This window comes from Scardinius erythrophthalmus (assembly GCF_964197995.2).
Source record: "Scardinius erythrophthalmus genome assembly, chromosome: 21".
Lineage (NCBI taxonomy): Eukaryota > Metazoa > Chordata > Actinopteri > Cypriniformes > Leuciscidae > Scardinius > Scardinius erythrophthalmus.
The window spans coordinates 31,883,104-32,027,282 of record NC_138241.1 but is presented as its reverse complement, the minus strand read 5'-3'; the positions used below and the strand labels follow the sequence as shown (position 1 = coordinate 32,027,282).

Sequence of the window (144,179 nt, the reverse complement as noted above, 5' to 3'; positions counted from 1 at the left end):
GAGCAGCATTTCTCACTAAACCTGTCAATTGAAAATTACAAAATTTTGGAGCCTATCTTTAGGATCATTGCGATCATATTGATTTCAATATATGAAAATTAAGAATATTTGCATCCCAATTCTCATTATAGTAACGCAATGCAAAATATTTTTTTTTATTATTTGCAAAATATTTTTTTTATTAATGTAATGTTGGAATAATAATAATTGTGAAGTATGTTCACATCATGGTATTATATGTTGTACTACATTTATGTTGCTTTAAATTTCAATAAAAATCAGTGTATTACAATAATGAGAATCAATGATGACAAAAAAAGAAAGAAAACTGACACAAAACAGTAATGAAGTATTAGAGGAAGGGTGCTTAATAGTCATTAAAAATATGTCACAATGCCCCAAAAAAAACAAAAAAAAAACTAATGCTCCTCAAAACAGGCTACATTTTCTATATATCTCATATTTCCTTTCATTTTGGGTTGAAATGTGACGTTTAGTGAAATTCATCCATATAATGTACATGGCATATACTTAACTGCCTACAGCACAGAATACTCGCTCTGATTTAGCATTACTTTAAGAGGCGATAAACACTAGGGCCATATCATATCTTTACCACTGTATGAATCAATCCAACATCCTGCAGTATAAACGCAGACCAGGACACAAAGAGGATGTGATTTGTGGTTTGGTAAAGCTGCAGTAAGGAATTAATAATGAACAAATAGACAGGAGAAGATGAAAAACAACAGGAGGGACTCATTAAAGAGGGAACAATCACTGCTATTAGAATCATTACAATCAGCAAGCGCATGTAATACATGATAAACAACTTTTATCAGCAACTTTACCGCAGAGATAATGCTTGTTAGTTAAAAAGACAGGTGTTGGACTTCACATCCAGGAGATAATGAAACAACAGGGCTCATTATTTCAAGTTAAAAACTATTGTAAAAATATACTTTATTATTATTATAATAAATAACTTCGCTCTGGATATTTAAGTATCCACCTGTTAGACAAATCTCATTTATATGAAAACTCTGTTAGCACTATTACAGTATATTAAGGCTGAATTATGTCTTATTAAAATACTTTATAATCTTCTTAATATGCAGAGACAACATTTTAAATACAATTTGTGTCTCCAAAAATTGAAGACAAAGTTTTGGAGACACTAGTGGAACAGAAATCCAATTTTTGTTGTATAAACTGTATGTAACAAAGTCCACTGAAGGCAAGTTAAAATTGAGAACCCAGGTGCAGTTTATTGATGTGATACCAGACTGGGACTGGGACTGGGACTGGGACTGGGACTAAAGTGCAGGTTACATTGGCAAACCTAGACAAGAAAACAAAGAAACATAAGGGCTATTTATACACAAGGACTAATCACATAACAAGGAACACCTGGAAGCAATCAAACAATGACCCAATGAGGAAACAGAGCAGAGTATCACATGACAAGACAAACCAATGAGAACATAACTGGGGCACGTTCAAGTTCAAAACGGTGCGCAATGTTTTGCTACGGTTTCCGGGTTGAACGTCATGTTTCCTGGAAACGGCGTGCACCGGTGTGCAACGGGATTTGAGATACGTTTTCTCTTGTTTGGTGGGTGTGTCAGAACTGCAGTCCAATCAGCAGCAACATGTATATAAAGCACCTAGTATTAAAGTGAACTCGCACAATGGGTTCAAGGAAAGTAATTTACAAATGTGTTTTCGATGCAGCTCGGTATACGCAACAACTGAGGATATTAGAAGACATGTTTGTCGTAAATTTTATTGTAAAAATATAGGATATCAACATAATGATGTAGTTTTTTATATTTTTAGCGTCATTGCAAGTGTATGACATTTGGTAGAAATAAACAATGGTAATTAAGTGCTTTTCCTAAAAATGAGAAAGAAAATACAGGGTATTAAAACAGTATGAACTACAAATAAAATCAGTATGTGAGACTAAATAGATGTGTTTTAGTCTGAATTAGGTAAGATGTGTGCTTCCATTTCAGTTTCAGCAATCCCTTCACTCGATTGGGATGTTCTCTTTTGTTCTGGGCGGCAAGTGCAGTAACTGTAACATCGGGCATATTTTGTAGTATTAAACACATATTTATACCGACTTCATCAGGCTCCGAAAATTCTTCACAAAGAACACAAAGAATGGCCTTCTCAGCTGCCATAGTTGCAACTCTTGCGTCATCAGAACAGTGTGTTCAACACATCACAGTTTATGTTTAAAAAACGTTGAGCAACGTTTTGTCGGGGCTGAACGCAGCCCTGAAGAAACACATGACCAAACCAACCAATCAGAACAAGACACATAAACACGGGAAGCAGAAGACGATAGGCTTGTTCGACTTGAATCGGTGCTGCAAAGGCCGATCGGTTTAAGGCATCAAAGTACCGCGAGTGCGATTCAAAAGCATTCGAGCCGTCTGCTCTCTAATCGCTCTCGCGGTACTTTAATGTCATTCACTGATCGGTCTGTGCAGCGACGGTTCATGTCGAACAAGCCTATTATCACATGAGGGCAAGAAAGTCACATGACAAGAAACCAGGAATAAAATTTCTAAATAAAAGACAGTCTAGTCCAGTAGGTGGCAGTAAGTTGGTTTTCCAACCGCCATTACTACAAAAAGAAGAAGACGAAGAACAGACAAACCAAACCAAAAACAGACATGACACTGTATTGGTGTACTTCTGTAAAATACTACTTTCAAAGAACTAAAAATAAATATGTTAGGGGAGATAGAGACAGTAAAAGAAAGAGGAAGGCCCAACTCTGACAGAATTTGAGAAAAGTGACAGGGGTCTTAACAGCATAACACCTGAACTCAGTGGCAAGCATCACCTGGTGACACAATCACATAGTCCCATCCCACACACAGAAAAGTTTACAAAAGTAATTCTGCAGATTGTCTAACCTGATACTTTTCAATTCCAGCAGGCTTATTGAACAACCAAAACAAATGGAGTCACACCACACCTTGTAAATCCAACCACTCGACTGAATCTCAAGCCATGCATTTATCTCCAGCATTGTGCTCTTCTGCTAAACCAGTATGAGAGTCCCTGCGAAAATAAACCTCAATAAAGCAATTTGGACTCTGTTTGTGCTTCTCAAATAGAAAAGAAACATGGGATCTGTGTGTGATGTATATGTTTCTAATACAAATCATGGCTGTCAAGCGCCATAAAGAGCAAAAACACCATGAAAGGACCATAAATGTTGTCTATACGACTTTTGCATATAATATTGCAAGCCTTATGAAGTTATATGATAGCTTTGCGTGGGGTACACAATGAAATTGAACCATAAACATAAATAATCTTCCCTTTCATTTCATTTCATATTAATATTGTAAACTTGAGCACTGAAATTGTGACAGGTTTTAATGTCACACAATGTTGCCGTTCAAACGTAGAATGAGATTTGAAAGATGGTGGATTTTAATATGACTGAAGAAAAGGATTTACAGTGAATAACAGCTTAAATTTGTGTTTATCTGACAAAGGTCTAGCATGACTTCAGAAAAAAAGAGGTCATATGTAATTTTATGCTTATTTTATATTGTCTTTTGATCCACTTTGTGGCCGCTATGACTTGTATGTTTGAAAAAAAAAAAATGAGGGTGACATAATATTGGCAGAAATTTCATAATTTGGGTGAGCTATTCTAGCTGATCCGCGAAAGTGTTTTATCGTTGTCTTTGAAAGCCTGTATCTGACCTTGAACACTATCAAAGCTTTGCAGTTCTCTATATCAGCCCTTCATCTCTTGATTGAGTGATGTCCCCAGCTACAGAGCGAGAAGATGGAGGAAAAAGACCTTAGAGAAAGAAAAGCCTTTGATTTAGGAAATACCCCATCAGCTGGCGAAGTCATGGCTGACCGTACATTTAATGGTACAGTTTTCCACTGATTTAAGATCAAACTTTTATCACAGCAGGCTGATGTGAACCACTGAAACACAAATCAAAAGGCCTTGTAGGAGATAAATAAGGTTGGGTGAGCATCCTGTGATCTTACTGGTGTTTATGTGATTGGTGAACCACATGCCAATGTGATGCAATTAAGTTCCTTTCACAGCAATTCCCTAATCCTCCTCTAGCTCCAAATTATTTTTCAGTGTTAGAAACCTCTGGTGTTTTAATAACTGGCACATTTAATACTGCTATTATTTGTAATAAAGAACTTGTCACTGGATTCTTTCCAAATGTTTGAGGTTTCTGCTATGTATGTTTTTAAAGAATTTTGGCAAATGGTTACAAGTAAAGTGTTGATGCTCATTAGTTCATTAAGTCGATTGCTGGATTAACATGTCCATATGCTCAATTAATATGAATTAGTGGCGAAGATTTTCAGTGATTCTTTCTGCAATTCACATAGTTACGCCATTTGGTGGTGACAAGTATTTTCATTCGAAATCAGACAAATGTAATGGCAATATTTTTTCCAAAAAATTGCTCAATACGAATTTCGTGTTTAGAGAAAATTCTGTCGATACTGTGTATCAGAGAGTAATGGACCACTTACTCTTAACATTCATTTCTAAATAATGATTCCTTGTTGGGGTGGGTAATTTTATTTCACGATAATATGAAATTTCATAAAACTCATCACCAAATTCAATATCACAAAAAAACAAATACTAGTTTAAGTAAACAGTCAGTGATATAATAGGAACAAAGAAATTAATTACAAGCAATAAAACAAAAAAAACTACAATAGAACAAAGACGCAAATTAAATAGACCTACCTGAAAGACTTCAAGCACTAGATAGGCCTATAAATAGAATACAACATAAATTGCATAAAGCAATCAAATATACAAAAAACACTGCATAATCTTCACTGTGTAAATTAGGTATACATTTAACATTACAAAAGCGATTCAGTAAAGAGTAACGAGATTGTTTGATTAACATTTGATTAACAACGGCTACTGTCACTTTAAGACCGAATGCACTCATCTAATATACTGATACGCATGCGCTTTCTTTCTCAACTGTTAAAGTTCACTTACACATCAACGACTGTGTTTACGAGGGTACTCACAAGGATGGGCATTTTGACCGCTCAACGTCATATGAGTGTAACCGCGATGGAGACGATAGTCCAAATCTCTACCGGTTGACAAATTTCTACATGTTAATCTATCGCCCAGGCGCCCACGCTTAGTTCATTGCATCTCATCTTTATCTTGTTTCTACTATTACCAAAATCAAGAAATTCTCATGTGACTGAGTGGGCGGGCCTTTCACCCTGAAAATGGCTGCTTGTAAACACACTGCCTAATTAAGTCTTCATGGGTCCTACTTTATTGCACAGATTGAATACTGGTTGTGGTAATTACAACTAGACTCCCATTATGAATGTGTTTCATGCCTTAATTTAATTACATTTATTAATCAGTGCTAGAGTGCAAAAGTGCTGGAGAGAGGAAGAAGAAAAAAATACAGTGAGGATGAGAATATGAGTTGATGGGGGTGTTTATTTGTTCTAGCTTAGGTAGAGAGATATTGCATTGTGCTTTGCTGCCCATAATTGGATCTGATAATGATAAATTATGGAACATTTCCAGGAGATAAAACATCGCCCAGGCGCTTATTTGAAGCTGGGGCAATATACATCAAAATGAGAGGTGTGGAACAGCCACCCCCCTCATTGAGCAGAGGTGGGGGCCTTGGTGGCCTTTCACCATCAATATCATTTATTTCTCCCAAGTAGAGAAGGAATTATGTCTATAAACAATACAGCAGTCGCTGCACAAAGCCAGATTAGGGATGAAAAGTGGTCTGGCTATGTTTAAAGTAATAAAGGGGAAGGGTTTTTAGTGGGTAGATCGAGTACACTGTCAGCCCCCCAAAATAGTTTTCAGACTCTTAAGTCACATTTAAAAATGTACAAATGTCATTTCATGAGAAAATATGCAATGGCATATATTTGAAAGAATCAGCACTATCACACCTTTTTATCAGTCATGGAAAAAATAATGCTCAGAAAACAAGATGGCATTTCAAACAAGAAATGTAACTTGCTCATTGCATAAACACGACTCTGCTTCTAGGTGGACTGTTGTAATGGAAAGCAGAATTGTGACACTAGGTGCGATTTTTAAAGGTAGGGTAGGCAATTTTGGAGAGGCTAGCAATAGCAAGCTAGCTTTGATAACATAAGATCGTCTACAAAGTCAAAGTCTGCACAGCGTCACGAGACAAGAGAAAATTACATCATGTCTCAAAGCACATTATACGGAGTCCCTAAGGGGACATGATGGTGGAAAAAAAATATGAGATGGGAGGAGGAAAAATAATAAGTCAATGCTTTTGCGTTTTCCTGAGAAACCTTTGCCTTTCCTCACAAAAACTTTAGCGTTCCCTCACAAAACTTTTGTGTTCTTTGTGAGTGAATGCAAAGTTTCTCGGGGATCGCAAAACATTTGCAAGAGAACGCAAAAGCATTGCCAAATCATTTTTCCTCTCATCTCATATTTTTTTCTTCACCATGTCCCTTTAGGGGCTCCGTAACATTACAATAATAATGAACAACTTGAGCTCTTACTTGTACCAGATGACTGCTGCAGATTTATTTTGCCATTGATAGTGATGAACACATAAATCTGAGTCTGAGGATGTGAACAGCTCCGGGCAGAACGTCACGGCTTGCTATCCCGTAATTGCGGTTACGGCATGGCGTGAAGCAGAATAAGCGTGAAGGTATGGAAATATATGTTGACAGGCATAGGACAGCGTATAATTGCATTCAGGCCGAATGCAATGATTGGACGAGCATTGTTGGGTCCTGAGACTTCCACAGAAGATATATGTACATGTTTTAACATTTAGACCACTTCTATCATTGATTGCTATCATGACTTGAAAAAAGAGTTTCAACCAGTATAACAAAAAGTGTTTACTGAAAAAATGGCCCACCAGTTCAAGTGTGTTTTTGTGTGTGTTTGTTTAACTCCTTGCCCTGCTGTTTAACTTTAAGTTGATGAAAGTACAGGCCATTTCCACAGCAGTGCCAAGGTTATGAGAGATCACAGTGTGGATTTAAACAAGTGCTATAAAACATGAGTGTTTTCTAATAAGATCCCTTGAGGAACAAACAGCCATAGAGAGAGGTAGAATACAGGCCAGAGAGAGAGAATTAGAAGCTGATGAGAAGTAGAAGAAAGAAAAAGAAGAAGGTGGATGAACTTCTGCAAAAGAAAGATTTGCTTTTGTCATGAAGAAAAAAAAAGTTAATCTGGTCAATGAAATATAAAGATGTCTGAGATTATGAAAAAGATCAACATTTTTATAGGTTTAGTTTAAAATCCACAAAAAATAAAATTTGTATTCATGTTGGTTTCATCTTTTAAAAAATTTTCAACAAAAGATTGATTTACTATTATTTTTAAAAAGGTTTTCAAATGCCTCTTTAAATTATAAATCAATATATATATATATATATATATATATATATATATATATATAGAGAGAGAGAGAGAGAGAGAGAGAGAGAGAGAGAGAGAGAGAGAGAGAGAGAGAGAGAGAGAGAGAGAGAGAGAGAGAGAGAGGCAACACACTACCCTCTGTGAAGAATCAGGTACAGTGAAGATATCCATTTATTGATATTTAAAAGTAACTGTATGTTAAAAATGCATATTTTATAAATCTATGATTATACAAGCCATATTTGTGATTTCATATGAGGCTTGCCTTGTTATAATCCTGAAGAGGGCAGCAGAGATGCACACTGCTGGATTTCATGGAACTTGACTCTCCTCTACTGTTCTTTTGAAAAACAATTTTCCATTACAGCTGGATTTTATTTTTTTTTACCTTAACATAAAAATGTAATTTAAATTTGATCTAAAGATAATCTACAGGTCCGTGCATGAATGTGTTTGATGAATACAGTGCAGCCAATCAAATGAATCTTCTTATTACAGTGCACAGAGATGCAGATGTTTTTATTTCTTAATATTTCTCATAAACAAGAAACAACAGTGCCCTTCAGAAACATTTGATTTTGAAGTTTAAGTTGTTTCCTTATGATTATGATTTTATATGCTATATTATTGGCTATGTTCGCAAACTAGCTCACTGAATGCTGCACAGTATACAAGCATTCTGCAATAACTCAAACAGTATGTCACATGACCTCATAAAGTTGCATTGCAGTTGAACCAGTTATCAGTTAAATAAATATGCTATTTATATATATAAAAAAAATCTATCTGAAATTCTTGCAGTCTGATAAGTCAAATAGGGAATGGCAGTAATCTTTCATTACACTGGAAATGGAAGGTCAAATTGAGTGCATTGCATTGTGGGATACAGTATTCCACTGCTTTGTTGTATACTACATACTGTTGTATGCTTATTGTTTAAATACTTGTTATATTTAATGTATTATATGATATTTGTGCCAAGATAAGCATAAAAATCTCACAAACCCAAACTTTTGAGAAAATTTCACATTTAAATATGGAAACAAACAATGTGTTTCTGCAAAACAGATGGTCAGAAATGCTGACCGTTTCATTTGCAATGAAACTAAATTCAATAAAATTCTTTCTTAAATAGAAAATGATGAAAACGATGCAAACGATGGTGTGTGTTTGTACAATCAGCATAATAATTCAACTTTCAATTTCAATTTAACTTTTCAATTAAATTATTATGCTGATTGTACAAACACACACACACACACACACACACACACACACACACACACCTTTAATTAAAAAGAATGCAGAGTTTTGGCCCCACAGTTTGTGAGTTTTGCTCATCAAGTCTCCTGTAAATAATAACATGCTATTATACACCCCCAGCATCATATCCGTATAGAAACCTGCTGACAACTGCCTCATAAGCAGCTATTTACTGCTGTTTTCATGTGGACAAACTCAATAAGATCACATGTGAGGGACGTAGAATGTGATTAACATCCATTAACAGCTCAAAATAGCATCAACACAAACCTCAAACATTAGCCTTGGTGTGCTGCACCTGGCAATATCCAACAACAACAAAAAAGAGAGATTGGTTTAGTTTAGTTCAGTTTGAAAAACTGCAAATGAATAGAAATTAATTTACAATGTGGAAAATTAGTTTAGACCATGAGTGATGATTATAAAAAGGTTGATAGGCCATGTCCCAAATATTCCACTGCATGTCTGTCCACAAGACCACATGGTGTTCCATTTTATTATTTTATGACAACCAAATTAATAAAAAATTTAGCAAATCCTCTTTCACATACATCTGTGTTAGAAGAGCTCTAATCGTGTAATGGCTTGATAATGCTTTGCTTACTCATTGTTTGGTTTCTCATGGCAGATTAAAGGTGTGGTATAATGGCCTTTTCACAAGATGTAAAACAAGTCTTTGATGTCCCCAGAGTGTGTATGTGAAGTTTTGGCTCAAAATACCCCACAGATATTTTATATAGCATGTTAAAATTGTCTTTTTTTTTTTAGGGTGAGCAAAAACGTTTTGTGTCTGTTCCTTTAAATGCAAATGAGCTGCTGCTCGTGGCACAGGGGGCGGAGCTTCAACAGCTTGCACTCACACAGACATGCACTGAAAATTTTGAAAACTTTTAGCCTTTTATGTTCAAACCGGAGTCAGACAATGATGGAGAGACTCAAGAAGAAGTGACAACATGTAGAAGCAACAGGACATTTCTGAATGGTTAGTTGATGAATTTATATAGCTTGTGTTTAGTTATCTTCTAGTCATTGATTAGCATATTCTGTCTTGATAATCTATAAATCGTGTTCCAGGGGCGGGTTTATGTACATTTTAGGGTTGGTGATGTCACTAACCCGGGAGGAATGTTGTGTAGTCTCTACCAGCCGTTTGTTGTAGTCCTTAAAAATGATTTCTTTAAAAGCAAATATCTCCCTTTGCTTTGAACTTTGAGCATTGTAACTTTGCAGATGTTGTTTATGCTCAAACAGCAACATTACACATTAACTAAAGTTAAAAAAAGTGATATAATCCATCACCCCTGTGTATTCTGTGTATTGTGTTCAGCTGTGTACTGAACACAAGAGGGCAGCAGCTCATCATCAGAACAAAGATCATGGCTGTACAGAAATGGATACTAGCTTACTGCATGCTAACACCCTTTTTGAATAGTGTGTGAAGCAGAATGCATTTTGCAACAGTACAAATGTTTCAGCATGAATGACAATTCAGTGACTGGTGTCCAGTATATCTTGGAAGGTTATTTATTTGCATTTTTAATCCATTTTGTCCAAAATGGTTTCTGCTCAAATGAGTAAAGAAAGGAGTTACGAAAATTATTGAGATGATCTCTTTTAAGCCCTGTGAGGAGGAATGAAACCTGCAACCTGTCAGTAAAAAGGAAGATTCTGCATCAGAATTAAAGGGATGGTTCACCCAAAAATGAGAATTGTCATTAATTATTCACTCTCATGTCGTTCCAAACCCGTAAGGACTTTCGTTCATCTTTGGAACACAAATGAAGATGTTTTTGATGAAATCTGAGAAATTTCTGTCCCTCCATTGACAGCTACGCAACTACCACTTTGATGCTTCAAAAAGTTCATAAAGAGATCGATCCATATGAATCGAGAGTTTTTTTGAAGAGACTCAATCGCTTTATATGATCAACAGATTTAATTTAGACTTTTATTCACATTTAAACACTGATCAGCGAACATAAACAAAAGCTCAACCAAAAAGGCCTTATGTGCGAGAACAAATCTCATTGATTCTTGCTGAAGCTCAAACGTGCTGTGTAACACGAGAATGAACCTCATTGGTTCTCACACGTCAAGAAAGCTCTCAGAATTCACCAAAAAGATCTTAATTTGTGTTCTGAAGATGAATGAAAGTCATATGGTTTTGGAACGACATGAGGGCGAGTAATTAATCACAGAATTTTTATTTTTGGGTTAACTATCCCTTTAAGTAAAAAAGGTCAAAATTTGAAATGTGTTTGTGTTCTGGAAAGTAAATTAGCACAGACATGAATTAGTCAGTTGTGGACTGAAGATGTTTATTTGGTGTACATTGAAAATCGAAAATTAGCAAACGAAACCTGATGTCCTAGAACAAAGTTTAAAATGAGTCCAGGCAATCTGGCTGATCTAATTTCAGTTTTCTAAAAAAAAGAGAAATCTTGCTCTGCAGACGCAAACACGTTACAACAAATGAAGACCTCAAACATCATTCTGTAGTGTAGGAAAAACAATTCCAAAAAGTGTTTCAAATATGTTAAGAAAGAAAAAAAAGACACTACATATTGTAAATACTCGGGCAGTAAAAAGTAGATACACAGCATTTTGTGTTAAAATAAGAATATCTGACAAAATATATTTTGTTTACAAAACTTTGATACGCGAGACTACACTTAAAGCATCTGTTAAATGGTGCGTTTATATATTATCATACATGTCCATATTGCACGAGAATCGTCGGAAAACTTGGTCCTCCCCTTGGCACAGACGGAGAAGTTGTAAGTAAATCTGGTCTGTCTCAACGGAGTAGAAGTAAAATATTGAATAGAAATCATACAAGCATCTTAGAGTACATGTAAAAATGAATGACATATAGTACTTGGTTTTGATCTCCCTTTCTCTCTCTCTCTCTCTCTCTTTCCTTGTTTTTATTCCGTCCAACCCTCTCCGTGCTGTTTCCTTTGTCATTTTATTGGTCCTTTGACTCATACAACAGTTTGGCAGCCTAGACAAGCAGGGAACAGCAAACATAATATTACTATAATATAGAGGAGTCCTGAAGTTCAGAAACTCCCTTCAGAAAACACAGTATCTTTTTAGTAACGACTATGGCTGGGTGAAATTGTGGTGCTTAGCTGTAGGACTGGCAGTCCTGCTATGATGACATTATTATTAGTTAAAATATATTATTAAAACATTTTAAAACAAACAGATTTTGTTCCCACTCAAATATAATATATTTTAGGCTTGCTTTACAGAGTACTTAATGATTTTGCTAGCAATATAAAATTAAACAAAATTGTGATTAATAATTTCAAAAGCGCCTCTCATTTAGTCTTCAGTTAAAAAAATTATTAGTAGGTAAGTTTGATTCACTTTCTCATATCAGTTTAAACGGTCCATTTCAAATAATTGATTAAAAACTATTTCCATCATAAACTGTTTTAAGGAAAAAATGAATGTGAAAAAAATGAGAATGGGAAAAAATATAAGTGTGTGTATGTATATATATATATATATATATATATATATATATATATATATATATATATATATATATATATATATATATATATATATATATGCATATATTTATTTTTATATATATTATAAATACACACATATTTATACATATAATGTACCCATGCCACCCATTTCAGAACAAATAAAAAAAATATACCCTAAAATAACCCTAAAATTAAAGAATTAATAAAACATTATAATATAACAAATATAAATGTAAAAAAAAGATATATATAAATTAATAAATATACTTTTTTTTTTTTTTTTTTTTTTTTTACAATGTATGCTTGAACTCACACCTACTTTGTGCATGGCTACAAGCCAGGCAGATGCAACGCGCTTGTCATCAGCAGTGTCCATGTAGAGATCCTGAAGGTTCTGAGATCCTGGTGGCTTGTACTGAAGCACCATGCCATTGGCACGGAGGGAACCCCCTAAAACAGGTCAAAGGTCAGTGGTGGTATTCAACAATTCTTTGTCAAGGCATCTTTCAGAGTTTGCCATGACAAATGTTCCTTATGTAGTTAATCGTTGTAATTTGTACATGCACAAATTAGATGTGTGACTCGCATAATACGACAGCAAAATGGTGCTGAAGTCTGAGGGTCTATCACAGTGTCACAATAAACATGCACATGCAGCCTTTCATGAGACTGCCTTGCTTTGACATCGAGGTCACAGGAAATGAGTGCATGCAAGGTTACTTTATCATATGACGGTAACAACAAGGAAAACAAACTAAATGGCACACATTTTAGACAAGGAAAAATAAAATAGACAGCAAGGAGAGATAGAGGGACGCTGACCTTCAGATATTTGATTGTCCAGCAAGCTCATGTACGAGCATATATCTTTCTCTTAATGCAGAGAACAAGGAAATTAAAGAAAAGAAGAGAATGTTAAAAGGAAAGAAATATAAACCAACAGAAAAAGATTTAGGTCTGCATCACACTGCAATTAGATGCACATAAATTGGCCCCAACAAGTATTTGGACATGCAAGTCATGCTTTAAATGTCTATATTTTAACGGCCCTATTTTAACGATCTAAGCGCATGGTCTAAAGCGCCCGGCGCAAGTGCATTCAGGGTGTGTCCGAATCCACTTTTGCTAGTTTAATGATGGGATAAATGGTTGGCGCACCAGGCTCATGGTCTAGAAGGGTTGTCCCTATTCTCATAATGAGTAATGGGTGTGTTTTGGACTTAACGTGCAATAAACCAATCAGAGTCTCATCTCCCATTCCCTTTAAAGGCCAGTTGCGCTCGCGCCATGGTGGTTTCGCTATTTACATTGCGGAATTTGCAAGCAGAAAGACGTAACGCGACGTAACACCAGAGAAGAAACGGATTTGATCGTGCACAAGGTTAAAGCGCGCAAGCAGAACATCTATGGGACAAGCCGGATTCAACCATATATTAATGTACACAATATTAATCTTTTACATTGTAATCCTTTTATTTTTAATATTTGGCATGTTTGTGTGCTGCTGCACTTCCCTGTGCGTGTAATAAGCAGTGTACATGCGTTGTGGGCCCGCCTATAGGTGCACATTACTAACGCGCTCTTTAAATAACAAAATAAATACACGCCAGGTTTCAGTTGGTCAATGGCGCAGTCTATTTCAGTTGCCTCAAAATAGCAACGCAACAACAATGCGCCAGAACACACCTTGTTTTCAGACGAGCAGCCCATGGGCACACAAATGCATTTGCTATTTAAACAACGTGGCGCAGGACGTGAAAATGATAACTGCGTCAGGCTGAAACTAGCAAAAAACACTTACATCGCGCCTGGTTGTATGATAGGGCCCCATATGTTTTTGCATTGTTCATAAAATATCAAAACAAGTGTCATTTATGTTTAAACCTACAGTGTACCAACTTTATACATCAATTAAAAATCACCTTTGGAACCAGTGCAGCCAATACAGTGAAGCCAATGATGGCAAAAAAGAATGTCTCGGAAATGTGAAGTTAGTCAAAAGAAAAGCTTGAGCAGAAAAGGTTTGATACTTTATAACTAATGCAATGACATTTTTAAGTGTGATTTAAGTGTCCAAAAACTACTTGGGGCAACTGTATAGTGTGTATATGTCCGTTGTATAGAGTTCATTTCACTCAGTACTACAGTGCAATGTTAATAGCCATCAGCATTCAGGTAAAGCAGAAATCAATCCAGCATTCATGTAGTCATGTGACTATTTGAAGCTTCCTGTGTCATAATATGTGAAGCTTTCAAAGAAATCTCTGTATATCCCATTATCAGATAAGGCCATGCTTCCCGTCTGTATGACGTGATAGAATAAATCTCAGCTCATAATCATATCCCTTTATATACATGCAAGAGAATGCTTTGTTAAAAACAAAGAGGTTTTAGCATCCTCAAATGCTGTCCTCAACACTAGCAAATGTGCTCTTCTTTATAGTCATTACATTTACCTATAGTGTCAAATGAATGGTCTCAAAAATCAATAATTGTTTATATATAACAATAATGGTCTGACAGGTTTCTCCTCAAAGCCTCACCTCCCGGAGTCGAGCCCTCAGTCAACACCTGCATACTGGAAATGCGAGACAGTTCCACCTCAAAATGACTGTCACCGTCTAGGAAGAGATATCTAAAAGAGCAATAAAAGATAGACTTTAAAGGGATAGTTCACCCAAAAATGAAAATTCTGTCATCACCCTCAAGTTGTTACAAACCTGTATACATTTCTTTGTTCTGCTGAATACAAAGGAAGATATTTGGAAGAATGTTTGTAACCAAGCAATTCTCACCCCCCATTGACTACCATAGTATGAAAAAAAAATGCTACATCACATCTAAAGAAGTCAATTTTGTGGGCGCCTACAAGCATACCTGTGATTATTGGACAAGCGGCAGACCATGGTCTCTGATTTCTCTGAGGAACCCACTTTGACCCCGAAAGTTCCTCCTACAATACAGGAAAAAGGCTGTAAGGCTGTCAGTGTAAATACTTATTGGTGTATTTGACAACATTTTCCACATAAATAAAAATCTCAGTGTTTACAGTACCAAAATTCCAAGTAGCCATTTTCTTTAGTCACACTGCAACAATAAACATCTTCAAACATCAGTGTTTTCAGATTCAAAACAGACTGTTAGACTTATGAGACATTATGAGACAGCTCTAAAGTCAATTACATCCAGATGAAAAATCATTCTGGTAAGCAGATTTGATGCTCAAGAAACATTTCTTATTATTATCAGTGTTGAAAACAGTTGTGCTGCTTAATATTTTTGTGCTGAATAAAAGTATTTATTCCTTAAAAAAGAAAGTTCTTACTGACCCCAAACTTTTGAACGAGTGCTATTAAGGAAACATTTTAGGAATGCACCGATATTACATTTCTGGCTGATACTGATAAGCGGATTATTTTCAGGGTGAATAAATCAATTGTTTTACATGCTTCAAGTGAACCTGTGTATACAATATTATAATATACAGTAGGAAACTGCATTATCATTTTGAGATGCACTAAAGATTCCACTTCGTCAAGTCACCTTTAGATAGATAGATAGACAGACAGACAGACAGACAGACAGACAGACAGACAGACAGACAGACAGACAGACAGACAGACAGACAGACAGACAGACAGACAGACAGACAGACAGACAGACAGACAGACAGACAGATAGACAGATAGATAGATAGATAGATAGATCTGTGTGTTTTAGATGAAAGCAAAGGGGATTCAAATATTAAAATAGGCCAAATGAGCATGCAAAATCCCATATTCAATAGAGGCTCGGCCCATATATAATTGATATACAGTACTGCATCCCTAGGTATGATCACAGAACTGTGTAAATTCCTGATTCCATCAGAACAGTATTTGCCAAACACACACTCATGCAAACACAGAGTAGCTAAATGATATTTCCAGCAGCAGTGAAGTTCAGTCTCAGGTAAAGGATAACTCATTAAGTCAGTGTACACTGAAGTAAGTGTACAGGAGTTGTGTAACATAGATACGCTCTCCATGGCCTATAATAGCAACATCATAAACTTTATGAACAGTGAGTCTATGAATGCAAAAGCGGGAATAATCGTGTCAGTGGTCTAAAGCTAAAAGCATTTAAGTGCATGTTTGTTCAACCCACCGGCAGTGAGCACTTTAAGCTGTTTGTCGTAAAACTCCACCTCTTTCTGTGAAATGAGGCTGCACTCCGCACACTGCCTCACCGGATCCACAAAACACATCCTGGGCAGAGACACTTTCTGACTGCAGCATTTATCGCAGAAACACCGACCGCAGCGCCGGCAGTGATGCTGACATACAAAGAGGAAACACTTATTGCTTCAAATCCAATGCAATTACATCAAACACACAATAGCAACAAAATAGTAAAGCAAATATATACACGCAATATATTATATATATCAATATCATTGTTAAATGTCAAATGAACACATATACACTGTAATTCAAAAGTAATGTTTAAAAGAAGTTTCTTATGCTCACCAAGGAGATATATATATATATATATATATATATATATATATATATATATATATATATATGTATATATATATATATAGTGAAATATTATGACCAGTTTTTATGAATTTAAATATCTGTTTTCTATTATAAAATATAATTTATTTCTGTGATGTCAAAGCTACATTTTTAGGATCATTACTCCAGTCTCCAGTGTCACATGATTCTTCAGAAATCATTCTAATATGATTATCAATGTTCTAATATGATTATCAAATTATAATCAATGTTTTTTTCAGGATTCTTTGATGAATAGAAAGTAAAAAATCTGAAATAGAAAGCTTTTATAACATTATGCACTACTGTTCAAGTGTTAAATAATCCTGAAAAACAATACACAACTGTTTTCAACACTGATAATCATAATAAATGTTTCTTGAGCAGCAAATCCGCATATTAGAATGATTTGTAAAGGATCATGTGACAATGAAGACTGGAGTAATGATGCTGACAATTCAGCTGTGCATCACAGGAATAAATTAAATTTTTTAAATATATCCAAATAGAAAACAGTGATATTAAATTGAAATAATATTAAAAAAAATATTACTGTTTTTTAATATTTTTAATCAAATAAATGCAGCCTTGGTGATCATAAGAGACCCGATTATTCAATAAAAATAACTACTGACAAAAAAAAAAAAAAAAAAAATTTAAACGGCAGTGTACATGCACACAAGCTAAGGTAAGTGTTATGACCAAAATCATTTATGAGTAATTTTATATCATGGTAACAGTATATTACAATATAGTTATTCGTTTTAATTTCAGGGGAAGGAGTTTTGTAAAAATACAGCAGCCGCACACTCAAACACTGTGCAAAATCAATTTATTAGCAAGCTTTCGGTCTTGCGACCTTCTTCGGGCTAAGGGGAAGGAGTTTTACAACATAATGGATGTGAACTAAAAGATATTTAAAAAAAAACATTGTTTTTAATTTACAAAAAAAGTGTTCTGTTAGGGCTTAATATTCTATACCATTACATAACCACAAAGACAGAGATATAAACACACTAAAAGAACAGTCAGTAACAGGAAAGCAAAAAAAGAGAAAAATGGAAAAAGGAAGGGAAACTTGCAATGACATCCTATTGGAGTGGGGGTTCAATCTTCAGATGGCTGGCAGGAGCCGCCACTGGCATGTCACGTGACCGTCAGTGGCAGACTGGCAGCTGCCAGTCTGATTCTGGTATATCACGTGACCTGCCAGTGGTTGGCTATTGTCTGGCAGTCTGCCTTTTGCAAGTTTCAGAAAACATTGATTTTTGCCAGTTTATCTGTTTTGTATGTTCCTCCCTCTCTAGCTCGTGTATTATGCATCTGTTGATATGATTATGTTCTTTTGCATGATTGGCATTTTAGAGAATTCAGACTGGTTGCTTACTGACGCTCAGTCCAGTCAGCTGAACTGCGTGTATAACGCGTTGTCTGAAACTCTCGCTGTAAGGTAATGCATTGTTTTATTTTTATGAATGGAATCTCATTCATCTATTATTTAGTATTAGTAATGTTTTAGAGAATTTTATCCCAATTAAACCAGTTAAAATGGACGTGATCAGACTGGTTGCTTACTGACGCTTTACCGGATGCTCAATCCAGTCAGCCGCGGCTGAACTGCGTGTATAACGCGTTGTCTGACACTCTCGCTGTAAGGAAATACATTGTTTTCTTTTTATGAATGGAATCTCGTGCATCTATAATTTAGTATTAGTGATGTTTTAGAACATTTTATACCAATTAAACCAGTTAAAATGGACGTGATCAGACTGGTTGCTTACCGACGCTTTACCGGATGCTCAATCCAGTCAGCCGCGGCTGAACTGCGTGTATAACGCGTTGTCTGACACTCTCGCTGTAAGGAAATACATTGTTTTATTTTTATGAATGGAATCTCGTGCATCTATAATTTAGTATTAGTGATGTTTTAGAACATTTTATCCCAATTAAACCAGTTAAAATGGACGTGATCAGACTGGTTGCTTACTGACGCTTTACCGGATGCTCAATCCAGTCAGCCGCGGCTGAACTGCGTGTATAACGCGTTGTCTGACACTCTCGCTGTAAGGAAATACATTGTTTTCTTTTTATGAATGGAATCTCGTGCATCTATAATTTAGTATTAGTGATGTTTTAGAACATTTTATACCAATTAAACCAGTTAAAATGGACGTGATCAGACTGGTTGCTTACCGACGCTTTACCGGATGCTCAATCCAGTCAGCCGCGGCTGAACTGCGTGTATAACGCGTTGTCTGACACTCTCGCTGTAAGGAAATACATTGTTTTATTTTTATGAATGGAATCTCGTGCATCTATAATTTAGTATTAGTGATGTTTTAGAACATTTTATCCCAATTAAACCAGTTAAAATGGACGTGATCAGACTGGTTGCTTACTGACGCTTTACCGGATGCTCAATCCAGTCAGCCGCGGCTGAACTGCGTGTATAACGCGTTGTCTGACACTCTCGCTGTAAGGAAATACATTGTTTTCTTTTTATGGTCACGTGAAATGCCAGAATCAGACTGGCAGACGCCAACCAGCCACTGACAGGTCACGTGAAATGCTCGAATCAGACTGGCAGACGCCAACCAGCCACTGACAGGTCACGTAAAATGCCAGAATCAGACTGGCAGACGCCAACTAGCCACTGACAGGTCACGTGAAATGCCAGATTCAGACTGGCAGACGCCATCCAGCCACTGACAGGTCACGTGAAAATCCAGAATCAGACTGGCAGACGCCAACCAGCCACTGACAGGTCACGTGAAATGCCAGAATCAGACTGGCAGACGCCAACCAGCCACTGACAGGTCACGTGAAATGCCAGAATCAGACTGGCAGACGCCAACCAGCCACTGACAGGTCACGTGAAAATCCAGAATCAGACTGGCAGACGCCAACCAGCCACTGACAGGTCACGTGAAATGCCAGAATCAGACTGGCAGACGCCAACCAGCCACTGACAGGTCATGTGAAATGCCAGAATCAGACTGGCAGACGCCAACCAGCCACTGACAGGTCACGTGAAATTCCAGAATCAGACTGGCAGACGCCAACCAGCCACTGACAGGTCACGTGAAATGCCAGAATCAGACTGTATGTCAACCAGCCACTGACAGGTCACGTGAAATTCCAGAATCAGACTGGCAGATGCCAACCAGCCACTGACAGGTCACGTGAAATGCCAGAATCAGACTGGCAGATGCCAACCAGCCACTGACAGGTCACGTGAAATGCCAGAATCAGACTGGCAGACGCCAACCAGCCACTGACAGGTCACGTGAAATGCCAGAATCAGACTGGCAGACGCCAACCAGCCACTGACAGGTCACGTGAAATGCCAGAATCAGACTGGCAAACGCCAACCAGCCACTGACAGGTCACGTGAAATGCCAGAATCAGACTGGCAGACGCCAACCAGCCACTGACAGGTCACGTGAAATGCCAGAATCAGACTGTATGCCAACCAGCCAGTGACAGGTCACGTGAAAATCCAGAATCAGACTGGCAGACGCCAACCAGCCACTGACAGGTCACGTGAAATGCCAGAATCAGACTGGCAGACGCCAACCAGCCACTGACAGGTCACGTGAAAATCCAGAATCAGACTGGCAGACGCCAACCAGCCACTGACAGGTCACGTGAAATGCCAGAATCAGACTGGCAGACGCCAACCAGCCACTGACAGGTCACGTGAAATTCCAGAATCAGACTGGCAGACGCCAACCAGCCACTGACAGGTCACGTGAAATGCCAGAATCAGACTGGCAAACGCCAACCAGCCACTGACAGGTCACGTGAAATGCCAGAATCAGACTGTATGCCAACCAGCCACTGACAGGTCACGTGAAATGCCAGTGGCGGCTCCTGCCGGCACTGACAGGTCACATGACATGCCAGTGGCGGCTCCTGCCAGCCAGCTGAAGATTGAACCCCTACTGTCCTATTGCAAAACTAAACACAAAGACACTTAGGAACAATCAAACTGAAAAGAAGACACTCATAAAGGGTATCTCTATAAGCAACAATACAGCAACTTCCATTGTCCTGCATGTGCGAACATTCATAACTCTCTCCGAAATTACAGTCAACATGCTTACCTTCCTGGTGATGAAGTCAAACTTAGTGTCACACTGCATACATCTGGGGCACTAAGAGAGGACACAAATGAAACATGAATTTTAAAGACTCTTTATTAAAACACAAATATAGTGAAGAGCAGGCACCTGTATAACTCTATCTGCTGCAAGAGTCGATGGCATTTCATTAGGAAAGTGTGTCAGAACACCCTAGAGACTTTAGCTGAATTTAGTTATCATATCTGTGCGTAGCAGCAATACAATCAAGGCCAAAACCTTTAAGGCAAAATTTATGGTAATGTTATCTGACAGTGGCCACAGTAAACCAGAAACAGCCTGTTTGAGTCAAATAAAACAGTTCAGGTCTGACCACAGTTTCATGTCTAAGCACTAAAAGGTTAGTTCACCCAAAAATGAAAAATTCTGTCTTTAATCACTCGCCCTCATTTCGCTCCAAACCCGTAAGACTTTCATTCATCTTTGGAACACATATAAATATCTTTTTGATGAAAACTGAGAGATTTCTGTCCCTCCGTTGACAGCTACGCAACTACTACTTTGACACTTCAAAAAGTTCATAAAGAGATTGTAAATCTAATCCATATGAATGGAGCAGTTTAGTCCAAATTTTCTGAAGAGACTCAATCGTTTTATGTGATGAACAGATTGAAATTAGGCTTTTATTCACATTTTCAACATTGATTAGTGAACATAAACAGAAGCTCAACCGAACATGCTTGACGCGCGAGAACAAACCTCATTGGTTCTTGCTGAAGCTCAAACGTGAAGCATAACACAAGAATAAACCTCATTGGTTCTCGCCTATTTTTTACAGTCTATGGTTCTTGCACGCCAAGTGATCATGCTTGAGCTTACCACAACTGATGTGTGAGTTAATGAATGTTTATATGTGAATAAAAGCCTAAATTGAGTCTGTTAATCATATAAAGCGATCGTGTCTCTTCCGAAAATTTTGACAAAACCACTCAATTCATATGGATTAGTTTTATGATCTCTTTATGAACTTTTTGAAGCATCTAAGTGGTAGTTGAAAGTCTTATAGGGACATGAGGGTGAGTAATTAATGGTTGAACTATCCCTTTAATATGTAATCTTACCAACAAAGCCCTAAATATCATGAGCTCAGCTGTATAATTTATTAACGTTTACATAATAAAGTACAGTTTCGATAATATCTACTCCTCCCAAAAATAAATCCTTTTAACTAAACTATTAGTTCAAAGTATTGTAAAACATTCATGTTAACGGGTTAAATATGCAGGGAATTTCTTGGACAGTTGTTTCTTCCTTTAAAATTCATGCGAGAATAACACGGAATGTGTCGTACAGATATAAGATTATGCAGTTGTTTCTGCATGCCTCAGCATAATATAATGAATGGGCGTGGCTAATCATTTGACAGTCTCTTGCGTTTACGCCATACTGAATCATTGAAGAAAGTTTGTTTCATAGCACATGCCCCAAAAATCCATCAATAACACATATGAAGAGTTGTTGTTGTCCAGTGTTTTTGTCCACAGTCGTGGATGTTTGCTCGCATACACACTCTAAAGCACAGAGATGCATTGATGTCCATGCATCTGAGATAATATCTGTTCAAATGATCCAAGACTAGCCATCTTTTTTCTTTGTAACACCATCTGGGGAACTTGCAAACTATTTCCTACTGGCTCTTGTTGCCTTGAGTAAACAACGCCCAAAGACAGAGACAGACCAGCATTGACCAACCACCACAGCATCAGCAACATCTTCATCTGTGATCAAGATTCATTACCTCTTTATCCGGAACCCACTGCGGCTCATCCAGGGAAAACGGACTGTTGAAAGCGCCGTTTTCCGGTACCATACGGAGTCCGCTCGGGCTCCGGACAAGCTTTTTGCCGTCAGGCACCGCGGACATATTTGTGTTTATGAGTGCGCAGCTGCTGCTCTGAGAAGAACAGCACAGACATCAGCTCAACACTCACACACAGGCACACCTTCAGCATAAGAGTCCTTCCTTTCACCATTTATATATATATATATATATATATATATATATATATATATATATATATATATATATATATATATATATATATATATATATATATATATATATGTATTATATGTTTAATATATATATTATTGTTATTATTATTAATATTGTTATTACAACAAATATTATTCATTACACACAACCTTAAATGTTAACATTTACCCAAATCCTCACAGTGTATTGTGAAGTATTTGGGCACCTAGGGCACCATTAAAATGCATGAATTCCAAAGTTTTCCTGCCAATTGCAAATTAAGCAATTACAAATGTTTTATTTTAAACGAGCCTTTAAAATTATTATTATTTTGTTATATATATAATAATCTCGTTATCTTTGATTTACAGATTTTAAAATAAAAGTCCTTTGGATTTTATTATTATTATTACAAATGTCAGTCATTACACTACCATAAATCTTAACATTTTCCCAAATACTCACAGTGTATTGTATTGTCTAACCATGGATTTACAAAAAAGAAAAAAGAAAAAAAAGTATTTGGGCACTTAGGGCAATTAAAATGCATGCATTCCAACGTATTCCTGACAATTGCAAAACTAAAATAAACCAATACTGCATACTAATGTTTTGTTTAAGCGAGCCTTTCAAAAAATAAATAAATAAATAAATAAATATATATATATATATATATATATATATATATATATATATATATATATATATATATATATATATATATATATATATATATATATATATGGAATATATATATTATAATCTCGTTTAAGATTTACAGAAATTACAAACGTATGAGTCCTTGGTTTTACAATAAGAGTCCTTTTGATTTTATGTTATCCTCTTGATTATTATTATTATTATTAATAATAATATTAATATTATTATTATTATAACAACAAAATACACAGTTCTGAAATGTATGTGATATTTTCAGAGAACTGTGCAATGCCTCGATCTGCTTATATAGGTCCTGTCAGTTTTTTATTTACAATTTAATTTGTTTCAGCTTTTTTGAAAGGTCGTGCATAAATCACCATACAAAAAACAATGTCAGTACAACATTTAATTGAATATCGGCTGATCATTTTTCTTTTTTTCTTTCAGTATTTCAGTCTTGCCGGCGTCTGATGTGTGTTAGCAGAAGAAAGTGACCAGTGATCTCAGAATCTGTGTTCAGTTTCTTCTAGCGCAATGAAAGTGCCACCGTGGCCTTAAAAAGACAACTCTACATTATTCTCTCACTGTAGCTGTGCTTGATTTTCTTCACCTACGTTACAGTGTGTGTTGACATGTAAACACACACTATCGCGTTATCGGTATATATGTAGTCCAGTGTGTTTTAGTGTAAGTGTTCAATCTGGATCACCGCAGAAGGAGTAGCAAAGGAGGGAAGAGAGAGGAGATCTCCAGAAAACTCCTCCTGTCCAAAAACAACATGTTCTCCAAATTTACCTCCATCCTGCAGCACGCCGTCGAGGCGGTGAGAGCTTTTTAAACTATCTGACCACATTTAAATGACTGCTTGACTAGGGAAATTAGAAATGGGAAAGTGAGAGTCGGTCTGTGTTGATGTGCTGGAAGGCCTGCTAGCTAACAGCTAACAGCTTATGTAGTAAATAACACAAGACAGACAAAACCTCTGAAACGGGGTTAACAATCTCCCCATGCGTGTTTAAGGGTGTGAATCCGCTCGATTGTGGTTTATTGCGTTTTTATTATTGGTCTGGACATTATAAGCCTTTGTTTGCTGAGTATTTTAGCAGCTGTGCTAAATCTTGCGCAATTCGTGGATTGTTCGGTTAAAGGTCTTCATGTACGCGAGCCTCTCGGGATTGTAATCAATGTAAAGTAACATTTATCACATTTTAGGAGCGATACTGCCTGTTTAATGTTAAGTGTAACGTTACATTAGCTGAATCCGTGATAGCCAGTTAGCATGCTAGCGGCTCATTTGCAGGATGTAAACAAGACGGCTGTTACTAGGACACGCGTACAAATCCAAACTAATGTACGATTTTCGTAACATTTTTACATGGTAGTATCTAAATGCATGTGTGTGTATAATAAAATAATATTAAGACAATCGTACATTAGTTTTGATTCGTACTCGTGTCATAGTGACAGCCGTTTTGTTTACAGCCATATAACCTGCATGCACTCAATTGTATTAATGTTCATAAAAAGCATTTAAACACCTAATTCACATTCACAATTGTTTTTTTTTATGTCATTCAATACATTAATATTAAATTAAAATAATGACAAAATGTCAGTTGACTTAGCAAATAAATTGCCTTATTTTATTAAAGTAGGATAGCACAAACCCTCTTTACATGCAATATTTTTCACACAAAAGTTTTGAACAATAGATATATAATCACGATTCCTGTTGGTCAATATTGAAATCTTGATTATTTAACACAATTTCTGGTGGGCAATATGATCAAAGTCTCATTGCAGTGAAATGTCACAATTATCGATACTTCAGCAATAATGAATACTAGGTTATCTAATGTAAGAAAAAGGTCCTCAAAATAATTACACAAGACAAGTAAACAGTCAGGAAAATAATGCAAGAACAAGTGTTTAACAGTGTTTTAAGTTTTTCAGGAAGGTATACTAATGGTGATATTCAGATAAGGAATAGCTTACAACTAAAAAAACTAATAATCAAATGTAAAATAACACTGCATAGTCTTATTGTACAATGTACACATTAAATATAGATTAATCCTATTAAGGCTACTTAAGTTATTCAGTCAAGACCAGTGAGTGATTTTCCTTTGCCATTTGTTGTCTGACTATCATTAATTGATTTGATTTATTGGTTTATTTAAAAGGGGACAGTGCAATTTCATAAAACACATGAACAAACATGGTTAAAAAAGCCAGAATTAGCCAAAAGGCTATTTTTCATCTGTAGTCAACAGGTTTATTAGGCTGCTGTCACTTTAAGAGCTAAAGCACATATCCATTATACAGTTACACATGCGTTTTCTTTCTTTGATTGCAGAGGACAGTTGATTTTTGTTTTTAAGTGTCCAATTACTTTTGGATTGTAATGGCGTAATGTGTTACATACATGCATTATGTTGCTGTAAAGTGCATAATCATATAGTAGGCAGCACTAAGCATTTCATTTTTATAATAGTTTGTTCTATTTTTCAGCTTGCACCATCACTGCCATTACAAGAGGACTTTGTCTATCATTGGAAGGCTATCACACATTATTACATAGAAACCTCAGGTAAGAGATCACCTGCAGTGATAGTCAATCTCGCTTGTTGTGCTTTATTACCAAAGAACCATGCGTCATCTTCTGTTCATGTTTTTGTAGATGACAAAGCCCCAGTGACAGACACCAACATTCCCTCCCATCTGGAGCAGATGCTGGATATTCTGACCCAGGAGGAGAGGGAGAGAGAGTCAGGAGAGACGGGACCCTGTATGGAGTATCTTCTCCACCACAAGATCCTGGAGACGCTCTACACCCTAGGCAAAGCGGATGTCAGTGTTTTAGTTACAAGTAGTGCTTTTCACTGGTTTCTGTCAATTGCATAATCAAAGTTTTAAAGTATGACTTGTAAATTTTAGGAATGTTATTTGAATGTTTTTATGTTTAGAATAAGGCTCTGTTTCAAAACTTTCTTAGGCAGCATCTTAACTCAAATTAAATCTCAGTGACATATTTTTAATGCTCACACAGTTTGTTTCAGGAGAGTTTTCTATTAGCATAATTATGCCTAACTTTTAGAACTTCCTATGTGCTTATAATGCCTAAAACTGCTGCCTATACAGCCAGTGCACTAGATTTGGGAAGAAAGCTAAGAGTAAAAATGATTTGTGGCCAGTAGAGACCTGCTCATTTACTGTGAGTCATGTTTAGTAAGAGCGACTGTATATATAATGATTAATGTTTTGACACGCACTACCTTTCAAGTTTGGGTTGATTCACTTTTTTTTCTTTTGAAAGAAAGAAAGACATTATTACTTGTATTCAACAAGGATGCATTAAATTATTCAAAAGTGACAGTAAAGACATTTATTGTTTAAAAAGATTAATATTTCCAATGTAATGTTAATTATTAAGCAGCGCAACGGTTTTCAACATTGATAATAAGAAATGTTTCTTGAGCAGCAAATCATCATATATGAATGATTTCTGAAGGATCATGTGACACTGAAGACTGGAGTGATGATGCTGAAAATTCAGCTTTGCATCACAGTAATAAATGACAGGAATAAAACATTCAATTTTATTTAAATAGTATTACTATTTCACAATTGTACTTTTTTTTTTTTGACCAAATACATGCAGTCTTAATGAGCGTAAGAAACTTCCTTCAAACATTAAAAAAGACCCCAAACTTTTGAATGGTAGTGTAAGTTAAACGATTATTATTCTAATACCTGTGATTCTTTGATCTTAATAAATGTACCTGTAAATTCTATCTGTCTTTTTTCGTCCTGTGTGTTCTTCCCTAGTGCCCTCCTGGAATGAAACAGCAGGTTTTGAGTTTCTACACCAAACTGTTGGGTCGAATTCGGCAACCACTCCTGCCTCACATCAACGTGCACAGACCTGTACAGGTGATAAGAATTACTGTCTTCACACTTTAAACAGAGAAAAATCCTTTCAGTCTTTAACCGACCATCCATGATGTATACTCAGAAACTTGTCCGCCTTTGCGGGGAGGTTCTAGCTGCTCCTACAGAGAACGAAGAGATCCAGTTTCTGTGTACCGTCTGTGCCAAACTTAAGCAGGACCCATACCTCGTCAACTTCTTCTTGGAAGTGAGTGTTGGGGGATGTGTGTAGTAGTTTGACTTTTCAAGATGGGCTCTGTCTGTGTTGGAAGCATATATTAAGACATGCTTCTGACACGCGTGGCTATATCTAACATTTCTCCATGTGTTTCTGCAGAATAAAAATAAAAAGTTGGATGCTGCTAAAGGTGGTGGAGCTGATTTGGTGAAAGATCCGTCTTCTCCAGATACAGGACAGAATCAAAACCAAAATCCCAGTCTGGTCACATCCGCACAGGAAGGTGCAGCAAGTCAAGCCACAAGCCCAGGGGAAGCAAGTCCGTCCTCAGTCCACACTACACTGCCAAACAATGACAACTACAACCTAGTCAGCTCCCTGCTTAACCTCACTAAGAGTCCAGTAAGTGCGTCTCTCTGTCTCTAAACGCGCCATCCTGATGAATTTGATTGTTTGTGTGTTAACTGATCTTTTCTCTTTCTCAGGATGGGCGTATTGTGGTGAAGGCATGTGAAGGTCTCATGCTGATAGTCAGTTTGCCTGAGCCAGCTGCAGCCAAATGCCTCACAGAGAACACTGAGCTCAGTCAACTCCTCACGGACCGGCTGGCGCAGTTCTACCGGGCCCTTCCCCAGTCCATGGACCCTCTAGATATTGAAACTGTGGAGTCCGTAAACTGGGGGTACATGACTATCTAATCCAGTACCAATATTATATTGCTAACACTTGCAAAATGAATACCAAAATGAATGGAATTTTTTACATTTATAAATATTGTTGTTGTCAGGAAGAAACCTCATATCTCCATATTTAATTTTGAAAAAAAATTTTTTTTATAAATCATTACTATTGGTCACCCTTTATGTCCATCTGTGGGTTTTGCAAATATTTAACCAATGAAAATAATGAAAAAGAGCTTGGGATTAAACCTCAAACTGTCAGTCAAACCTCGTAAATTCCACCCGCCTCTATCATGAATTAAGTGCCACAACCAGTTTGAACAGTCTCAGCTTTTTTGCAATGCAAGGGTAAATAAAGACAGCATTTTCTTTACCCTAGAAACACTATATATATATATATATATATATATATATATATATATATATATATATATATATATATATATATATATATATATATATATATATATATATATATATAAACTTTATATTCTGTAAGTTGAATGCAATGCACTTACTACCTCAGATGACTACCTCAGACCATGACTTGCCGTTCTAATGATGAACAAAACGCGTATGTCCGACATTCGCTGGTCATAAACCTCGTAACTCAGTTTAGGTATTAAATAATATTGTGGCGCATGCAAGTGATATATAATGCCACATATCAACTTTATTTAAATTTTAATTTAACTTTATTAAATTATTTAAAAAATACACCTTTTTTTTTCCATTTTCTGAAAAATAGCGGTTGTGGACATATAAGATTTCTTCCTGACAGTGACTTATTTTCTATCTATCTATCTATCTATCTATCTATCTATCTATCTATCTATCTATCTATCTATCTATCTATCTATCTATCTATCTATCTATCTATCTATCTATAGATAGATAGATAGATAGATAGATAGATAGATAGATAGATAGATAGATAGATAGATAGATAGATAGATAGATAGATAATAATTATTATTATAATATTTTATTTGCATTTTGACATAACAGCCATTCTTGCCAGTTACATTCAAAATGTTTTCACTGGTTTCTAAACTCCAGTATTTTTTGTAACTACACTACTACTATTACAACTGGATTCCATGTACAATATAATATTATACATAATTTAACTAAATACAAAATGTTTTTTATTTTTTGTGTGTATTTGTAGGCTGGATGCGTATAATCTAAAGGAGGATGCTGCTGCTTTTGTGGGCAAACGTGCCCTCATTTCCTTCCTGTCATGGCTGGACTATTGTGATCAGCTCATCAAAGAGGCTCAGAAGGTAAAGACAATTTAATCAAACACCAGAAAATGGGTAAATACTGAATCATGCTCAAAATCTGTCTACAAATTACAAGAAAATATATAAATACATAAACATTTTTGTCCATATCAGATGGGCAGTTTCAAAAACAGAGGATGAAAATTCACATATTGAGGTCTGTGTTTGGTAAAATATTTGTGTTCTGCTCCTCTGTAACGTTAGACGGCTGCTGCAGTTCTGGCCCGGACCGTGAGAGAGCGCTTCTTTGTTACTGTAATGGAGCCTCAGCTGATGCAAACGTAAGTATGTAAGCTATCTCAGGTTTGTTTACCAGTCTCACAGACTTTGAAACTCCACCTACACCCCAAAGCTATGAATTGAACAGAAAATATGAGTTTTCTTTCTCACGCTTTCTCATTCTTTTCATGTTTGTCTCATTCCAGTTCAGAGGTTGGAATTCTGACTTCCACAGCCCTGTTAAACCGGATCATCAGACAGGTGACGTCAGAAGCCCTACTTCAGGAGACCATTTACTTCCTGTTGGGAGAGGGAACAGGGCCAGAGACACTTGCTGGCATTACCCAGCATCCCCTGAGACACAGACTCATAGAACATTGTGACCACTTGTCAGATGAGGTAACCCTGGCTGCTATGACTGCATTAATCGATGCATTTCATCCTTCTTTGACCAGATGATCTAAAGGTTTTGTGAGCTCCTAAAGGCAGGGTCAAACAATAACATACAAAATATTTATGTATTTATTGTTATTATTAAATTAGAATCCAGTATATTTAATACAGCTTTTATTTATTTTAGGAATGCACAATATATCGGCCACCATATCGGTATCAGCCGGTATATGTTAATTTATAATGTTTTCATTATTGGCATAATAAGAAAATTTGGCCGATATATTAAAGCCAATAAACAATGGATTATTTCCTTCAGCTGAGACTCTTCAGATGCACACTGTTCGCCATGATGGTTTTGAACTGCTTGAAATATGATTGGAATCACTTCAAAAAAGGAAAATACAGTTAAGTGCAACATATGCTGTAATACAGACTGTATAAAATTATAATGAGAACATTATAATTGTGTGCTTGGGACATGGCTTTTAATGGTGAGACTTTTGTTTTGTAATTAGCTCTCAAAAATTATATACAAATTTGGATGTAGATTTATCGGCCAATATATCGGTTATCAGCTTTCAAATATAAAGGATTATCGGTTTTCAGTATCTGCCGAAATTTTCATATCGGTGCATCCTTAATTTATTTATTGAATGGTTAGAACGCCTCTTCAATTCTAAATCATGTTCCTACCAATTTGGATTTTTAAAATGGTGATTTCCAGAACTGCAAAAATCATGGAAAACAAAGTAACTGGAAATACTAATTTCTATAGTGAAGTCTTGGACATTTGTGTTCAAAGATTATGAGAAATATATTATAGATCTAGCAAAGCTTCTATGGTTCCGTATGCTAATTGTACTGTGATCTACATTTAGAATAAAAGACGAGTGTCGGCACTATATATTAAATGAGAAGTCGTACACAGTCATTGGATGTTAATGCATTCTAGATTTACTGCAGCAAGTCTTAAGGTTTATGTTCATAAAGTTCTGGTTCTGTGTCTGGTTCTAGATAAGCATCATGACTCTACGGCTCTTTGAGCATCTGCTGCAGAAGCCATGTCAGCACATTATGCAGAACCTGGTTCTGCGCTGCTTGGAAGAGCGTAACTACATGGAGAACAAACAGCAGGAGGAACGAGAGGAGCGCGAGCACATGGAGAACGGCCAACCACATGATGCCGTGTAAGAGCTGCTGTCTCCACTGCTGCTAAACTTCCAGATCATTCTGATCAATGCGTCTGCATGCTTCTAGAACATGCAAAATCATAAATGCACTGCAATTTGTGAATGAATAAAACTTAAATGCAAGTCAACCAAAGTAATATTTTTGAAATGTGTTTGGATTGGTTGCTGTATAATGATACTAATTAATTAGTAATTAAAGGTAAAGTGTGATTTTTTTTTTTTTTTTACTTTTTTTATGTTTTATGTTACAAATACTTTTTGATCTTAATATGCAGAAAACATAATTTAGGGTGACTTCCCCTGAAAAAGTGAAACACTGGGTTGGAATCTCTGGCAATAAAAAAAAAAATTGCTCTGTTTGTTTTAGCTTGCAGTGCAACATTTTCACAACCTAGGCTTATGCATTGAATTTAGGACAGCACTGCATGTTTGGTGATCAATGTCAAACAAGGAGAGTGGGGAAACCTGTTTGACAACAGACAAATTACACACACCACCTTTAAATAAATGCCTAATACAACAACATTTCATTCCTTTGTTAAACAAATGGACACACATTAATACAATTAAACTGATTCAGATATTGTGCTGAATCACAAAGTGCAGAGGAATGTTGCACTTATAAAACACTGACAACAGCAAGACAATGTTCAATCAATAGTTCCATTTATTCGTAGTAGAATAATAAACAATTCTTCCACCAAATAATATTGGTCGTAAGCCTTACTGTTTGCCTCGCTATCCGTTAATGAGGCATTTTTTAATGGGTCTGAGTAATCAAAAATGTGCCAGACATAAATCCATAATCACTCATTCTAATAAATGGGACTATATAATGGTGGTGTTGCACTACTGTAGTTATACATATTTGTTCCTTTAAAAATCTAGCTGTAGTGATGCTTTATACTACAGTTCCTTGTTTTTTGTTCTTGGGTCATCTCTTGTGAATCATAGCAGATATTTCTGAGATGTAGTATACATGTAATAGTCTAATTACATCGATTTGTATTGTTTCCCCAGAGATCTGGAAGAAGACCCGCTGTTCTCAGATCTTTCACCCGATAACAGACTCTCCAGTCCTGATTGGTTAAGCTGCTCTCCGCCACCAAGCACAGAACATGCAAAGCCTGATGGGAAGACGGAGGTTCACAAAATAGTTAACAGGTACTGCAGGATACCCTCTGTTGTGATGTGCCAGATTCATCATTGTGTGATAAATATTAACTTCCCATATAATAATTCTCCCTGTAGTTTCCTGTGTTTGGTGCCTGATGAGGCAAAATCATCCAATCAGGTTGAGGGCACAGGCTATGACACCTACTTGAGAGATGCACACAGACAGGTAAGGAAGAAATAAACAAAATGTGGTGAATATTCAATATATTCCATAGCTTTAATTGACAGATGCATTAAGATAAAATTAAGTACATAGACATTTATTAAATTCCATAACCCAAACACTTTTGAAGTGACACACTGGTGTTGCTAATACAGCATATATTTTTATTATTTATTTTTTTACTTGATTTTTAGTTGTATTTTTCTGAGTTGTGTATATATTTTGTTTTATTCATTTATGGGATTTATTTGGCAGTTTACAGACGTTGTATTTGATTCCTTTTATTGTATTTGATATTTGATTTCCTCTTATGTTTGATGTATTTGTTTTTATTGGATGGGATGTTGCAATTGATATTTGATTGTAATTGTTGATTGTGTGAAGAACTTTGTCTGAAAGGTGCTTTATAAATAAGGTTTATTTTTAAATAAATAAAATAATTACCAAATTGTGAAATTGGCAAAAAGTACATTACAATTATTATAAGATTTATAATAATAAATTATAGAATAAAATGTGTAACACTGAGTCTTTGGCCCTATAAAAATTGCTCTGTTTATTTGAGCATGCAGTACAACATTGACACAACCATTGGCGTGATTTTCATCATATTTGGTTGCATGTTCACAGTTTCGGGACTATTGTGGAGTTTGTCAGAAGTGGGACTGGCGCAGCAGTCCGAAACCCTTTGAGAAGTGTAATCTGGACAGTCCTTTTTTCGAAGGACACTTCCTCAAAGTGTTGTTTGACAGAATGGGGCGAATCCTTGATCAGGTATGTGAACTGATGTGTGATGTGTAACCCAAATCTAGATACATTCGTATTGCTTCAGAGGACTTAAATATAGTGCTTCTATAACACTTGAATGGTGTTTTTGTCATTTTAGATGGCTCATTCACTTACTTTACATGGTTAATAAATTTGTAAAATTATGCATTTTGATTAAAACCATCTTTGGATGATGGATGTCCTCCTGATGTCTCTCTTTGTTTCACTGTCTCCATCCAGCCGTATGATGTAAACCTGCAGGTGACGTCTGTGTTGTCTAAGCTGTCTCTGCTGCCTCATGCTCATCTTCATGAGTTCCTGCTGGACCCGTACATTAACCTGGCGCCGGGCTGCAGGTCTCTCTTCTCAGTCATCGTCAGGGTACGTCTGCTGTTCTCCACACTGAATCCCTATTTTAAACACTATTAGCCATTTTAATGGACATCTTTATATAGTCTGTTAGACTGTATGTGTCATTTAGTGTAGCGCTATATGACTGGCATTTTTGTTGGATAGTTTGAATGACTGGATAAGTGTTCGATTTTTTTCATTTTTTAAACTCGGACACCTCAAAGACTGTTTAACCCACTGTTTGTGTTGATGGTTTGATCAGGTGGTTGGCGATCTGATGTTGCGAACTCACCGCATCCCTGAGTTCACCCCTAAACTACTCCTGGTGAGGAAGAGACTGCTGGGACTAGAGCCAGAGGGGATGAGGTAAGACTTGGATGTATTTATGTATGTGTATTTGCTCAAAAATCATGAGAAAAGATTAAATTTTCCAACATGAATGCATAAAATGCCATAGAGGGCACTACAGTGAAAGTGTTTTTTTTTTTTTTTTTTTTTTTTATCATTGTCAATCAATTCTGATTTTGATCCCAAGAATCTATATTTTTTGTCTTTTTAGTTGCTTCATGAACACTAAACATTATTTTTAACCCGCCTCCAGTGTCTCCAGTGTCAGTTCAGAGAGATTTTTTTCCCCCTTGAGAACATTAACATGTACTTTACCTGATACTGTATATATCCAAATGAATAAATATTGAATCAAATCGAGATCTGAAATGAATCGAAACACAAGCTTGTGAATGCGAATTTTGAAATGTGTGGCAATGCCTAGCTGCTATCCCTAGCCCTATGATGCAGCCTGATCAGAGACTCGTTTCTTTACTGTGTGTCTGTTTTTCTGTGATAAAGAGGTTCAACTTTGTCTTACAGCGTTGATCACGTGACTTTGCTCGAGGGGGTTATTGTTCTGGAGGAATTCTGCAAAGAGCTCGCGGCTATCGCTTTTGTGAAGTTCCATGCGTCCGCCTCCACTTCCCCCTGATTATCTCGGTTGTGCACCGGACACAAACAGATGAATAAACAGACGAAAGGGGGCGGATGACACAGGAACGACAAACCCAACTGTACTCATCCCTCGGCACAGACTGCTGCCTGCGGCAGGACTCGCATTCAAGGATGCTTCATTCGTGTTGTCTCTGGGATGTTTCCATAACTATGACTGAGCGTACTGTTTTAAAGGCACCGGAGAGGAGAATTTTGAAAATATATTTTGACTTTCGTGGAACAGCCCATGTGGAAAGGAGAGAGAGGATTTTGTAGCTTTCATATGTAAACAAAAGAAACTATAACTTCCGAACGGAAGAATGGTAATGCCAAAAAATTATGTTCAAAGGTAGAAAAACGGAAATTGACTTAAATTTGATTCAAATAGTGCAATTCAAATTCAATTAAATATTTAATTATTGATTATTGTTTGTCATCTGCAGTATCAAAGATACTGTCATCTGTTCGCTGTTCTTTTGAGGAAGAATAGTGTGAATACATATGTCAAATGCAACATAAGTTAATTTGTAATGACATTGCAATAACTCAGGATTCAAAGTCTAGCTGTTTTTAAATAATTGGAGAACTAGACAACGAGCAGCGTTTTTAAAAAAAATCCTCTCTTTTTCTTTTTCTTTCCGGTAGTGTTTGCCGACACTTTTCTTTTAAAGCGAACCGGACCTGGACTGGATTGATTTGAGACTGGGCACATTTTGCACTCAAACCAGTTTTCACTGGTGCATTACCAGAGAGCTGTTCATCACTTATGTTCCCGACAGTGTTCCTAAACCATTTTAAGTTGTTTAACTTGACATGTTATGTGTGTGTGCCTTGGTGCCAGCTAGACAGTGGCTGTGTCCTTCATCCTGTATCATCATGTATTTATTATTGATTTAAAAAATAGTTTTAAATGAGCAGTTCACCTAAAATACTCCTAAAAACTCAAAAGATTGCTTTTGTTCCTTGAAATGGCAGAATGTTCGATCACATCATTTTCCGTACAGTAAATATTAATGAGGATTTACGCAAAAAGTACCATAAAAGCGGTGCATATAACTTGTGCAGACAGTCGTCTGAAGCCATTGCGATAGATTTGTGTGAACTAAGAGGGAAACATTTAAGTCTTAAAGGGATAGTTCAACCACAAATAAAAATTCTGCCATCATTTACTCACCCTCAAGTTGTTCTAAACCTATATGAATTTCTTTGTTCTGTTGAACACAACATTTTTTTTGAAGAAGAAGAAGAACGTTAATAACCAGACAGTTGATGGCCTCTATTGACTTCCATAGTATATTTTATTTTATTTTTCATACTATGGAAGTCAATGGGGACCAGCAACTGCTATTCTTCAACATCTCTTTTGTGTTCAACAGAACAAAGAAACTCATGCAGGTTTGGAGCAACTTTAGTGTGAGAATAAATGATGACAGAATATTTATTTTTGGGTGAACTATCCGTTTAAGTCAAAAGGATTTCAGTGAATGGAATTTTAAATTTCTATATGTTCTGGCACAAAGATATTGTACGATTTTGAAAGGCTTGGAACATAGGGCACAAGTCATATGGATCACTTTTATAATCCTGGAAAAGTGAGAAATGTAATGGTTCAGAACAACATTAGGGTGAGCAAATGATGACAAAATGTTCATTTTTAGGTGAACAATTCCTTTTAAAACTACTTTAGAGTTTATCTGCTTCCTCATAAGGGATCTTTAAAATGATACTTTTGCAATATGTGACATTGTGTAATTATACCAGCAATAGTGTTATTCATCAGGCTGCTCTTTTCATCTGCTCCTGCTCTTTGTAAAGGACATTCTGAGCTTAATGCACACCGTGTACATTTGGCAAAGAAGGGGCACAGCTTGAAGTAGGGTTGGGTTTTTTATTTTTTTTTTGGAGAGCTGGATGCCTTGGCTTCGTGGCTTTGTTTAACTATCTTTACAGGGTTCAGATTTATGTATCTCAATCGTTACCTTGCATTTTTCCATCCATAATACAAGTGTATGTTTAAAGCTGCGTCACGTCAAGGTTTGCATTTATTTTCAAGAATTGCACACTAGTGTCTATTTATCCAATTTACATGTGCAGAAAAGCTAAATGTCTGTCTTTTTAATTTAATTTTCTTTAAAAACCAAAGGATGTATCGTCATATAGGAGCAGCATGTCTGTTTCAGAGAGAAAGAAAAAATAATGCTTTTTTTTTTTTATTCTTTATTCTTGATCATGCACATTTTATACCAAGTTCTGAACTGTGTATATACAAATGTACAGTTATAACAGTAGTGAAGTCTGGTGTGAAATGCATGCAAGGTCATATTTGATAATATGCAGCAAAGGAAAGCAAATCACCTCCCTAACTTCCTTCCATTCAGGTTTTTTTCTCGCTACTTTTGCTTATTTATGGTGATATTTGTAATGCCTTATTTTAAATGCAGTAATCGGTTATAGCCTATAACCTCTGCGGTCTTGGTTTTGAGTTAAACGCCTAAGAAAAATTGGTCTTTGTTTTAATGGTGTCTATTTTAAAAAAAAAAAGTTGTAAAGCAATGTATTCCATTGGTTAAAAAAGATACTCGGCTTTCTCCTGTAAAGTTTTCTCTCTCTCTCTCTCTAAATATGTAATTCATCTGCTTAGACCCTATCACTGTTCTGCTTGACTGATTTATTCCCATTTCTTGTACAGATGTAGCTCACATGTCAGACGTGTCAGGACATATCTTCTGTTGAATTTGAGCGTCACTGCCATGGTGTCACAATGTGACGCTTTTTAGAAGAACAAAGTTGTTAACCAGTTACCATTTTCGGGATGCAATGCCATGTGATCTCCGTTGCCAGGAAATCTCTGTAATGAGGTTTGCTCTGTCCTGTGGCTTACTTTAATTCATTCAACTCCGTCCCAATTAAAACATTTTGCTTTCTTCAAATTTGTTTTGAATTGGTTTTGCAGTGCAGTTTATTCTGACTAAATAGAATGTTTTTTGGATTATTGCATATTGCTAATATTTCATTTCAGGAGATTCAGATGAGATGTGTGTGTCTTCCAGTAGAAATCTAGGCTGCATCCGAAATCACATACTTTCTTGAGTAGGTACGTATTTTGAATAGTAATTTCTTAAAGTGCATTCCATATAGTATGAATGTAATCTGGAAGCACTCATTATCATGTAACCTGCCAGCATCAATTACGTCGCTTCACTGCCATTCACAAATCCTCTCCTGTGGCCTCATGGGATAGTAAAGTGTCCATCATATGCACACTTCAGAATCCCACCAGAAGTAGTAGTAAATAATTACAGAATTTTTATTTTTGGGTGAACTAACCTTTAAGCACATATTATCTGCTTTTTTGTTAATATGAAGTGTGAAAATCTGTTTCCATCTTCAAGAGAACTGTCTCATCCATAATATACATCATAATTGCTGCAACTCAATAAGGAACTGAAAGTCTGTCATAATTTAATGACAATGTATCAGAAACGGTTTTGTTTTTTTAGTTTTTTCTTTGTGAAGATGTAAAAAAAAAAAAAAAAAAAGAATTTCATGGATTCCAAAAGTATAACACACATACTGTATGCAGAAAGAGAAATAACAAAACTTTCTTTAGTTAACCAACAGATGGCACCAGAGACTCAGAGTAGAGCTCACATTTGTATAGCAGACAGGGGCTAGTTGTCACAAACGTTTTAAGTATAAACGTGCTAGATGACAGCACGTTTATATTTAATAATAGGCCAGTAATAATAATAGGCTAATAACAACATTAATAATAATAATAATAATATGTTTATTTTATATAGCGCCTTTCAGAAAACTCAAGGTCACTTTACAATAAAGTAGGCTACAAATACACATGGCATAGAAACATGACAGAAACGATACAAATAAACTGAGATGGATAACATAGATAGAGGTACATAAAAATCAGATCATAGAGTCAGGGGTCAGGGAAACAAGTAGCAAAAAGGTATGTTTTAAGGTGGGTTTTGAAATCGTGTAATGATGAAAGGTCGCAGATGTGTTGGGGAATAGAATTCCAAAGAGTACAAAAAGCCCTTCCACCAAACGATGATAGTTTGTACAATACTACTCGTGTTCTAAAGAGAGAAACCCGTAATTTAGAGCGTAAATGGAAACAAACTAATTTAGAGGTTTTTAGAATCGCTTGGAAAGACAGTACGTCACGCTATAAAAAGGCCCTAAAAGCGGCCAGGGCTGAGCATCTCCGCAAACTAATAGAAAATAACCAAAACAATCCTAGGTTCTTATTTAACACCGTGGCTAGACTAACAAATAAACAAGCGTCACCTGAACAAAATATTCCGTTACAGTTTAGTAGTAATGATTTCATGAATTTTTTCACTGAGAAAATAGAAAACATCAGAACCACAATTGTAAACGTTCAATCTTCAATCGCGCCTTATAATTCAGCCTCGATTATCACCCCGCAAGAACAATTACAGTGCTTTACAACTATAGAACAAAAAGAGTTAAATAAATTTATCATTTCCTCTAAAACAACAACATGTTTATTAGATCCCATACCAACTAAACTATTGAAAGAAGTGTTACCTATAGTGGAAGAGCCTCTCCTCAATATTATTAACTCGTCTTTATCTTTAGGTCATGTTCCAAGAACATTTAAATTGGCAGTTATAAAACCACTCATTAAGAAACCACAATTAGACCCAAATAACCTAGCAAATTATAGACCCATTTCAAATCTTCCTTTTGTCCAAAATATTAGAAAAAGTTGTGTCTGCCCAACTGGGCTCTTTCTTGCAAGAAAATGACACCTACAGTATGAAAAGTTTCAGTCTGGGTTCAGGCCGCATCATAGCACTGAAACTGCGCTCGTTAAAATCACAAATGATTTACTCTTAGCTTCTGACCAAGGCTGTATCTCAATACTAGTTTTACTTGATCTTAGTGCTGCGTTCGATACTATAGATCACACAATACTCTTAGATCGGCTACAAAACTATACCGGTGTTCAAGGACAAGCATTAAGCTGGTTCAGATCATACCTATCTGACCGCTACCATTTTGTCTATTTAAACGGAGAAAAATCGATCATAACTCCAGTAAACTATGGAGTGCCGCAAGGATCTGTGTTAGGCCCTCTATTATTCTCAATATATATGCTGCCACTTGGAAATATTATAAGGAAACATGGAATTAGTTTCCATTGTTATGCTGATGACACTCAACTATATATTTCATCACGGCCGGATGAAAACGCTAAATTATCCAAATTGACAGAGTGTGTTAAAGATATAAAAGATTGGATGACGCACAATTTTCTTTTATTAAATCCAGATAAGACAGAGGTAATACTTATCGGTTCAAAAAACCGCCCACAAAACCTCTCACAATACAACTTTAACATAGTAGGGTGTCCTGTTACTTTATCCTCTACAGTAAAAGACCTGGGTGTTATATTAGATTGTAACTTGTCTTTTGAAAATCATATTTCATATGTTACAAAAACAGCATTTTTTCACCTTAGAAATATTGCTAAATTACGTAACATGCTATCTGTTTCTGATGCAGAAAAGCTAGTTCATGCATTCATGACCTCGAGACTAGATTACTGTAATGCTTTATTAGCTGGTTGTCCTGCATCCTCAATAAACAAGCTACAGTTAGTCCAAAATGCCGCCGCTAGAGTTCTTACTAGATCAAGAAAGTTTGACCATATAACACCAATTTTATCATCACTACATTGGTTACCTATAAAGTTCCGTATTAATTACAAGGTATTGCTACTGACTTATAAAGCCCTAAACGGCTTAGCTCCAGTTTATTTAACGGATCTTCTATCGCCCTATAATCCATCGCGCTCTTTAAGATCACTAAATTCGAGGCTTCTGGTCATACCTAGGATATCCAGATCCACCAAAGGAGGGAGAGCATTTTCACATTTAGCACCAAAACTCTGGAATAGCCTTCCTGATACTGTTCGTTGCTCAGATTCGCTCTCCCAGTTTAAAACTAGATTAAAGACGCATCTCTTCAGCCAGGCATTCATATAATATTTTAATCTTACAGTTAAATCCGGTCTCTACTTCATAAACGCCAGAGGAGAACTGGCCCCCGACTGAGCCTGGGTTCTCCCAAGGTTTTTTTTTTCTCCATTAGGTCACCTGATGGAGTTTTTCGGTTCCTTGCCACTGTTGCCTTCGGCTTGCTCAGTTGGGGATACTTAATTTGATTAATCGATTCAACAGTGCTATTGATCTGCATTACCAAACGTGGATGTTTTACACCAGAAACAAACACTGATGTACTATTTTATTTAATACTGTGAAGCTGCTTTGATACAATCTGTATTGTGAAAAGCGCTATATAAATAAAGTTGACTTGACTTGACTTGACTTTGTGCCTACGGATCGTCAACAGACCGGTATCGGAAGAAGTGTGCGAACTGGGGAGTAGGCCTATATGTATGAGGTCAGAAATATAATCGGGGGCAAGACCATTGAGTGCTGTGAATGTTATAAGAAGTAGGCTATATTGTAATGAATACGAAATCAAACGGTAACCAACGAAGTCTGCGTAAAATCGGAGTAGCCTAATGTGGGAAGATTTTTTTGTGTAGCTATGTGAGGACCTTAGCTGCGGAGTTCTGAATATATTCGATCTTATTTATTAATGAATTGGATAAGAAATAGAAAAGAGAATTGCAGTAGTCAAGCCGTGAATTGATGAAAACGTGATCTAGGGTCTCAGCATCGCTGATATTCAGAAATGGACTTAAACGCGCGATATAACGAAGGTGAAAGAAGGTACACTTAGTGAGCGAGGAGAAGTGTGGAAGGAAGGAAAGAGAGGAATCAAAATTATTCCAAGGTTTTTGACAGTGGTGGAAGGTTGAACCAAAACTCCAGAAATATTAACGTTAGCATTGTCAATAGAAACGGGATGCAAGTTGAGGTGAACCATTAAGAAGTAGATCTGTTTTATCAGTGTTGAGTCTGAGAAAACGACTGGTCATCCAAGCATTTATATCATCAGTTGCAAGCTGATAGGGAATTTGTGGGGAGGATTTAAAGGTGGTATCAGTGATTTCAGGCCCCAAAATATTTTATCACATTCATCTAATCTTTCCTAACGATCCGCTAGCTGCCCGCCCCATAAGCATGCCGTCAAAAAAACGCGTCTCTGTGGGCAGCCTAGGCTCTGAGATCTGCACACAAAAACAAATGGTTTAGCCAAACACTCAAAACCAAAACAAATAGTGTTCCAACCAATCACCGACAGGGGGAGGGTGTTGTGAGGTTTTGTGCTCGTGCACGGCTGCACGCGAAGTCAGAGCTGAAGAAAAAGTTGGCTCAAAACCTCACAACACCCTCCCCCTGTCGGTGATTGGTTGGAACACTATAGACCCCTTTTGCGCCTACGTCACGGCGCTAGCTGGAGGCAAAACAAACGGAAAACTGGAGGCGGCCAATACAAACCAGCACAGATTCGGCTACATAATAAGGAGCTTAAATTATTATTTTTTATTATTAAAAGTCATCTTGTTGTGTTGTTGGGTGCAAGAATCAATGAAAAATGAGTATGCTGTATCTGGAATTTTTATTTCTAGAAAATATTCATATCATTAAAATTGCACCGTAGTGTCACTCTTTACATTGTCGTCTTGGCGCTGGCTAGGCAGAACTGCGGATCGCACCACACAAGTCTTTACATGACCATTCAGCACATAGTTATATTATAGGCATCTAAATATATTTATATGTCCTCAGTTTCTCTTTACCCTCAGTTTCTCTATCGGGTAGATGTAGAAGTCAGGCCACTCAACCGGGGGTAGCGTTAACGTTAATCCTGTCCGTTCGTCCATTGACTGAGCGTGTACGGTCATCTGGTTCCGTCCGTTAAAATTAACTTTTGCAAATAACAATCGGCATCCTGGACAGTGAGTGACCTTTACATCAGGGAACGGCAACTGGCGGCCCGCGGGCCAAAACTGGCCCGTCAGCAATATTTTCTGGCCCGCCGGATTATTTTGGCAGTCCTAAATGCTGTACAAAACTCTTCCACTACTTGAGAAAAGCCGTAGTCGCGCGGCGATTTCACCGCCGCATACTGTGTGAAACGCCCATAGGGAATAATGCGGCGCGGGATTACGTTTTAAAGTATAACTGTGCGTTCACAACGGACGTGAATAGCGCGTCAAATTCGCGCCTGCCGCGTCTAGTTATACGCTTGACCACTTTGTGTCCATTCGCGCGTCAAAAGACGGTAGCGGTCAGAACTCTGGTGTACTTTGGACGGAGCGTGCGGTCTGACTGACAATAGCCAACTCCCGACATCTTTTGACAGCGTATCCGCACTTAATTCTGACCGCCTGTACACCTAGCTCTGAGGAGCTGTTTGGTACTGAAACCATTGTCAGTCAACAACATTCTTTTTTTGCAAGGATGTTTGAAATAGTTCGACAGAAAATAGCCTACTTCATTTCGTCAGTAGGGCAATATGATTTTCGTTTATGTTGCTTAGAAACTTGAGTGATAGGCTTTGTCCTATTTAATTCATGTTATTTATATTTCATATTTTTTTTCTGTGACATTTTTTTTCTCTGCTGACAGTACAATGTTAAAATAGCCTAATATTTATACTGACACGAACACAATTTTTGTATAGCATTTATAATTATTATAGGCTACTCCAATCTCCTTCTTTCCATTAGAGACATTTGAATGTGAGATTATGGAAACGAGATCTAAATTTTGTGGACCCGTCAGGTCGGGAAATAAAGCGGGTGAACACCGAGTGTATTTTAAGCGGTTGCTGAATAGAACCTTGTGGGAGCGGGACGAAAAAAAACAGTCCCACGCAGACCTCCTTAAACCTTAGGTGTGTATGTGTGTGTCCCCGAATAAATAATAATAATAAAAAAGGAATAAAGTTCAAAAGTCGGACTGTACGGAATGAGGCATGATTGCTATTCACACCTTTATTAAAATGGCTGTAATATGTTACCACAATAGTAGCCTACTTGATCTGTTTAAAATGGTTTCCTTGATATATGCATAAGGTGTTAAATTAAAACTTAAAAATCAAAATTTAAATTTGTCTAATCCAGTAATTCATTTTTTCTATTTTTGATCTGAGCACAATCAGAAAATCAGAAAACCCGTCCTTATTTTTTTTTTTTTTCATTTCAGTTTAGGAAATAAATAATGGAAAAACAAGTCGTTTTTCATCTTTTTATTTTTGGTTTTAATTTGAAAAAAAAAAAAAACGATTGAATGAATGATCCACGGACGGTGACGGACCCATCATATTCCGCAATTATAGGCCTATATAAGAGTATTTAATTTGTATCCATAGGCCTACTCTGTGTAGCTGGCCCGCCATCTACTGGCTAAAAAAAATATTGGCCCGCGGCCAAAGTTACTTGCCGACCCCTGCTTTACATTAAGCACATTAAGACAAAATCGGATTTTCTCCAGTCATTGTTAAAAAACAAGCTAACAAAACTTGCAAACTAACGTTAGTGAAGCGGCCAGAGGGATCTTTCTGCCTCCAGCTAAGCTCCGCCCACACAAATACGTCACCGTGTTTACCAACTGTAAAAGGGTCTATTTGTTTTGGTTTTGAGTGTTTGGCTAAACCATTTGTTTTTGTGTGCAGATCTCAGAGCCCAGGCTGCCTACAGAGACGCGTTTTTTGATGGCATGCTTATGGGGCGGGCAGCTAGCGGATCGTTAGGAAAGATTAGATGAATGTAATAAAAATATTTTTGGGCCTGAAATCACTGATACCACCTTTAAAAGACAGTTGCTGTTGAAGCAGATGGTGTAGCCTTGGCTGCAAAATGCATATAGTAGGCTGTGTGTTGTTAGTTTTTTTGTTTTCTGATATTGGACTCTAAATGTGGCGGTCATTATCTGAGAAAGTCGTCTAGATGAGAATTAGCATATCTGTGTAGTTCTGGCCCAAAGAAGTGTATTTTCTTTGTTTCCTGTTGCATTGTGCAACCAACCCCAAAGTCATGGGTTCGATTTCTGCACGGACACTTCGAAAAACACTTAACCATTAAATACACATAATAACATATTAATGGTGCAGTTTTTAATGGATCTGAGGTTTGCAGAATGTCCAAGTGGTTTCATTTCCCACATATCAGAATTGTCGTTTTAATGCTGTGGCTCTCATGTAAATCAATATAACAGTGTGTTATTGAGCATTGGCCATGTTCCCAAGTGAAGAGCGTGAAGGAGTGAAGCAGCTTACCACCATTCCACGCCCGAGCAATCACTTTCTTACCGTACTTTCTTAGCATCTCCTCCTATGGGAAACCATAATCAAACTGATCTTAGAGCCTGACTGCAAAAACTCTAGTATTGATAAATCAGTATTTTTTTTTTTAAATATCTAAACATTCTTAAAACATGAAATGTTCACTTTAGAATTAAGAAAATGTTCACTTTTATGGTAACACTTTAGTATGGGGAACACATTCACTATTAACTACAACTTTTGCCTCAATAAACTCCTAATTTATTGCTTATTAATAGTTAGTAAGGTAGTTTTGTAGTGTTTAAGTTTAGGTATTGAGTAGGATTAAGGGATGTAGAATATGGTAATGCAGAATAAGGAATTAATATGTGCTCTAAGTACTAATAAATATCCAATATTCTAGTAATATGCATGTAAATAAAAAGTTAATATTGAGAATTGGACCCTAAACTAAAGTGTTACCACTTTTATTAAAGGTGACATAAAATATGTACACAGATGCCCATTTTTACGCATTTTCAAATGAACCAAAACCTTTTTGTGATCTTATTTAAAAGAGTGGTTTAAGATTAAATCTAATCCTGCTGTTTGTTTCACATCTTCACCGGAAGCCGTTTTGAAAAAAAACGTTTGGGGTTGTAAGATTTGTTTTAAATATTTTTGAAAGAAGTCTCTTATGCTCACCAAGGCTGCATTTATTTGATCAAAAATACAGTAAAAACAATGAAATATTATTACAATTTAAAATAACTTCAGTAGTCATTCTAATATGCACAAGAAACATTTCTTATTATTATCAATGTTGAAAACAGTTGTGCTGCTTAATCTTTTGGTGGAAACTGTAATTATTTTTCTTTGCAGGATTTTTTGATGAATAGAAAGTCAGCTTTTATTTGAAATGGAAATCTTTTGTAACAATGTTTAAGTTCTTACTGTCACTTTTCATCAATTAAATGCATCCTTTCTTAATAAAAGAAGAGAGTAAAAATCTTACTGACCCGCGTTATTAGCATTAAATCATCAACCTTCCAGCCTAGATAACAGCATCAGCCATGAGAGAAAAAAAACAAAAAAGAATATTATTTGATCGCTATTGCAGGCTACGGAAGCTGTTTTTCAGGATATTAAACCTTAGTATTTTATAATAATGAGAAACATTCCTGTTATTACTTCATATCTGCTAGTAATGAGAAACCTCATAATAATGATTTCTCAAAAATACTACGAGACACTAACTCACAATAATGACTTAATATCTCATTATTAAAACACAATCACAATTTTTAATCAACTGTGACAGAAACCGACTTCCATATCAGACACAATGATTGACAAACCTAGCTGAATAATGCAAGCCAACTAGGGAAGAGTATTTCTTAAACAACGTACTGTGTGTGTGTGTGTGTGTGTGTGTGTGTGTTCTTGCATCTCTGTGTCCGACAGCATCCCGTAAATGCCCCGCCCTGCCTCTGCACCAGGGCATCAGACTTCTACCTGTTAGACTGCGGCATCACCGGCCTATCCTTGGCAACTGGTACCGCGGTAACCTGAGTCTCCTCCTCCACTTCCTCCCAGTCCGGACACCAGAACGCATGCAGTGAGGACACTCCGCCTCAGCACTTTCGTGAGTGTGTGTGTGCGAGGGGGGGGCGAGTCTGGTGTGTGCGCGTGTGGCCCTGTGCGAATGTGAATAATTGATGAGGACGCAGCTTCAGAATGTCCTGCCGGGGCCGTCCTGTGAGTGTGTGAGGTTGAAAGGTGAGAGTGTGTATATGCTTGTCAGTAGAGATGGGGGATAAGAGTGCAGTGCACCAGCAAAAACAGCCTCCTTACGATGGACTGTGCAACTACGCCCAAAAAATTACCTCCTGCTTCGGACTTGATGGTAAGCACCGTCTCAGACTTCCCAGTGTCTTGTTCTGTGTGATTTATGGGTTTATCTCTATAGGAGGCTGGTGGGCTTTGTGTTTACGCTTGATTTGTGTTCATTGTTTTCCTTTGTAAGGGAGTTGTCTCTGATATGTGCGCTGGAGCTGGATCAGTTTTCGCGAGGTGAACCGGGGAGGTTTGCTCTGCAGCAGAGAGATTTATTCCCACTGTACCTTGTGTTAGTTTGTGCTAAGCTAATTTGCTGTATGGTTCACTTCACAGAAGAAACCGCAAACTCGTCTGTCCCATGTGTGTAGAGAACATGGAATTCAATGGGAGTGAGTGAAAGGAAAAATACAAATCTGAATGATAAAACATTAACGTAGATGGTATCTAAAACATATATGAAGAGGACATGTTGTCCTGCTCATTCATTCACTGTGGCCTTTTTATATCACAGGAGATGCTCTAAGGGTGTCACTTAAAATTTAAATTTTGTCATCATTTACTCACCCTCAAGTTGTTCCAAACCTGTTTGAATTTCTGTCTTCTGCTGAACACAAAACAAGATATTTTGAAGAATATGGGTAACCAAACAGTTCATGGGCTTCATTGACTTCCATGGAAAATAAATATAGTCAATGGGGCCCATGAACTGTTTGGTTTATGACATTCTTCAAAATATCTTCTTTTGTGTTCAGCAGAAAAAAAGAGATTCATACAGGTTTGGAGCAACTCGAGGATGAGTAAATGATTATGACAATATTCATTTTTTGGGTGAACTATCCCTTTAACTGGATGAATGATTTCAGTGCTCAAGAGCATGTTAAACTCATCAGTCTTTTTGCGGTTTCTATGCCAAGTTCACGTGTCAAGTTTGAGGCATGTTTAAGATGTTTTCAGAGTTTGAGTTTCAGTGGAGTAGAGTCTAAGATGATGCCGCAGTTTTTGGCATCTTTGGAGACCACAAACAAAAACAGGTGGAAGTCACTTGCCGATTTTTAGGATCACAGCGGGTTTGGAGTTGTAATACTGCACTGATCAAAAGTGTGTGTGTGTGTGTGTGTGTAATATGTATATCTATTTAATATATTTTGCACTCTATATATACACCACCGTTAAGAAGTTTTAGATCAGTAAGATTTATTTATTTTTAAAAAGAAGTCTCTTCTACTCACCAAAGCTGCAATTATTTGATTCAAAATACAGTAAAAACAGTAAATTGTGAATTATTTTTTCTATTTAAAAATAACTTTTATATATATATCATATTACAAAATGCAATTTATTCCTGCAATGCAAAGCTGAATTTTCAGCATCATTACTCCAGTCTTCAGTGTCACATGATCCTTCAGAAATCATTCTAACACTGATTTGCTGCTCAAGTAACATTTCTGATTATCAATGTTGAAAACTGTTGTTCATTTTTTTTTTTGATAAATAGAAATATGAAGCTTTTGTAACATTAGCAATGTCTTTACTTTTTCACTTCTGATCAATTTAATGCATCCTTGCTAAACAAGTATTCATTTCTTTAATTTCTTTCCAAAAAAAAAATATTACTGACCCCAAACTTTTGAACGGTAGACTATCATGTTACAAAAGATTTATATTTCAGATAAATACTGTTCTTTTGAACTTTCTGTTCATCACATAATCCTGAAAAAATAATTGTTTTCAACATTGATAATAATAAACGATAATGATAAGTAATGCATATTTATAGTGTCTGTTATGTAAATGGTCTAAAATAGTGTTAAATTCTAGCAATGTGCGGTAATTAAAGGTGTTGTAAGTGATTTTGAAAATTTTCTTACCTCTTTACAAAACTTCGCTCTCCAAAGACACGTCAAATCTTATGCCAGCAGTCCCAAATACACAAAACCATAGACGTACAGAGTTTCAGATTGGCTAAATAAGCTCTGGATATTGTCTTCTGCTTCTGAAAACCCATATCGGTCAACCACTTAGCCTGAAGGCCCTTTCACTGTTACACGTCAGCGTTGACCAATGCATTGAAACTCTTTCTTGAACTAATTTATATTCACCAAGATCACCCGGTCAGTAAAGTTCAATGTTCAGCAAGTTTTTTTTTTCCTTTCTGCAATGTATCAAAGCAGTTGTACAGGGACCTTTTCTGTTCTAAGCACAAATGTTTTTTAGCGTTTATGGTACATTTCCCACTATCTTTCTACCTAACAATCTTGTAAAATTGTGTCATTTTCAACTTTTCATGTTGAGGTCAAAGCAGTGCATGAGTCACGTGAAAGGGCCTTGAGAGAGATCGGAAGAGAGCTTCATTTAATATTCATGAAGCCCTATATCACTCAGAAGCAGAGGAAGATCATGAGAACGCAAGTTCATCTCTCTGTCACTCTAAACCCATCTCTTTACATCTCTCTTCACACCCTCCCTTTTCAGTTAACATGTAAATTATGTTCAACATTTGACAGTTTAAAGATTACATGCATAGTTATAATCTGCCTCAGTCTGTTATAAATTCTATCAGCATCTGCAAAACCCTTTGATTCTCTTTTCCAAAAACCTAGTGAGCTGTTGATAATGGCATGATACTTAGAGCAAAAAAAAAAAAAATGCATTGAATAGAAATATTGAATTAAATAGAAATACTTCAAATAGATTCATTAAAAAAAGTTTTGTTATTAAATAGAGAGTGTGTGTGTGTGTCCAGATTTTTTGCTTTATCTTATAACCTTCACTGTAAAGGATAAGTATGATGCAGCAGTTTGTCCAAAATAAGTTATCTTAGAAATGAAAGATAATTACCTTTCTGTACAACCTTTCTTAAAATATTGCTAGCATATACATCTTTGTAAGTTTTGGAACAGAGCCTTTGTGTGTTTAATAGTATAAACTGCTGAGCCACGGTCTCTGTAATGCATCTGTAGTGCAGAAAGACCCTCTGCGGGGTGTGCAGAGCAGCACATGTCTCTTAAATCTCATTCTTTACTCTGTAATTTCATAATGGCAGTAGGTTAGTGCTTTTCTCCATGATTTGTCATCATTTGGTGAATTATCTCGGTCAGTCAATGACAGCGACTAAAGCACTCTTCGACATTACAAGTTACGTAATCAGATTACCTCTTTCAAGTAATTGATAAAGTAATACATTACTTTTAAATTTTCTACATTTTCTAGCTCCGCCCTCTACTGTGCAGGTGTGAATTTGCATTTTCTTCATCCCGAGGCTCATTCATTTCACTTTTGGTGTGAAAGGGCCTTTACATTTGCCAAAATATATATTTTTTTGTTTGTTTGTTTTGTTATTAAAAAACAAACAAGCAAGGCCAGCCCAGGTGAGCAAAAGTAATTCAAAACTAATGTAATGGATTACTTTACATAAAAAGTAACTAAGTAAAGTGATTAGTTACTTTTTTTAGGGAGTAACACAATATTGTCATAAATTGCTTTCTTCAGCACTGCTCTTCAAACAGCATTAGATTACTAAACAATGTTTGATTTATAATTACTAATGTCTGTCATGTAGTTTACTGGACTCGTTTTTATCAGATCTAGTCGGTTATATGGATGTGGCAGGGTGTTACAAAAGGTTATGTGCTCTGGATGCATTGTGTATTATTTAAAGGTCCCGTATTATGCCCCTTTTCACAAGATGTAAAATAAGTCTCTGATGTCCCCAGAGTGTGTATGTGAAGTTTCAGCTCAAAATACCCAACAGATAATTTTTTACAGCATGTTTAAATTGTCATTTTTTGGGTCACAGAAAAACGCGCTGTTTTAGCGTGTGCCCTTTAAATGCAAATAAGCTGCTGCTGGACGACCCAGGGGGCGGAGCTTCATGAGCTCGCGCTCAGTCTCTCAGGACAATAACACCTCACGGAATGATGATAATATCAGAAACTCTCAGTAACGGTGTTCATTTCGAGTTGGACAATAATGCCTACAGAGTCAGAGTGCTGTATAGAGATGAAACAGGTATAGTTTAGTAGTTTAATTACGGTTATTATAACGTATTTGTCATCTGCTTGTATGTATCCATTATTTATTAATAGCCTACAAGTCTGAGGTCTGAATGATGATCAAACATATACTGATGAGTTTATCATCATTTACATCATAAGAGCTAAGTAAACACAGTAAGTTATAAGAAGTGCGCAAGTGCATAAACGAATTTCGGTAGAGTTGAGGGAGCATTCCTGTGGGCGGAGGTTAGTCAAAAAACGGTTCTAGTGACGTCATTAAAGAAGGAAGTAGAGGGATGTAGTCCAAACGGGCCGTTCGATGTAGGCGACTTCTGTTAAATAAAATATCTCGCTTGGCATTGAACTTTGAGCTTTATAATTTTACAGATATTATTTATGCTCTAACAGCAACATTACACACTAACTAAAGTTTGAAACATCGGATCAAGAAGAACAGGACCTTTAATATGTATTACAATGTATTATTTAATAATTATATTCATTATATCTTAATGCTAATTTCATAATGTCAGTCTATATTAATATTATAATTAAAGGTTGTCTAAGCGATGTCAGGCCAAAACATTTTTTGTCACATACAGCAAACATCTCCTCACTATCCGCTAGCTGCCTGTCCCCTGAACACACTGTAAAAAAACGCGGTCTCTGTAGACACCACAGGCTCCACAAACGGCAACAAAAACAAACTGTGCTCACCCGCACCCCGAAACATAACAAACAGAGCTCCAGCCAATAACCGACAAGAAGTGTTGAAGGGTGGGGTTTGCGCGTTTGCGGGGTTAGTGCGCGTGCACATGAGGTGGGTGTGTGGAGGAGAGAGATGAAGAGGGAAATTTGAATTATGGCCGACACACGACCAAATAGACGACGTTCCGATGAACAGAACAACTTGCAAGAGGGACAAGGATAAGGAACGCGCGAAGTCCCGAATTTACATCGGAAAAACCGAGATGGTCCTCAATGCAGAGCATAAAATCCAAGGGGAGGAGTTGGATAAAATCCAACTCCTCCCACCTTACATATACCTAAACCTACCCGTCTCCACCCCCTGATCCCTAAACCCACCCCTAAACCTACCCATCTCCACTCCTAAACCTACCAATCTCCACCCCTTATATAAGAACCGACTCCTCCCCTCGGATCTTGTGTACTGCATTGAGGTGCTACTGGAGAAACCTTTGAAATGTGGCGAGACCTCCGCCGGCAGAAGGGATTAGCTAGCAGCTACTATCCGACATTCAGTTGCTCTGTTTTTGTAGAACAGGTAAATCCACTTTTCTTTCTAAACTGACGTTCATGTTCGCCAAACCAACACAAGGATGTAATTAGCTAGATTTATGCAGTCAGCGTTAACTTTGGTGAATACAACATGTATGTTTCTAGCAGCGATCAATCTCTATTGTAAATGATCAAGCAAATTCACAGTAGGGCGACAATTTGTGTAAGTTAAGGCTTGTTTTCACCCACGGTTTGTCGTGAATTTGAATATTCATTTATAGGCTATTGACAACTTTGACTAAATTGGTTTACAACGCCACCGTTGTTTATGCTCACTGGGAAACGCGAAGCTAAACGTTATCTTGCTATCATTGCGTCCTTGTATGGGAGCTATTTATAACCTCAGGTGGCAAAACGATTTTAAGATAATTTTTCTCTTTTTCTGCATTCTGTTCTGCAATATATAAAAGCATTTATCTAACTTGGCGACATTACACATTGAATGAAGTATCAGTAAAACTTAACTTTGTAGTGACTATTTTGACTTTCCTTTATGCCGGAAGGGAGGGGAGGAGGGAGGAGACGGGATGAGGAGGAGGGAGGGTCTAGCCAGCCTCCGTTTTGTTTGACAATAATTCGAATGTCAACAAGAAGAAACGTCTCCCGGGATCACTTAGACAACCTTTAATTTTATTTACTCTTATAATTTTTTTTAATAAAAATGTTTATCATTTATGTAAGTTGTTTAATTATAATATTTTCTTTTTTTTTCCCGTTGGCTGGATGCCAACTCTACTTACCACCCAGAAAATTGGCAGAAAGCCCAAAAACCCATAATGAGGTTTCACCAGGCAGCACAATGGAGAATTTAGCTGTAGTTACAATATTTGATGAAGGTCAAAATAAATGAAAAGCGGTGTGAAACTCAGCAATCCCATATATTCTTATCTGGGCATTTTAAATACATTCTCTAGAAAATTATATAAATAACTGCTGTTTCTTTTTTCCTCTTTTATTTTATTTATTTATTTATTTTAATGTCCCTGTGTTTATTTATGCCCATTTGATATTACCTATTTCCTCCAGAGGTTAGGGAACAAATAGAGAGGTTTGGGTGGGTTTATGAACTTGTAACGCTTTATTACACCTCTAATCTTCATAAGACATTAATTAAACCACAACAGTTTGATTATTTTAGTTGTGCCAAACAGCTGCCTTTATATTAATAATAGTATATCACAAAATGTGTTGCTCAAGATTACAGACTCTGCGAGCATATATGAAGAATTAACATTTTGATTATTGCTGCCATGATCATAATCTGATCATTCTGTTTCATTCTGACGGCGCTTTTCTTTGGCTGAATTAGAAAATCCTGTGATTTAAAGATTTAAAGGAGTTTGTTGGATTAGAACTAATCTATATCTCTGAGTATCTGTTTTCAGCTAATCTCGTGCGTTACATTTCAATTGTATTAATAGAAAATGGACTGCGGTTTCTAAAAACAGAATCGAACTGTTCGAATAAGGGCTTGCTAATTGTCTCAAAGATGACCATTCTTGATTTAGATCAAGATCAGGGTATTTTTAGTTGTGTCGTTAAACTGCTCTCAGCAAGGAGCTTGTGCAGCAGCTCTGGTGGCGTCGCCAAACCCTGTCCAAGAGATAATCGGGGGGCAGACGTCAGGGTTAATCCGCTTAGGGGAAGGAAAGGAGCTATTCGAGCCACTTCTTACTTTCCACTTTGGATTGGGGTTCACCTGTGGTCTTCACCTGAGATAGGAGTAGGAGAATTGCATCTGGCAACCACTAAATTGTGACGAGTAAGCATTTACTTTAAGATTTAAGATTTGTTCATCTGAAGACCAGAGGGTTTTGGTTGAAGTTTGGCACTCTCTGCAGACTCAACTGCTGGAACGTGGAACCGGATCACCGGTCATCATCTGGATATTGAGTCAGTTGTAGAGAAGACTTATTCCTAAGGCATTTTTGGCCAAGTTTGTGTGTTTTTAAGGACTTATTGTGCACCACAGCCATGCCTTCCCTTCCCACTTTGAACAGCCTGGGGAAACTGTGCGGCTCGGGACGCAGTCAGCAGGTGGATCGCACCCGGATCAAACGCACAAACTCCGTCAAACGCATGTCTGTCATAGAGAATGGACGTGTGGCAGAAGTGCTGTACCTCATTCCCAAACAGTCCATGATGGAACAGCTGCCGTTTATCAACCCTGACGACTACTACCTGAGCGAGAGCCTGGTACCCGGTACGAACAAACCTAGCATTGCACACCTCTTGTTCATTGCATAATACTGTTACAAAAGAGACACTATTAGATCAGTTTTAAAATTTAGACCCATCATCAACTGAGCAATGGTAATTGTAAAGCTCAATTGTTAGTATTTAGGAAACTTTAGTCAGCATTGTTCTAGTGTACTAGGCTTAATGCATTACCAAGTAATTGAATTACTGTAGTTTAGTTACTTTTCCCTAGAATTTTTTCTGTTATTTAATTAGTTACTACTGATGTATAGACTTTAGAACAATTGATTGCACTTTATTTTACAGTATGTGTGCTTACAGTGTACTTGTATAAGGCAACTACATGGGTTAAGGTTAGGTTTAGGTTAGTTATTACCCGGTTATTGTAATCACTGTACGTATCTTACATAGTAAGTACATGCGGAAAAAAGGACTATAAAATAAAGTGCTACCAAATAAACATATATAAACGTATATAAAACAATAGTGCAGTCAACATCAGAATTTAACATCTAATGTTAAAATGTATGTTTTTAATATAATCTCCCTTTAAACACTGGTCAGTTCAAGAATAATTTATGCAATTTTATATTATTTATTTGAAAGAATTAACTTACCCAACACTGGTCCTACTAGTAATATGTCTTTGTCGCCAACATGATCACATTAGTATTCATATAATTTCATATGGAAAATAGTTTTTATGAATTTTCCATCAGCTTCCAAAACATGAATCCTTTTATATATCAGTTGCTAAAAATGGATTACATGCTTTTAATGGGATGGAAGCAATTAATTATGCTAATCAAGAGGTAGTGCTCATCTAAGTGCAAGGAAACATCATGACACATCAAACTTTTGTGTGTGTGTGTGTGTGTGTGTGTGTGTGTGTGTGTGTGTGTGTGTGTGTGTGTGTGTGTGTGTGTGTGTGTGTGTGTGTGTGTGTGTGTGTGTGTGTGTGTGTGTGTGTGTGTGTGTGTGTGTGTGTGTGTGGAGGAAAGAGCATTATGCAATTTATTAATCAGTACACTAATGTAAAAAAATGATGGTTGCTGCTTTTCGAAAATGAGTTTTATGTAACACTAAACTTCTACAAGGATGCTTGAATCTACCAAAAAGGCTTTATTCGTATTAGACCATCGGACAGATCCAGCATGTCAGATTTCCTCCATCAACAGTCTTCAGATTTCTTGGGATTTGCTTGTAAACTCTTGTTTGGGTGAAGATTTACACAAACAGATTACAGCGATTTTGTGGGAAAGGAACTTCATTTGGCTTGAAAGAAGAAGTTTTACGTGCATTGCCGTTCAAAATTTGGGGTGGTCAGTAAGATTTTGTGGTGTTTTTTTTTTTTTTTATATTTTATTTTTTTTTTACGTTACAATAAGGTCTCATTTGTTAACATTAGTTAATTTATTAACAAAAATGAACTAACAATGAGCAATACATTTGTTACAGTATTCCATTCATTGTTGGTTCCTGTTAGTTCACAGTGAAATTACTAATATTAACAAATAAAACTTTTGTATTTGTAAATTTTGAAATTAGCATTAATAAATGCTGTCTAAGTATTGTTTATTCTTAGTTCATCTTAACTAAAGTTGTTAACTAATGAAACCTTATTGTTACAAAAAAGAAGCAAGGATCAACTAAATTGATCAAAAGTGGCAGTTAAAGGGTTAGTTCACCCAAAAATGAAAATTCTGTCAGTAATTACTCACCCTCATGTTGTTCCAACTGCGTAAGACCTTCGTTCATCTTCGGAACACAAATTAAGATATTTTTGATGAAATCTGAGCCATGTCTCACTCCTCCATAGGCTGCTATGTGACCGAAACTTGCTGGCCCAGAAAAGTTATTAAAGAGATCGTTAATATAGTCCAAGTGACTCCAGTGGCTCAATCTTAAGTTTATCAAGCGACGAGAATACTTTTTGTGCGCAAAAACAAACAAAAATAACGACTTTATTCCACTATTCATTTCCTTCTCTCTGGACCTCTAGTTGGTTCGCGTAGTGTTTTTTCGCAGCGCGTCTGTGTTACACGTCACCAAGTAGGCTCACTATTGGCCGACGCCGGTCATGTGTGTGATGCGTGATGACGTGCAACACAGACGCGCAGCGCAAAAACACTACGAGGGCCAGAGAGAAGGAAATGAAAAGTGGAATAAAGTCGTTATTTTTGTTTGTTTTTGCGCACAAAAAGTATTATTGTCGCTTGATAAACTTAAGATTGAGCCACTGGAGTTACTTGGACTATATTAACGATCTTTTTAATAACTTTTCTGGGCCAGCAAGTTTCGGTCACATAGCAGCCTATGGAGGATTCAGACATGGCTCAGATTTCATCAAAAATATCTTAATTTGTGTTCCGAAGATGAACGAAGGTCTTACGCGGTTGGAACAACATGAGGGTGAGTAATTACTGACAGAATTTTCATTTTTGGGTAAATGTCTTAAACTAACCCTTTAAGACATTTATATTGTTTGTATTTGTATACTTTTCACAAAAATATTAAGCAGCACAGCTGTTTTCAGCAATGTTTCTCGAGCAGCAAATCATCATATTAGAATTATTCCTGAAGGATCATGTGACACTGAAGACTGGAGTAATGATGCTGAAAATTCAGCTTTGATCACAGGAAATAAATTACATGTTTTTATAGATTCAGATAGAAAACAGTTATTTTAAATGGTAATAATATTTCACATAACTTTTTTTACTGTATTTTTGATGCAGTCTTTAAGAGACCTCATTAAAACATTTGTCTGTGTTCTGTTTGACTGCATATTTGTTGTTTGTTATTTTTTAAGTTGCATTTCCCTCATCCTGGAATTCCTTAATGTACCATATAGATCCGCTTGGAAGAGTTTACTTCTGGACATTACTGTGGAGGACTAAGAGCTTTTACAGGGTCATCTGAGAAGGGCAGAGAGTCAATAATTGTGGAGCAGTGTTATTGGAAAAGATAATGGCATGACAAATCAATGAAAATGCTCTTATGTAAATAACAAAGGGGTGTAATAATTTTGCAGTGCAGTGCTATTGCACAGTGATTCAAACAAATTGCACAGAGTTTGATGCATGTGAAACTATTTTAATTTCAGAATTAGATGCAGGGCTGGATTATGAATGGAGCAGATTCCCCAGGACCTACGAATAGGCCCCTGGCTACTAGATTTAGTCATTTATTGTTAAAAAAAAATTGCCTATTTTTTGCACAAATTTAAATATGATAATCAATATAGTGAAAATAATATGCTGAATGTTTTAGCCCATCCTATCTGATTCTGAATGTTATGTTGACATCATACAAGTTGAATCTACAGCAGAGATTATTATATACATCTTCCATTACATTAATGCATTTGGCTGATGCTTTTACCCCAAAACTGGACCTCCTGTTCTCTGGGAATCAAGCCCATGGCATTGCTAAAGCAAAACGTAACCAGTTGAGTGACACATTAGCGCCAGTCGCATACATTTAGTTCTCCAGAAGTGTTTAGAAATGTGTCCGCAATGCACTAAACCAGGCTATGATTAGGTAAAGTACGTTTTTGCGTATGGTAAAGTGTTCATTGATGCTTCTAGGCATGTCAAGGATGTGTTGTGAGGTCACGCTGCCACCTCAGGTTGATGATCCTCAGGTTGATGATCCTCAGTTTACCGCTGATCCAGACTCAAGATGCCACAACAACAGATCTCCCATTCAAGGATGTGTTGTGAGGTCACGCTGCCACCTCAGGTTGATGATCCTCAGTTTACCGCCGATCCAGACTCAACCTTAGATGCCACAACAACAGATCTCCCATTCACCAATGCGTTGTGAGGTCACGCTGCCACATCAGGTTGATGATCCTCAGGTCCCGACTATATCCAAAATATCAGTTTCCACAAAAATATTAAGCAGCAAATCTGAATTTTTTCAGTGTTTTGAGTTTTATGAACTTGTTTCTTTTAATTTAAACAAACTTAAATTTAACTGAAACTGGGCTGGGATTTCTACTCTCCCTTTCAAGTGTCATGGCAAAGCATGCTGGGAAATAGAAATCCCAGCCCAGTTTCAGTTAAATTTAACTTTGTTTAAAATTTAAAGAAACAATTTCATGAATTTAAAACAACAATTCAGATTACTTAAGATGTGTCTGTTTTGAGAACTTTTTTTTTAAGACCCATTTGTTTTGAGAAAGTTCTAAATAAAAATTCATTTGATTGAACTAATTTGTTTAATTTAAGTTCACTCAAACCAATTAATTATTTTAATTAGGGTTAGGGTTTGATTAGGGTTTACAGTGTCACTTAACTACATATTGACTAGCAGACATTTGCATTCTGCTTTGCTTTTGAGCTTGTGAAATATTTTGTACATGCTAATTTTTTACTGAGAGAAATTGAGATCAGAAAGTACACACATTTCGGCTCATTTCTTCTTTATTTTGTGTATAGGCGGTTGTGAATCATACTGCTATGTTGTTTGAGTGGTTCTGCTGTTCTGTTATTGTGGTGTCAGCTATTTCTGATAATTCAAAACTGCATGTATGAATGAACAAAATGAAAGGCAGAGAAGTCCTTTAAGATCTGTCGGAATCAGTCACTGGTAAAACTTCACAATTGTGGAATTTATATGTTGCTTGCAATTTGTTTATTTATGTATTTTGTCAGAATTGACAGCTATTTTTGAATAGAGGGAACTCGGTGGAGTGTTTCTGTCCACAGAATAGAAGACTATGCTCATGTAGTTCTTTGTAACTAGTCTCTGTTGTGTCTAGTAATAGGATTGTCAGAGCTTAATCACAGGGATATTTATAGTGGATTAAACAAGATCATGTCCTGTCTGCTGTCATGATCCCAGACAAACCTGTGTGATCTAATGATATGTCACAGGTGAAGGCGGCACGGCTGGCCTTTCTCAGCAAAGATGCTGACATTGCAGTTTAGTTATTTTATGAGTAGCAGGATGGGCTGAGCACATGAGTTTTGTAGTATATATGCCTAGTTCTGTCATGATCTCTAGATGGCACAAACTGACGATATTTACAGCGTTAACTTCTTGGCACAAGCTGATTGGTTCACATTGCATCTGCAGCCAATGAGCTTTCTGCTCAATATTTAAATGGCTGGTTACCATTCACTATAGCATTTTGCACACGCTTTCAAAATTCATCTAAAACCCTCCATCTTCCCCAATCTGCTAGGGAGGGGTAATTGATGCATGCTATTTGTGCAGCATGTCTTACATACTCACACAGCGTATCGGCAAAAAAAAATTTAACATTTTTTTTTTTTATGAGACTTTTCAGTGAAATGTATGACATTTAAAAATTAAAATCAAATTTTTAAACGCGGAAGTCATTTTCATATTGAATCCTCTGAAAAATGTCAACACTGATAACTCTGGCTATGTTTTCATGCATTTCAGAAAACAAATGGTTTAGCCAAACACTCAAAACCAAAACAAATAGTGTTCCAACCAATCACCGACAGGGGGAGGGTGTTGTGAGGTTTTGAGCCAGCTTTTTCTTCAGCTCTGACTTCGCGTGCAGCCGTGCACGAGCACAAAACCTCACAACACCCTCCCCCTGTCGGTGATTGGTTGGAACACTATTTGTTTTGGTTTTGAGTGTTTGGCTAAACCATTTGTTTTTGTGTGCAGATCTCAGAGCCTAGGCTGCCTACAGAGACACGTTTTTTTGACGGCATGCTTATGGGGCGGGCAGCTAGCGGATCGTTAGGAAAGATTAGATGAATGTGATAAAAATAATATTTGGGCCTGAAATCACTGATACCACCTTTAACATTGGCTCAACCTAAGGTGTGAGTTTGTTCAACCAATACATTTACATTTAGTCATTTAGCAGACGCTTTTATCCAAAGCGACTTACAAATTAGGACTAAAATAAGCAAGTCATCATGAAAAGGCAAGAAGTGCTCAAAATACAAAGTGCAGGCATTGCTCAGAGTAGGCTAGCATAAGCCAGACAAGGGAGGATTAAGGGAAAAGGAAAGGATTTTTTTTAAAAGTTAAAAGTGCTCACGGAAGAGATGAGTTTTAAGTTGTCAGGGATTCTGCATTCCGGATGAGGACGGGGAGATCATTCCACCAGCATGGAACCGTGAATGAGAATGTTCTGGAGAGTGATTTTTTTGGCTCTCTGTGATGGAACCACGAGACGTCGCTCATTGACTGATCGTAGGCTTCCGGTAGGGATGTAGACTCGTAGGAGTGAGTGAAAGTATGAGCTGACCCTGTGATAGATCTGTAATGCCTTGAACTTGATGCGAGCAGAGAGTGGTCGCCAGTGCAGAGAGATGAACAGAGGAGTGACGTGGGCACTTTTGGGCTCGTTGAAGACGAGACGAGCTGCAGCGTTCTGAATCATTTAGTATTTGTTTGAATATTTCCTTTTTATATATTTCAATACATATGAACCTCATTACCTTAAAAAATTTTTTTTTACCCGTTTGATATGAACCTTTTGAATGTTTGTTCTAGCTTAATCAAGCCAAATTGGCCGCTACAATCATAAATTCTGCTTGGCAGAGCCGGGAAGTTCCAGACTGCAGAGGAAGATGGGCGAGTCCTCGGATTAATGAGACAGAAAAGGGGGATGGGACGAGGGGTGGGGGCAGAAAGAGGAGGAGAAGAGAACAGAGGGGTACAGGGGAGCAGGCACACGCCGGGCTGCCTCTGTTGTTTTAGGAGACATTTAAGCTTTCTTCTCACTCACATTTTCCTCTTATATTCATGTGTATTAGTTCACTGGATTTTTTGCTTATAGCTTTTTGAATGCGGCGTTGAATCTCACTGGATACGACTCCACCAGGGCTGGTTATTGATTCATATCACTTATCACTGATGGTCATGGTCAAGAAGAAAGGTAATTGTGTGTGTGTGCGTGCGTGTGTGTGTTAGTGAGAGTTACTGACCATCTTTATATCTTAGTGTGGTCACGTTGCACACTTCTGAGAGTAAAAAGTCCATTATAATCTCAGAAAACAGTCACTTTTATGCCTTTCAAGAGGTTTATAATACGTGTGAATTTGTTCATTACATTCTGTTCTTTCACGGCTATCAGTCCCATTATGCTTTATCTGCAGAGGTGCAGGTTGGATCCCACCTCTTTTTTTAAGGTGATTCTGACATGGTATTTTGTGGTTCATTTGTTAAACATAGGTTGATAATCTTTGTTTATGCCCAGGTTGTTTGGATTTAGCCGTTGTGTTTGAGCTATTTGAATCACAGGAACTGTTATATAATAGAAAGCGTCCTTTGTGCTGCAGTCGTACCTCTCAAGTCCTCAGGTTATTGGATCAGAGCTGTCGGTCTTTTCATTGTGGGATTGAGTTAGCGGCATGTCTCCTGTCATCGCCGTTGTTTCGGCTGTGTTGCAGTTTTAAATGGGATGCAGAACCGTGAGGTACACGCGCGAAGCCCGCAGCCGTCGCCATAGCAACGCTGACAGGAAGGTAGGGTCCATTGTTGTGTCTCGCCTGCAGTGGCCTCTTTCGGTTTAAAGATGTCTCATCCCTGCTGCAGTTCATCTGCAGAGACGCACAGTTCTCGTTCATTTCCTGCATTGTGTCTTTGACTATAATCAAGAATGGGACATTTATTAAGGTCTTTTCCCAATAATACAGAGGGAAGACTGCAAGTGTAAAATACATCTTTGTTAGCACAAACATTTACATGCAATTGAGCCACATTAATTTACAGTAATTTGAGAGTATGCAATATTATGATACTACAGTATTGGGTTACTTTATTTCGATGGTCCTCTTTAGACATTCTACTTTTTAACTTTGCAACTACATGTCAACTATCTCTCACTGGAGTATTAGTAGACTTTCATTAGACTGTTAGGTTAGGGTTTGGGTTAGTAGAATAATTTGACATGTAGTTGCTTATAGTCAGTGGAGTGTCTGTTGGGGAGCATCAGAATGAATAGTTAGCAGATATTAAGCAGACAGTCTACTAATACTCTAATGAGTGCTAGTTGACATGTTGTTGTTTCAACATTACTTATAGTTAATAGAATATCTATACTGGACCACAGAAATATAGTGTTACCTTGGGATGTTCCATGAAAACTTGCCTGCAAAGTACATGCTCTTACAAAAAGTACTTTTTTAGTACCAAGGTACTATTATGGTGATGTCACTGTGACTTTATATAAGTGGCAAGCAAATACTTTGCTGAAGTTGTCAAATAAAATCATATAAAAGTAAACAAAAATGTCCTTCAAAGGTACGATTCATTATTTGGTTGCACTTTATTTTTAAGGTGTCCATGTTACACTGTAATTATCCATTTAAGTACTGAGTAATATTAAAGAACTACATGTACTTACTATATATTAGGGTTTGGTTTGGTTTAGGGTTAGTTACATGTTATTATGCATAACTTATAGTTATTACTATAGTAACTACATGTAACATAATATGTTACATGTAGTTACTATAGTAATAACTATAAGTTGTAACCATAAGTTGTAACCATATGTAACCATGACACTGTAAAGTAAAGTGTTACCCATAATTATTTTACCTTGTGCACTTTTATTCATGTTACACAACTTGCCCATGGTGGCATCGGTCTAATTTGGCCAGTTTCTACCAAGTGACAGATGAATTTACACCAATGTTTGATTTGACACACAATCAGCAAAACATCCCCCCACTTATAAAAGTTCATTTGTGCATTTATTTTGTTATCATTTCTGTGAATGATTATATGGTTAGTTGCATTTTATTATTCGCATTTTTCATTGTTTGGTCCTTGCACTCCCATAAAGCCGATGTTGTGAGAACAGATGGCACTGCTTTCATTACATTATTTATATATATTGCCTTTCAAAGATTTGTTTTAAAGAAATTAATACTTATATTCAGCCAAGATGCATCAAAGCCATAAGAAATAAATAAATGCTGTTCTTTTGAACGTTCTATTCATCAAAGAATCCTGAAAAAAATGTATCATGGTTTCCACAAAAATATGAAACAGCATAACTGTTTTCAACATTGATAATGATCAGAAATGTTTTTTGAGCAGCAAACAGCATGTTAGAATGATTTCTGAAGGATCATGTGACACTGAAGACTGGAGTAATGATGCTGAAAATTCAGCTTTGCATCACAGGAATAAATTACATTTTAATATATATTCAAATAGAAAACAGTTATTTTAAATTCTAATAATATTTCACAAAAATAAAGTTTTTACTGTATTTTTTATCAAATAAATGCAGCCTTGGTGAGCTTAAGAGACTTTTCAAAAACATAAAAAAAAAAAAACAGTATAGTGTAACTTGGAATTTAAGTTCTTCAAAGAATACCATGGAATTACCATAATGGTAGTGTCCAAAAAACATGGTATATTAATGTTAATACCATGGTATTTCTTGTCCTAAGGCGGCATTGCATGTACCCGTCATAGAGAAGCCAATAGTATAATGCAATTGAGGAAATACAAATCCAAAATTATAGATGAATTTTGTAGATGCAAATTTTGTAAGTATTGGTAAAAATAGTTCAATCTATATTTTACCTTATCTTTGTGTGCTTATTAGAGTATTGTGCCATTAGCGCAGCAGTATGGCAATGCAAAACTCTATTGAAATGAATTGCATTCCATACATAGGCTAATCACGCTTCACCCCAGTCAAGGCAGCTGTCTATAGACAATAGAGCGAGTCCATCGAGCTGAAGTAATATGAGTAATGCTGGGCTCTCAGAGCTGGAGGTTAACTGTTCTGACCGGCCCACTTAATCTTGTTGTGCCACTTCAGAGCTTAATCAGCAAATGCCTGGAGGAAGTGTTTTATAAAGCTTCACAAAGAGTTTGAATTACGGTAGCTGTCATCTACTCTCACACATTATTACGACTCTCATTCTCTTTTTCTGTGCATGTAAGATCCCTCAGTACAGTTTTTTTCATCAGTGAGTGATTAATATGCCATGCAGACAGAGAACCGTTATGAGAGTTATACTGTATATCCATGTGAAACAGCTTCTCGAATAAGAAAATTGACAGGCGGGATTTCATTTTGTCCATCAGGTATTGATTGGATGGTCGGATGGTTGTGGTTTGCTATTGGTGGATCTCATGTGAGTCACAGGTTGCCCCGCCCTCACGCCAGTAAACACGTCATCAGAGAAGAGAAGAGATGTCACTGCAAGAGGGAGGGAAAGATATTTTGATTAAAGATTATTAGATCAGGTTAGAGCACATGAAAGAAAAAATGATGTGCACAGATGAATAATTTATAAAAAATACTGCAATATTCCATAAAAAAAAGAATTGTCCATTTTGATTTCATGGTGACTTGAAATCAAGATGCATTTACTTGAAAATGACTTAAGATATTCATTTTTCTTACTCCATTACATATATTTTCTTGTTTTAAGCATGAATTCACTTAATTGTGATATTATTATTTTTTTCAGAAAACAAGACCTCATATCTTAAAGGGATAGTTCACCCAAAGAAGAAAATTATGTCATCATTTACTCACCCTCAACTTGTTCCAAACCTGTATGAATTTCTTTCTTCTGCTGAACACACACAAAAAAAGATATTTTGAAGAACATCAGTATCCAAACCATTGACAAAGCCATTGACTTCTGTAATATATATTTTTTTCTCTCCATACTATGAAATCAATGGGGCCCATCAACTGTTTGGTTACCCATATTTTTCAAAATGTCTTTTGTATTCAGCAGAAGAAAGAAATTCAAACAGCTTTGGAACAACTTGAGGGTGAGTAAATCATGACACAATTTTCATCTTTGGGTGAACTATCCATGTATGAAGTCATTTTTCATCATATAAAAGCGAGGAAACATTTTAGAGAGTTCGTTTACATTTTATTTCACTATACTTCTTCCACTTTTTAATGTTTTTAAATGTACTTTCACTGATATGCTGAATATATTTATAATGGATAATGATGCTTCAGCTCTGGCAGTGAGAGATACGGCTCTGATCCCACTTTCCAGTGCTTTGTTTAGCCTGGGACTTGAGGGTGAAGAGGGTTTGGGAAGGGGGCAGGGGAAGAGAGTCGACGCATAAATATGTATGAAAAAAGTCTACGTCTGCGAAATGAATGTCCCTCGAGACTCGTACAATCCAACACGCATGCACACACACCCAGCCCTTCCCTGTGATGCTGATTCAATAGCGCAGGGACTGTCTGTGTTTGATCTTCAACACTTCCAGACAGAATGAGCCGCTCCTTCTGGATTAGTGTAGACACCGTGGAGAGAGGGAATGATGGGTTGGAATCTTAAGAGATGCTGCCTTAATTCAGAGATTTTGAGAAGGTTTTTGGGTGCACTGCTCAATAGTGGATATGATATTTTTCATTTGCAGCTGCAGTACTGCTGGCAAAAAAAAAAAAAAAAAAAAAAAGTCTTTGTCAGTATGAAATGAAAATTCACATCTGTTTTCAAAATGCATGTTATTGGTCTTATAGTGAACTACTTTTTACCTGGTGATTTTTCATCAATATGTCATAATTTGACATAATGACAAAATAATTCTTTCTGATGACGTATACTGAACAGTCATTTGGAAACCCCGTCCCTTTCTTACAATCGACTGCAAGCTCACATTCAGATTTACTTTTGTTTCATAGTGACTTTAAAGGAACAGATCATCCAAATTGTTTATTTAAATCATTATTTGAAGTAGTAGGTCATCCAGGGACATGTCGCTAGTTTAATGAATACTGTATTCAGACATACTACTTGGCTCACATTCTGTTTTGTGGATATAAATGTGTGTGTGTATATATATATATATATATATATATATATATATATATGTATGTATGTATGTATGTATGTATGTATGTATGTATGTATGTATGTATGTATGTATGTATACAGTATATAGCCTATATCCATCCATATATATATGACCCTGGACCACAAAACCAGTCATAAGGTTTGTTATTGGTTTTTTAAATTGAGATGTATATATCATCTGAAAGCTAAATAAGCTTTCCATTGATGTATAATTTGTTAGGATGGGACAATATTTGGCCGAAATACAACTATTTGAAAATCTGGAATCTGAGGGTAAAAAAAAAATGTAAATATTTAGAAAATCGCATTTTATGTTGTCCAAATGAAGTCCTCGATGTTGCTGCATCCACTCACAAAAATAACTTTGATATATTTACGGAAGGAAATTTACAAAATATCTTAATGGAACATGATCTTTACCTAATATCCTAATGATTTTTGGCATAAAATAAAAATGTATAATTTTGACCCATACAATGTATTTTTGGCTATTGCCACAAATATACTTGTGCGACTTATGACTAGTTTTGTGGTCCAGGGTCACATATATGGATGGATGGATGGATGGCAGTTCAAATGTGTTTAAAATGACATGAGGGTGAGTAAATAATGAAAGATTCTATATTTGTTGCATGATCTATTCCTTTAAAACCGCTGCTGTCACATTTTACAAACACTCAGAATTATAGAGGATGTTTTGGATAAAGTGAAGCTCAAAACTAATGCAAGATTAATGGAAAACAAATGCAGATCAATAATAGTAAAAGCTTTGTGTGTTTCTAAAGGAATGAGAAATGCTCGTTCATGGCGTATTGCTCAGTGCTGAATTGATAATCAGGTTTCGAGGACATCTGAGGTGAGGTGGGGATGTTTTTATTAGGGATATTTTAAAGTACGTGATCTGCTGTACGAATACTAAACGAACTAGAGACGTGCATCTATACAGTCTGACTTTCACATTTCGGCACTGATTGCAGTTTGATTTCTTGCTGAATATCCTTTTTTATATGCCATTTCATGATGACTTAAGGTGCAGTGATCATTGTTTTTTGATGTACAATACCGTTCAAAGGTTTGGGGTCAGTAAGATTTTTTCTTGTTTTTGAAAGAAGGTACTTTTGCTCACCAAGGCTGCATTTATTTGATCAAAAATACAGTAAAAACAGTAATATTGTGAAATATTATTACAATTTAAAATAACTGTTTTCTATTTGAATATATTTTCAAATGTAATTTATTCCTGTGATGCAAAGCTGTTTTTTCAGCATCATCACTCCAGTCTTCAGTGTCACATGATCCTTCAGAAATCATTCTAACAATGATGATTTGCTGCCCAAAAAACATTTCTGATTATTATCAATGTTGAAAACAGTTGCGCTGCTTAATATTTTTGTGGAAACTGTGATATTTTTTTTTTCAGGATGTTTTGATGAATAGAAATGTCAGCATTATTTTAAACTATAATCTTTTTGTTACATTATAAATGTCTTTACTGTCACCTTTAATCAATTTAATGCATCCTTGATGAATGGAATATTTACTAATCCCATAATTGTGAAAGGTAGTGTACTTGAGCTTGATTTTGTGCTTAAGCAATGTGTCACCAAAATGGACTGTTACTGAACAGAATAGTAGAATTAAGTGTATTTTGAATGCAGTAGCTCTATATGCATCTCATATTCCACCTGTACTTGCACTGTCTGTTACTGTTACAGACCATGATGATTTTTTTTTTTCTTTTCTTCAATGCAGTGACCCATACACAGGAATCTCACCACCAGACGGAGAAGCCTCTGATACGCTGTGCTAAATGTGGAGAGGTGTGCAAGGGAGAGGTGTTACGAGTGCAGGCCAAACACTTCCACATCAAGTGCTTTACGTGCAAAGGTGAGTGAGTGAATCAGTGTCACTTATGCACATATACAAACCATGATATCGGTTACATACAAAACATTCAGTGCCATGAAGACCAGTTCTGAATCAGGAATAGATACTGTACATTCGAATTTTGATATGTATGCAATAGTCAGAGATATAATCTATTATAGTCTGTGGAAAAGGAGAGGTGTATACTGTGCTTTTACTGTTGTCTGTTTAGTTTAGCTTTTGAACTGAGAGCAAATTTAAAAGCGATAAATCTAAAAACACGTCATCAAAAGAAAAGCATACAAAAATAATGTTTTCTGCAATATGACTAAGGCCCTGTTTACACCTGGTTTTAACTCTTTCATTTGTGATCAGCCTTTTTATTTTAAATTTTTTAAGTTGGCAGCATTTTTGATAATTTTTACAAATTTTTCATGGCCCCCAGAATTTTTTTTTTTAAGTTTTTTTTTTTTTTTTTTTTTTTTTTAAAGCAGTCTATTTTTATCAACACTTGAATGTGAGGAAGTGTCATAAAAAAGCAACATTTTGAGCAAATAGCTGAGAAAAACGTGTTTTTGTCAAAGACTACGTCCGGATCAGATTTAGAATGATGATCAAAACATAGATGGAATAGATCGAGTCTATCAACACCACCAAAGCTTCACAGTCCTAAACCTCGTCCTGGGTCGACATTTCATTCGGTAACATTAGGCAGTTTTGATTTTATACTGTTTAATGTTGATGATCGCATTATTTCACATAACTTGCTTTTACTTTTACGTAATCGCATGTTTCTGCTTCTTCTTCACATGTCTTTTGATCAGGAGATTCAGTACTCTTTCAGAAGTTGTCATAGCGCCCCCTACAGTATAACAGTGAAAATTAGAATTTTCCATCAATGGCAGGGAGGCGTTATCTCATAAATAAAGCAAATTTCCGTCAACGGCGGGGAAAGAGTTAAGATGCATTTTGAGTCTCCCTCGTCTACTTGTGATCCGATCAACCAAAATGCATTAATACCTGGCGTAAATGGGGCATAATAAATGAAACATACATATGAAACATACAGTAGGCCTATATACAGTATATATGCTATATGGGGGAAATGTGCTTAAGTGTCATGAAAATAATGTCACAATGCAGAAAATCTCAATGGTACAAACATTTTGACAGGTTTTGAGCTTTTGGTTGCATATTCATAGTCAAATCTTCTCTGTCTGAGATGCTGCCGTTCTGGTTTGCTGAATGTTTCCTATAAATCACCTCTTGTGTGAGTCTTCTATGACTCACCTCTCCAGTCAGAATTTAGGATCACTGAGTAATTGTTAAGGCTGTTATAGATGAGTTCCGGCTTGACCTATTTAGCATGTGTTTTTCAGAGTCTTAAGAACAAACTCTACCCACTTGTGTATGTAGTCTAAATAGCATTAACTCAATAGGGACAGGTGAGGTCAGCAACAACAGTTGGTCTCTGTTGAAATGGCAGTAGTTAACATGACATTTTCAGCGATTTCAGTTGTGTCCTGGGGTATGCCATTGCTATAATCCGTTATAGACTGTGTATTGTGTAATATAAGCCTTTTTTCAGAGATTTGTTGCATTCAAAGTTTCTTTTGAGACCATTAGGTGATGCCCAGAGCCCCAGACTGCCTTTTTTAATTCTCTCACTGCTGAACTTATACAGACGTATCCAGATTTGCCATGTCACTGCAGGGCCATTGTTTAAAAAGCCCACCAAATCTATCAGTTTTTAGCAAAACTCAAGATTATGTGGACTATTTTGTCAGTAGCACTTGATGCAGACCTGGATATAATAGAGTCCTACAGTATAAATAAATCATGTCATGACTTGAGCTCAGCTTTGATCCAATTAACCCAGAGACTTTCTCTCTGTCCTGCTGTATCACTTAAAGTTAGAGAAATCAGCATCATGATGATGTCAGATCTACTGTGTGAATGCAGTGTAAATCTAAGTGACAGTGACATGTAGTATGTGGCACATGACCATTTTGGGGATTCATTCATGGAAGTAGCCTTGTCCCTTCAAGTCAAAGATTTGGACATACTTATTCTTTAGAATGACTATTTTTCACAGTTCAGAAAAATAGTCATCAAATCTATGAAATAACACAAATGGAAGAATGGGAATTATGTAGTGACCAAAACGTGATATAAATGTTGGGTAACACTAGTTTATGGCCCAATTCTCACTATTAACTAGTTGTTTATTAGCATGTATATTACTAGGATATTGGCTGTTTATTAGTACTTATAAAGTACTTATACATATCAATGCCTTATTCTTCATGACTATATTCTACATCCCTTAATCCTACCCAATGCCTAAACTTAAACTTAATAAGCAGTAATTAGGAGTTTATTGAGGCAAAAGTCATAGTTAATAGTGAATTGGACCCTAATCTAAAGTGTGACCAAATGTTGTAAGCTGGACAGTTGTTGGCAGCTGTTTTTTTGCTGTTCCAACTCATAGATTATTTTTAATGAATAATCAATTCTACAAAACTAGATGAACAGCTCTGACTTGTACTGCTTGACCAGTGCAGATTCATTTTGGCATTGATTGTGTTTCCATAGAAAAGCATAATTCCAAGTTCAAGCAAATAAACAGCAGAACGTCACAGGTTGTCATCTCGTATCACAGTAATTGCGACATGGTGCAAACGCAGCATTAATCATACCAAAATGATGGAACAATGAAATTAAAGATTATTTTTAATTTATTAAATGCTTTATTTCTGTTACCATGAAGCAGTTGGCAATGTTGGTTGGGGAATACTTTTAAAAATATTACAATTATTAACATTAACATTATTAAATACTAATTGTTTCACTTAAAAAGTAGCATTACTTGTATGTCACTTTTGCATAATTGCATAATTTCTCGTATTGTTTTCAGTTGAGCACAAATTCCCTCATCATCAACCGTAGAAACATCTCAAATATGTTTTTAATATTTAATATCTGAGTTCATGTCATTCTGAGTTCATGTCATTCTCTGACTTCTTAATACATCACAGACAGAGACTCTATGAGAAATACTCTTTTATACTAGTGGTTTTACAGATTATGAATTTTAAATAGGAAAGGTGATAATGAATATGAGAGATTAAACTCTTTTCGGACGACTTTGGATCGAACCTCACAGATATTTGAATTGAATTTGCACATGACCTGTAGCGATCTGGGCAGATAATCAGTTTAAGAGCTAATCATCTACTTTGTGTTCACCACCCTGCAGGGATTATGTCATTCTTATTGTAAATCTGTGTAATTATAATCAGTTTATCTAAACTAAACTAATCTTTAGATATCTTTATCTAAACTAATCAGTCCAGAGCAGCATACAGACAACTAGATCATTATATTCTTCATTTATAGGCAACCTGCACACAACAATAAGACCAACATGTATTAAGAAAGTGGTTTTTGAAAAATAAAATGTACATTTTAGGGCATTTTGAACTTGAAATGAAATGAAAATAAATAAAATCACAGAAAGTTAAGTTCATGCAACTTAAGTTCATAAAACAGTGCACTGAATTGATTGCTTTATTATCCCCTTGGGGAAATTTTGTTGCTTGTGTTTCAACATGCCAGGATAGACCATAGATACATAGACCAACAATATAAATATATATATATATATATATATATATATATATATATATATATATATATATATATATATATATATATATATATATATATATATATATATATTATTTTTATTTTTTTTAATTTTTTTTTTTAAACACGAAAAACACTCAAATGAAAAAAGGGAGGATTCCACCACCACCCCCCACCCCCCATTTTTAAAAATTGCTGGCATCCTAAATCTTCGACCCGAGGGTAATCTCTCAAATTTATCAAAAAGAGGATGCCTATTACAACATAGAGAGCTCAGCTCATCACATTGAATGAGAGTTAATGAATTCTTTTGTGTCTGGGTCGTCCAGAGATGAAAGTCAGATTGTAGGAAATGTGTCAAAGGACGTTGTTGCCAAGTCCAAAGCAGACGCGGTAATATTGCTTATTCCCCATTGATTGATATTGGTTGTGTTGTTGAGCTGCAGCTTAATTTAAGGATATTGGGATGAATAAATAAATGTGTACTTTTTTGCACCGTTTTACATGTTAAAGTTGCACCTAACTTTTAAAAAGTAAACAGTAAAAAGTATTTTTTATTGATATTTTTCATTATTAATAGTATACATGCAATTTGCATATTTATAATGAAAGTTTCTCTCGCTTTGTCCATGAGACTAGCGTAGGGTGGCGTTGTCCTCATACGGCCCCTGCAGAAGTTTCTCAGTGCATAAACTCATTTTATCGTATAGCGGATCGTGAAGAAGGCTGTGAGAATCACTGAAGTCTGTTACATAACAGCACTGCAAAGCCTTACTGTGCACTACGTACACATTGTACACATCCATTATACATCCACTCATTTATTCTCTCAGTAAACGCACATCCTGCATTAGTCACGGCCTCGGTTCACCCCGCGGGAACCCAGGATGAGGTGCGGAAAGCCATGAAAGATGGTTTGGACAATAAGACTCCAAAACAGAAAGTGTCTGAAGGAGCTCTTAAGAGCTTAAAATGAAACACAATGAGCTCTAAATGTTGCTTCAGATTAGACATTTCAAGGTTTCTGATTATTGTGGTTTCTCAAGATCATGGTCTGGCCATTGTCCTCCACTGAGGTTTATTTTTACACTTCTATCCCTAGTGCACCAATTATGCTGCATTATCATGTTACCAGAAGAGAAATGTATCACAAAGAAGCCATTATAACCCTTAAAAAAATCAAGGTTCAAACCTAAAAATTTCACTCACCAAATTGTTCCAAAAAAATACATCTATATTTATATATCCTGTGATGACATGAATTTCCAGCATCATTACTCCAGTCTTCAGTGCCACATGATCCTTCAGAAATCATTCTAATTGCTGATTTACTGCTCAAGAAAAATGCATTATTATTTTTAGTGTTGAAAACAGTTATATTTTCTTATACCATGCTAAAAAAAAATCAGGATTCTTTAATAAATAGAAAGTTCGATAGAACAGAATTTATTTGAAATAGAATGCACACACACACACACACACACACACACACACACACACACTGCCATTCCATCTCAGTCCTGTACATGCATGTAAATTACACACCATAATAATTTGATTCTAAAAACCATCATGTAAACGGTTGTGTGTGTTTTTCTGTAGTATGTGGCTGCGATCTGGCTCAGGGAGGATTCTTCATGAAGAATGGAGATTATCTGTGCACTCTGGACTACCAGCGCATCCACGGCACCCGCTGTAACATCTGTGGAGAGTTTGTGGAGGGGGAGGTGGTGACCGCGCTCGGAAAGACCTATCACCCAGCATGCTTTGTGTGCACAATCTGCAAGTAAGAGCCGAAGAAAAACCCACTCACACACTAGACATTATACAGTCACTGACATTGTGGTTTATGGTAAGCCCAACACTGGCAGGAGTTTTAACAGGGATCGTATATTTCGTGACCTACAGGAGACCATTTCCTGCTGGAGACAGAGTGACATTCAATGGCAAGGACTGTCTGTGTCAGTACTGTGCAGAGCCCATGTCTCCAGGACACACCAAAGACGTCGTCGGACCCAGCAGTGAGTGCAGGACCTGAAGCTACAGCATCCATATGAGTCAATGACACAAAACCAGTCAATAATATGTCAGGCACATTTTTCAACCCAAAATCTAGAAAAAGTTACCATTAATTATTTTTTTCATGACACCTAAACACATTTGAAGTCAAATTATTTAGGCAGCAGCTTATTATATATTATTGGTAGTATTTGTTATGTTTACTTGAATTTTTGCATTATTTTTTAATTCATTTATTCCAACATTCTGCTACATTTAAGTAAAAATCTGTAAATCACCATAGAGAATAATTGGGAAAATCAAAAATCTTATTATGTAACTTGCATAAACTTTATAAAGCAGTTTATTTAATCCCAACTTCCTTAATGGTCAAACATTTAAACTTATGAAAGAAATAAAAATACCATCAGTGTAAATTAACTACTGTATAGTAAGAGTACAAACTGCCACACAGAGACATTGCATCCACACAACATTAGCCTATAACTTTTATGGGAAAACCACTTAGAGATGCACTGACATGAATTTACACGTGAAACAGTAAATTATTCAGTGTTTGGGGGCTTTTTGGCCAGGATCCACCTACTATGATAAATAATTAACTATTATTTTCTCTTAAGTCTATAAGCTTGGCTACTAAAGCCAAATATCTTCTTTTATTTATAAAGTAAAAAGTAATATGTGAAGAAGAAAACAATAGCAGACATATAAATGTGTGTTTAGAAAATGCTGATTTACAACATGGTGATCAAGACAGTGGAAAGTTAAAGTATAAAAATATTTTGACTAGAGGTGGGCATAGATTAATTTTTTTAATCTAGATTAATCTAGATTAATTTTGAAATTAATCTAGATTAAAATGGCACATTTGAATTCTGCCGAAGGCATTCAGAATATGTGTGCTACCCAAATAATGACTAAAGTAGGCTAAGTCTTTGAGAACGGGTTTCTCAAGCCAGGTGGCGCATTAGACTAGGGGCTCATCTCCTGTTTCCAAAATGCATCACAAACTGCTTGAGAAAGCTGTTCTACTCATAGACTGTAAAAGGTTACTTCTGTACTGTTACCGTCCGTAGGCAACATAGGCCTATGTTATTATCAACTATAGGCTATCAATTAGGGATGGGCGATATGGCCTAAAATCTATATTTTGGTATACATTGCAGCCTCTTGCGATAACGATATACAGTATATTATAATAAAACCATTACAGAACAGGTTACACAGACCCTGCTAAACAACTGCTCATTTTTTTTAAAGGGTATATGTAGTTTTGAGAACATATATTGTGCAAAACTGTAAGTATACAACATAATTTTGCAGATAAATAAAATTTAAGTACACTAGCTGCAGAGATCTTAAGTAGGTCTAATGTTTATTATAGCTTTGAGCTTATGAAACCCCAAATTTAAAGTTATAATATTGTCTAACTGATGTCTTTTCAGTTAAAAAGAAACACAACAACGATTCTTAAAATCGGGTGTAGACAGAGATTATGTGTTAACGTTACACCACTAAGATATATTGGAATGAGAATAATACGCGCGCGCTGGTATTCAGTGATATCAGTTTCAGTTTCGTTTTGAATTTGAGGTGGTAGAACGGATTAGTCGTGTGTTAATTTACCGAACCGTTACCCCACACACTCGGATAGTTTGCTGCTGTTTGTCGGACGGCTTAAATCCGAACCAAGTCCAAATAATGGATGTTGCAGCTTTCACTTACAGCCGTGTTTACTTAAGATGACGACGAATATGCGTTGCAGCCGGGTTTACCTCGCGGCCGCGGGTAGATTGCGTCATCATAGCTTGTGTAGTAGAGCCATTTCCCAACCCAACTTGGGGAATAGATTAACGGCGATATTTTTTTTATCGCGCGATAAGAGTCTCGCGTTAACGCAGCGCGTTAACGCCGATAACGGCCCACCACTAATTTTGACACAAAAATAATGGCCCAAGGTAGTCAAAAAATTGGTGTGTATATATATATATGGGTATATATGTATTAAGCTTAGGCTTTGAGAAGCATACAACCACATCCAGAGTTGTTTGTGTTTTTTTGTTTTTTTGGCAAATCAGTTTTTCTTGTGTTTGTGTTTCAGGTTGTGCAGGCTGTGGCAGAGATATTAAGAATGGTCAGGCTCTGTTGGCTCTCGAGAATCAGTGGCATTTGGGCTGTTTTAAATGTAAAGCCTGTGCAAAAGTATTGACTGGAGAATACATCAGCAAGTAAGACACATTCATACACAAAATCCATCCAATCCATCCAAAATGTTGGGTGACTGCATGCATTGGTTTTGTTCTCTATGTGTGCACAGAGACGGCGCCCCCTACTGTGAGCAAGATTATCAGGTTCAGTTTGGAGTGCAATGTGAGGCGTGTCAGCAGTTCATCACAGGGAAAGTCCTGGAGGTACGAAAACACACACACACACACACACACACACACACACACACACACACACACACACACACACACACACGTTGGGTTTCCTTGTTTATGTTCCATTTTCCACACCTACCCCTAAACCTACACATCGCTGAAAACATTCTGCATTTTTATATTTTTAAAAAACATCATTATGTATGATTTATTCAATATGTATTGTTTTTCTCTTGGGGACCAAAAAGTATCCCCACAAGATCAAATATTTCTGGCATTACTATCCTTACTATCCTTGTAGTATCCATGTCCTCACAACATAGGTATACCTGAACCACACACACACACACACACACTCAGTTTTGAAGTTCTGGACTGGTAATAAACTGACCCTTTGAAATCATTTGCGAAATGTTGATATTGTTAACAAAAAAATGTTGTAATAAAGTTGAAATAAAACTTAAAAGAAAATTTGAAATGTTACCTTGAAGTACTAAAGTTAAAGTACTAAAATGACTAAAACGATCTGGGGTAAAAATAATTAAAGCTATATATAATTATTTAAAATCAATAAAAACTAATAAAAATGACAAAACCATATAGCACAATTGCTAAAACTAAAATTCAAATGAAATTTGAAAATATAAAAGCTGATTCAAAATATTAAATGTATACTATAATCGTATATACATAATACTTAAAAAACACTGGCTTTGAGGTGATTTCTAACAAAATTCACAGATATTCACATTTAAAACTAACAGTCTTTCTATTCCAAGAAAATACACCAAAAATATTAATGCCAAATCTTCTAGAATGAGAATGTCCTGTTGATTATAATCACCTACCACCGATTAAATGCTTCAACAGTAAAATCTTAAGCAAATAACGCCCTCAGAATATGTCCAACTTCCTGTTTGAACAGGAAAGATGTCAACACAGGAAAGAATATTGCGTTCATCAAACAGGCAAACCAACACAGTACTAGTACTAGAATTGTTTTGTTTGTTGTATTCAGTTGTTTCATACAGTCATCAGCCAATAATTCCCTGCGTGAAACACTTTCTGATCAGCACAAATCCGTATCTGTGCTGCAATAGTCTGGGTCATATTTTCTTTTAAACGTTTTTCAGAGCAGACCTGTGACCCATTTTGGTGTCCTAACTCACCATTTGAGTTTCACTCTTAGATCTTACGCAACATGAACAGAATATATATCACTTGACAGCACACATTTGTATGTCCGACAACAAAAGATGGTTACACTTTATTTTGACGTTCGCCTTTAGACTGTTATAGTCGACTAGAAGTAACGTTGCACCTTACATGTCAAATAACTCTCAATAGAGAATCGGTTGATTATTATTAGGCTGTTAGGGGTTGGATTAGTGTTAGTAGAATAAGCTGACATGTACTTGTAAAGTTACTTGAGCCCCTTTCTCACAGAAATTCTGGAAAATACACGGATAATGTGCCGGGATCTTTTGATTTTGGTTCATTCACACTGCCAGTGACTTTCCGGAATCTGTGTGTGCGTTCACACACATGCCTTAAATATCCCATAAAGACATGTGACGTCAGGATGTGATAACTCCTGTCAGATGTCAGTTCTGCTGATAACTCCTCTTCGTCATTTCTACACGAAGACAAGTCCATACTCCCCAGTAGCGCCACTGGGTTTGCCGAGTGGCTCGTTCCCCATATGCTGTAGCACAGGTTGTAGAAAGGCCTGGGTTGGTAGGTTGGTCCTGGTTTTTGTTCACACAGGGCGCGATCCCGGCAATGTTACTAGGTCCCCGTCCCGGCATCGATCCTGGCATCAATCCCGGGAAGTGTTTGCGTTCACACAGAAGGCACTTTAGTAATTTTACAGCAATTTTCTGGGATCAAAGCGCTGTGTGAAAGGGGCTTTATAGTCAATGGAGTGTCTGTTGGGGAGCATCAAAATAAAAAGTTAGCAGATATTCAGCAGACAGTCTACTGATACTCTAATGAGTGTGTGTTCACACTTGGAAGGTTTGCTGGTGCAATTGCTCTGTTAATACGGTTAATTTGAATAAGTGTGAACGCTGAACCTTGCTGCGTGCCAAACAAACGAACCGAGGCGCTTGGAGTTCTCAGCTGGTCAAAATTCCATCATATGTAGACCAGGACTAAATGTTTTGTTTTGTTTTTTGGGTCCGGACCAAACGAACCAATTGAACCGCGAACTAGTGTGAACACACCCTTATATTCAACAGAATATCTAAAGGGGTCCATCAAATGAAAGTGTCACCCAAAGACACTGATTGTGACACAGACCTGCAGCGCAAAAGCACGTTACACACATCCGATCTCTCACAGATAACCGTCTACAGTTTCACAACAGTCTCACAGCAGACGATTGCAACAGGAAATCTCATCCGGCTAATTGAATCTGATTGGCTGTTAGAGAGACACTTGCCTTTTCTTTTCACACTTTAAGCTTTTCCTGTTTGTTATGATGGGATGTGTTTGTGCATCGCCGCTCTGGAGTATAACACACTCTATATGAAGGACTTTGAGTAGTTTGAGATCACAAAATTCTACGCAGGGCCTGTAAGTCTCTCTTAAGACTGATTTTTGCGTATGAATATTGTTCAAAGGTTTTGAGATGATTTCTGCGCTGTAAAGAGAGAACACAGAACCTTTCTGTGTTATATTTGATAAGCTCATTGGTTCTGGTCATTTGAATAAAATATGTGTCGTCTCACATGATACACATGCAAAGCATCAGTTTCTCTGTAACAGTCTGTTTGAGTTATCTGACTTTATGGTTGTTAGTACAGTTCAACTTTAAGCGAATCGATATAGTGATGTGTGTGTTTCTCCACAGGCAGGGGACAAGCACTACCACCCCAGCTGTGCTCGCTGTAGCAGGTGTAACCAGATGTTTACAGAGGGAGAGGAGATGTACCTGCAAGGTGAGTCTGAGCCTTTACAGACAGTTCATATAATATGTATGTGTTCTGCGGGAGGAACCTTTGTCAATTCAGTAAAAGTGTGTGTTTTTGTTCAGTAAAAGTTTCTTTTTTATGATTTGACTTGTCTGGTTCAACTACACTGTAAAAAAATGATGTTCTTCCTCATTATTTTTGTCCTTTTCATCTAAACATTTTTGAGAAGCAACATTACTTAGATATTAAGTATGTTTTTTTATTGCTTCAAAATTAAGTGAGTTAAAACAGAAAAATATCTGCCAGTGGGGTAAGAAGAAATACAGCTTAATTCTTTTTCTTAATCCACTGGCAGATATTTGTTCTTGTTTTCAGCAAAACACACTTAATTTGAATTCATTTCTCAGAAAATAAGATTTAAGGGTGCTTTTGTTTTCATTTTAGCTGAGCACATTGATTTTGAAGGGTAAATCGGACTTGGATGCCTCTTGGGACTAAATAGTTATTTTTAGTTTGATGATATCTGTATTTTTTATTTAGATTGTATTGTCTTATGTATGGTGGCAGATAATGATGTACTACAAAATGCAATACCATTTAAAAGTATGGGCTTGATTTTTGATCTTCTCTTGTCACCAAGGCTTCATTTATTTGGTCAAAAATACAATAAAACAGTAATATTATTAAATATTATTACAATTCAAAATAAAAGTTTTCTGTTTTATAGATATTTAAAATATAATTTATTCATGTGATGCAAATCTGAATTTTCAGCATCATTACTTCTGTCTTCAGTGTCACATGATCCTTCAGAAATCATTCTAAAATGCAAATTTGCTGCTCAATAAACACTTATTATTATTATTGATATCAATGTTGAAAACAGTTGTGCAGCTTAATATTTTTGCTTCTTTTATTCTTTGATGAATAGAAAGTTAAAAAGATACGCATTTATTTGAAATAGAAATATTTTGTGTCATTGTAAGTGTCTTTGTCACATTTGAAACATTTAATAAAAGTGTTAACTTATTTAAAAAAAAAATAATATATGTCCACCATGCTCTAGAAATTGAGATTATCATCTTCATTAAAAAAATGAGTAGTTGGCCAATAGTAAAGGTCACCTCACCTCAAAATCATGTACATATTAATTTTAATTCTTCTTTATATGCGTTGTCAATAATTTATCCAAATCACATGACTTCACTCTAAATGTGGCCTCTTATCCTGGTTGTCTTTGGTTTATTTTGCCCTCTGTTTCACTGTTTATGCAGGATCAACAGTTTGGCATCCAGGCTGTAAACATTCAACTAGAGGCGAGGAGAGACAGCGGGTACGGCCCTTTGTCCATGTCACTTTTGTATCCGGTATTTACATGTTTGTCCTGTATAGTTGTTGTCTGTGTGTTCTTCTCTGCTGACTCTTTTCAGAAAGTAAGCAGATAATATCTCATTGCTAGCTTTGAGGTTGTACTTTCTCCTTCTGGCTGTTCTCTAGTAGACTTGTCGCTCAAACACTCGTTCCGGGAACCCCGCTATAGGTGATTCAGAATCTTGTATGATGTCCAACCAAACCCCTGTGTCTTCCTCCACAGCTATTGCCTGCATCTCTAGCTCTACTCAGCAAAACAGAAAGGCAGGTACTGTACTCTCTGTCAGCTGCGGCATGGCATCGCATGACCATGTGCTGCCCCCTGCAGGTGGAGGATTGCAGTGCTCCTCACTGGCAGTACACTCAACCCGCCTGCTCTGTTTTAGACATAAACCATCATTAACATTTGGTTTATTCCATCTCATAGACGCTGATGCCACAGAACAGATAGTAATCAACATCCCAGTTACTCTGTTTAGTCGATTAGTAAGTCAAAAGTTGGATATTGGTGTAACCTTTAGGAAACCCTGACTCACATTCCTTCGGTCTTGTTGTTGTGCTCCAGTATTACCACATAGGCCTCAGATCAAGCCAAGCAGCTTTAATCACGCTTGCTGCATTTCAGTATGCTGAGTAATATCAGATGCCCTTACATTTCCCGCCATTGGAAACATGAAATCGCCATTGACATTCATTGTGTGGAAGGCAAATGAATGAATTCATTTGTTTTAGGTTTGTTTTAAAGGTTCTGTCATCATTTAGTTCTGGCCTTCATAAGATATGGGTCAAAACACACGGGTCTCGACTGTTTTAGTTTAACTTTTAGTAATATTGTTATGTGCTTTTGTCATTTTAATTTTAATTTATTTATTAATTTATTTTTAAATATTGCTATTTAGGTTTATTAGATATTTATTTCAGTTTTAGTTTTAGTTGGTTTTACTTTTGATTTATTTCCAGTTAATAATTTTTGTGCTATATTAATAATTTTAATTTATTTTTAAATATTGCTATTTCGGTTTATTAGATATTTATTTCAGTTTTAGTTTTAGTTGGTTTTAGTTTTGTTTTCAACAAGTATTTATATTTTATTTTATTTCAGCTTTATTTCAATTAACATAAATGTTTTTGTTTTTTTAAAGATTTAGTTTTAGTTAAGGGTTTTCTTAGAACATTTGAAAAATTTGGATAAATGCATTTATAATATATTTATGTTGCACTTATTTCAGATTTGTTGTGGATGCCTTGTGGGTTAAGTCTCACAATAAGTGAGTCATGGCATTGATCAGCTGACTGACTTTCTGCACCCTGATTGGCCTGATATATTTTACTGTACACTATATTGTATCTCTTTACAACCATGTGCAACAGTTACAAAATGTGTTAATGTGTAATATAATGTAAGTAAGTCAAAGTCAGAAAGAATACATTAGGCCAAGATTATGTGCAATAAAGCAAATATAGGTCAATCTTCTGCTAAAGAGAAGTTTATTGAGTAATCATGGATCATGATTATTGAGTAATCATGGATTTAGATGCGAATGAATTATTTTTTTTAGAATTTTCTCTGCTGTTGTTTTTATTTAAAGCTTATGTTGAATATGTTTTTTTTGTTTTTTTTTTTGGGTTTGCTCCACAGCCGATGCGCTCGTCGACCGAGAGTATATGTTCCAGACCTGGTTCAAGCATACCTAGCTCACCGGGTCACACCATATATGTAAGTGCATTAGTTCATCAATGTGTGAGTTGTATGTGCATGTATCATATATACATATCATAGTTATTTTTTTTATATAAATATAATTTATATAAAAATTATATTTATATAATTGGGGGGGGGGGGCAGCACAACATGAAGCAGCACAACATTGATAATAATTAGAAATGTTTCTTGAGCATCAAATCAGCATATTAAAATGATTTCTGAAGGATCATGTGACACTTAAGACTGGAGTAATGATGCTGAAAATTCAGCTTTGCATCACAAGAATAAATTACATATAAATATATATTAAAATATATATTGTAATAATGTTTCACTGTATTTTTGAACAAATAAATGCAGCATAAGAGACAAAATCATTAAAAAAATATACCGACCTCAAACTTTTGAAGAGGTAGAGTAAGTACTTTTAATGCTGATTACTCAACAAATATCTATAATTATTGTGCATTTTATTGGACTTTACAATATTATAAATTGGCTTATTTGAGATGTCATGTAGTTTTCTGGATGTTAAAATAGATAGAAGTCCTGATAGATAGCTTTCTTTTCTGTCATTGTGAATTCTGACAGCAGTGTTGAAATATAAATAACAGTTAACTCATTAAAGCAATAACCATGATAAAATCACTATAACATACAACCTCATGGCTTATTGCTTCTTTTTTTATTATTTAAATTCTCATGATTTTGGCTATGATTGGCCTGGGAGAGGCTGTTTGTAGAATTTAATATTTCCACTGCTGTCATGTTGGAATTCATATATGTGTGTGACTCCCTGTGTGTGCTTGTGTTTCTCTCTAGGCAAAAGTAGACAATGAGATCCTTGATTACAGGGATTTAGCAGCCATTCCCAAAGTCAAAGCCATTTATGACATTGAGCGTCCAGATTTAATCCACTATGAGCCACTTTACACCACCACACTGGAGGAGTCAGAGGAGGGAGAGAGTGTGGGAGAGGTAAAAAGAAGTCAAAAAGAAGCTCTGTTCCAAACCATAGAGACCTTTCTCTCTAGACAGCATCATAGGTGACATGCTCCTGATGAGAAGACTGGTTCAAAAGGCAAACTGCTAAATTATAGGCAGCATTGCATATATATATATATGTATATACACTGCTGGTCAGAATTATTTGCCCCCTTGGTAAATATGATTAAAGATGGCTGTAAAAATAAATCTGCATTGTTAACTTTTGATATTTTATAAAAAAAAAAAAAAAAAAAATCTAACCTTTCATTGAAGTAAAATAATTGAAAGTGTGGGGAAAATCACATTATGAAATAAATGTTTTTCTCCAAAACACGTTGGGAACAATTATTTTCCCCCTTTTATTAAATACTTTTTGCAACCTCCTTTGTCCAAGATAACTGCTCTGAGTCTTCTTCTATAATGCCTGATGAGTTTGGAGAACACCTGACAAGAGATCAGAGACCATTCCTCTCCAGATCGTTCAGATTCACAAGTTGTTGGCGCTTCTTCTCGTCAGTTCACTCCACTCATTTTCTACAGGGTTCAGGTCTGGGATTGGGATGGCCATTGCAGATGCTTGGTTTTGTGCTCAGTGACCCATTTTTGTGTTGATTTTGATGTTTGTTTTTGGATCACTGTCCTAATGGAAGATCCAAACATGGCCCGTTATATGATTTCTAGCACAGCCCGTCAGGTTTTGATTTTTTATCTGTTGGTATTTCATGGAATCCATGATGCCATGTATCTGAACAAGATGTCCAGGACCACTGGCAGACAATTAGGCCCACAGCATTAAAGATCCAGCAGAGTATTTCATCTTACACATGGGGTACTTTTTTATCCCTATGTGCACCAAACCCATCTTAAGTGTTTGCTGCCAAAAAAGCTTTTTTTTTTTTTGTTTCATCTGATCATAGAAACTGTCCCGTTTGAAGTTCCAGGAGTGTCACTTTTCAAATGTTCTAAGGACAGATGGAACAAAAAAAGAGCTTTTTGGCAGCAAACACTTAATATGGGTTTGGTTCAATGCCTCCCTGAAATGCCTCCATTGTAATCTTGTGTTTTCTTCCGGGAACGAACAAGTCACAATATTCCTCTTTTAAATAATTCCCACCCAAGGCATACGCAGTATGAAAAGCATGAAAGCATGAAAAGAAAACCTATTCTTGTAGAGCCCAAAAACTAAATCACTACATAAAAGGACATTCAGCAGATGAAATTATCATAGGATATTATAGGATACTGCCTAAGAAGGTACATTTATAGGTAGTTAATAGTGATGCAGCTCACTAGGGTTTGAAACAGAGCTCTCAGAGTTCAGTATTGAACACAGACTAATACATTTTTTGTGTAAAAGTCACTTACAGTAGTCCTTTATTTGACATTCACCTGGAGTTTATTATCCCAACACAACACCTCTCTGTTGACAGCTGCAGAGCTCCAGGAGAGAGTGTTCACCCATGCCAGACGACAGAGTAAGTTATTCACATGACCAGTTCCACTCATTCTCATGGCACACTGTATGTGGACTAGCAGTCCCATTTCTGATTTAATGATTCAGACGGGTTCTCAAGAGTCACTAGCCACACAAATTCTCTGCTGTGCATCCATGTTTTACTTTACTTTACTTTTTAAGTCCTATTATGAATGGATGGATGGATTTATGGATTTATGGATGGATGGATGGATGGATGGATGGATGGATGGATGGATGGATGGATGGATGGATGGATGGATGGATAGATAGATAGATAGATAGATAGATAGATAGATAGATAGATAGATAGATAGATAGATAGATAGATAGATAATTTTCTTAAAGCAAAATACAACTACTCTTTTCTTTCTTTTGATTTGGGGATAAAATTCTTGTTCCTGACAGGTGTTTATTTTTTTAAGATTTTTAAGCTTTAATTGTGTCCTAGTTACAATGTGAATTTCTTCAGAGAATTTTCTTCAATGTAGAATTTCTTTCTACAATGTGAATTTTTTTTGTCCTGTTGTTTCAGACCAGGTCGCCCACACCGACTGCTGAGGTAAGTCAGATTTTGAGTTTTATTTTGAATGCAGGCAAAAATAAAATGATTACATCATAATAAATTGTGGAGAATATTTATATTTTCAATTGTAAGAATGGCATTTTTTTAACAGTGTTTGTTTCCTGCATGTTTTTTTCAGGGTTATTATGACATGAGAGAACGTATCCTCCACAGGTCGACGAGTCAGGGCTCCATCGGCTCTCCCATTTACAGCCGCCACAGTTACACACCCATGTCCCGCTCACCACAGCACTTCCACAGACCCGGTGAGCTATGAACCCTGTCTGGAGTGTCCATCAGTCTGCTGTCTTCATAAGACTTAATTTAATATTTCATCAAATCAAAATTTATTTGATGGATTATTTACAGCTTTCTAATTTACAGCTCCCACCCCCTCAGTGTCCAAATTTAGTTTTAGAATAGAGAAAACCTTTCCAAATCCCCTCTAAAAACTAGGACTTGTGGAAACCGTGATGCACTACTATTCAACCATTTGGGGAATTTAAAAAGGTTAAAAAAAATTTTTAAATAAAAATTAACACTTTTTATCCTGCAAGGACAAAGCAATATTTATTATTCCAAACTTTTTACCATTAGTGTATATGTATGTAAATGTTGTTATTTATCATTTTGAGTCAAATTGAGGCTATATACATATGCATACACACACACATACACATTAAATATTGATTATTGTCAAATGGCTGAAGAATGTTGTTTTTAGCTATTTCACCCAGCCCTAATTTGAGCTATTCTCCCTATTGACCTCTGACCCTGTTTCTGATTGGAGGCACTGAGCCGTCCAGTGGTCGGAGTTCCCCAGGGTCCACGACCCCTCCTCTCCCTCTGACCCCTAAACATTTTCACCTGCCAGGTACTGTTGGGATTCTTCCAGCGGCCCTCTGTGTGTCAATCCCAGCATGCCCCTGTGTTTAAGCACACTTTCACAATTCATTACATTTTCTTTATCTGGTTATCTCTCTGTCTTAAAGTGCCAGTTCAACTAGAAACAAAAATTCTGCATAACTAACAGCACTCACATTTTTGTTCAGAAAATGTAAAGATCTTAAATCATATGTTATGTTATGGTTATGGAAAATCTAAAGTTTACGTGATGCAGTTGTTAGTTTCTAAGACTTTATTGATCGTTGGTGCATTTTGTATGTGTTTTTTTTTTATTCTATTTAAAACCCAGTAATGATGATATCAATAATTAAAATTTAAAACATTTACTTTTTCCTTTCTTTCAGATCAAGGAGTAAACATCTACAGAAAACCCCCTATCTACAAACAGCATGGTATAGTCATTCAGAATCTTTGAGGTCAACACATTAACTTTTACATTGATGAATGATAGGACATTAGATTTGGACACATGCCTATTGATTTATAATACTAAAGCAGTGTTTCCCAACCAATTTGTGATATATGGACTCACACAGCCCCATCTTAAAGGGATAGTTCACCCAAAAATGAAAATTCTGTCATTAATTACTCACCCTCATCATGTCGTTCCAAACCCGTGAGACCTTCTTTCATCTTCGGAACACAAATTAAGATATTTTTGATGAAATCCGATGGCTCCGGAGGGGTTCCATTGACAGATATTTAATTAACACTTTGAAGGCCCAGAAAGGTAGGAAAGACATCATTCAAATAGTCCATGTGACAACAGTGGTTCAACCTTAATTTTATGAAGCGACGAGAATATATTTCCGATGCGCGTTCATGTCTTTCCTACCTTTCTGGGCCTTCAAAGTGTTAATTAAATAGCTGTCAATGGAGCCTCCCCTGAGCCATCGAAATCAATTTCTTAATTTGTGTTCCAAAGATGAATGATAGTCTTACGGGTTTGGAACGACATGAGGGTGAGTAATTAATGACAGAATTTTCATTTTTGGATGAACTAACCCTTTAAGGTACTATAATATCCGTCACAAACACCAAACCTTTTAACTCATATTAAAATGGCCTTAATTATCACTTTCTAGCCATGTTTCTATCCTTTTTTTTTTTCTTTTTTTTTCAGCGAGACCCCTGAGCTAATTTGTAAAGTTTTGAAGAGGAGTTTGAGAAGATAAGAAAAAGATTATATGAGAAAGACCTAATGATAAAGTGAAACTTAGGTAGAACATTTAACAAATTTAAAGTAATATGCACTCTCTGTATGTTGAAATTGAAATGCTATTGAAGCTCAAGTAGAAAATACAGTATCACACAAGAGAAAATACACTGTCATTGGTACAATTTTTTATGAGAAGATGTAACTTATAAGCCTGGAAATCCAGGCCTAAATCTGAAAGATTAATGGTCTGGCATCGACTAATGAAAATCCGCCAGCTCGAGGGGCGGCACCAAGCATGCATTTGAAAATCTCACTGCACACAACTGGATAACACTACGACCAATCACAAGAAGCCCCATACGCTTAGCTACCAGCGGAGCTAACTGGTAGATTAGACTCTTGCCGTATCCGGTCGGCAAAACAGCAAAAACGCCCTTCTTGCAAAGGAAGGATTCGAGCGCCGTCTTCTGTTCCTCTTTTAGATAAAAAGCCAAGTCTAACTCGTTCATTGTAGCGGCCAAAGCCATTTCAAAAAACTGGTGTTCATCCATAGCCATTTTGCAATGTTTACTAATGACTTTGACGTCACAGCGCTGTCGTCATCTGTTTAGATCGCCTCTGGCCCGCCTATATCAGATAACCTGATGTGATTGGTGCAGCTCGGATACAAGGGCATATTTAATGAGCATCATTACTCGACGCCGGAGTAAACTCGCTGAGCAAATTCAACTTGTGCTCTCGCGAGAACTCTGGATTTCCAGGGTATTAACTTATAGGATGAAGACTTACAAGTTTTACACAGCAAAATGGCAATGTTTAAGCACCCGCTGAGGAATGTGCACCCCTGGTTGGGAATAACTGTTTTTAAGCATTGCATTGTGAAGATTGCATCTGAGTGAACTAGTTCTTAAAATGCTTGCATATTTTTACTTAATTACTTTACTTATTTAAAATGGCTAGACAGTTCTATCGTTGCAAGCTTTAAAGCACTCATGCGGAGCAACTAGCTGTTCTGTTCACCGTTCAAGTCAGTTTACACAATCTTATTCAGCATCTGCATGACATTTAAAACAGCATACCTAATATACAGGCACGTTCATGTTCCCTTTAATGCTGCTTGAAATCTTAACAGTTCAGTGGTGACCTCAGCTAGGGTAGAAAATTCTTATTGAGAAAAAATCTTAAGGTCATGTAATTTCAGAATATTTCACGCCATGACTCTGTATGGTTTGTATGTCACTTTTCCATAATTCTGTGTTTTGTTTGTCTGTTTTTGTTTGGAGTCCCTCCACCTCATTAATATCTGCTTGTGTGCCATTTAACACCACCTCAATGTTAACATGTAAGTATTGTTTGAAGTCTTCTCAACTGAGCTCATTTCACTAAATATCAACCAACCGATCAATCAATCATCATTAAAGCGTCTTCTGATGAGTGCCTGATGAGCTTTCATTCATATTCATCAATAACAAAACTTGCAAAAAAAAAGAAAAATTGCACGATTTTTAAGTTAGATCTGCATAAGTTAGTATCTGCTCATTTTTTTAGTGACCCCGTATTACCAAACATGTAAAGTCATGTAAGTAACATCTGTTATTTTTTTAAATAATGATTACATTGACAGCTTGTTGCTGAATCTCTAGTATTGTTTTTCACCAAGCATTGAAAAAGTAAATAAATAGGCCAAATCTTCAGTTTATTGGTATTTAAATGGGTCATATCACACAATATTTTTTTTTTTTTCTCTCTCTGAGCTCCAATTATAATACTAGTACTGTATATAATATTGTTACCAAAAAATTATAAGTTGACAACGTATTTTTATATTTTGCTGTTGTTCTTGTATGCCCTTTTCGCATGTGAAATGAGATCAAATGCTTTTGCACGTGCAGGTTTTCTGTGGAGTTCAATGTAGTTTGTTTTTCTCCATCCCAAGACAATCTTCACTGAAAAGTGTGTCTAAATTATATTAAGATCAGCATAAAAAGATCAGGGATCTTGTTAAAAATAAACTTCAGCCACTTGTTTCTAATGTTAGGATCACTATCAGAGTGGCAGGTGCTACACAGACAGACAGACAGACAGACAGACAGACAGACAGACAGACAGACAGACAGACAGACAGATAGATAGATAGATAGATAGATAGATAGATAGATAGATAGATAGATAGATAGATAGATAGATAGATAGATAGATAGATAGATAGATGGATAGATGGATAGATGGATAGATAGAAATGGTGCTCTTGGTGCTCGGTCCGCTCCACTTTCAACAGCGTTTCTCAGAAATCGCTTACTGCACCTTTAATTGGTCTGATGTCAGTAAATGTAGAACAAGAGATTTTTGTTTCAGTTGTCTTTTTTTTCCATCAGGGATGGCGTTTTTACTTCTGACTATTACTGTACCGGATCCTTCGTGATATGACCCCTTTAAAGTATAGTCATTCGGAGATAGATTCAGCAGGTCAGATCCCGCTGCCTTCATGCAATGTGTTCTGAAGCCAGTGCTTGTTTGTCAGATTCCTGCATGGCTTTTTTTGGCTGAGTGATTTATGATATAGATGTGCATGTTTAGCATGCAAGCAAACAACCAATAGTCTCTATAGTAGCATTGTGAATGTGAATGAGGAGAGGCCTTAAACTCTTATGCCACACATGGCTTGCAGCAGGTGGTTTTTCTGCTAGATGTTGGTCTAGCCACACTGATGGTCCAGCTCCCCTGGTTTATTGATCTAGATTCAGCTGCCTTTGCAGCCCAGAGCAAGTCTGCTGATGACATCATCAAATCGGCCAAATTCCCCTCAGCGTACGCCCCTGGTCCAGACTACCCAGCAATGATAGAGACAGACTGCTGGTCCTTGCCGATCTCCCATGCTGCCCTAGGTACTGTGGGAACTACATCCTTGCCCTCAAGATTTAAAGCAGATTTATTAACATTTCGATATATGCAGATGTAGACGTAGATGCAGCTAATGCTAGTAAGTAGCAAGTTGCTTCTTCCTGATTAATAGTTTGATATTCAATATCAAATTGAGTACTTTTTTCTTGCAGTACTGTAAAGTTTGTTTATTGTTCATCATTGTGTTTCAAATTATTGTATTATCGCATTAAAACAGCTTTTGGTGCTGGATTGGCATATATAAAAAAACTAGTGTAACGTTAAAAAGTTTTAAAACCGAATACTGAGATTGACTTCAAACGTTTGTGTTGTCTTTCTGTCCATGTGTTACCGTGTAATCGTCTGTCTTGATGTAATACACAAGTAATCATTTCATTTCTGTTCTGTAGGTCTGATGTATAAATACCTCGTGAAAAATGTGTTTCCTTTATATGAAAACAGATTAATGAATGCAGAATTTTGCATAGCATAGACTGGCTTTCTTTTTCATTAGCTCTCTCCTCCATCCTTGATTTCAGGTGTTTGTGACTGACTAAGGTGTTTTTATTGTCGTTGTGCCGCTCAGGAACAGACGGGTGGAGAAGGTCAAGAGAGGAGGATGAGGAGGAGCTTCAGAAACGCAGACAGATTCAGGAGGAACATCTCAACAAGGTCAGGAACTGAAAGAATGATGCAACACACAACACAAAGAGCAGCTCTAGAACTTGTTCCTGTCTAAATGGCTTCATGTTTCTGATTCCAGATCCAATCTGGTTTGGGGAAAATGATCCTTAAAGAGGAGATGGAGAAAGAGAAGATCCGAGAGAGTCATGAACGGAGTCAATCGGCACAACGCTACGAGCATGGAAGCAGTAATGCTCCTCAGTATAATAGATTGCAAACTAGACATTCATGTTCGGGATCTTGACGTTCTTCATGATTGACAAACAGGGTTGCGAGCCATTCAGAATTGAAATGAAAATTAATATACAATTCCAAATGAATTACTGAATTTTTATTGAGGTAGTAAATAGGATGCAGAATTTGAATTTAAGGAATCAGGATTAATGGAATGAAATGTATACTACATATAATTTAAAATACATTTTAAAAATAATCATATATATACAGTATGTACATATTCATTATATACAGTATATATTATTGGAACCAGTTTTTTCATGATGAATGTATACTATGTTATTACAATTGCAGATCAAAGTTCACCGTCTAAATCAGGCTCACTGCCTGGATACGGGCGGAATGGACTGCATCGGGTAAGATCCTTTCTTTTGAGGAATCTGTGGGACATTACGTATTAAGCCTAATATAATATAATATATTGATTAAAGAGATATTACACTGTAAAAGTATTAACTGTTAAATTATATTTAAAGTTGTAAATAAAACAAAGATTATTGGAGTACTTATTACAAGAAAATACGATTTCAGTTTGTATGCTTTAATTGTGAAATTTATTAGCCATTTCTGAGTTGAAATTTTGTAAAACTAAATTCCACACCAGTTATTATTTATTTTTTTTATTATATATATATATATATCTTTTTTAGTGTATTCAACCCATTTTGTCTGTTTCTAATGTTTTTTTTTTTTTTTTCCTTCAGCCTCAGTCGACTGATTTTACACAGTATAACAGTTATGGGGACGTGTGCGGTGGGATGAGAGGTTAGTTTATCTGTCTCTTTATTTAATTTAACTTAAATTACATATAGGAACATGTAATGAGAGCAAATAATAGTCAAAACGGTATTGGTCTATGTATTATGGAAGTATAAATGCATATGGATAATAAAGTTTTTCTCATATTGGTCGTTTTAATGAATGAAAATAAAAACAAATCTTTTTTTATTTTCTTCTTAACAGAGTTTCAGGTACGTAGATATGATTACCTCTTGGAATATTTTTTTTTCTCATTTAAAATGTGTTTTCATTTATCCTTATTGCTGTCTTATAATTGATATGTAATAGGGTACAACGGGACTAAAGGCACACCTTAAGAAAAAAAATTGCTTTTCACTACTTTCATTATGTATTATTGCAGAAAAAGATGTGTTTGTATTGAACATTTATGGAGCAACAGATTTTGTGTGAAATAAATTATAAAAGTGGTTTATTTAGTTTAAAAATCTTATAAATGTATGAGGTGGCAAGGTGGGCCTTTTACCCCACACAAGGGGTAAAATGCACACATTATTTATACAAATACTTTAGCTAAAATAATGTTTTTAATCATTTCTAAGTTAATACTTGTTCTAACTGATCACTTCAGCAAAGTTTGTACTATTTTCTGTTTATTTTGATAAATTAAAGAATTAATTTTTGTTCAATAAATAATTTAATAATATAGAAATATATTTTAAAAAGTAAAATTCTGAAAGCATTGAAGGAGATCCCAAAATAATTTAATATAGATTTACAGTAGTAACAATAAATGATATTTTATTATATGATATGATTGATATCATATTTTTTAATGATGGATAAATTATGGTTTCATTATAAATATGTTGATTATCTGGTGGACAGCCAACCTAATATATGATATTTACCATCTGAATCTAACCATGTCATGTCAACAAATGGATAAGTCAGCTAGCTGTTTATTATCATGTTAATTATTGTGTCTTTCACCTTAACAGCAGGTGGCGCATTTTACCCCAAATATCATACTTTTACACATTCTTCCGTTATTGAAAAACTGTTGTTTTAATTACCTTGAACAAAACTGAAGACCTTTGTCTCAAAATATATTCAGTGATTTTAGCTATTCTCATTTTCTACTTAAATCTACAACATTGTAAAAAAATATCAGCTATTAGTTCAAAGTATAGGCAGATTGCATCAAGGATCAGCCAAAAATCCGCTTGCATTTTTAAAAGCAGAAGTTTTGGAAAGTGCTGCGGTAAGTTTTTGTGCAGCACCTATAGCCCCGTTGTACCCTATTCTTTAAAAAATAATATCTTCTACATGCTCATACTCATTCAAACAACATTATGTGAATTAAAATTGAAAGAAACAGCTGTCATGGCTCATTAAAGTAGCTTCATGTTCTCACTTTGTCTCTGATTTGTTTCTAGGCCATGCATGATGGCCACCGTACAGCCACTAGAATGGACAGAGGAGTGTCTATGCCTAACATGCTGGAACCAAAAGCAAGTGTAACATATTAAACTATCAAAATATTATCTTGTATTGAATACGTGTTCAATTATTAGGCTGCTTAACATCCAAGGAAGTACTTGGATGTAATGATACTCTACAGACGGATTTAAGGCCCGTTCACACCAAGGATGATAGCTATAACGATAAAGATATAGACCTTATGTAGCCCCGCCCCTTTTCAGCTTTGCCGTCATTGTGTTCTGTCTTCCAGTTTGTATTTCATGAAGGTTAGATCTTATGGATTTATTCAACGAACTGCTCGTTTTAAAATCTTTCCGGTCTACTGGCATTTGTTATGACATTCGCTTCAAACATCAATGCTCAGGATAACTTTCGTTAACTCTACAATACAGTTGTGGTCAGAATTATTGGCACCCCTGATAAATATGATCAAAGATGGCTGTAAAACTAAATCTGCATTGTTCATCCTTTTGATCTTTCATTCAAAAAAGTTTGAAAATCGAACCTTTCCTTGAAGTAAAAATGAAAATGGGGGGAATATCACATTATGAAATGAATGTTTTTCTCCAAAACATGTTGGCCATAATTATTGGCACCCTTTAATTAAATACTTTTTGCAAACTCCTTTTTCCAAGATAACTGCTCTGAGTCTTCTTCTATAATGCCTGATGAGTTTGGAGAACACCTGACAAGAGATCAGAGACCATTCCTCCTTACAGCATCTCTCCAGATCCTTCAGATTCACAAGTTCATGTTGGTGCTTCTTCTCTTCAGTTCAGCCCACTCATCTTCTACAGGGTTGCGGTCTGCAGTTACCCATTTTTGTGTTGATTTTGGATCATTTTCCTGATGGAAGATCCATCCACGGCCCATTATAGTATTTCTAGCCGGGGCTGTCAGGTTTTGATTTTTTTATCTGTTGGTAGGCCTATTTGCTAGAATCCATGATACCATGTATCTGAACAAGATGTCCAGGACCTCCAGCAAAAAAATAGACCATGGGGTGCTTTTTATCCTTGTTTCCACCAATTTAGACAATATAGAGACAACTAAGTAACATCTTTAGTTGACTGGAACTTCTTAATTCTTGCCCTGATGGTGGAAATGTGGATTTTCAATGCTTTAGCTATTTTCTTACAGCCACTTTTTTTTATTTTGTGAAGCTCAACAATATTTTGCTGCACATCAGAACTATATGAAGTCTGATGTGTAAGAAGTCAATTTCATGTTCCTAGTCACCCTGGTGTACTACATTTTTTTAATATTAATGGGAATATACTTCAGAGATATTTTACTCATAAAAACGTTTTAGGGGTGCCAATAATTGTGGCCAACGTGTTTTGGAGAAAAACATTTATTTCATAATGTGATTTCCCCCAACTTTCAAATTTTTTCACTTCAATGAAAGGTGAGATCAAAAAAAAATTGAAAGAAAGATCAAAAGGATAAACAATGCAACAATTTGTATAGCCATCTTTGGTCATATTTACCAGGGGTGCCAATAATTCTGACCACAACAGTAATATACTAGGTCAATTTTCAGATAATGTGACACCCTTGGGCATTTTTTAGTAAAAGTTGGCAAACAGACTTTTCTAAGGGTATTTTTTCTGCTGAATCCATTTTTGCTGTTTGCCAAGCTGTATCTCTTATGTGAAACTCAGTAGAGCGCAAACTTCAAGATGACCTCTAAAATGTCAGGAAATTCTATATTTATAAACTTTACATCATGCACGACATCAATTAACGAGAAAGTTCATTTAGGTGGGAATTAAGATACTTGTATGTGACAATGATAATTGCATTATTTCTCATTGTAGTCAAGAAAATATCTGTTTTTCTCCTTATTTCAAATGGACAAACAGAATATCTAAAATACGAGAGTCATTTGTTTGGAGTCACATGCATACTATTGTCTTTGGATCAAAGTGTGTGAATTGAGTTCAGAGTTATCCAAGAGGTTTTTTATTCTACTTTCTACTTTCTATTACGTTCTGCAGTTATTTCCACACATCGTATTTTTCATCAGAATTAATTTTTATATCCAAAAAGCGACATGAACCAACACAAAATATTTCCAGTTGTGGAATTGTACCCATGAAGTTGGTCAGATTATAAGATCACCAATTATGGAAGCTGTGTGTAGTTTGAAGCCTGACCGGTCAATGTCATTGGATACTTGCATTATATGCCAAGAATCCAAGAAAGATAAGCTATACAATGCGACAGAACAGGGCCTTTTGACACTAAAATCAGCTGCACAAAGTAGAGGCAAGCTTCACGATCCTCAACACAGAGAAGCAATTGCCAGAGTGCTTCTTGTCCAGAACACAGAACAGCACGTGGTCTGGCACCGCTTGTGCTATGCGTTCGCGGTATCCCCATCCAGAGCGCTGGTCTCTGCATGCGTGGATAATCAACGAATAACCGTTGCTTTGCCAGAAGGGGTCGTGAACACGATCACGCAGTCTAGAGCTCCTTCTACGAGAAGACTCTACGCGTCTAAATGGTCAGTGTTCTCCAAATGGTGCGCTACAAAGAGCCAGGACCCACGCACATGTGGGGTTTCGTGGGTGCTCTCCTTCCTTCTAGAGCTGTTGAGCTGGTCCCCTTCCACACTCAAAGTTTGCGTTGCGGCTATTGCAGCGTTAGCAGAGTCGACGTACGGCCGCGCGATAGGAAGGAACGAGCTCATCATCCGCTTCCTTAGAGGAGCCAGGAGGATGAACCCCCTGCGACCCCCTTCGGTTCCTATTTGGGATCTTTCTTTGGTCCTAGAGGCCCTGAAAGCGTTTCCCTTTGAACCGTTAGAATCCATGGACCTAAAATACCTTTCGCTCAAAACCGTTTTTCTGATAGCTCTGTCATCAGTAAAACGTGTGGGGGATCTACACACGCTATCTGTTAGCCCCGCGTGTCTTGAGTTTGGACCAAATGACTCTAAATTCATCCTCAAACTGAGACATGGCTATGTCCCCAAAGCGATTGGCACTCCCTTCAGAGGGCAGATCATCTCCCTATCGGCTCTGCCAGCATCCGATAGCGAGGGCGGTGAAAAACTCCTATGCCCCGTCAGGGCGCTGAGAGTTTACATCACACGCTCTGCTGCCTTCAGACGTTCTGAGCAGCTCTTTGTTTCGTTTGGTGGGCGCACCAAGGGTCTCGCCGCCTCGAAACATAGCCTGTCCAGATGGATAGTGGACGCTATCGCAGCATGCCTATGCGTCCAAACACCTGCAGTGCCCTCTGGGCATCAGGGCCCATTTCACTAGAGGCATGGCTTCATCGTGGGCTTGGTCCAGCGGGATTTCTATTCATGACATTTGTATGGCGGCAGGCTGGGCCTCCCCCTCTACATTTGTTAAGTTTTATAACCTGGAAGTTCCCGCCTTGCAGGCTAGACTTTTATCAGTCTAAGTGGTGTGTATGTTCTGCCCAGTTTGTTCGTGTGCAGGCTACTCTCACGTGACTATTAGCTCTTCTGGTTGAGCTGTACTAAGGGCGATATTCTCTATACAGAGACCGGCGGAGCCGCTCTGTATTTCCCTATGAAGTGCTTATGTACATGTGCTGGCCCGCGTTGCTGGCCGCCTGTTTCCCACATGTTTTGTGTTCCCCGGGCTTCCCTGGGACTCATGCAGTGGATGATCGGCGCACACGGCGTTGACAAGGGGTTCCCATAGCGTAAGCAACTTACGCAATACGAGAGAACCTCTCTTAAGAGAACGTACTTGGTTACCTAACGTAACCTCGGTTAGTCAGACTACTGTTTGGAATTGATCAGTTGCAACTGCGCCTTAAGATGTATGAGTGCACGATGTAAATGTAAAAGGTCTCGTCTGCGTTGCTCTGCTGTATGTGACGTTTCGAGCACGCAGGCTCTTCATCAGGTGAAGAGCCTGCGTGCTCGAAACGTCACATACGCCATGTGATAGTTGTCTTGTAAAATAAATATTTTTGATAATTTTGGAGCTTAGGTGTTGCCGACTTTATACTTTATTTTTTACCATTGTTTAAATAACATTACATTTTATATGCCATGCAGTTCATGTTTTAATTATTATTCAGCTAATGTTATGTCCAACTTTATAAGGTAATTTTAGGCCAATTTTACTGTGTTTATTTCCTTTATCTGTTCAAAGCTAATGTTAGTGGTGTGACACATTACCGTGATATGTTTTAGTAATTTGTTAATTTGTCTCAATTCTTAATATTTACAAGCAATCTTTCTGAGAATATCTTTTTCATAAATAAACCAAAAGAGAATTTAGTTTGGTTAAATTTAAGTCCTTAAACTTATTTACATGGACATGTAAATGTTGAAAAGTAATAAACACTCTTAATGTAATAGGATGATGGTTTAAGATATAGGCCTTTTGCTGCCACCAGCATGATGTTGATGTTCTTACATGGACATACTCAAATACACAATAGTCAGTGTTTACCTGAAATATTGTAAGACAGAATGACTAACTTGTTCTGACTATTCTGTTTGTTTCCTTTACTCAATAAATGCTATAGTACAATAAAAACAGTTTATCTTTGAGCCAGTGCTGAGAAATTTGCTCATTTTGGCGTATGAGGCGGTCATCTTGGATTTTGCACTCTACTGAGTTTCATGTAAGAGATACAGCTTGGCAAACAGCAAAAATGGATTCAGCATAAAAAATACCCCTAGAATAGTCTATTTGCCAACTTTTACTCAAAAATGCCTGAGGATTTTTATTTAGGCACATTTTTGTGATTTCAACCTGGTCTATAAGTAATTCCAGCTAATTGTTCTTCGACATAAATATATAGAGCAACCGCAAAAACGGAAGGTCAAAGACAAAATTCTAAAGATGGCTGCAGGTCTATAAGGTCTATAGTTCTAAATCTAAAAGAACAGACACCAGAACTATAATGGCACAGAGAAACTGTAGCTGCATCCCAATTCAGAGTCTGTATCCTTCGAAGGGCGCATTCGAAGGCGGATTGCGTCACCGCTGCACGACGAAGGCTGTCCCAGTTTGAAGACTCCTTCAAATGCGGCTTCAATATGCGTTTTTTCGTTTCCTGTGACATGAAGGATACAACAGATGGATCCTTCGCGGCCTGGCCTACCCCAGAATTCATTGCGCACCAGTGATGACAGGATTTAATTTTTTTGCCATAGAAATTGCCAAATTACACTTTTAAACGTACAGTAGGTATGCTGCCTCTGAATTGGGACACAGCCAAATTCGTTGGAATCCGATTTCGTTTTTCAAAATGATTTTTTCTAGCTGAACGATAAAAACATGACAGCCAATCAGAATCCATTGAGCATTTAAAGCGTGATTACAATAAACAGAATGATATTGTCCGCTGGTGTGGACGCTAATAGAGTTATCTTTATAGTTATCATTCTTGGTGTGAACGGGCCTTTATGCTTTCCTGATTTATTTGACCCTAGACTACATTTCAAACAATTAAAACGAGTTTGTGCATTTTTGTACTGATTGATATGTGTCCTTTAAAGGTATATCCATATGAAATGCTGAAGATAACCAGCCGCGGTCGCTCCAAACTGCCCAGAGATGTGGACAGAACCCGACTAGAGGTAATTGCTCACAGCATATGTATCACAAAACACAGCATTATGATATAATCAGGTGATTTTTATACTTTTTTATCAATTTTCACCTGCATTTCTAGCGCCACCTGTCTCCAGAGATGTTCTTTGAAATCTTTGGGATGGAAATTAAGGAATTCGACAGGTTACCTCTGTGGAAACGCAATGAACTGAAGAAGAAAGCCAAACTCTTCTAACCAGGATGTACAACATCTACACACACTCACATGATGTATCATACAGCTGTTTGCTAATCTTCTGTCGTTTCTTGCTAAAACTATAGTCAGAAGAAAGTACCATGCTGCAATATTATCATATGATGTCAGTTTGTAATAAACGGAGGGTCCAAGCATTTCAGATATATCTCCAAAATTCGCAACACTTTGTTCTCTTGTTTTAATTTTCCCTCTTCCAGAAATGAGTCTTTGTCTTTTTGTTCTTTGTTCTTCTTGCATACCTTGGGAAATCATGTTCATGCAGGTCTGATCATCTGAACCTTTGTACATTTGCAGACATAATCCATTTAATTCAGCATTCCAGTAAAGACTCCTCTGTTTGCGTCACTTTTGTTCAGGGAGGGATTGTAGATGCTACACTGTGTGGGTGTCTGTGTCTTTGTACCTGTTCATGTAAGTTTTGAATGCGTTCAAAGAAATGTAATCCATAGCACATATCCATGTATTCACCCTTTACTACTGTACCAGCCTCTAAAGCATCTGTAAAATTAAAGGTGAAGCGTGTAATTTCTGGGCCAATAGCAGCAACAAACATAATTGAAAATAAAATTAAAATTTGACTGGAGTAAAACAATCCAGATATCATTCCCAGCTAACAGGGAATGTTCTCAGAATGTTCTGGCAAGGTTCTCTCAAAGTTATGAACAAACGTTCTTCTGAGAACGTTAATAGAATGTTCTTTCGAAGTTATCTGGTCTTTAATAATGCTATTAAAACATTAGCACAAAAAATATGTATACATCATGCATGGACTGTTTTTCTGAAACATTAATCAAACATTGCTACTTACTACGTAAAAACATTCAAAATGAACGTTCACATAATACTTGTAAAATGATAAAACAGAGACAACATTCCTTTAATGTTTTCTCTAACATTCTCATTTTTTTTAAAAATGAACTTTTAAAATGTTTTGAGAGCATTCAGAAATAACGTTTTCATAACTTAATCGGAACGTTAGCAAAACGTTCTTAGAACATATTTTTGTTGGCTGGGTTGGTTGAGCCAAAGTAGTTTTTCATTTGAGACCACTAGTGGTGCAGAACTGACACATTTCACCTTTAAGCTTTCTGAAGCTAATTTAACTGTTGAAACAATGCTGATGTCCCTAGTATATTGTACATTTAAATAATAGAATACAAATTTAAGGTAAAAATGAACTGCATTTGACTTTTTTTTTTAAAGAGCTGATACTCACACTGCCAATTTATTGTATTTCAATTGTATTTCTACAGTAAATGAAAATGTTTCAATGAGCAACTCAGTAAAACCAAAGGCATTACAAGAGAACGGGCTCTAAAAGAGTTGTAGTCTACAGCTGTTTTTATTTTATTTCATCCTCATTAATCAAATCTGACGTCGTATTGTGTGACATATTTCTTAATGCACACTAGGATAACGGTATTAGCTGGACCAAATCAAAATGAATTCAGATGAAAACATTCTCATGAAACACCATGATCAACTACAGTGACAGGTTTGAATAAAAGATGAGGAAATACATTATGTCTACTTCCTCTGTTTCTCTCTCATATTAGGAGTGGCTGTCAATGTTTATGAACCAGATTTCTTTAGTTAATGGTCCTTCAACTAGATACAGGGTTGACACTTTTTGACCATTTATCGTTTTACTGATACTTATATAAAATTTCACATCTTTACATTTTTTCATTTGTCATTTCCATGATTTTTCTCTATGGCTGGAAAGCATATTAAAATTACCTTAGATTTCCAGCTTTTCCATCAATATGGGAAGAGTGCCGAACTGCAGCTTTTATTATCCAGTATTATTGTAAACAATACATTTATTTTGTGTAACAGAATATAGTATAGTCGTTTTTAAAGACCATTCAGTATGTTTTAATAATTACTAAGAGACACTGAATATGTAACCACCACTATTTGCTGATCAAATGCAAAAATATTACACACATCATTTTAAAAGGTGAAAATCATATTAGTTTACTTTCATCATAAAATCACAATAAATTGAAGACAGGTGAATTTTTTAATAATTTTGTTTTGAGCAGATGTCCTTTTGGATGACATGATGCACTGAAAATATAATACAATTTAACCAGGGTTTTCCTGTGTCCCTAGTATCACTTTCCATCCTGTCTTTTGTAATATCATTTTTAAAAGGCTAGTTACTTTGTGGCATCATCCAACAGGAAGTGACATGTTTTTGGAGGGAATTTCACAGCACAAACCTCAGTAAGTATTGGTGATGGATTTGATCAGCTCTGTGATGTTTTGCAGTATTAAGTTGATTTGTCTCATTCTAAAACATTCCATCGGGTCTGATAAAACGACAGATGGTAAAAAATCTCAGAATTTACCTCCAGTTTCATGTAGCCTAACCAAACATTCACTCCCTCATGGAGCAGTGGCTGACTTTAGCGGTTTATTCCCATTCTGTCAAGCATAATGGAATTTTTTTTTTTGCAAATTTAGTTCTGAATAACTTTAACGAAACGATTCCTAAAATTACAACATAAGCATATAGATTTTTTTCAAATCTTCAAACGGTTAGTGCATACTGTTTATAGGATTGATTTTGATACTGTATTCCTCCTCTAGAGGGCCACAGTGTCGCAGTGTGTGTATTTGCTGGTGTCACTACACATATAAACCTCTGTCTGTCTTATAGAGTGTGCAAATAAGAATCCACTAGAATGATTGTACCTCTCTGTCTTAAATAAATGGATCTGCCTATGACCTATCCTTTGACCATGATATAAAATAAAAATTCAATAATGCATGAATGAGGATGGTAAATCACGACTCATAAAACTGCCATAAAGGTCAGCAGAGACACTGATGTAATTAGTAACTATCTGTAAAAGTATAAATCACCATTAGCTAAATTGTGACATTAAAATAGAATTAGCCTATGTATTTTAAAACAGACGGATTTCACTTTCAAAAACCCCATCACAATGGGATCTTGTGATGATGTTTCAGCAAACAGTCCGACCCATTACATATATTTATCTTGGATTATATTTTGCAATATTACCAGCGAATGACGGTTCGTGCTAATAGATGTTTAGCAAGCAAAGCATTATGATGGGAGAAACTTGGCAGCTTCACAGCTTTCCAGACCATAAACACACGTGTTTTTCTGTCATGGTGGGGAATTTCCATTGACTTCAGTTGTTTTAACAATGAGCTAGTGATTAAACCCTCAGAGAAAATGCAAAAATGTGCATGTATTTTAAGCAAATTTCAGGTTACTTACTATTGGGCCTACTTTTGTGCACATTTATTTTCCATAATGTAAGCAAAACCTGACGCAGAGACTCTCTCCTGTCGATGCTGTGTATTGATGACATGAGAGTGCATGTAATGTGTGTGTGTGTGTGTGGTGCCAGACAGCGATCAATTCTGTGCCTCCTGTGTGTCTTTGTAGGTTGGGCTATAAACAGTCCTGTCTTTAATTAAACTCATGCTGACCAGCAGGGAATGTAATAACCCTTAGTAAATATAGCCTACTTTTGTTCTCTCTCTCTTTTACCTAAAGTGAACACACTCCATCCACGATGCCAGATGAAACTGTAACATCCTGACTGTTACTTTATGTCCTAAAAGTGGCACCGTAGCCCTCGGGCAAGTCTCGTATCCCGCGAGATTAGGGAGAGCAAGAGTAATAAAAGCATGTAGTTAAGAGAGCTCCGTGTCTGTTCCAGTTATTACATTTACAATATAGTTTAGCCAGTGAGCAAACACTACATGGTGTCAGAGTAGAGGCTAGTACTCACGTCCCGAAAGAAACATGGATAGTTTCGGCGTCCCAGCACCCAAGATGGATTGGGAATCAGCTAACTTACCGGAAGCGTGGCGGCGTTTCAAGCAGCACGCGGAGCTAATATTCTCCGGACCTCTACGGGAGAAACGCGAACAGGACAAATGCAGCTATCTCCTCCTATGGATCGGGGAAAAAGGGCGTGACATTTTCAACACATGGACACTAACAGATGACGACGCGAAGAAACTACAAACATACTACGATAAGTACACCGCGTACCTCACACCAAAATCTAACCCGATATATGCAAGATATCGTTTCCATGAGAAAACACAAGGTGATGGGGAAACTTTTGAACACTTTGTCACGGAACTGAAGCTGTTAGTTAAGGACTGTGGATACCCCAACAGCGACGAGATGGTGCGAGGCCGTATTGTTTTCGCCACAAATTCACTGCGAGTGCGGGAGAAGTTGCTCAGCCACGGCGCGGAGCTAACGCTAGACCAAGCCATCGACATCGCGCTATCTCATGAGCTAGCACAAGTCCAACTCAAAGAGATGGTGGGAAGTAAATACCCCAATAACGACGCTGTACACGCCATAGCGCGAAGACCGGAACACAGATCAGCGCGCACGAGTCACAAAGCCAGGCCGAGAGAGCCCGCCACAGCACAAAGAGAATGTGATAGATGCGGCGGCCTGCATACGACTAAAGACGGCGCCTGTCCAGCTAAAGGCAAGCAATGCATGAAATGCAAAAAATTCAATCACTTTGCAAAAGCATGTAAGTCAAAACTACACACAAACACCCACACAAGAAAAGTGATTCACACGATGGATGAAGACACTGAAGATGAGCAGGTAGAACTTTTTATTGACGGACTTACAAGTGAAAACACAGGAAAATGTAACGAACAAGCTTACGCTGAAATTGAAATCGGGACTCAGAAAGTTAAATTTAAAATTGACACTGGCGCACAGACCAATGCAATTCCAGTACAGATATTTGAAAGACTGTTCAGAGACACTGCCATAAAACCAACCACTCAAAAAATCTCAGGATATGGCGGTGAGTTCCTGAAAGTGAAAGGCACCTGTCATCTAAAGTGCAAGTATAAAAACACCTCCATAGTGCTCGAAATTCTACATAGTGGACACCAAAGCACCCCCCATCCTAGGGATGAGAGCTAGCCTAGACCTTAAGTTAATCAAGCTGATACTAGCTGTGGCCGAGGAAGAAGCGAAACCATGCACAGACACAGACAGCCTCCTTAAAGAATACGCAGACGTCTTCCAGGGCATAGGAGAGTTTCCAGGGGAGTGCAACCTCCATGTCGACCCACACGCCACACCAGTAGTGTATCCACCACGAAGAGTACCGATCGCTCTGCGAGACAGACTGAAAAAAGAGCTTGACAAGATGGAAGAGAGCAACGTAATTTGCAAAGTGACAGGGCCCACAGAATGGGTTAATGCCCTCGTTGTTGTAGAAAAACCTCAGACTGGCAAGCTGAGAGTCTGCCTGGACCCCAGAGACCTCAACAAGGCGATAAAAAGGCCGCACTACCCCTTACCGACTTTAGAGGATGTAACCACAAAGCTCGCCGGAGCGAAGTACTTCAGCGTCCTCGACGCCAGATCAGGCTATTGGGCCATAAAGCTGAGCACAACGTCATCCCTGCTAACAACATTTAACACCCCCTTCGGCAGATACAGGTTCCTGAGGCTGCCATTCGGAATCAATTCAGCTCAAGACGAATTCCAAAGGCGCGTCGACGAGACATATGAGGGCCTCACAGGTGTAGCTGCCATCGTCGACGACATACTCGTCTTCGGCAAGACAAAGCTTGAACACGACAACAACCTCAGGGCCATGCTGAAACGCACAAGAGAAAGAGGGGTAAGGCTAAATCCTGATAAATGCCAAATATGTGTATCAGAGGTCAGCTACTTCGGCCACGCGCTCTCGCGAGAAGGCGTCAAGCCAGACCCAGCGAAGGTGAAAGCGATACAAGACATGCAGCCACCCACAAGCAGAGGAGAGTTAGAAACCATTCTCGGGATGATTAACTATCTGGCCAGATTCGCACCACGCCTCTCCGAGATAAACGCGCCACTACGCCAACTGTTGAAGCAGGACAGTGAGTTTTTATGGGACAAAAACCACGACAAAGCATTCACGCAGACGAAAAAATTGATAACAGACCACCCTGTGCTCACATACTTTGACCCACAAAAAGAACTGAGACTCCAAGTAGACGCCTCAAAATGTGGCCTCGGCGCTGTCATGCTCCAGGACGAAAAACCCATTGCCTATGCTTCCAAGTCACTCAACAGCACCGAAGTGAATTACGCTCAGATAAAGAAGGAGCTGTATGCAGTTTTATTCGGCTGTAAGCGTTTTCACGAATACATGTACGGCTGGAGAGTGATTGTAGAATCCGACCACAAACCTCTGGAAGCTATCCTCCGAAAACCGCTGGCTGCAGCACCACCGCGGCTACAAAGGATGATACTACAGCTCCAGAAATATAACATACACATCATCCACCGTCCCGGAAAGGACATCCCAGTGGCCGATACATTGTCCCGAAAATCCATCGAGCACCAAGACAGCAGCCTTATGGAGAGCATGGAAGCACAGGTACATACACTCATAAGCACTGTTCCAGTGAGCGACAGGAAGCTACTGGAGATCAAGGATGCAACAGCACAGAATGCACAGCTTACTGCACTCAGAAGAGCCACACAGAACGGATGGCCAGACGAAAGGAGGAAATGCCCACCCAGCATCCAAGAATATTGGAACCACCGATATGAAATCTCCGAGATGGAAGGAATACTTTTCAAAGGTGAGAAAATCATAGTTCCCCGGAGCCTCAGAGGAGACATGATCCAGCGCGTACACGCAGGACACATGGGCATGGAGAAAAGCAAACATAGAGCACGAGACCTCCTGTTCTGGCCCGGGATGGGCAAACAAATAGAAGCAACAGTAGAACAGTGCGGTATATGCCAGGAACGACGTGAAGCTAACCCCAAAGAACCACTGTGGTCACATGACATACCTGAGAGACCATGGCAAGTGGTAGGCACAGACCTCTTCACATGGAACACTCAAAACTTCATCATCATTGTAGACTACTACAGTAGATTCTTTGAAATGGAGCAGCTCACAAATACCACCTCACTTGCAGTAATCTCCAAACTCAAGTCCGCGTTCGCTCGTCACGGCATCGCAGAGACAGTCATCAGCGACAACGGACCATGCTACAGCTCTGAGGAGTTCCGCCGCTTCGCAAACGCGTGGGACTTCACCCACACCACCACAAGTCCGCGTTACCCACAGAGCAACGGCCTTGCTGAAAAGACCGTCCAGACAGCAAAGCGCATCCTGGACAAGGCAAAAGCCGGAAATACAGACCCCTCCCTCGCTCTGCTGGAGTACAGGAACACTCCAGTTGACAACCTTCAGTCACCGGCCCAGCTTCTGATGAGCCGACGACTGCGTTCCATACTCCCAGCGACCAGTAGGCATCTGCAGCCACAGGTAGCACCTCAAAGAGCTGTCCAAGACAGACGAAAGGCATGCCAACACCGCCAACAAGCATACTTCAACAGACGCACCAAGCCGCTGCCTCACCTACCTGCTGGCACACCCATTCGTTTCCGTCAGGAAGATGGCTCCTGGAGACCTGCAACGGTAACACAACATGCACACACACACAGGAGCTACCAAATCCAGACAGAAGATGGACAAACTCTACGGCGCAACCGTTGGCACCTCCGTGACAGCAGAGATGCTCAAGACACCAAAGACACACAGCATGCAGACACACACACCAATAACACACAGCCACCACACCCCGAACCTGCGGACCATCCACAACCAACAAACCAACAAAAACCCAATTACACAACAAGGTTTGGCCGCATCTCCAGACCAAGACAAATCCTTGACCTATAATGTAAAGGGTGTAGGCGGATCGCTGCCCTAAGGAAAAAAAAAAAAAACAACAACTTAATTTTGCAAAGTTGTACTTAAGCTGTTGTTGTTGTCTCTTGTGAAAAAAAACAAAAAAAAAAAAAAACAAGAGAAAGGTGTTTTCGTGTTCTAATACCTGTTACTTACCTACTACCTCTGAAACACTGTGAAATCAGTTTAACTGCCTGTTCTGTTTTTTTTTGTTTTTTTTTTTTGCACAACTAGTTCACCTTTAAGTTACTTGAATCATATGGGAAATGAAAACATTATTTCTGACTTAAAACGAATGACTTATTGGTGCACATGTCGTATGTCATTTAACCGCTACCTGTACTTGTTTACATTACAGCAATGACACTAACGACTACAGACTATATTTGTCAGACCGTTTATATGTGCATTCAGCACAATTGTTATGTTCGCAGAATTAATCTTGTGTGTGTTTAGGTAATGCCATTTTTCTCTTGAGAAGGGAGATGTAACATCCTGACTGTTACTTTATGTCCTAAAAGTGGCACCGTAGCCCTCGGGCAAGTCTCGTATCCCGCGAGATTAGGGAGAGCAAGAGTAATAAAAGCATGTAGTTAAGAGAGCTCCGTGTCTGTTCCAGTTATTACATTTACAATATAGTTTAGCCAGTGAGCAAACACTACAGAAACGAGAAAATGTTGATTATAAAGAAAACGATTTTAATACATGAATTTATTTATTTTTTGTTCTCTGTAAATGTTAGATAAATAGCCTGGCAACTATTGTAATCAACTGTGATTTGTGATAAGTCTCAAGCACTAGTTTGCTGCCAATGTGAAGTGTTCCAAATTGATCACTTATGAGTGTGTGTCCGTGTGTGTGCGTCCTTGTGGGGAAATGTTTTGGTCCTAATGAGGAAAACAGCTTATAAATCATACTAAGTGATGTTTTTTGAAAATGTAAAATTGCAGAAAGTTTTCTGTGATGGGTAGGTTTAGGGTAAGGTTAGTGTAAGGGGATAGAATATAGAGTTTGTACAGTATAAAAAACATTATGTCTATGGAAAGTGCCCATAAAACATGAAAACACAACGTGTGCGTGTGTGTGCGTGCGTTTGTCTGTCTGTCTGTCTGTCTGTCTGTCTGTCTGTCTTGATAGCTGGAAGGTATGTATGTGTTGTGTGTTATCTGTCAAATGTTGACCTGGATTAGCAGGACAGAGCAAACAGATCATAAAAAGTCATAAAGGTGGAGTTTATTGTCCAGAGCAAACCAGCTCAACAGACACCGCTCTCTCATGTGCACTCATTCTTGTGTTTCTGTCTGTATCCATCTGAATATCTGCTTATTTATATATATGGATATGGATATGCAGATGCAGATGCAGATGCCCTACTGTAGAATTCCTCTATATTTATTAATACACATCTATCTCTGAGTCTCTTTCCAACTCTTCCGTATGCAGTGAATTGTGAACCTACATTTACCTTATTTCAGGTGTGATCTGGAGCCGGTTGACAGAGATTCAATAAACATGAGCTTCAATCAGACGTTGGCTATGCAATGTGCTTGAAATCTCCAGTAAGAACAGATGTAATGATTGAGATATTATGTTTTTTTAAGTTCCTCATTATTTGATCAGACTGACTCACTGGTGTTAAAATGTTATGCAAAATTGGATTAAATGCAAAATAACATCATATGTTTAAAATGTTTAGATTTAGTTTAGACATCAGAGATATTTTTCAAACTGGTTTTGTGTCATACACCGCAACATCATTAGACTTTCATCACTGCATTGTTAGTTTCGGAAGAACTGGCTGAGAAATCAACAACAGGTTTACGCAACATCACAAATCCACACGATTCATAAGAGACAAAAAGGGCCGTGCCAATGAAATGTCAGAGCGTCATGTGAACTTTTCACAGTCAGCGAGGCAGAAAGAGTTTCCTCCCGTTCGAGACAGAACTCATGGAGCATAACCCACGTCCCCAAACTCCTCTATTCTCTATAATATTCATAACTCAAGTCTGTGAATGCTGACTGTATAACCGGATAAGGATCCTATCGTCTCACTGAATGGGTCTTAACCTCAACACAGATGATCTGTTATGTGTTTTTAACATGTTCTCCTTTGACTGATGACTTTATGTCCTGTTTCTACTTGTTTCCAGTACTGACATAAGAGTCCAGAAATGATTTCTGTCTGAAACCCAGAAGTGATACAGTGTCACGCACAGGCCTGCGGTTAAAGGTAAAGTGTGCAATTTGTCTGTCATCTTGTTTTTATACAGCACAGATTGTTTTTAAGCAGCTTCACAGTAATAAACAGGAACAAATGATCAATGATGCAAGTAGAATTCAATTCTGCAGCTCTAAAAAAGACAATAGTGTCATTATATTCAGCTCAATTCAGTTCAGTGTTGATTCAGTTCAGTTCAATAACTGTGAAGCTCATCAATTATGAAATGAGTTCAATTCATAAAATCAGCTCTACAGGACACAACAGTGTCTTCTGTATTCACTTTGAGTCAGTTCAATGTTGATTCAGATCAGTTCAATAACAGTGTCGATGTTGCTACATTAAATTTAGATTATAATAAACCCAATTTGGAGCTGGACTACATGTTGGGTTTATTGTTATTCTGTTTGGTACCACTAATGGTGCAGAAATGTCTCACTTCACTTTAAATACGTGTGTAAACAGGGTCCAAACATTTTGTGACTCACTCAAATCGCTTGCAGAGCTGATTATCTCCAGAATCCCTTACGCAGGTTTCTGGTTTGTCAGTTGGCTTGTTTTCTCTCTGAGGGGGTGAAGAGCTGTCATGTTTGTCCTTTGCACCTCAGTGTGGGGTCATCTGATAACACTGCTTTGGTATGTGGCTGTGTGTTTAAGGAGCAGATGATGATAATGTGGCACTGCAGGAGAGATCCTTCTGACTGTGATCTAAAAGTCTAGTTATTTCTGTGAATTGTAATTCGATGAGAAGATTGCAGATTTTTTTTTTATCAGCATATAAGAATAATTTCTGAAGGATCATGTGACACTAATAACTGGACTAATGATGCTGAAAATTCAGCTTTGCATCACAGGAATAATATATATATATTATATTTTAAATTTTAATTTTAAAATATATTCAAATAGAAAACGATAATTTTACATGTTGATTATATTTCACAATAGTATTGTTTTTACTGTTTTTTTTTTTGTTTTTTTTTTTATCAAATATGCAGCCTTGGAGGGCATGAAAGACATCTTTCACATTTTAAAAAATCTTACCGACCCCTTTTGAATGGTACTCTGTATATAACTATTTTCTTAGTACTATATGTATATATATATATAGATAGATGCAAAAGCCTCTAATTGCCATCTGAAATTTTTCTTCTAAAATGAGCATTTTTATCAAGCTTGTATATTTAGGTTCAGTAATTTCACTTTAATGACAATTAATAGGTAATTTTCATTGCCATTAAAGTGAAATAACTGAGCATAAACATACAAGCTTGATCATTCTAGAAGAAAATTTCAGATATACAGTACCAGTCAAAAGTTTGGTAACGTTACTATTTTTAATGTTTTTGAAAGAAGTCTCTTATGCTCATCAATGATGCAGTTAAAAAAAAAAAAAAAAAAAAAAAAACAGTAATATTATGAAATATTATTACAATTTAAAATAATGGTTCTCTTTTTTTAATATACTTTAAAATGTCATTTATTTTTGTGATGCAAAGCTGAATTTTCATCAGCAAGTACTCCAGTCTTTGGTGTCTTATGATCCTTCAGAAATCATTCTAATATGCTGATTTATGATCAATGTTGGAAATAGTTGTGCTGCTTAATATTTTTTTTATAACCTGAGATACTTTTTTCAGGATTATTTGATGAATAAAAAGTTAAAAAGAACTGTATTTATTTAGAATAGAAATCTTTTGTAACAATATACACTACCGTTCAAAAGTTTGGGAACAATAACTTTTTTTTTTTAAAGAAATTAGTACTTTAATTCAACAAGGATGCGTTAAATTGATAAAAGGTGATGGTAACGATTTATATTGTTAGAAATGTTTTTATTTTGAATAAATGCTGTTTTTATGAATAAATGCTGTTAACGTTTTACTCATCAATGAATCCTGAAAAAAGTATTCCAAAAAATGTTTTCCAACTGTTTCCATCATTGATAATAACTGAGTATCAAATCATCATATTAGAATGATTTCTGAAGGATCATAAGACACCAAAGACTGGAGTACTTGCTGATGAAAATTCAGCTTTGCATCACAAAAATAAATTACATTTTAAAATATATTAAAAAGAGAACCATTATTTTAAATTGTAATAATATTTCATAATATTACTGTTTTTTTTTTTTTGTTTTTTTTTTTAACTGCAGGCTTGATGAGCATAAGAGACTTCTTTCAAAAACATTAAAAATAGTAATGTTTCCAAACTTTTGACTGGTACTGTATATATAAACTTTCTGCTTTACATTTTCTTTCCCATAATGTGGCTTTGAAATAGGCTTTCATTCTACTAATTTTTTTGCAATCCACACTGGCAATAACATTTAACAATTACTGTGAATAAGGCAATAAAATGTTTCATATAAAAAAATACAGTAGCCTATATAGTTGTACAATGTACAGATAACGAAGAGAGGTATACTGTGTTCACTGGATGATTGCAGGTTTTGCTGTGCAGTATATTTAAAGATGGAAACAACACTTAAATATTTAGTTGCTGAACACATAATAAAATATTAGACCACTGCATGAAGTCTTTTGAGTGCTATGGATTATTCTGGATGTGGAAGATGCAAACAGCTGCTAATACAAATTAAACTCAAACACATAAACACAGAAATAGTCACTTCCATAAAGCAGAACTACCGTGCAGCTCGTCTCGTAACAGAAAAGCTTGTAGAGTCACAAAGGAATAAGAAATGGATATAGCTGAGACGCAATCGGTTCTTGTATTGATTTTATCTGATATCCATGATTGGACTTTTATTGCTGTTTTAAATAACGGCATCTTTAATTAGTGAGACTGAACCAAGGGTCACCTGTAAAACAAGAGGCTTTTACGTTATGACACGAGAGATCATTTCCCTAGTAACGCAAACATGGTAAAGCCTCTATACATGACTAAGACAGCTGACAATAATATAGATGGGGTCACTTCTCTGGGTCCATATCTCAAGCCTACTTGAGCTGCACAATCCTTGCCACTTAGCATTTTGGGAATGATATTTCCCTGCTAAAAAGGCCAGCATACACTAGCACGAGGCCAGCACTAAATACAAATAGTCACACAGATAATCTGAGTTCACTTTATTTGAGTTTTGCTAATACTGGGTTGGACCCACTTTTGGTTTTAGAACTGCCTTAATTCATCATGACAGATTCAACAAGGTGCTGGAAACATTTCTCAGAGATTTTGGTCCATATTGACATGATAGCATCACACAGTTTCTGCAGATTTTACGGCTGCACATGTCATGACTGAACAGACAGGAAACAGTTGCAGGTACTCAAAAAGTGTTTAATATCTCAATAAAGTCAGAAACAGTACAGGAACAAAGAAGGGCGGCGACTCAGGCTCGTGCAGGGACTTTCCGATGGTCTGTGGTGCTCTGGTGCTGTGATAGTGCAGAATCCCGATCCCGGTGTTTGAGTGCGGTGAATCCAGTGACGAGGAACAAGACAGCGAGAAGACAAGGCAGGCGAACACGGACACGGCAAACTTCACGGGAAACACAGACACGGCAACACAGGACCTCAACAAACAATCCGACACTGGAACAGAGAATGGTGTGAGTATATATAGGCAATGGGAATGAACAGCAGCTGTGAACAGTGATTGTGATGATGATGATGATCAGCTGGAGCGCTGACAGACACGTGAGCGGGACAACGCCCACTCACACATAAACACAACGACACGAGACAAGAAAGAAACAATGCATTCAACAACCGTGACAGTACCCCCTCCTCTAGGAACGCCTCACGGCGTTCCCAGACTCCCTTACCTGTCGATTGTAATCATCGATAAGAGAGTGATCCAGGATGTCACGAGCCGGAACCCAACTTCTCTCCTCCGGACCGTAACCTTCCCAGTCCACCAGGTACTGGAATCCGCGTCCCCTCCGCCTAGAGTCCATAATGCGACGGACCGAATAGGATGGTTCCCCATCTACGAGTCGCGGCGGTGGGGGAACCGGGGCAGGCGGATTAATGCGGAAAAAAAAACGGGTTTAATTTTGGACACGTGGAATACCGGATGAATTCTCCTGTACACTGGAGGGAGGTTGAGGCGGACTGCCACCGGACTAACAATCTTGGTGACAGAAAACGGGCCAATGAATTTAGGAGCCAGTTTATTGGATATGGAGCGGAGCGGAATGTTCTTAGTAGAAAGCCACACTTTGGAACCGACGACATATACGGGAGGTCTAGACCGGTGGCGATCGGCTTTGACCTTGGTGCGCGCCCGCACACGGAGGAGAGTCTCACGGGCCCTTGTCCATGTGCGGTGACACCTCTGGACGAAGGCGTGAGCGGAGGGGACCGCGACTTCGGATTCCAGACTAGGAAAGACCGGTGGCTGGTATCCTATACTACACTCAAAAGGAGATAGGCCCGTAGCTGACACTGGCAACGAATTGTGGGCGTACTCCACCATAGGCAGTTGCTGACTCCAGGAGGAAGGATTCCTGGCAGCCGTACATCGCAAGGTTCTCTCCAGGTCTTGGTTGGCTCTCTCAGTTTGACCATTGCTCTGAGGGTGAAACCCGGAAGACAGACTGACCGTCGCCCCCAGTAACTTACAAAACTCTCGCCAAAATTTGGACACAAATTGGGGACCCCTGTCGGAAACCACGTCTGTTCGGGAGGCCATGTAACCGAAAGACGTGATTAACGACTGCAACCGCTGTCTCCTTGGCTGAGGGTAATTTGGGCAAGGGAACAAAGTGGGCTGCCTTCGAGAATCGGTCCACCACGGTTAAAACTACCGTGTTACCCTGGGAGGGTGGGAGGGCGGTAACAAAATCTAGAGCGATATGGGACCAGGGTCTCGAAGGCACCGACAGCGGTTGGAGTAACCCATCTGGGGGTCGATTGGAAGACTTACCAATAGCACAAACTGAGCAAGCCAAAACAAAATCGTGAACGTCGCGAGCCATAAGCGGCCACCAGAATCGTTGTCTGACCAAATAGAGGGTGCGACTAACTCCTGGATGACAGGCTAGACTAGAACAATGACCCCACCGAATAACGTCTGGACGTAGTTCCTCCGACACAAATAAGCGGTTCGGTGGGCACCGGATCGGAGGCGTTACCCCTTCTAGAGCCTTCTTGACTCTCGATTCGACCTCCCAAGTGAGCGTAGAGATAATTAGGGTCTCAGGAAAAATACGCTCGGGAGTAGGTGCGTGTTCGGATCGATCAAAAATACGCAACAAAGAATCGGGTTTGATGTTTTTGGAACCCGGACGATACGAGAGGGTAAAATCAAATCGGACGAAAAAAAGTGCCCACCGCGCCTGCCTGGAGTTCAACCTTTTAGCGGATCTAATGTACTCCAGATTCTTATGATCCGTCCAGACGATAAAGGGTACCCCGGACCCTTCTAACCAATGACGCCATTCTTCCAAGGCTAACTTGACCGCCAACAACTCCCTGTTGCCAATGTCGTAATTTTGTTCAGCTGGTGATAAGCGATGGGATAAAAACGCGCATGGATGCATCTTGTTGTCTGAAGGTGAGCGTTGTGAAAGAACTGCGCCTACCCCCACCTCTGACGCGTCGACCTCCACCACAAACTGACGTGAGTAATCAGGGGCGATTAAGATGGGAGCCGAAACAAAGCGGCTCTTGAGGTTGGAAAAAGCAGTCTCGGCTGCTTCCGACCACCTGAACGCAGTTCTGGGGGAGGTCAAGGCAGTCAGAGGTGCGGCTAGTTGGCTAAAGTTGCGAATAAAACGCCGGTAGAAATTGGCGAACCCCAGAAACCTCTGTAGGGCCTTACGGGAATCTGGGTTTGGCCACTCTACCACAGCCTTAACTTTGTCAGGATCCATACGCATACCCTCAGCCGACACGATGTGTCCTAAGAAAGGGACCGACTGTGCATGAAAAGCGCATTTCTCCGCCTTGACAAAAAGCCCATTCTCTAGCAACCTTTGGAGAACTCGTCGGACGTGCTGCACGTGTTCCTGGAGAGACGAGGAAAAAATCAGAATGTCATCCAGGTAAACATAAATAAACTGATCGATCATGTCTCGCAGCACGTCATTGACGAGTGCTTGGAAGACTGCGGGACTGTTGGACAAACCGAAAGGCATGACCAAGTATTCAAAGTGCCCCCTAGGGGTGTTGAAGGCAGTCTTCCACTCATCCCCCTTCCTGATACGAACCAAATGATAAGCATTACGTAAGTCCAATTTTGTGAAGATGGATGCTCCCTGCAACCTCTCGAAGGCTGAAGACATCAACGGCAAAGGATAAGTATTCTTTACCGTGATGTTGTTCAGCCCCCGGTAATCAATACAAGGTCGCAGCGATCCATCCTTCTTCCCCACAAAAAAGAACCCCGCCCCCGCCGGAGATGAGGAAGGTTGGATGAACCCGGATGCTAGAGAATCAAAAATATATTTCTCCATAGCCTCCCTCTCCGGAACCGAGAGTGAATAAATCTTGCCTTTAGGCGGAGACTTACCTGACAGTAAATCTATAGCACAGTCGTAGGGACGGTGCGGAGGAAGAGAAGCAGCCCTTGACTTACTGAACACTTCCCTCAGGTCACGGTACTCCGCGGGCACGTTTGATAAATCCACTGCTTCCTCCTGCAACACAGGAACAGAGACAACAGAACAGGCAGACACAAGACAAGAACTATGACATTCAGTGCTCCAGGCTGATATGGTTCTTTGTTTCCAGTCAATGCGGGGGTTGTGTTGATTGAGCCAGGGGTGACCCAATACAATGGGGGTGTGATGGGAGTCCGTGATGTAGAATGATATTGTCTCTGCGTGGTTCCCTGAGATGATGAGTGTAATGTTCTCGGTGGCCTGGGAGATGGTGGGTAGTGACTGTCCATTGAGTGCATGTACGGTGATTCTCTGGGGGAGTGTTCTGAGTGGGACTTGAAGCTGTAGTGCAAAGGTGCGATCCATAAAATTACCTTCGGCCCCGGAGTCCACCAGTGCGGTGCAGTGATGATCGTGGACAGACCATCTAAGTCTTCCCGGGAGGATGGTGGATGTAGATGAGGACTTTTCGGCGGAGATCCCACCCGATAGTAGCCTCATGCTTACTATCGGGCTTGGCCTTTTACCGGGCAGTTGTTGGCAAAGTGTCCCGCTCCCCCGCAGTACAGGCAAAGGCCAAGGGATCTCCGCCTCTCCCTCTCCTCCCGGGAAAGCCGAGCTCGACCCACCTGCATGGGCTCGGGATCGGAGGGACCGACCGCGTCCATTCCGCTGGACCGCTGATGTTCCACCCCCCCACGAGGCAGGCTGGGTGGAGCGCGTGGTCCGACCCGGGCAAGTCGGGCGTCCACCCTCAGAGCCAGATCGATAAGTCCATTCAGTGAGGGGGGTAGGTCCAGGGCGTAGATCTCCCTCTGGACGCGGTCGGCCAGCCCATGCAGGAACCTATCCCACTGCGCTTCCTCGTTCCAGCGACACTCGGCCGCCAGGGTCTTAAACTCAATGGCATAATCGGAAACCGATCGATCTTGCTGATGTAGATCTGATAAGACCCTGGCAGCCTCTCTCCCCGCGACCGCGCGGTCGAAAACTCTCCTCATCTCCGAGGAGAGCTCCTGGAACGAGGAACAGCATGGTTCTTGATTCTCCCACACCGCCGTCCCCCATAGTGCCGCTCTCCCAGTCAGTAGCGTCAGAACGAATGCCACCTTCGTCTCCTCTCTCTCGAATGTCCGTGGCTGGAGAGCAAAATGCATGCTGCATCGAGTCAAAAACGGCCGGCAAAAGTTAGGCTCACCAGAGTAAGGCTCAGGAGTCGGAAGGCGTGGTTCCGACTGGGAGGCGGGCATCGGTGGTGTGGGAGGGACGGGCGGTGCGGCTGGCGCAGCGGGAGGTTGCAGCTGTTGAAAACGCTGGGTCAGCTCGGACACCTGCGTGACGAGAGCCTGAATCGCGCGCGCCGCATCCCCTTGATGACGGTCCTGAGCGTCCATCCTTTGAATATTTGCACGAACAAAGTCATCCATTGTTGCTGCGGCGCCACCTGCTGCTTCCATCGTCTGGTCGGATTGTTCTGTCATGACTGAAACAGTTGCAGGTACTCAAAAAGTGTTTAATATCTCAATAAAGTCAGAAACAGTACAGGAACAAAGAAGGGCGGCGACTCAGGCTCGTGCAGGGACTTTCCGATGGTCTGTGGTGCTCTGGTGCTGTGATAGTGCAGAATCCCGATCCCGGTGTTTGAGTGCGGTGAATCCAGTGACGAGGAACAAGACGGCGAGAAGACAAGGCAGGCGAACACGGACACGGCAAACTTCACGGGAAACACAGACACGGCAACACAGGACCTCAACAAACAATCCGACACTGGAACAGAGAATGGTGTGAGTATATATAGGCAATGGGAATGAACAGCAGCTGTGAACAGTGATTGTGATGATGATGATGATCAGCTGGAGCGCTGACAGACACGTGAGCGGGACAACGCCCACTCACACATAAACACAACGACACGAGACAAGAAAGAAACAATGCATTCAACAACCGTGACAGCACATCCATGATGCGAATCTCCCGTTCCACCATATCCTAATGGTGCTCTATTGGATTGAGATCTAGTGACTGTGGAGGCCATTTGAGAATAGTGAACTCATTGCCATGTTCAAGAAACCAGTTTGAGATGATTTTAGCTTTGTGACATGGTGTGTTATCCTGCTGGAAGTAGCCATCAGAAGATGGGTCCACTGTGGTCATAAAGAGATGGACAAGTTCAGCAACAATACCTGGGCTGTGGCATTAAAACCGATGCTCAACTGGTTCTAAGGGGCCAAAAGTGTGCCAGGAAAAGTCCACCGCACCATTACACCAGCAGCAGCCTGAACTGCTGATACAAGGTGATCATGGTGAGCCTGTGTGAACTGTGGCTTCAGTTTCCTGTTCTTATCTGACAGGAGTGGCACGCGGTGTATTTTCTGCTTCTGTATCAAGGTTTGATGTGTTGAGTATTCAGAGATGCTCTTCTGCAGACCTCAGTTGTAACAAGTGTATATTTGAGTTACTGTTGCCTTTCTATCAGCTGAACCAGTCTGGCTTTTCTTCTCTGAACTATTAAAAAACAAGGAAATCCCACACACTATCAATACTTGCAAACGAGTATCAATTTTATTAGCAACGTTTCGGTCTCATGACCTTCATCAGGCATATACCTTCTCTGAACTCTGGCATCAACAAGTCATCTTCCTCAATCTGATGCTGAGTTTGAACTTCAGCAGTTCGTCTTGACCATGGCTACATGTCTAAATACATTGAGTTGCTGCCATGTGATTGGCAGGTTAGATATTTGCATTAACGAGCAGTTGAACAGGTGTAGCTAATAAAGTGGCCGATGGTATAAACTACAGGAGCTCGACGGGCACCGTTTACCATCTTTTGGTATTTAGCAGGACAACTATTGCAGATTATTACGGCAGCTGTACACAAACTCAGCTGTGCATGAAGACAGATTTTTCACATACTCAGATTGAAGAGGTCACTTAAAAACTCTGAAGAATCAATCAACTGAGAAATATATACAAAATACCCATTCAACATGTCCACCAGTGACTGAACCCTTGCTGTTTCCACTTCGAATGATATTCACCTCTGCAATCAGCTCTGTTTATCTTTCCTGGAAGAAAACGTTAGCAGCCAGTTAGCGCCCATAGCCAGGTGAGAGGTGTATGCTGTAAAGAGCTGTGGATGATTTAATGAGTGTTTTTGCTTGTGTCTACAACACTGACCTCCTCCTGTTGCCATTTAATCTCATTAACGGTTTGTTACCTATGTATGGTAGCTAATGCTCCTGACATGTTGGGCTACAGAATATCTCACCTCAAGCTGAGCATTTATTCTAAATCAGGCCAGATTAAGGCAAGCATGTACGGGATTGTGCATAGTCGGATATAAATAAACTGTTCTATAGTGACCAAATCCACTTAAACTATTAGGCTAGTTGAGCTAGACTAATGAGAGCTTGGTGAACTGATTACTATGCAAACCCTTTCATAAAAGTAAAATCAAACCTTAAAATACTAAACAATTTAGACTTTATTTTTTTATTTTTTTTATTCTCAGTTAAAACAAGATAAATATACTTTAGAAGCAACTGCACAGTTTTCCGATTGTATTGTGTATTTTATCTTGCACTGTTATGCAATGTTTACTCATTTTAAACTTACAGTAACACATTTTTTAAATGCAATTTTTTTAACTAATTTTAGGCTATTGCAGTAAGACAAAATACACTGTGAAAAAAAAAATTCAAAGTTGGTTAGGGTTAGGGTTATGGTTAGGGTTAGGGTCAGGGTTGGAGTACATTTTACAAGGAAGTACTTTCAGTCTTTCTACTTTAAAATGACACATTAAATTCAATGTGACATGCCATTTCTTTGTAATTATTTGTCAAATTTACTAGCAATTTCTGAGTGCAAATTGTTTCAAAGTAAATATTACACCATTTTTTTTCAGTGTACACTCATATTTAAATAAATGAAAATTAATTAAATAAAGTTCAATTTGAATGAACTAAAATTACATTTATTTTAAAGTCCTTATATCTTATGCAATGTTTCTTTTCAAGTAAATGTATTTTGTTGCAATGGTTTTTAGATAAGTTTTATTTTATTTTATATATATATATATATATATATATATATGTGTGTGTGTGTGTGTGTGTGTGTGTGTGTGTGTGTGTGTGTGTAATGATTTAAAAAAAAGTTGGTAAAAACTGGAAGACATTCTGCTTTATCGATTGCTTTACAGATGTGAGAGTGAAGATAAACATTAATAAGAAAATACAGAGCAAAATGTGTCCTAAATGTTAACGTAATAAAATTGCGTATTCCTTGATCTAGATTTTGGTCTGCTCACACCTAATTCTCAGCATTCTTTATACTTTTAGGCTAGACTGTATTAGCCTTTAGCACTCTGTAAATGTACTCCTCTAAAGCCTCCATTGTGGGTTACCGTGGAGAATGTGCCTTATGGTGCAGGAAGTGAGGGGATTTGTCCTCTGACTGTTTGGACAGGGGTTCCCACTGAGGGGACAAGCTGTGATTCCAAACACCTTTTGAATAAAAGCTTCAGTGCACTTACAAAGGCGAGAGTTGAAGCGTAGTGCCATGCTTAGATTCACTGTAACATGTAAATGCAGTGCCTACAATTTGAGGAAAACCAAGTTCTTTGTTCAGTAGAAATGTATGAATGCCAAATGTCTCTGTGAACGACTTTGTAACCTAATGTGAACTACTGCGCTTCATACGCATGCGAGAACAAAGCATACGGATGTCTACACAAACTGTCTGGATGAACAAAATACTGTATTGGTTCCTTTATGTCTCCCTTCTTACAAGGTCTCTGGCTTATTTAAATCTCCTTTGAATATTACAGAATGGAATAGTGAGATTTTAGCATCACGGTTTCCCTTATACACCAACATCTAGCAGATGGAATTGCAATAACAGCGGGTGAGTCGAGGTTAATCAGCTGTCAGTCTCTTTCTGGCCTGTTTTTACTTTAGCTCTAATGACTTTCACAGTAAGAACTGTGTTCTCCCAAATCCAATTGCATGCAACGCTGGTGTCTCAACATTTTGACTGTACCATATGTGATGTAAGAATATGCCAGATGTATGAAAAGTGAATGAGACATGCATGCATGGACATAAGAGTTTGGGGAAATATTATATAAAATATAATAATAATTATAATTATAGGCACTTTTATGTAACAGTAGTTGATTTTTGTTTAAACAAAAATATAACAAAAAAATTAAATCATGACTTTTTTTTTTTGCTATTTTTCCAATGCCTTTTATGTGTAGATTGATTTTATATATTTTTTTTTAGCTTAAAATATGAAAATCTCTTAATAATATGGATGCTGATGATAAACGGTAACTATAATTTTGTAAAATCAAGTAAATTATGCAAAGCTCTGCACAAGAAATAATAATACAAAATAAGTTTGTTTTAATTTGTTTATATTTTTTTTTATTTTGTTTAATATACATCGCATTTATTATTACTATTGTGCACTTTTATTTGTTTGATTAAGCAGATTTTTTTTAATAATGTCTCATCATTTATTTTTGATGTTTTTCAAATGCTTTATGTGTAGATTGTATTATTTTACTCTTGCCTCAGACCCTTTTCTAACTTAAAATATGAAAATCATCATCTTTCATCTAAAAAATCATCAATATTTAGAATGTTTAAAAATGTGATGATCTCAACTGTAAAAGTAATTTGTTCAAATTATGTAAAATATGCAAAATTATGCAAAAAAGAGAATTGTATTTATAATGTACATAAAAAATACTAGCTTTGAAATTAGCCTTAGCAAGACAAGAAGTTGACCGTTTTAATTTAATGTTTAAAATGTGGTCATGTCCATCACAAAATAAAAGTTGATTTGAGATGTGGCTGAACGTTTGTTCATGATGGTTTATGGGAAAACATGGCAAAAATGTGTTTGACAAAAATTAAACAAATTAGATGTTATTAGTGGACAACAACAAAAAACCTAGTTGGGAGCAGAGTTTAAGTCCACAGGGCCAAAAGTAAAGTATATTGTTGCAGGTAATAGGTAGAATGCTGTAGTTAAGATTCAAATGTCTGATTAACATCATAAAACATTGAATTTCTGCATTATATATTTGCTTCTACTCTAGCACTACTCATTCTGCATCTTTACACTCCACTTCAGTCAAGCAAGACTTTTTCTGTCGGCTGCACACGACTTCCGTCTCACAGATGAAACGACACTGTCTACAAGTACAGAGAGGTTTTATGTTGTACATAGCTGTAGACATCAATTTTCATTGACTGATACATTAAACAGCAAACGTTTGCCTTATCAATCAAATCATTTTTGTTATCCATCCATCAGTGCTTGAGTGCTTGTATCCACGTGTGTGTGTGTGATATGCTGTGACCCTAATGGAAACCCATGTTGAGAAAGACTGCTGGAAGTTGATGAATGAGAGCTCTTCCCTCATGACCCTGTGACCTGAACTCCCACTACACCCTGCAGGTACTAGTCTGAGGTCATCACAGGATTTTACAGCCAAACCCCACCCTTTGAGGTCAGTGGTCTTTACCCTCGACAAAGTTCCCTCCCGCAGGACAGGTGTATAACGAGTCTGAAATGCACTTGATGTGGAACTCCACATGCTGACGGATGAAACTCTATAGACTTCAGTCAGGGTAGATACCATGTTTAATTTCAAGCACATGAGGCTGTGAGTCTGTTCACTGAGTATTAATGAAGTTTATTACAAACTTTTTTCAATCAGTTTTAACAAAATTAAATATTCAGATGGTATGCATTTCTTAAATTAAGTTGTAGGCCAATAGTATTTTTCATACCCAATTCACAATTTTGTTTTCTCTTTTTGTAAGAAAATAAAAAAAAAAAAGACTTTTTTTATGCTTAGGACAAGAAAACTATTTGCCAGTGTGGTAAGAAAAATAAAACTTACACTTACTATGAAAAAAAATGTTTTATTGATCTTGTTTTAAGGGTATTTCTCCTGGTAAACAAAATAAAAACACTTAAAAAAAACTTACAAAAATAAAGTAAATTTGACCTTAATATATATTACTCAAATTAAATATGCATTAAATAGGCATATACCCCCCCTGACCAAAGTCTATTAAAGGATAAAATAAGTAGGATATACACGTGTGTGTGTACGTGCATGCGTGCGTGCGTGCGTGCTGTGTTGTGTTGTAAGTAAAGATGTCCATCAGCCTGACTGACATGGTTCTGAAACACTGAAGTATAACTGACCTGATGTGCCCTTCGCCCTCAGGATGTACCAGAGTTTTGACCTCTGTCTGGTTTCTATTACTCTCAGAGATAGTTTCCTCAGATGAGTCACCTGCTGTCTGGACCGCAGTCTGCCTGACCACTAAAGACTAATGGAGGGTGAGTACAGGTGAGAACAGGAAACGCAGTAATGCTGTGGAGGAAATTACTACTCTTACCAGCATTTGACATGATAACGCTAGTGTTCAGAAAATACCTGGGGTGCCTTTCTTTTGTTGATGTGCTACTCTAGAAACTATATTTTCCACTTTCAAGTGAAATATGATTATTTTATGTACAAATAACATACATGCAATTCTTTTTGGTTTGGCTACAAACTTTATTTTGGATATGTTGTTTCTCGTGTTTGATCTAATTTAATTTTTTTTTTTTTTACAAATTATGTTAACATATTTAGGTTTTCTGAAATAACCTGCAAAGTCCATTTTAATACCAATTAGGGATGGGTCATAATGGTCGACTAATCTGTTATAGTTGTCCAACAACCGAATAGTCAATTAGTAAGGTAAACTGGTTGTTTAAATACATTTTTTTTTATTTGACTTTCCTTCTCTGAAAACCTCCATGTTAAAAAATGTGTCTAGCGCCTTCAGAAGCGTTGTGTTAAGATGGCTTTAAAAAGTCAAGTTGAAAACTCTGATGTTTAAAGTCCCCCTGTAGTCAATAATTGTATCCCTTAAAACTCATCTTTTATCACCAAAATTACATATTCAAAGTTTTTTCCTTGAAAAAAATGTCCTTCATGCCTTAAAATAGCTTGAATGTAACTCTTCATCCTTGCTTCATTTAGTATTCGTGGTTCTATTAATATGCAAATTAGCCCCGCCTCCACTCACTCACACCAGCTCAGAGATCCATTCGTTGATGATCACATATTGACGTGATTGTTTACAAGGTAGTTTGTGACGTCAGAGACACCAGCGATTTTAAACCGTGTTTTTGAGTCTGTCCTTAGTTTACTGCAGTTTTATGGAGAAAATACTAGAAGTATATGGAGAAAAAAATGGAAAATAGCAATGGTGTTGACTTATGAACACGTGTGATGTGATGTTATTGCCATCAAGAGGTGCATAAATTTTTGGTCAAGATCTTGTATTGAGAATGCAAGAGTCCAGCACTCTGTAAAGTCTCCTCCAGCACATCCCAAATACTTTCAATGAATTTAAGATCTGGACTCAGAGGAGCATCAGTTCATGTGTGGAAATGATTCTTCATGCTCCTCACAACCGTTCTTTCACAATTTGAGCCTGATGAATCTTGGCATTGTCATCCTGGAATATGGCCATGATGTGTCACATGGTTGTTTAAGAAATGAAAAGCTACACATTCCATCAATTAGGGTTAAGAACTGTTGCCAAACATATAACATGCTAATAATCACTGCAATAATGATCCAATCATAGACTCTTAAGCATTTGCCTATTTAAATCCAAACAGTGTAAATCCAAACAATATATAACAACTGAACATGCCAATAATTTTCTATTCTGTCCACATGATAAGAGTCATTTCTGCAATGTGTTCAATGTTGAATCTCAATGATTAAGTGCTTGTAAGCAGAACTACATGTGGTTCATATGAACCAGTGTCCCCACATGGAGATGAGATCAATGTTGGGGGAATTTCCATTTGCTGGATGATGAGCTCATATAGAGCTCATGTTGATTTGTAGATGAATAGCAACATGTATTTTGAATGCCTGATTTATTGTCAATGCTATTGATCATGCCCATTGATATTTGTCTTTCGATTACTCTAGCAGACTGGTAGAGTTTAGAGGAGGCCGCTGGCCCGATGCCAGTTCATGCTGGGGAGACGCTCTGACGCCGTCCTGCTGAGATCCGGTAGGATTACTGTTTACATTGAGCTCCATGGGAAATGGCTTTCATTGAGGGTGTGTGTGCTACAGTGCTAAGTCATACACACACACTGTAATCCAAGAGCCATTAACCGCTGCATGTGATGATGGATAGACTCGGTCTAATGAGCATAATTGACTCCAGATGTGTGACTCATCCGGTGTGTTTACTAACTGCTCACTCACACAAACAGCAATACACAAAGAACAATGGCAATAAAGCTTCTGGTGCATTCTTGGTAGATTGAAGACATTGTTGCATAATCATTTTGATAACACCTGAGTTTAACATTAATCAAGTGCAGGATATTCAAATCAACCTTTTTATGCAGAATGTAAATATTAGTTACAGTACAGTGGCCACAAAAAGCTCTTGTACGCGATGGTCTTATTCAAAAGTTTTTGAATGTCATTGCATTACATAACAAAATGTCAAAATAAGTGGAATTTTGGAATGAAATATAACACGATTAGACTTTTCTAATAAAACATTTAATATTAAAATATTAGGTTTAAAATTAAATAAAGAAAATATTCATAATAAGATGCCAGACATTTTCAAGTGTGACTTCAAAATCCACAAACAACAACAAAACACATTTTCTCTCATCTGTAGAAAACAAAAGAAGATACTATGAAAAGGGTTTTTTGTCCCTAAAATAAAAATGATCCTAGAATAGCAACAATCTTTACCACTTAAGTGCAAAAACCGTTGAAACTTTGGGGGATAGAATATGCAGTTTGTATAAAAATTAGCTGTGAATTATACCTTTAAGTGCATAGTTTCTAAAGTCATAAATACATTGAGCACACGCCTTCTAATCAAACTGGTTTATGTATATTATTCCATTGCAAATATTTATACAAACGTAAATGCAAATGGAAATGCCTATGATGATGAAGGTCTTGACCATGAATGTCTTAGCTGAGGGTATTGTCTTGTATGTTTTATGGTCTGCTAATTTCATTGCATGACCTCATGTGTTTTAGAACCTTTTCTGAGTCAAGAGAACCTATTCCACAGCTGTTCTGCACCGGTTCATGTTCCTCAATAAACCTTTATTATAACCTTTGAGGATTCATTTCACTGTATCATAGATAGAGCAATAAAAAACGTTAACCTTAAAGACATATGATACGGGAAGTCAACGTGCACGCATAGAAAGCTACATGAAAGCAAACGATCGGAAAAGGAAAGTCGTGAATAAATGTTCCCTTGGGAGCGTCGGTTCCATTATTGACTATGAGGAGCAGGCTTCAGTACGGTTAAATAGCTGATTTGTACTTAAGTACCAATCAAGTACTTGAGTAAATGTAACTCCAGTAAAAGTAGGCCCTATAAGTATTTATTTTTAATATTACTTCAAGCATTATTTAATTTTTTCATTTTATTACCAAAACTTATCATACATTACTTATTATTATATTTATTATACACTTTCACAGCATATTTACACAGTTCACAAATAACAGACAGTCATGATTTTCAATTGTAATAATCAATACTAAAATTCAGCATTAGTAACTTACTTTTTACGTCATTCTTGCTCTATAACGAGTTCATTTTGACCAGATCATTTACTGCAATCGGATCAGTCAGATTCGTGATTTGTGAACCAATTCAACAGGTTCTTTGGAAAGAATTGTCTCATTCACGAATCGGGCATTGCTATTTTGTCTCAGGTCTGGCATTGGATGTTGATTTCTTTAGTTTGTAATAATGAGGAATATTTTTTGTGAAATGTAGTGGAATAAAAAGCAAGATATTGATCCCAAAATAAAAATGGAGAGAACCAACGAAATATTAAAAACTGATTATGTTGTTATAGTCAATGTATGCTTTCCTGTGACCTTTTTGTTTTTCTATGCAATTTTTGCATGGTAAAATAAAACCTGTAGCTGTAGTTTGTCATATCATTTTTGTTAGATAAATATTTATTCAATAATCTGATAGATTCCTCAAATTGTGGCTTGTGTGAAAGGTTGCTACAACTCTATAAGTGATCGAACTTACAATTTTTGCCTGGAAGACAGTAAAACATGCACCTAGAAACCACATACTGCCTAGCAACAACCTCTCAACAAGTTAACAACAACTCAGAGCACCTCAGAATCGTGGCTGCGGGTTTTGCACAGGCAAGCAACACTCGCATATAACTCAGATAAAACAAAAGTCTGGTAATTATCATAATACCCCAAAATTGTCTTCAAATCACAACAGAGTTTTGTGAGAGAATCCCGTCTGAGCTGGATTAATGTGTAGCAGCAGATGTGATGCGTAATTCTAATGAGGCTTTGTTTTGAGGGGATGATGGGAGATTTGCCGGCATGTTTTGAATCTCCCACCCATGCAGCTCTTCAAGTCTTTCACGTGTTTTACTGACAACAGAGAACAAAGACGTCTTATCCGCTGCTAAGAGAGTGTGGATTGTCTTTATTTAACTCTCTCTGTCTCTCTTTTTCTCGCCGTTCTCATTTTGCAACTGTTCCAGCGTGTCGTGTTTTTAACATCCATCAATCAGCTGTCGCATGCCTCATGTCAGCCAACACTGTGCTAATGGCAATGTCTTTTGGGATTTTATGGCCGCAGCAAAGTATCCACAAAATGTTATCTCCTCAGGAATTTATGGGACATAATGAAAAAGTCAAATACAAACTTATCAATCTGTCTTCAAACACTAACTTTAGTGCAAAATGACATTAGCAAAGAAAAAGATGAACAGATAGGCTAGTGGAGGATAAAAACACATGCAATAAACTCATTAAGCTAGCTAGTCTCTGAGCTGCCGATCATACCTGCAGTTTTTGAATTTGTGTCTTCGAAGGAATTTTTTAGGCAAAAATGAAATCATTATTTCCTCACGCTCATGTTGCTCCAAATCAGTATTCTGCCATGGTCACTACAATAACTAATTGTCGTTATATGGAAAAAGAGCTGTGTTGAATATTTCTTTAAAAAATATGTATTATTTCTTATTATTTATTCATTGTTTTGGGGCAAAAAAACTTCAACACCCATAATGCACCACCAGTCTGCTATAAATACAGTTACCAGAGTCTAATACCTCCTTGTTTTTTGTAGAAAATACTATTAGCAAACTTTTAGTCATTATGATGTCCACTTGTATTGTTCCCGGGTGCAATGCTTTGGTCTGGGTGTATTTCTTTTGCTACTTGCAAACAGAAATTTTGTTTGCTGGCGAGTGACCATAACATTAGAGTTTTGCAGTGTTTTCTATTTAGATCAGGATTTTATCATCGTGAAAACATAATTGCTTTAAATATTTATATATTTTGACATTAAATATAGACAGCCATAGTGAATATAGTGGCCAAGAGTGATGTCCGGAAGGGGATATTTGTTTTTAATGACCATTCGATTAAACCATCAAAATATGAGGAAAATATTTTGTTTTTTATTATTTTAAATATGAGAGAAGAACAAAACACTAAACTTGGTTATGGTATTTATCTGTCAAAATTATTGGGCAAAAAAGAAGGCAAACTACAGGGTCTATTTTACTATGCATAAAAATAAAAGGCTCACAGGAAAAGGCATACAATGACTATAACAACACAATCCATTATTAATATTGCGTTGGTTCTCTCATGTTTATAATCTCTTTGTATGATTGCTTGTCCAAAAATTCCCGCACAATTTGGCATGTTGCATTGTGTTATCATAACTAAAACGATTGACTCCAAGCACAACACGATACAAAATCATTAAAAAAAATAAAAAATTATAATATTTGAATAAAGAGTGAAAATGTGAAAAGACATAACTTTGGACCACTACTGCATATGAAGGGGGTAGTATTTTTTTGCTTAAATAATGTATTAATTCAAAATGAATTAAAAACTTATTGAAATAAAATATATATGGGGTAAAATATAAGACTATGCATTTCTGTATAATCAGTCATAGAAATTCAATTTAAAATATTTCTTTAAAACAGTATAGAAACACCTCCAAAATTGTGCAAAGATATTTTTTTGCAAGATCGATCACATTTCTCAAAAATAATGATAGATTCCTGAATTTATTTATTTCCCTGTCACACCACTTATTTACTGTAGCCTACCTTATAACAATAGTGAAACATTGAAAAGGTAGTGACATCCTTAACAAGTTCACATTAGCATAATATAATTTGTTTGTCAAGTCCAATTGTCATCTACAATTAACAGGGGAAAATATTTAAAAATATTCAATTAACAGGGGAGAGTCATGTCACAGCATGATTGGTTAACAGGATGAACAGCAGCCATTTCCTCCCCGTTATCTTCCCCGTGAATGTGCGAAGTTGTGCCTTTCATCTTTCACAGTGCTTCTGTTTTTGGGAGGTGAGGTATTGACAGAAGTGGGATCCTAAACAGCGAGCTAGAGCCCAAAATCAGGGCATGTACCAACACGCTCCAGTTTGGGTAAGAAGATGCCCACTCATGCTGCACTCCTCTAGTGAGACACTGAAAACCAATTCTAGAGAGAGACCTGGGACCCAGAGGAGATGATGTTTTCCTCTATAACAAGCACTAAACACAGAACACTACGTATAACATCTAATTGGATATTCCCTAAAGTTTGAGCAGTGAGCTTGTAGGTCAAGCTGTTTCGGTTCACTTATTCCTTGAAGGTGATAAATAGAATGTGGTCTTTTTTCCCCTTCGAGTAAACCGAGTAATGATGCGCAGTGGTGTCTGGAGGAGTGGGAGGAGAACTCAGATTCATCTCAAACTGAGACGGCAGTGAAGCTTGTGAGGATGGCATAAGTTCGATTTTATCATTGGTAGGGATGGAGTTTTGTTTCACAAACTCCATTGTTGTTGCCATGTGTGTGTTTTTATTTTTATTTTTTACCCTTAACCATTTTTGTATCCTCTAAACTCCATAAAGTGTTTGCAAATAAACAACGGAAGCATGATGCTAAAAATTATGTTTCACATACTGTGTTTTATTGAAAGAAGTCTCTAATGCTCACCAAGGATGAATTTGTTTAATCAAAAACACAGTTTCACACATATTACAATTTTAAATAGCACTTTTCAACTTTAAAGGAACACTCCACCGTTTTTTGAAATAGGGCTTATTCACATTCTTTCCTACATTTAGATAGGTGGGCAAATGCATTTTTGTCTCAGTGCATGCATTGTTTTAGTTTGACAGGGTCGGCGCTAGCTTAGCTTAGCATCACTATTTGTACTCATTGTGAATACGCAGGCCACAAGAAGTAATTAGGTGTTTTTTGTTTTTTTTTATCACTTTTACTCAGGACACGCGAGCTGGCAACAAAGGATTCCATTCATTATGCTAAGCTAAGCTAGCGCCGACCCTGTCAAACTAAAACAATGCATGCACTGAGACAAAAATGCATTTGCCCACCTATCTAAATGTAGGAAAGAAGGTGAATAAGCCCTATTTCAAAAAACGGTGGAGTGTTCCTTTAATATATTTTAAAATGTAATTTATTTCCGTGATAATAAAGCTGAATTTTCAGCATCATTACCCCAGTCTTCAGTCACATGATCCTTCAGAAATAATTCTCATATGCTGCTGAAGAAACATTTCTTCTTAGTATTATTATTGTTGAACAAATGTTGAACAGTAACAGTAAGATGTTGTATCATTCCATTTAAATTAAATATGTTTATAAATGTGGTTCTTAAGTGTCTATTATGTTTTTTTGGCCTCATGTTTGTCACGTACATTGTATTTTATGTTGAATAGCACCGCGCACCATACCAGTAAATTGCACATCATTTTATGATCTTGTCACTTTGGCATCCCTTACAAGTACATCTGGTGGTATCAGAATAATCATCAAATATAATGTGTGGGTGATTATGAGGCTTATCTGTAAATGTTGCTTATGATCTTCAAGTAGCCTGGTGTCTCAACCTAGGCAGATGATCTGGAGTGATAAGATTCCTGTTATCTGTCATTCACCTCACTGGCATTTGAAACTCTCAACAGCTTGTCTAGAATGCATATGAATTAAGATTTGCTCTCTCCATTTATTAAACAGAGACAAGCCATAAGATATTGAGTGGTAATGTTCCATTGAAAGGGACAAAAGTAAGGACTTCTTGGGATTTGTAGAGACATGTCTGTGCCATCCAACCCCAACCTTTTTTTAACCCAAACAGGGCGATAAAGACCCTAAAAAAGGTGCAGGAGTCTTAAATTATTTATTTTGTGATAAAGAATAACTTATTCCTCGCAGCCACCTTTGCAGTCGTTCCAAATTCACATTATTTTGTGAAAGTTTTGTTTTTTCAAAGTAGGAATAACAAATACAATATGTCAAATTTTAATTCCGACACTTTATTTTCACCAGAAAAGCTTTGTTCATAGGTGACAAGCCCCAAAGTCCATTAGGACTCGAGTTGGCTTTCATGCGGTCATCATAACAGCACTTCCAATGGTTTTATGACTTGTGCCCGGGCAAACGCTCTCACACGTGCAGGAGGAGATACAGGAAGGGAGGAGAGAGGTGTCTGACTGAGGCACTTCTCCTCAAGAGAGATGAAAAGACATCTCCTGCTGAGTCTGAGCTTATTGTCTGCTGAAGTGTTGTGGATGTAACCGGGAGTGTTGAAGCTTCAATAAAAACAGTGTCTCTCTTTGTCAGGCATGACTTTAAAGATGCTTTTAAAACAAAAATCTCCTTAGTTATCACTCCTGACAGAGCAACGACCTTACCCGAACGGTTGCTACTTCTGTGGCACGTTCATTAGTGGTGGGAAGTTCCAGAGGAAATCCTGACTGAAGCTTGGGAGGAAATCCTAATTGTTTTTCTTCAGTTCTCCATATTACCTCAGAGACAGTTCGAATTCATCAAGCGGTGTGGAGCAGAATGATTTTGTTAAACCACAGCTCTCTGGGGCATATCCTTTATTTCCTCTGAGTATTCTGTTATCTTGAGACCTTACGTGGTTAGGATGACAGGAAAGACCATCTGTTCTTCTGCAGGGTCTTTGATGTGGTCAACACCAGCACATAAACCTCATTTTAACAGTAGGAGATGAGCCTTATCTGTTTCCCACAACAGCTGTGGAAAAGGCTTTCTGAACTCAAGGCAAGAATCACTATTATTATTGCACATACTCAAGGATAAGGATTAAAACATGTCTAACTCTATGTATTAAACTTAGGTGTGTAACTCATCCCACAGAAGATATAGGAACAGCCAACAACCTCCTTAGCATCATGGCATGCGCAGCGCACCAATCGCATTCTCTTCAGAAAATGTAAATATGTCGTTATTTCAAGACCCCTGCATGATATCAAAATTGGAGTTTTGTGGCTTCTAGGCCATGTCTATTAGTTTTGAGTTCATTTACAGTTTTCAAGATTCTTTGATGAATAGATTCAAAAGAACATCATTTATTTGAAATAGAAATCTTTTGTAACATTATGCATGTCTTTGCTGTTGCTTTTGATCAATTTAATGCATCTTTGTGGAACGATATAGTGTAATGTTATAGGTGCATTTTGAAAAGTAAGCCACATTTTTCTACTTAAAGGGTTAGTTCACCCAAAAATGAAAATTCTGTAAGTAATTACTCACCCTCATGTTGCGCCAACCCCCTAAGCTTTCATTCATCTTCGGAACACAAATTAAGATATTTTTGATGAAATCCGAGAGCTGACTCACTCCTTCATAGACTGCTAGGTAATTGATATCTGCCAGTCCAGAAAAGTTAGTAAAGACTAAATAGTCCAAGTGACTACAGTGGCTCAACCTTAAGTTTATCAAGCGACACAAAAAGTATTCCCGTCCATTAATAAACTTAAGGTTGAGCCACTGTAGTCACTTGGACTATTTTAATGATGCCATTACTAACTTTTCTGGGCTGGCAGATACCTAGCAGCCTATGAAGGAGTGAGCCAGTTCTCAGATTTCATCAAAAATATCTTAATTTGTGTTACGAAGATGAACGAAAGTTTACGGGGTTGGAACAACATGAGGGTTTAACTGAGAGTAATTACTGACAGAATTTTTAATTTTTGGGTGAACTAACCCTTTAAGAAAATAGACCACAGATATTGATTACTCATGTTGCACTCATGGGCATTTACATTTACAAAATATGCAGAATTAAATACTCAGATGCTATATTCGCTTTTAATACATGAAATACATGTGAAAATTAAAATCAGATCTGACTAGATGTAACATAACATTTAAGACATTTGGAAGTTGTATGTGTTTATAAGGGAAATGCAAGCACACCAGTCTTGTATCCTGTAGTTTTTAAGCTTAACTAGACAATTGTGAGAGTATAACATTTATAATTGTATATGTTACATATATGGATTCCTGACTAGACAGTTCCCAGGGAGTGAGCTGGGATTATGGGTGATCCTGGGAAGTAATCTGACCACTACTGAACATTGGCATGAGAATAGAGCTGGTTAGTTAATCCATTTCCTGTTATTCTTAAAAGGCTTAAAGGAAGTGGTGGAGAAACATCTGGAGGTTGTTTGGAGCTCCTTCCAGGGCAGTAAGAGGGTTAGGAGGAGCCTGGGAAGGCTGCTGTCGGGGGGAGAACACCACCTGTCTGGAGCTGTTGACAACGGAGGATGTGCTCTGACATAATACTCAACTTCCTCACTACTAAACGCCATATTTACAGGCAAGGAAAGAGGAAGACAACATGCAAACATTGCATCTTTATTTAAACAATATCCTGTTGGTGAGAGTCACTGTGGATGTGTTTGTGTTCCGCGTGTAACCGGTGGCATTTGTGTTGTTATAATGATTACCAAAAAAAATTATGTTGTAATAATGTACATGGCCACAATGAACTCCTGAAATATTAACGGTTTCAAAAGTGCAGACATAATGATTAAACGTTAAATGTGTTTTGAGACTAGAGAATCACACTCTTAAAAATAAAGGTGCATCAACATCCACAGAATCATCCCATTCCGGACAAATGGAATTGAAAACACATCTTTTTCTCTTCGTTTTGGCCTTCCGTCCACATGTAGATGGCATTTTTGCTAACAAATACGGAGCTTTTTGAAAACGCTCTGCAAAGTGGATAAATTTGAAAACGATGACGCATGTTTAGTCATGTGACACATCAATAGATATCTATGGTTATACTGGCATTGTTGTACCTACTCTTTACATTCATTAAAGATAAATGTTCCTTTTTAGATTCTTCATTTTGCATTCCTGAAAAGATGACTTGCAATTGCTATCCTACAGCAAAATTGCATTTTAGACAATACGGTTTTGAATGCAACCTGGACGCAACAGTTAGCGGGGGGATATTTTGCTAATAAAACAATCATGCCAGAAGAATAGTGTGAGAAGTTTATTATGTCTGCTCTCTCGGTATCATCTCGTGAGCTTTTATTATGTTTTATACATTAAAGCATTTTCAGTTTCAGTGTGGATGAGCAACTTTTGGAAAACACTTGAAAATGCTAGAGATTTTGAAACAAAAACACTGTTTTTAAATATTTCCGGATTAATGTAGACGTAGCCTTATAAGAGCGTAGAACAAGACTATTTACATGGCAAAAAAATTAAAGCATCTGCTCAGAAAAGAAGCCACATCTCAAAAAGAGATTTAGACAACGCTGCAGCTCAAACAAATAAACTTAACATTTCTCATTTTGAACCCACTGGAATGCTGGTCCCTGTTAACTTCCATTGTACATAAATATAGCCTTGATTTTTGCTTTAAAAGATGCCATTTTTATGGGAATTTATCAGATGCTGTCATTAGAGCTTAACTTGTATACTTGCAACATTCCTATAAGAGCCTGAGAGAACAACAAGCAGTGTATTTAGTTGCATTTACCATCATTGCTCTTCATACACAACACATAACACATACTGAAATATTTTAGTACAATTTTTCTCAAAATGTCCTTTCTTGTGTCTTGTGTCTCCCTAACCTCAGCCCCCATTCTCTGGCATCACACAATCCCACACACAATCGGGGGGAGGGGCGGTCGTACCCTTTGTCCTTCTGTTTACTGTACATATGAATGGACGCAGGCAGGGACAGGAACCCCTGAACTCATGAATGTGAATGGAGTCAGGACACCAGCCTGATGAGCAGGTCTGGCTATTAGATGTGTGTATGTGCGTCTGTGTAGTAGGGAAATGAGCACTCTGTGGTCAGCTTTCTACAGTGATTACATTACTTTGCGGACATAAACACTGCCAATCAAAAGCTTGAACACTTGACTGAATTTATGATCATGTTTTTTTGTGTCCGGTTTTTGATCACTACATAACACCTACACTACCATTCAAATTTATCGGGTCAGTAAGATGCTTAAAAATTTTGGGAAATAAGTTTCTTATGCTCACCAATGCTGCATATATATATATGTTATATATGTTTAAAAATACAATTAAAATAGTATTACAATTTAAAATAACTGTTGTGAATCTATTTTCTGTAATGGCAAAGCTGTTTTTTTATCAGCCATTACTCCAGTCTTCAGTGTCACATGATCCCTCAGAAACTATTTCAAAAGAATTTTATAGTTTTGATGACTTTACTATTATTCTATGTGAAAAATGGACATGGTGCTAGAAATGCTAACAGTCATAGGTTTGAATCCCAGGGAATGCATGAGAGGATATAATGAAGACTTTCGAATGCATAAAGGTGCGTCCAAACTTTTTGACTTGAGGTGTACGGGAATGTAATGTTATTTGAGGAAATGCAATCAGTTTTATTCACAAGATCTTGCATCCTTGAGATATTGAATCCATGATATGTTTGGCTAAATTATTAGCTTTAAAACGTGACATGTTTGGCAGGTCTAGCATGTGTAAGCATGTTGGTTTTCTGAGAAGTAACCTAAAGCGTTCTCATTGTCAACACATTCGATACAAACCTTATATCAGACCCCTATTCCTGGAAAAGCATCTACATATGAAAAGGTTTTCAGAGCTGTATGAAAATGTTTTCTTGTTAAGCTTTGCTACAAAACAACAATGACCAAGTTTCATGCTCTGTGCATGCACCAAATTACAGGCCGAGTGAATGGAGAGAGACTTGTAGCATTGCTAGAGGGGGACATCTGTTGAACAGGGGGACAGCTCAGTGAATTGTGACACAGATGACAGTGGGCAGCCGTGTGTTTGGACTGAGGATTACCTCATCACTAAAAGAAAGCAGAGACCCTTGCATCCCCCCCTATCCTCTCTGCTTTTCTCCCTCCCTCCATCCTGGCTTTAATTATCACCCGTCTGTTGGATGGCCACTGTTCCTTTGTGGTTTCTCTCTATCTCTCATCCCCCATTAAAAACCCTGTTTCACTTGTCTGTCACGTTAACATTGCATTAGAGATGTGACATTGACAAAGAGCAGTTAGAAGCACACTATTAAACTAAACACAACACAGTAGTCTCAGCAAATAATGATGCCAAATACAGTGGTACAGTTCTACAGGAAACAGTTGTATGTTACATGTTGTTTTGGTTTATATACTATATAATACCATACTAATGCTATTACCATACTATTACTAATACTAATACTAATAATATACTAATACTATATAATACTTTGGAAGTTGTTTAAGCATTGTGCATCTTTAAATATCCAACTCTTGTATGGTATCAGTTTATGTATCAAAATCACCTCTAAGGAATCATTCTTCATGTTGAAACCACAGAGTCATCCATGTGGATAAATCTTTCAAAGGCTGTCCAGGTCAGAGGAGGCTGGAGTCCCAGTGGGTGTTGACTGTGCATGGAAGACTTGAGCCATAATGAGATCCCTAATAACAGCAGTAACCCTTCAGAGTAATATGCCTCCTGTGGATAACCAAAATTCACAACTAGTCCAGCCGTCTGTCTGTTTCTTCATCTTTTGTCCTGCATGTCTAACTTCCTTTAGGTTTGTTTTTCATGCCATACACCTGTCTTTATTCTGGCTTCTCTCTCTCTACCAAGCATCTTCCTGCTGTGTATTGATCCTCTCTGTTTCTCCTTCCCTTCTCCGCCATCCTCTGAGTTCATTTTACACTATAGAAGAGTGTGAAATCCCCAGGTTATACTCATTAACATTAGAGTGGTCATATGTTGGGTTTTTATTGATATTCATCCAAGTTTACTACATTAAGCATCCTTTTGATGATTGTTTTATATGTCAGAAGCAAGCTGAATTTGAGGTTCATTTCTCTCCAGTTTTGATGTCAAAGGCTCACAAGTATGCAGAGCGAAATTGCGGTAATACACAAAAATCTAGGTGTGTCAATCAGGTTGCTTAGACCGTTGGACTTTTATCCAATAAAAGAACAATGTTTAAGGCGTTAACATGACCTTTACATTAATTCTTAAGTAATTAAACATAATTGGTGTAAGGTCATGCATGTATACATATTCTGAAACAACAAGATTTCAAAGCTGTTTATCCATGCTTTTGTGTTGAATAGGACTGCTTCATAAGATCTTATGTGATTAAATGGGCATGTTAAAGGTGAACAGCACAATGAAAAAGGCATGCAGGGATAGTAGCTGTTCTATGTAATATGTGTTATCATGGCATGATTTATTCAAACTTCCCCAGATAGAAAACTTGCAAACATAATATTTTAAAATATAGAACTAATATGCTTAATTTTACAACACGCAAACACAGAAGTAGTAAATTAGGGTTGGTCACATACAATGGCCCCAAAAATATTTGGACAAGCTAAATACTTTTTGGGCCAATGATTATAACATCTCTGAATCATTTGACAGTTTAACTTGTGTAAAATGTTTTAACAAATCAATTTAAAACAAGGGGTAAATGCAGCCATTTCAATGCAATTAATTTAGTCAACTTAAAGCAAAGGAAGGTCAAGGCTTGAGGCCAAGCTGGGAAAGAAAGGTTTGGGAGTGTGTGGTCATGACCTCTATGTTGAACCTGTTGACTAGGCATCAGGGAGTGTGAGATGATCCAGCTAGACAGCTGGTGAAGGTGAATGCAAACACAGGGTCAGGCTTGCTGGCCTTGACCCAGCGCCAAAGAAAAACAGAGTGACCTATGCTCTCTATAATCTCGTGATTTGCTTGATGTTCTCAGACACAGATGCAACTCTGTCTGACACAATCACGATTATTACACATGATTTTGGGGTTTTATGATGCTATGCACTTAGAAGAAATTACTTTTTTTTTTTTGCAAGAACTATCATTAATGTTTCAATATTTTGTGCCGTAAGTGTTGCATTTTAAGGCAAGTTAATAGATAAAGAGGAATTTCAATGCAGTGCTCGCTTAACAGGCACTGTAAATTATGCTTCTTATATAAATCCCCTTCCCAGAGCCAGAAACAGTCTTAAAATACATGGTCAGTTGTGTTGAAGGGTTGTGTGTGTGTGCATTGTCATGGTGATAAGACCAAGCAGTGTAGTAAATTGTAAGTAAAAGTTGATGACATTCTAGAGTCTGTTAAGAGAGTTAAGCTCCTTTCAACCCAGACTAGCAAAGATAAAACGCATCCAGGGGCCCGAGGACCATCTGGTCTTCACCTGTGTTGAGTCTATTCAGAAACCAAAAACCCCATTCCAACCTCTGTGACACTACAGGAATTTTAATAGAGATTCTAAGACAGAGTAAAAGAATGAGATTTAGAGATTTTGTCTACTCTTTGATGTCTGACATCTATTCTTCTCTTGGTTTTAATGCTCATCTTTCATTGATTGTTGCTTTAACAATTTTTTCACCTCCTTAACAGACTTGCAGCCTCAAAGCTCTCACATTTTTCTAGAAGATCCACTATGGATCTGATCTTGCATGGATAAAAAGCTTGCACAGATACAAGCACACTCTGAGGTGGGACAATGGACTCTTGAATGCATATCTGGTATGACCACTTAATACTGAAAGTTATGTTCCTATGTTTTACTTGCGCTATTATTTTAACATAGACAATATGGATAAGAAAGTAAAGGGAAACTCCATTAAAAATAATATGCATAGCTGAAATTAACGTGGAAAAAGCAACAGATTTTTATTGAATTACATAAAGTACAGTTCTGTACCAAAAGCAGTTTTCACATTTGATTACAAGATATTCAAAGACCTTATTTACAGTTTATATATATACATATCAACAGAGGATGTTAATGTTGTCGAGAAGCCCAATTTTTTCAGCAAAAAAATACACGTATGACTGAATCGCTCAAGTCTTGTGATAGTTGTGATAGTGTTTTGGGTTTAAGTTAGCTGGACCTCAGTGATCAGTTGTGGAAATTACAACATATGACAGTATTGGATTTGAACCCTCCAAATACTCTTACGAGTTACAGGTTGTTTGGATTACAGGTGCAAATGAATAATGACCAGTTTTAAGATTGGTAAAAAGGGCTCCAAGTGAGTCCCAAATTTCAGGTGAAGCTAACGGTTTACTTGACAAAATCCACCTGAAACCTTAGTGAAGCTATACCAAAGTCATAACCTTGAGTGACGCTGGCTGAAAGCGGCGGATCTTCTTCTTCAGTGCTCTGGAAGCTTTGATGCGGCAGGCCGCTGGTTCTGAGCGATGTTGTTGCTGAAGAGAAAACCCTGCTGCCGTGGTCCCCATCGCTGCCTGAGCCCACACTAAACCCCCTTCATCTTCCTCTTCTTCCTCCAACAGGTCCTCCTCATCCAGCGAGAGACTGCTGTCCGAGTCTGAGGCCGTCTGAGAGCCCTGGCTGGACTCGCTGTCCCCAAAACGGTTTGTGGTGTAGTTGCTCATCTCTCCATCACTGCTTGCTGCGATAGTAGAGTGAAAGAGCGACGCACACTCGGCAGAATACTCAGAGAACTCTGACTCACAACGAGGAGGATAGCGGCTGGAGTTTGGCGCAGCGGGATATCTAGATTCTAAGTAACTGAAGTAAGAGGAGGTGGAGAGCGAGTGAGGAAGGGCCCGTGGAGGACAGCCCCAATGACCTGAGCGAGGTCTGGCACTAACACTCCTTACCATGGACACCTTTCGAGAGTTCAAGACTTCTTTGGATCTCTGGGTGTGGAGAGTTGGGGGCAACGGGATCTCAGAAGCGGAAGGCCATTTCCGAGAACTCTGTTTCTTTTTGGCTTGATCCAGAGGAAGGTGCACAGGTTCAGGGGCTTTACGGGACTTTGTGGACTTGGAGGTTTGACTCTGTTGAAGGTGAGGGTTGTTTTGGGTGTGGTGTGAGTTGAAATGTCCATTACAACTGCAATCTGAGCAAGAATTTATCTGGGACTCTTCCAGATTTGTCATTTTCCCTTTGCATGTGCTGGACTGCTTTAAGTCAGCTCGGGTTTTGGTGCAGAACTCTCGAGACAAGTGTTTTTGCTGCTGTTTCTTTGAAGATTTTTCTGAGCTCTTCTTTTTCAGTTTTACAGATTTAGTTTTCTTGTCTGCCTGACGCACTTTCACCCTCTGAGACCCTGCAGGAACAAACTGTGCATGGACAAACTCTGATGGAGGTGTACCACCCTTATCATCAAAAGAAGCTTGACCGTCCTCTCTTCTGAAGGTAAAACTTGATCTCCTCTCTACTAGCTTTGGGACCATAGATGACTCCTTGGGAAAATGTCCATTCCCCTTTTCTGAATGTCCATTGTCAGACTCGGCACCAGTCTTGCCTGTAGCATTCCTTATGGGTAAGTAATTATTTTGGAGATCCATGGAAGGTGCTGAGTGTGTGCCATGGCATGACGTCTGGACCACAATTGCTTTGAAATTGGGCTCCAAACCAGGTGCGTTCCTCTGTTGCTGATTTAGTGCTGAAGATGTTTTTCCAGTCTCCGGTGCATTTTCTAAGGGCATTGTTGTTTGTTGAAGGGATCCCAGAAGTTGAGGAACGTTGAGCTGTCCATATGTCATTTCCTGGAATCTGGGTCTTTGCTCCTGTGTACTGCTAACAGTATCGTTTCTTCTTATGCCGTTTAACAGGTTTATCTTACTGGAGCTTCGTTGTAGTATCTTGTTAATGTATCCAGCAGACCTGGAGTTTGTGAACCCTTCGATTGGGTTTTGGGTTTCCTCTTCAAGACTCACTTCAGGCGTTCCATCAAGTGCTAATGCACTTCCCTGATCACCGGTGCAACTGAAGATGGGGCTTTGTAAGGCCACAGCATGCAGTGGACTGGGGTAACAGTACACTTCTGTCCCATTGCTAGACACCAGGTTACTCTGGTATTTGGGGTCTACTGAGGGGTTTTGGAGGCTAGCACAGGGTTTAGAGCTCTTCACATCAGTGGATTTGAAGGAGCCAAAACCAGGTGCGATCATTCGGTCGAGGTCCCCTGAAAGAAGAACCCAAGAAAAATTTGATCAAGATACTTTACATTTCAGAAGTTAAGCTGGTTATGACTATAGTGACTACAATAAGAAACAACATATTCTGATAATACATGCCATAGTACTTTGCACAAACTTTACCCTAAGAACACATTTTCATGCTCACCTGTGGAAACAGGTCTTTGCCTTGCTGCTCGAGCGGTTGCTGTTCGTATACAACTGCTACCGAGCTTCACTCCTGAACGTGGTGCATCAGACTGGCCAGTGCTCTCATCAGCAGAACAACGTCGAGACACACCAGTCTGTCTAGAACCATTACGGCCATGTGGCACATATGAGTTGGAGAGAAGTGGAAGCAGACTGGTTTGAGATGAAGAGGAGAGACTCTCGCTGTAAACAGAGGTGCAAGAGTTGGACAGTGAGCCTGAACCACCATCACTGAGCTCGTAGAACCCTGGAAGTAGAAATTAAAAAGTCTTTAAAGGGGAAGCTTTTTATGTCTGTTTGGTGTCATAAATGGAAGAGAAATTACACTCTTCACCTTCAAATGAAAAAGGAAGTATGTGATATGTGAATGGGTATGTTTAGTCACCTGAACTGGGTCTGCTGTCACTCTCTAGGTGTTCAGTGGATGCTTTACACACATCCAGTTTCAGCTCATTGATCTGTTGGTCTAGCTGCTGGAGATGAGTCTTCAATCCCACATCTTGTCTGCGTAGACGTGTCTGCAGGTACAACACACATTCACATATATCAGTCTCAACATGTTAGCATGCAACACAACTGCTGCAACTGCATCCTAACTGCAACTGCAAATACATCACATATCATTCAATATTACATACAAGATATCTGATACATCATGCAATTTTAGCACATTTATGAACCACATGAGCAGAGCTGTATATAAATTCAACAGTTTTTCATGTAACAAATACTAAGCTGAAAGTTCGGGAACAGTGTAAGTGTAATAAACTGTAAGTCATGCACAAAAGAACTAACTAAAGTGTTCTTTGTTAAGCTACTATTCATACTCATTCCAAACTAACCACAGAAGAACATTGAAAACTAGATGCTTCCAGACATTTAATGGCTGATATGACTCCTGCTGTTATACGATGTAGACAAGAGGAGAAAAAAAACAGAAGGAGGAAGCAAATAAAAAAGGAGAGCGGTTGACTATTAACTAGGCAAGGATAAAGGGTAGCCTGGGGGAAGTGCTGTAAGATTACTAAACTCTCTCCTGCAGAGGAGCACAAACTATTGTGTAAACCAAATGTATGGGTCCAAGAGGAAATGGCATGCCAAATACAGAACATCTATAATGGTTGACTGTAAACCATCTTTGCAAAGTAAAGGGTCACACCTTAGCCAAACTCTGACAACGCATACTTTAATCTATTGTCTTTGTACTTGCCAGTTAGTGAAAGAGAACAATGAGGAACACTAATCCAATTTTATCTGAGTGTTTAACCGTAAACTATAGTTGTGTGGATAATGTAACCGGTTGCAACACACCACTTAAAATTCAGAAAATCCTTATGATAATACCCTAAATGTTATAACTAATGGTTTTCTTAACTTAAGAGGGTTTGTTGCATCTGGGAACTAACATTTGGATAAATACGAAGTCAGATCCACCAGATGTTTTCTCAGGGTTCCTAGAGTTTTGACTAGTGAATCTTTTCTTTTTAGAGTGTTCACAATAAGCAATTTATAGGCTGATGAAATAATTCAGAGCAGAGCATGACTAGAACGATTTAATTCACTATAAATATTTCCATGACTTCTAAAAATATATATTTTCCTGGAAATCAAAATTAACTGCACACATACTTCTACATTGGCTACATTCTACATATTGCAGATGGTATCAACTGTGCAGTTTCCCTGTGCTTTGGAAATAAATAATCATTTCGTAATTAATTGAAATGGTGTAAGAGCACTAATGCCAGTCTCTTATATGTCTAAAGACCAGAGTCACTTGGACTATCGAGTATTAGAAGGGTTCAACAAAAGTCCAAAAGGTTCAAACATGCATCGGCTGTGGGGTCAAATCTGTGTCGCCGACCGAGCCACAGTTCCTCTGTTGCCATTCTCATTAAATTGGGTTAATCATCAGAAACGGACCGGCCCCCCTCAGAGCCCTTGATTTATGACCCCTCACTATGACCCCCAGCTGAGCTTGTGATTCAGCAGCACTGGATTCAGTCATCAAGCCTACTGCCAAACCATGCACAAAATACACCAATGAATCCCCCCTACAGTAAGAGCACACAGGAATGTAGGCTTTATGCAAAGATTCTCATTTGCTGGTAGAAAATACACAAACTAATGTAAAAGAACTGACTAAATCACAGAAAACATCTGGTAGATCTATCTACATATTCATCCAAAATGATCACATCAGACATGTTCATACATTTGTAACTAAAATGGATGTCTGAAGGGTTTTCAACGAGCAGTTAATGCTTTTTACATGATTTTGTCAGTTATAAATGAAAGTGTAGACTGTCTTGATGTCGTGGAATTTTTTTTACTAGGCTGGTGTAAATAGTCATATGACTAGAAATAGTCAATAGACAAGAATAGCTGTTTAATCCAGTTTGCTTCTCTAAGATGATATCTTTGTCAAAGCTCTATAAAAGTAAGCCAAATAAAAGCTGTTAAAGCATAATACAGATAATATATGATGCATATTTTATATAAATTGTTGAATATTAATTATTTTTATATTAAAAGGTTTGTTTTAACTCACATGTAAACATGTCAATGGTCACAATTGTGAGCCAGCTGGAAAACACAAAGCCCGATTTTAGTGTTTTTTTAATTATCATTATTAAATGAAAAGTAAAATATAAATATGTGTTTATACTTGCATATAGTCTACATTTTTGTTGCTCACAGTAGCCTATTATAACTTATGTTTTACTCCGTAGTTACTCACTATATACAATTGTGATCAAAATGAACCACATACTTTCATCAAAATTATTGTCACCTTGTCTTTAATAAGATGTCTTACCAGCTGTTGTTTTAGCAGAGTAAGTGTTGCCTCCAGTCTCAGCTCTTCTGTGCTCACGTTCTCATGTTTTGAAGTATCGGACTCTTCTCTGTTCAGGGTCAGAGCCCAGTGCACCATGGCACTCTGTTTGCCCCGGAGGAGATGCAGCTCCTGCAGTCCGGCCAGCGCTGCGTGCAGCC

General features: G+C 37.5%; 4 protein-coding genes across 6 annotated transcripts in view; 2 read left to right on the top strand and 2 right to left on the bottom strand.

The window, feature by feature from the left end:
* Positions 1–11,015: 11,015 nt before the first annotated feature.
* Positions 11,016–22,857, bottom strand: zfyve21 (zinc finger, FYVE domain containing 21). Of its 2 annotated transcripts, XM_081351058.1 has the most exons (8): positions 22,644–22,857; positions 20,870–20,920; positions 16,369–16,537; positions 15,100–15,175; positions 14,766–14,857; positions 13,045–13,095; positions 12,542–12,672; positions 11,016–11,720 (listed from the first exon to the last, which is right to left on the bottom strand). In XM_081351058.1, exons 1-8 carry the CDS (start codon positions 22,767–22,769, stop codon positions 11,685–11,687), a joined length of 732 nt encoding a protein of 243 aa, XP_081207184.1. In that variant the 5' UTR covers positions 22,770–22,857; the 3' UTR covers positions 11,016–11,684. The 2 variants fall into 2 exon arrangements, with proteins under 2 accessions (XP_081207184.1, XP_081207185.1); XM_081351059.1 differs by lacking the exon at positions 13,045–13,095.
* Positions 22,858–23,993: 1,136 nt separating this feature from the next.
* Positions 23,994–37,788, top strand: fhip2a (FHF complex subunit HOOK interacting protein 2). The gene is made up of 17 exons (XM_081351057.1): positions 23,994–24,363; positions 26,052–26,130; positions 26,221–26,390; positions 27,369–27,473; positions 27,556–27,678; positions 27,808–28,050; positions 28,134–28,330; positions 29,500–29,614; positions 29,819–29,895; positions 30,040–30,232; positions 31,244–31,416; positions 32,440–32,583; positions 32,671–32,761; positions 33,389–33,532; positions 33,767–33,907; positions 34,140–34,243; positions 34,748–37,788. Exons 1-17 carry the CDS (start codon positions 24,319–24,321, stop codon positions 34,857–34,859), a joined length of 2,256 nt encoding a protein of 751 aa, XP_081207183.1. The 5' UTR covers positions 23,994–24,318; the 3' UTR covers positions 34,860–37,788.
* Positions 37,789–45,978: 8,190 nt separating this feature from the next.
* Positions 45,979–100,610, top strand: ablim1a (actin binding LIM protein 1a; the record flags this gene model as incomplete). Of its 2 annotated transcripts, XM_081351056.1 has the most annotated exons (24): positions 45,979–47,000; positions 67,983–68,117; positions 73,347–73,530; positions 73,653–73,765; positions 75,865–75,991; positions 76,081–76,174; positions 78,999–79,086; positions 80,334–80,392; positions 82,070–82,147; positions 82,958–83,113; positions 84,553–84,597; positions 85,132–85,158; positions 85,301–85,427; positions 85,952–86,035; positions 86,412–86,459; positions 89,965–90,111; positions 90,693–90,778; positions 90,870–90,978; positions 91,322–91,383; positions 91,732–91,792; positions 91,991–91,998; positions 93,205–93,279; positions 98,751–98,831; positions 98,927–100,610. In XM_081351056.1, the coding sequence occupies exons 1-24, from the start codon at positions 46,904–46,906 to the stop codon at positions 99,038–99,040; spliced, it is 2,205 nt and encodes a 734-aa protein (XP_081207182.1). In that variant the 5' UTR covers positions 45,979–46,903. The 2 variants fall into 2 exon arrangements, with proteins under 2 accessions (XP_081207182.1, XP_081207181.1); XM_081351055.1 differs by lacking the exons at positions 85,952–86,035; positions 91,991–91,998; positions 93,205–93,279; positions 98,751–98,831; positions 98,927–100,610 and having other exon boundaries at positions 89,983–90,111; positions 91,732–91,797.
* A 38,077-nt stretch (positions 100,611–138,687) lies between these two features.
* Positions 138,688–144,179, bottom strand: part of dact2 (dishevelled-binding antagonist of beta-catenin 2) — a 5,708-nt gene continuing 216 nt past the window's right edge. The window contains exons 1-4 of the mRNA XM_081350871.1: positions 144,001–144,179; positions 141,568–141,700; positions 141,142–141,429; positions 138,688–140,980 (exon numbers count right to left, since the gene is read on the bottom strand). The exon at positions 144,001–144,179 is cut by the window's right edge and continues 216 nt beyond it. Coding sequence (XP_081206997.1) covers positions 139,140–140,980; positions 141,142–141,429; positions 141,568–141,700; positions 144,001–144,179 — 2,441 coding nt within the window. The 3' untranslated portion in view covers positions 138,688–139,139. The remainder of the gene's footprint in view (positions 140,981–141,141; positions 141,430–141,567; positions 141,701–144,000) is intronic.

Excerpts from the sequence above, each read along its gene's own strand:
- fhip2a (XM_081351057.1), top strand. The coding sequence starts at position 24,319 with ATGTTCTCCAAATTTACCTCCATCCTGCAGCACGCCGTCGAGGCG. Across the intron at positions 27,679-27,807 it reads TCGTCAACTTCTTCTTGGAA|AATAAAAATAAAAAGTTGGA; the intron begins GTGAGTGTTGGG and ends GTGTTTCTGCAG. Across the intron at positions 32,762-33,388 it reads TGAGAGATGCACACAGACAG|TTTCGGGACTATTGTGGAGT; the intron begins GTAAGGAAGAAA and ends GCATGTTCACAG.
- zfyve21 (XM_081351058.1), bottom strand. The coding sequence starts at position 22,769 with ATGTCCGCGGTGCCTGACGGCAAAAAGCTTGTCCGGAGCCCGAGCGGA. Across the intron at positions 14,858-15,099 it reads CGCTTGTCCAATAATCACAG|ATATCTCTTCCTAGACGGTG; the intron begins GTATGCTTGTAG and ends TTGCTCTTTTAG. Across the intron at positions 11,721-12,541 it reads GGCTTGTAGCCATGCACAAA|GCTGCCAAACTGTTGTATGA; the intron begins GTAGGTGTGAGT and ends CTGCTTGTCTAG.